The sequence below is a fragment of the Leptodactylus fuscus genome, chromosome 2 (assembly GCF_031893055.1).
Source record: "Leptodactylus fuscus isolate aLepFus1 chromosome 2, aLepFus1.hap2, whole genome shotgun sequence".
Lineage (NCBI taxonomy): Eukaryota > Metazoa > Chordata > Amphibia > Anura > Leptodactylidae > Leptodactylus > Leptodactylus fuscus.
Genome location: NC_134266.1, coordinates 49958856 through 50103034, shown reverse-complemented (window position 1 = coordinate 50103034; position 144179 = coordinate 49958856). Strand labels below are relative to the sequence as shown.

The 144179-nt window shown below is 43.1% G+C and overlaps 1 protein-coding gene and 1 long non-coding RNA gene across 2 annotated transcripts; one reads left to right on the top strand and one right to left on the bottom strand.

Annotated features, from left to right (window-relative positions):
- The first annotated feature begins 16366 nt into the window (after window positions 1-16366).
- On the top strand, window positions 16367-16879 carry LOC142193640 (uncharacterized). The gene is made up of 3 exons (XR_012714994.1): window positions 16367-16419; window positions 16651-16713; window positions 16807-16879. It is a non-coding gene; the product is annotated as an uncharacterized LOC142193640 (long non-coding RNA).
- Window positions 16880-33271: 16392 nt separating this feature from the next.
- On the bottom strand, window positions 33272-104387 carry CORO6 (coronin 6). Its single transcript, XM_075263771.1, has 11 exons — window positions 104098-104387; window positions 74670-74877; window positions 57765-57887; window positions 50965-51094; window positions 48315-48496; window positions 43638-43757; window positions 40298-40402; window positions 38579-38724; window positions 37031-37088; window positions 35809-36039; window positions 33272-35501 (listed from the first exon to the last, which is right to left on the bottom strand). Exons 2-11 carry the CDS (start codon window positions 74865-74867, stop codon window positions 35379-35381), a joined length of 1416 nt encoding a protein of 471 aa, XP_075119872.1. The 5' UTR covers window positions 74868-74877; window positions 104098-104387; the 3' UTR covers window positions 33272-35378.
- Window positions 104388-144179: the final 39792 nt, after the last annotated feature.

Genomic DNA, 144179 nt, shown 5'->3' with positions numbered 1-144179 from the left:
GACCCGACCTGGACAGGGGGGATGTCAAGCGGGGAAAGTAGTGTGGATGTTAAGGCAAGTGCAGCACCAAAAAGGGTAGCTAGAGGCAGAGGCAGAGGTCAGCAGCTTAGGCGAAGCCAGGCCACACCCGGAATCTCCCAAGATGTTCCAGTTCGTACCCAGCCCCGAAAAACTCCCACCTTGAGGGCACGTTTCTCGAAGGTGTGGAGTTTTTTCAAGGAATGCGCCGAGGACAGATATAGTGTTGTCTGCACAATTTGCCTCTCGAAATTGATTAGGGGCTCTGAGAAGAGCAACCTGTCCACCACTTCAATGCGCCGTCATTTGGAATCCAAGCACTGGAATCAGTGGCAGGCAGCAACGGCAGGACAAAGGCCGCCTGCCGTTCACGCCACTGCCTCTGCCACTGCCTCTGCCTCTGCCTCTGCCTCTGCCACTGCCACTGCTGACTGTGCTGGCGATGCACTCCAGAGGACGAGCCAGGACACCACTTCATCTGCCTCCGCCACTTTGTTGACTTCTCCCTCATCCTCCCCTGTTCCTGTCTTATCTCCTTCTCCTGCACCATCAAAGGCACCATCAGGCGCTTCTTTACAACAACCCACCATCTCTCAGACATTGGAGCGGCGGCAGAAATACACTGCTAACCACCCACACGCGCAAGCCTTGAACGCCAACATCGCTAAACTGCTGGCCCAGGAGATGTTGGCGTTCCGGCTTGTTGAAACTCCCGCCTTCCTGGACCTGATGGCAACTGCGGCACCTCGCTATGCCGTCCCTAGCCGTCACTACTTCTCCCGGTGTGCCGTCCCCGCCTTGCACCAGCACGTGTCACTCAACATCAGGCGGGCCCTTAGTTCCGCGCTTTGCACAAAGGTCCACTTGACCACCGACGCGTGGACAAGTGCATGCGGACAGGGACGCTACATTTCACTGACGGCACACTGGGTGAATGTAGTTGAGGCTGGGACTGCTTCCCAAACTGGCCCGGTGTACCTCGTCTCCCCGCCTAACATTCCTGGCAGGGACACGAGAAGAACACCCCCCTCCTCCTCCTCCTCTACCGCCTCCTCCTCCGCCACCGCCTCCTCCTCCGCCACCGCCTCCTCCTCCGCTGTTAGATTGACCCCAGCTACGAGTTGGAAACGTTGCAGCACTGGCGTTGGTAGACGTCAGCAGGCTGTGCTGAAGCTGATCAGCTTGGGGGACAGACAGCACACTGCCTCCGAGGTGAGGGATGCCCTCCTCGATGAGACGGCAATATGGTTTGAGCCGCTGCACCTGGGCCCAGGCATGGTCGTTTGTGATAACGGCCGGAACCTGGTAGCAGCTCTGGAGCTTGCCGGACTCCAACATGTTCCATGCCTGGCCCACGTCTTCAACCTAGTGGTGCAACGTTTCCTAAAGAGCTACCCCAATGTTCCAGAGCTACTGGTGAAAGTGCGGCGCATGTGCGCCCACTTTCGCAAGTCGACAGTAGCCGCTGCTAGCTTAAAATCTCTCCAGCAACGCCTGCATGTGCCACAACACCGGCTTTTGTGCGACGTCCCCACACGCTGGAACTCAACGTTTCAGATGTTGAATAGAGTGGTTGAGCAGCAGAGACCTTTGATGGAATACCAGCTACAAAACCCTAGGGTGCCACAAAGTCAGCTGCCTCAGTTTCTCATCCATGAGTGGCCATGGATGAGAGACCTTTGTGACATCCTACGGGTGTTTGAGGAGTCCACAAGGAGGGTGAGCTCTGAGGATGTGATGGTGAGCCTTACAATCCCGCTCTTGTGTGTTCTGAGAGAATCCCTGATTGACATCAGGGATAACTCAGATCACACAGAGGAGTCAGGGATAGCATCCGATCCGTCACAGCTGGAGAGTAGGTCCACACATCTGTCCGCTTCATCGCGTTTAATGGAGGAGGAGGAGGAGGAGGAAGAAGAGTTGTCCGATGATGTGATGGTGATACAGGAGGCTTCCGGGCAACTTCGAATCGTCCCATTGTTGCAGCGCGGATGGGTAGACATGGAGGATGAGGAGGAAATGGAGATTGAACTTTCCGGTGGGGCCAGAGGAGTCATGCCAACTAACACTGTGGCAGACATGGCTGAGTTCATGTTGGGGTGCTTTACAACCGACAAGCGTATTGTCAAAATCATGGAGGACAACCAGTACTGGATCTTTGCTATCCTTGACCCCCGGTATAAAAACAACATCTCGTCTTTTATTCCGGTAGAGGGGAGGGCCAATCGCATCAATGCTTGCCACAGGCAATTGGTGCAGAATATGATGGAGATGTTTCCAGCATGTGACGTTGGCGGCAGGGAGGACAGTTCCTCCAGTAGGCGACCAAGTTCTCACCGGTCCACACAAACGAGGGGCACACTGTCTAAGGTCTGGGACACCTTGATGGCACCCCCTCGCCAAAGTGCCGCCACAGAGGGTCCTAGTGTCACCAGGCGTGAGAAGTATAGGCGCATGTTGCGGGAATACCTTTCCGACCACAGCCCTGTCCTCTCCGACCCCTCTGCGCCCTACACGTATTGGGTGTCGAAGTTGGACCTGTGGCTTGAACTTGCCCTATATGCCTTGGAGGTGCTGTCCTGTCCTGCCGCCAGCGTCCTATCTGAGAGGGTGTTCAGTGCAGCCGGTGGCATCATCACTGACAAGCGCACCCGTCTGTCAGCTGAGAGTGCCGACCGGCTCACTTTGATAAAAATGAACCACCACTGGATAGAGCCTTCATTTTTGTGCCCACCTGTGTAAAGCACCCCAACATGAAACTCCATGTCTGTACTCAACCTCTCCAATTCCTCCGCATCCTCATACTCATCCACCATAAGCGTTGCACAATTCTGCTAATACTAGGCTCCCTCCAACATGATTTCCCCCAACTCTGCTGGTTAGAGGCTCCCTCCACCCTGATTTCCACCAACTCTGCTGGTTAGAGGCTCCCTCCACCCTGCTTTCCCACAACTCTGCTGGTTAGAGGCTCCCTCCACCATGAATTGGTCCAAACTGGGGTTTTTAGAGGCTCCCTCCACCATGAATTGGTCCAAACTGGGGTTTTTAGAGGCTCCCTCCACCATGAATTTGCCCAAACTGGGCTGGTTAGAGGCTCCCTCCACCATGAATTGGTCCAAACTGGGCTGGTTAGAGGCTCCCTCCACCATGAATTGGTCCAAATTGGGGTTTTTAGAGGCTCCCTCCACCATGAATTGGTCCAAACTGGGCTGTTTAGAGGCTCCCTCCACCATGAATTGGTCCAAACTGGGGTTTTTAGAGGCTCCCTCCACCATGAATTGGTCCAAACTGGGCTGGTTAGAGGCTCCCTCCACCATGAATTGGTCCAAACTGGGTTTTTTAGAGGCTCCCAGGCTCCCTCCACCATGAATTGGTCCAAACTGGGGTTTTTAGAGGATCCCTCCACCATGAATTGGTCCAAACTGGGGTTTTTAGAGGCTCCCTCCACCATGAATTGGTCCAAACTGGGGTTTTTAGAGGCTCCCTCCACCATGAATTTGCCCAAACTGGGCTGTTTAGAGGCTCCCTCCACCATGAATTGGTCCAAACTGGGTTTTTTAGAGGCTCCCTCCACCATGAATTGGTCCAAACTGGGGTTTTTAGAGGCTCCCTCCACCATGAATTGGTCCAAACTGGGGTTTTTAGAGGCTCCCTCCACCATGAATTTGCCCAAACTGGGCTGTTTAGAGGCTCCCTCCACCATGAATTGGTCCAAATTGGGGTTTTTAGAGGCTCCCTCCACCATGAATTGGTCCAAACTGGGGTTTTTAGAGGCTCCCTCCACCATGAATTTGCCCAAACTGGGCTGTTTAGAGGCTCCCTCCAGCATGAATTGGTCCAAACTGGGGTTTTTAGAGGCTCCCTCCACCATGAATTGGTCCAAACTGGGGTTTTTAGAGGCTCCCTCCACCATGAATTGGTCCAAACTGGGGTTTTTAGAGGCTCCCTCCACCATGAATTGGTCCAAACTGGGCTGGTTAGAGGCTCCCTCCACCATGAATTTGCCCAAACTGGGCTGTTTAGAGGCTCCCTCCACCATGAATTGGTCCAAACTGGGCTGGTTAGAGGCTCCCTCCACCATGAATTGGTCCAAACTGGGTTTTTTAGAGGCTCCCTCCACCATGAATTGGTCCAAACTGGTGTTTTTAGAGGCTCCCTCCACCATGAATTGGTCCAAACTGGGGTTTTTAGAGGCTCCCTCCACCATGAATTGGTCCAAACTGGGGTTTTTAGAGGCTCCCTCCACCATGAATTTGCCCAAACTGGGCTGTTTAGAGGCTCCCTCCACCATGAATTGGTCCAAACTGGGTTTTTTAGAGGCTCCCTCCACCATGAATTGGTCCAAATTGGGGTTTTTAGAGGCTCCCTCCACCATGAATTGGTCCAAACTGGGCTGGTTAGAGGCTCCCTCCACCATGAATTGGTCCAAACTGGGGTTTTTAGAGGCTCCCTCCACCATGAATTGGTCCAAACTGGGCTGGTTAGAGGCTCCCTCCACCATGAATTGGTCCAAACTGGGTTTTTTAGAGGCTCCCTCCACCATGAATTGGTCCAAACTGGGGTTTTTAGAGGCTCCCTCCACCATGAATTGGTCCAAACTGGGGTTTTTAGAGGCTCCCTCCACCATGAATTTGCCCAAACTGGGCTGTTTAGAGGCTCCCTCCACCATGAATTGGTCCAAATTGGGGTTTTTAGAGGCTCCCTCCACCATGAATTTGCCCAAACTGGGCTGGTTAGAGGCTCCCTCCACCATGAATTGGTCCAAACTGGGCTGGTTAGAGGCTCCCTCCACCATGAATTGGTCCAAATTGGGGTTTTTAGAGGCTCCCTCCACCATGAATTGGTCCAAACTGGGCTGTTTAGAGGCTCCCTCCACCATGAATTGGTCCAAACTGGGGTTTTTAGAGGCTCCCTCCACCATGAATTGGTCCAAACTGGGCTGGTTAGAGGCTCCCTCCACCATGAATTGGTCCAAACTGGGTTTTTTAGAGGCTCCCTCCACCATGAATTGGTCCAAACTGGGTTTTTTAGAGGCTCCCTCCACCATGAATTGGTCCAAACTGGGGTTTTTAGAGGCTCCCTCCACCATGAATTGGTCCAAACTGGGGTTTTTAGAGGCTCCCTCCACCATGAATTGGTCCAAACTGGGGTTTTTAGAGGCTCCCTCCACCATGAATTTGCCCAAACTGGGCTGTTTAGAGGCTCCCTCCACCATGAATTGGTCCAAATTGGGGTTTTTAGAGGCTCCCTCCACCATGAATTGGTCCAAACTGGGGTTTTTAGAGGCTCCCTCCACCATGAATTTGCCCAAACTGGGCTGTTTAGAGGCTCCCTCCAGCATGAATTGGTCCAAACTGGGGTTTTTAGAGGCTCCCTCCACCATGAATTGGTCCAAACTGGGGTTTTTAGAGGCTCCCTCCACCATGAATTGGTCCAAACTGGGGTTTTTAGAGGCTCCCTCCACCATGAATTGGTCCAAACTGGGCTGGTTAGAGGCTCCCTCCACCATGAATTTGCCCAAACTGGGCTGTTTAGAGGCTCCCTCCACCATGAATTGGTCCAAACGGGGGTTTTTAGAGGCTCCCTCCACCATGAATTTGCCCAAACTGGGCTGGTTAGAGGCTCCCTCCACCATGAATTTGCCCAAACTGGGCTGTTTAGAGGCTCCCTCCACCATGAATTGGTCCAAACTGGGCTGTTTAGAGGCTCCCTCCACCATGAATTGGTCCAAACTGGGTTTTTTAGAGGCTCCCTCCACCATGAATTGGTCCAAACTGGGGTTTTTAGAGGCTCCCTACACCATGAATTGGTCCAAACTGGGGTTTTTAGAGGCTCCCTCCACCATGAATTTGCCCAAACTCTGCTGGTTAGAGGCTCAATCCACCCTGATTTTCAAAACAAATGTTGGTGCCAACCTCAACTTACTACAAGGGCCAAATTCACTGCTGGTGACAAGCTCTCCTCACTGCAAGTGCCAAATACACATGTTTCAAGGTGTTTTCCTACTGTCAGAGAGGTGGTATTGAGTGTGTAAAGTGTGTAGTTGTTAGGCTGTGATGTTGGGGTAATAGGGGGTCTTTGGTGTGTTAGATGCCCCCAGACATGCTTCCCCTGCTGTCCCAGTGTCATTCCAGAGGTGTTGGCATCATTTCCTGTGGTGTCATAGTGGACTTGGTGACCCTCCAGACACGGATTTGGGTTTCCCCCTTAACGAGTATATGTTCCCCATAGACTATAATGGGGTTCGAAACCCGTTCGAACACACGAACAGTGAGCGGCTGTTCGATTCGAATTTCGAACCTCGAACATTTTAGTGTTCGCTCATCTCTACTGACTAACCCTGCAAATAAAGGAGTGTCTACAAAGAGCGGGGTCTGAGAGGCATCAACAACAGCTGTAAGTGTGTTTCGGACCAGACAGGATCTAGCAGACTTCGAAACCTTTACATGCAAGTTTTTACTGTAGTTTTTTGCTTCCCTAGTGTTTTCTTAAAATGCAGAATGCACCGAGATAAGTATGGAAATGCCAGGAAGAACCGCCAGTAAAACTATGGGACACACCAACATTAAGACTTAAAAAGCAACCCAATAATGGTGAACCCGTCCTGTGTGTGTGGCCCTAGCGGACATCCTGCAGAAAACCCAAATGTAGCCAAAATCAACATTTTTGTAGCAGACATTATTTGTCTTACATGTGCAGCAATAACTTATTCCATAGAACTTAACAGACGTTGTCAGTAAGGGTCCATTCACACGGAGTAAACGTGTGCTCATTTTGGCAAAATACATATGTAAAGAATACACGTGTAAAAATAAGACTCCCATTGACTTCAACGACATTTTTTTACACGTGTAAAAAAAACATGGCAAAATACACGTCACGTTTACTCCGTGTGAACGGGCCCTAACTTTCCCCTATGGGCTCACCATCCAAATTTCCTATCTGCATTTCTTTGGAGTATTGGAGGAAACCCATACAAACTTAAGGAGAACATACAAAGTCCTTGCAGATGTTGCCTGTGGTCAGAGTCAAACCTAGGACTCTAATGCTGAAAGGCCACTGAGCCGCCATGCTGCCCACTCTCAGGTGGCAAACCATTGCATTGCAAAGGCTGATAACCACAAGCCAACACACAGCAATAATTGGCATGCTACATGTTATAAACTGTCAATCAGAGCTGGTTATTTATCACAGAGCCCCCCCTTCTATAAATAATAATTCCCCAGCCTTATTGTTAACAGTTCCTTCTTATAAGTACCCCCCCCCCCCCCCGCCCATTTTATGCAGTAAGTCACTGTCCATTAAAAAAAATAAAATAAAAAATCTCTATACTCACGTTAGCCCGAACCCCTGGATTGGAGCAGTCGGGGTCTCTCTGCTAGTCTAGCACATATGGTACCACGCAATGGCTCCACATGTGCCGTGACGTGAGTGCGTCTCCATCAGTCTTCTATGGCAGAGAAGGGCCTGTGCCACTGTCTTGGGTTGTTTGCCACATGTCCCTCTGTCTAAGCCCCTTCTTCCCATACTCTGTACTGCGGGCAATGCTAAGTGCGCCAGTGAACAAGGATAAATGTCTATTTTTCATCGTTTCTAATGCACAGACTGCGGTGTTTTGACTCATTATAGCAACAAATGTCACTTTACATTAGAAGTTCATAGATGAGCAATAAGGCAAAGAACATATCCGCCGACGTGATGTACACAGGTTTCCACCTTGTCATGGCGTATTCGCTTTTACCGCAATCATTTTTACTCTTTGCTCTACACTGACATTACTTTGTAATGATTACTTGTGAGCAGATGGATTGCTGTGACGGGAAACAAATGAAATAGGAAAAAATTATTTTTTTGATTGTTACCATGGTTACCTTTATGCAATTTGTAATTTCATTCCTGGCAGCTGAATAGCGGAGTCTTTATTGTAAATGTGGTGTGACCAAGTGCAGCAATTGTGCAGTTATACTGACATGTGAGTGTCGGTATTGATCGTGGTCAGTATTGATCCTAACAATGAGAGGTTCTCTACAAAGACTATTCCGCTAACCTGGAGATTTCACACACTTAAAGGGGCCTAACCATAAAGGTAATCCACCACCATCGAAACCACTTAGACGCTATTGTAGGGCTTGTTAGTGACATACTGCACTTATCATTCTTGTGTTAAAGTCCAATCTTGCTGCTGAGAATTTCAGCTTTTATTCCATATGCAACTGGATCAAACAGTGTTGTCCCCTTGTGAATAGGTACCTCCATTGCTGCAGCAATCGGCGCATATATCCGCAGATTTCATTATGAACTCATGAATAAACATATCTCCCATCCGTCCTGGATTTTGCGGGACATTCCCGGATTTGGGGTCCTGTCCCGCAGTCCCAGTCGTCGGGAGGTATGTCCTCCGGACGTAGATGAGTTGAATGCATAGGCGAGTAAAGCAGGAGTTGTCACAGCTCAGCTGTTTTACCGCTGTGCTCTAGCTCCTGCATGTGTAGGCGCAATGTGATGACGTCACTCACATTGCGCCTACAACTCTGTGAGTGAGACTACGGAGAGAGCTGCAGTGGAGCGAGGGAAGGGTGAGTATCAGTGTTTTTTGTGTTAAAAATTGAATAAATATGATGAAGGGGGCCCATGAAACTAGGGGCAGATGAAAGGGGGGAGAACGACATGAAACTGGGGCAGAGATGGAGGGGGAGGGACATGAAACTGGGGGCAGAGATGGAGGGGGGACATGAAACAGGCAGAGATGGAGATGGGACATGAAACTGGGGGCAGAGATGGAAGGGAGACATGGAATTGGGGGAAGAGATGGGGGGACATGAAACTGAGCAGATGGAAGGGTGACATGAAACTGTGGGAAGGGATGGGTGGACATGAAACTGGGGGCAGTGATGAAGGGGGGAGATGAAACTGGGGACAGAGATGGAGGGGTAGATGAAACTGGGGGCAGATGAAGGGAGTATATGAAACTTGGGGAGAGATGAAGGGGGGATATATAATTTACGGGTGACTGTAGGAGGATTATACTATGTGGGGGCATATGAAAAATGAATGAGAATGGACAAAGCCAACATAAAAGTGGGCGGAGCTAAATTTTCTGTGGCGTGCTGCACGCGCCGCACATTTTGTCCCCCTTTCTGTTCTTCGAAAGTTGGGAGGTATGAATAAACGTTATAGTTATGGAGATTGATAGAACATACAATGTAATAGCAGAGAAAGGTTACTGTTGTGAATCCTTTATGATATTGATTTCTCTGAGAACAAATTAGATCAGATTTTAAGAGATGGAATCAGTAATGAAGTCTATGGATGTCAATAACATTATCATCATCAGAGCAGCTATATGTGCCCTGGCCTATACTGGTCACTACCTTATATACTAAAAACTAACTCTAAGTCCTGCACCACTTTCTCATTATGTATAATACACACAGTTTATGTGGTGAATACTTCTATGTTGTACATGTTGTATCAATTTTTCCTTTTTTTCTTCCGAGATTAACATTTTGCAGAAACATCCAACTTAAAGCAGCAGGATGTTGTTTTAGACATCACATGGTATATATATGGTTAATTCTTTTGTCTAGCTACTCAGACAGAAAGTTATCTCCTATGCCCCTGCCAAATGCAGTCCCATTTAGGTCTTCTGTTTTTTTTCCCCTTTCACAGGTCACATAAGGAGTCAAGAGGCCAAAACACTGCATCTGTCTAGGTTCCTCAAGGCTGGAATTATGGTAAGGTGGGACTTCCTGCCATGGTCACACATGATGCCATCTTTGCAGATGCTTCTGGGTCATGGGGTTTTGGTCCAATTTTTGGCAAAGAACTAAGTGCAGAGAAGTGGCCAGCATCGTTCTTGGTGAAGGGCTTGCGAAGGAACCTTACATTGGTGGAACTTTTCCCTACAGTGCTCGCAGTGGAGATTTGAGAGAGCTCTTTAGTAATTGTAGGGTCTGTTTCTGGATGGACACTATTTCAGTGGTCGACCGCAATAAAACAAACTGTCTTCTTCATCTCCTCAGGTTTTGACCTTGCTACAGCATTTAGTTTTACATTGTCTGTAATGGAACATCTGTTTCCAAACTCACCATGTCCCTGGGGTAGAGACTGTTATCACTGACATTTTATCCTGTTTCCATTGGCAGGAGTTCAGACAAGCCCACTTGAAAGCAAACCTGGAAGGCCATCCCTGCCTCCTTTATCTCTGTAGATTGGTGGCCAATGCCATAGGTCATTGGCGAGATCCTCAGTGATGCCAGTCACATGGTGATAGTATGGTATAGTGTGGGAAGAATGGCTAACCTTGGTTCATTGTAGAGATTTGGGGGTCACTGGAGCAATTGCGGCTGGAGGTTATCTTAGAGTTCCTCTTGCGTTTCCGAGAGACTGCCGCATCAGGCTTGGCTACACAGTGCATGCTTACTGGGATAACTTTTTATTTCTAGCTGCCTGGGTTGGGCATGCAAGTTAAAGACTTTCAAGATCTGACAAGCACTGAAAGGTTGGAGAAAGAAGCAAGTGAGCTTGTCCTCCCTTTGTGTAGCTGTCTGGGGGTACTAATTATTGGGTAAGACTGCCAATGAAAAAGACTTGGAGATGTTGGTGGACAGCAAGCATAGATTTAGTGACCAGTGCCAGGCAAATAAAATTATGGGGTGCATCAAAAAAGGTCTAGATTCTCATGGCAAGAACATAGTTATGCCTCTATACAAATCACTGGTACGGCCACACATAGAATATTGTGCGCAATTTTGGGCCCCAGTATGCAATAAAAACATAATTAAACTAGAGAGAATGCAAAGAAGGGCAACCAAAATGATTAGGGGAATGGGTGAACTGAAGTACAGTGATAGATTAACAAACATGGGGTATTCAGTTTAGAGAAAAGACATTTACGAGGAGATCTAATAACAATGTACAAATACATGAAGGGACAATACAAAGAACTTTCTAAGGATCTTTTTACTCCTAGGCTAGTGAAAGTGACAAGGAGACATCCTCTACGTCTGGAGGAGAGAAAGTCTCACCAGCAACATAGAAGGGGATTCTTCACAGTAAGAACAGCGAGGTTATGGAAATCTCTGCCCCAGGAAGTGGTGATGGCGGGTTCATTGAGCAAGTTCAAAGAGGGTCTGGATGCCTTTCTCGAACAGAACGATATTACGGGTTATGGACTCTAGATTATAAGGACATGTTGATACCGGGTTTTATACTGACTGTCAGATTGGAGTCGGGAAGGAATATTTTTCCCCTGACATTAGGCGATTGGCATAAGCCTCATGGGGTTTTTGGCCTTCCCCTGGATCAACACTGTAGGGATTGTAGGGTTTTAGGTTGGACTTGATGGACTGATGTCTTCATCCAACCTCATACCCCTGCTACTTATTGTTGTAACCTGCAGAAATCATAGTTGTGATCTTTCTCTGTGATGCAGTCATTGCTATTCTCTAGTTTTGATCATTGTGTTTTCTGCAAAAATGAAGTTTCTTCTTGAAGTGTCTCGGTTATTCTGTAAAACACTGTTCTAGTAGCATGGTACAGCCATAAGGAAAATTCTGCAAACTGTTGAGTAATGAAGATGACATTATTTCTGAAAAAAATCAATTGTTCATGAATTGTCCAATAAATCTAATAGATTCTTAATTATATCTGGCAGTACGCTCCTCATCTTCAAAAAATGGTATAAAAAGTGGTGAAGAAGTCACATGTACCCCAGAATGGTCCCAATAACCAACACAGCATGATGTTGGTGGAAAAATGATGAAGTTGCAAAAAAAAAAAAAAAAATTATATATATATTTGAAGTGGATAAAATATGTTTTTCTTGCAAAAATATCAATATAGTGAAAGAAAAAACCCTGAATAAATGAGAAATCTCAGTAATCCTACTGACATGCTAATTATACTATATGGTGAGTGCTGCAGAATGTGAGAATAAAGAAGCAATGCCAGAATCGGTGATATATTTATCCAACCCCAGAAATAGTTAATAATATGAAGTCAATGAGATATAGTCATCACAAAATGATACCATCAAAAAATATAAAATTCATAAGAATAACATTTCAGGAAGTTTCCCTGGTTAAAAATATTTAAGATCTATCATCAATACCAGATTGGAGTGTCCGACATTGTAATATCCTCACCAATAAGCTGTTCTTTGTGTAATGGCAGGACCAAGTACTGCAGATAAGATCCCATTCACTTGGCTCAGATCTGCCCACTACATAGAGAACAGAGCTGTCTGCTTCCTGCTCCATTCTCTGCATATCAGGTGCTGAGAACAGCTAATTGATGGGTGGTAGGTGTCAGACTCTCAAAAATTTGATATTAGTGACCTAGGGTAGCTCACGCAAAAACCTTTAAGCAGCTACATCGATGGAAAAATGAAAAAGTTATGGCGTTCAGAACGTAACTTTTTAAAAAAATGGAAAAAGTTGCATAAAAACAAGTCCTTCAGGGAGTAAAGGCAAGGAAGCGCTTGTCAAGCTCACATGGGAGCACTCGCTAAACCAGCTCCACAGTATTCTGGTATGGACCTGGAGACTACTCAGGTTTGGTTTTGTGGGTGCAAAATCTCACTAAGGGGCAGTAGCTAGAGTGGTAGGGTAAGGATACAACCCAGGGATGGTGCACCACCTGGCAGCAGGGAGAGGTGACACAGGAGTGGGGCACTTGGGGTGGTTAATCATTAAGATACAGAAGGAAGATAGAAACTTCACCTGAGATGCACCAACTCTGCAACTGCTGGAAACTGGCAGTGGGTAGGATTAGTGGGACCCTGTGACTATGGAGACTGAGGGATCACATGTTTGATCACTGTGACTGCAGTGGTAGAACTACTGCCATAGCAGCTGTCATGGAGCCCGAGACCCCCTTCAGTCCTCCAGTGGGCCCGTGCTTCCCATATCACATCACTGACTCTGAACATTATACTTGGTGAAGGGTCCACTGTGGGACATTATAGTGTGTGTAAATGTAGCGTTATATATCGGGTAGGGGTCAAGAAAGGGAACTCAATGATTTATTTGGGAGTAGAGGGATTTGCTATGTGGCCCAGTTTTTTCTAGTTATGCCCCTGTGTGATTGGTTAAGTGTGAGATATAATTTGCCTATGAACTATGTTGTACGAAGGGACAATACTCTGTATAATAGACTGTGTCCTGTGCTCAGGACTGTGTTTGGTTCTTCTAATGCCTTTGGAAAAACATGTAATCCCCGAGATGTGTCCTCACTGAGAGACCGTCTGTAACTGCCGTGCTAGTTGCCTCATGTAACTCTCTGGGACTTACATCTTGATGACATATCCTTAAGATAGGTGATTATTATGTTATCGGCAGGGTCTGACAACAGCGACACCCACAGATCACCTATTTCAAGAGGTTACATTGCTCATGAGTGCTATGAGTTTTACCCTATGCCAATGACATCACTGTTATCAGTCACATGGTACAGCAGCAGCTCAGTCCCAATCAAATGACTGGGGCTGAGCTGCAATTCAAAACCCTTTTAAACCTGTTGTCTCAGGTCCGCTTTAATAGAGTAAGGGGCACTATTCAAAGTTCTCCCCCCTCCTCATAAGGACCCTGCCCCCTCAACTACCTATGTTAGACAAACCCCCCCAAAAGACTACTCATCTAACCCCGTTCTCACAGACCTGCAGGCCTCGAGTCATTGAGCTTCCCTGCTGCAGAAATCATAAGCCAAAGGCTGAATAATGGAGCACGGAGCTGATGCCTTGTGTAAGACCACCAAGCTTGTAACCACCTCCATCTCAGTAATCCACTGTTCAGTTCATCTAATATGTCCGCTGTAAGGATGGGTGACCTCTCAGAATTTTGTTTCGTGTTCGGCAGCATGGGTCCCTGATTCGTTTCAGGTCGAACAAATTTGGTATTAACCGCACATTGAAATAGCTTTAAACCGATCTATAAAACATGGCGACGTCAGGCGATCTTCAGTGATGTCATCATCCCAAGCTCACCGTTGAGGTGTGTGACCGGACCTCAGAGGTCGACCCAAAATTGGTAATGGATGGTGAGTATGAATGATTTTATTATTTTCTTCACCTCCTCTGGGCCTCCACTCATTATACTCTGAAGTCTGAAGAGACCCCAGGGTACAATGCAGTGGCCATTTTAGTTTGCCCAAGACAAATATCCCTTTAATTGGTTTTGTAAAATTCAAAACAATTTGGAATATTTGGGAACAAACCCAGCTCAGTACAAACCAATTTGCTCATCTCTAGTCAGTTGTTACTACATCACCCTTAAGTGGGGCCCTAGTCATACCATTGTTAGGGCCAAAGATCTTGGTAAATACTGACCCCTTACAAGTAGAATTTCCAAACTACCTAGTTCCCCTGTAGAAGGCGGCTAGAACACTCTCCATTCACAGGTTATTAAAGCTAACACTACTAATAAGATTAGTAAATGTACCAATCCTAATATTTCGCACCTTAGACTAAAACATCAGGGTCGCTCCCTCTTTTATCCTTATAGAGGCCTCTACCCCCCCAGTACAGCCACAATGTCCCCTCACCAGGCTTTATTACTCCTGTCACTAGTACTAGGTATAGTTTGTGGATTATCGCTCCTCTTGGTTATTGAATAGTCATACAACTGCATTTATTGTACAATTCCAGCATAGATTCTGCTGCACTATGGGCACCGCTGCCCACACAGACATACAAATCCCATCCCCTGCCCAGTCTACAGGTGTCAGCAATAGTAGAAGCAGCCATGAAGTCCTCCATTCCTCTGGACACTAGGCTGTCAGTTATGATGCCCACATTACATATGGCAGAGCAGGTACATGGAGGACTGGCAGGCAGGTGACCCCTGAGGATTCCGTGACCTCGGCCATCATGTGACCTGCACACGACCAACTGCCGTTTATCATAAACTGTACGATAGCGATTGGATTATAGGAGTTTGCGGATTTACTGAAAATGGCGTCCACTGGACATAGAGGAGACGGCGATATGAAGAGAGAAGATGAGAAGAGAGAAGGCGAGAAGAGGAAGAGAGAAGAAGAGAGAGAGAACGGATCTATGAAGATGAAGAAGAGAAGAGGAGGAGATGCCGATATATTGGAGAATGAAGAGCCAAGACTGGGCAGCAGCCAGGACCCGGAGACATCTAGCCCCTACCCCAACTTTTACATCGGCCGCTTCACCATCCATCAGACGTTGGGTAGGGGCGGCTTCGGCAAAGTAAGTTGGAGAACTTTTTATTTTCTGTTAAAGGGACGGTGAACCAAATTGTTATGCAGATAAATACAAGCTATTGTTTTATATGATCAGCCATTTAAGGCTTATAAGAGGTTAACTGTAGTTACTGCCACATGGGTGAGTGGCATCCCAGCCGCTATGGTAACTTATATCTCATATCTCTAGCGCTGAAATCCCCCAATAACTTTATATCCAAATGTGTGACTAGTGTCAGTGGTATCTGCCATACAGGCAGACCACACAGCTGTTCTGGGCCTGTGGATGGGGGATTAGGGCCTAGAACTGAACTTCTCCTGCAGCTTCCCAGTATATAGCTACTGTATTTACTTGCAACTGCCACTAGGGGGAACTCAATGCAAAGAGATTTTTACATCTTTCATTGAGTTCAATGGCAGCTGCATTGCTTCCTATGTATAGAGCTCCCCCAGGTGGTGGCTGCAGGAAGTCAGTTTTATCAATGATTATGTACAATGTATTTATACCAGTTGTCATTGTGTTATTATTGTGTTCCCTCAACCTACAGCAAAAAAAAAAAAAAGAGAATATATTGATATAGGGTTCTATGATATCTGTAAACTTTCCTATCAGTATTAGGGGATGAAGAGTTTGAGAAGAAACATTGTTATTTACCTGTCCCGCTCCTTGTAGGTGCAATAAGATCACCATGTATATACTGACCTCTATGCCCATATTACAGTCTTACTATAGACAATGTGGATTTAGATATATAAAGAGCATTGGCCTTCATCTCCCTGTTCCTAGTTACAGTTTCCTCTGGTTATACCTATGTGGTGTCATAATAATTCAGTATAGTTATTCCTATAAAGTTCCCAAGCACAGACAGCACATTATACAATACATGTAGAGGCCTTTCTTATGTCCCCACTTCTAATGACTTCTCCATCTTTTCTTCAGGTGGTCTTGGCATCGTTCCCTGGCCGAAACACCTTCATGGCCGTGAAAGTTGTCACCAAAACAAGGGATAATGCAGCGACATTAAAGAGAGAGCGGAAGATACTTCTGAAGGCCCGAGACTGCCCATTTATATGCCACCTAAATGCCGCACACCAGACGCAGGACGGAGCATTTTTCATCACAGAGTATCTTTCCGGAGGCAGCCTGAGGACTTTGATCAGAATGTGCGGCAGTCTGAACATCAACAATGTAAGGTACGTAAGTGACATTACAGGAGACCGAGGGAAAACACAGAGGGGACTGAAGGGAGGACAATATAAGGTGACATGACAAGTCAGATATAGAACAATGAAGACAGTGGAGGGAATACAGGCAGCCATACACAGCGCCTGTCTGTGATCCGGGTGACTTTGATAATAACATGATATTAGGGGATTACTATAGGATTTTAGGTCATTGATACTACACTATGTCTTCTTTGTCAGATTCTACACAGCAGAGATAGTGAGCGGCCTCCAGTTCCTCCATGGACACAAGATCATCCACAGGTCAGCAGAAGCTTCCCTTGTAATGGTGGAAATAATTTACCCCGATTTGTCATTCTCTTTTCCTTACATGTCATCTCGCTTATTTTATTGCAGAGATATAAAACCAGATAACATCATGCTGGATAGGAATGGACACATCCGTATAATCGATCTAGGCCTTGCCCGATATGGCGTCACCTCCTCCAAGAAGATCTGTGGAGTGGCGGGCACACTCTATTATATGGCCCCTGAGGTGCTTCTGGAACAGGAATATGATGTAGCAGCTGACTGGTGGAGCCTGGGGATTGTAGTGTCCGAGATGTCAACAGGATGCTCTCCATTTTACGACGGATCCAACGACGACATGGCTGAAATATCCATCACCAGAGATAAGCCAGATATTCCATCTTGGCTGGACAAAGACCTGAAACATCTGATTAAAAGACTGCTGCGCAAAAATCCAGAGAAGCGGCTGGGTGTGACTCGTAACATCCGAGAACATCCATTCTTTAATAGTATCTGCTGGGAGGAACTGGACAGGAGGAGATCACAGCCACCGTTTGTTCCATTCAAGAAAGTTCCGGAGAACAAAGACCTGCCATGGCCCGAGGACCAAACCCTTCAACCCGCGGATGAATTCAACTACATGTCACCAAGTTGGACCCGGTAAGATCTTCCCCCTCTAGAGATAATGTTCATTGGTGCTTACATGTAATGATAATACTCTGGTGTAGTCGCTCCATAGTCTTCACCTGTGCTTCGTTCTCATTGCTCTGCCAATTACTACATCTATGCTTCTTTTTAGGATGTTGGAGAGATCTCGACTATGAAGAAGCCCAAGACCGTCTTGCAAGATCTCCGTGCCTAAGGACCAGAACTTTGCACCTCCTGACCCCCATCTCTGCTGTTAAGACCTCGACTGCCAACAACATCTTCTCTGCTGCAAGTTTTCCATCAGATTGCTGCCCCGGACCTTGAATTGACATCCTCCAATATCCCGGCTGGCATCAGAGACCACTACCTCCTGAAGAACCTCCACCCACCCCAGGAGAGGCCTTTTCCATCTGAGGAGGCCTGGTAAGTTACACACATATCACAGACACATATAGACACATAGATAGAAATGTAGACACATAGATACATGTAAGAATAGACACAGACACATAGCACAGTTAGATGTAGATATCGGCTTCGATCCAGGGACTTGTTCTGATCGCCATATTTGGGGTCAGGAAGGAATTTTTCCACCTTGAGGACAATTGGCTCATTCCTCAAGAGGTTTTTGCCTTCCTCTGGATCAACAAAGCCTTAAATAGGTTTAGTGTGATAGATATTTAAATTAGAAGTAAATATTCACATAAATAACATAAAACAAATTTTAAAAAAATTAGATTTTCAGAAACATAAATATATAAAAAATGCTAGGTGGACTGTAGGTTAGGTATTGGCCTTTGATCTGGGATTTTGTCTGACCGCCATATTTGGGGTCAGGAAGGAATTTTTCCCCCTTATATGAGGAGAATTGGCTCATTCCTCAAGGGGGTTTTCGCCTTCCTCTGGATCAACAAAGCCTTAAATAGGTTTAGTGTGATAGATATTTAAATTAGAAGTAAATATTCAAATAAATAACATAAAATAAGTATAGAAAAATTAGATTATCAGAAATATATATATAAAAAAATGTTAGGTGGATTGTAGGTTAGGTATTGGCTTTTGATCCTGGGATTTTGTCCGATCGCCATATTTGGGGTCAAGAAGGAATTTTTCCCCCTTATATGAGGAGAATTGGCTCATTCCTCAAGGGGGTTTTCGCCTTCCTCTGGATCAACGCAGTCCAAAAATAGGTTTAGTTTCTCTTATTTTATATTTAAACATAATATAGTAATATAATCTAGATTTATAAATGAAAAATTATAATAAAAATAAAAATCTGAATAAGTTAGGTTAGATACTCAGTTTAGGTAATTCTATATCTATTATCTAAGTAAGCAAATAATTAATTAATATATTATAAAACAAATAAAAAGAAAACACTAGGTTTAGCTTTAGAATATAATAGGCACCTTATAAATATCAGATTACATTTTTGTTCCCATAGTACACAGGTTAGGTATTGGCTTTTGATCCTGGGATTTTGTCTGACCGCCATATTTGGGGTCAGGAAGGAATTTTTCCCCCTTAAAAGAGGAGAATTTGCTCATTCCTCAATGGGGTTTTCGCCTTCCTCTGGATCAACACAGTCTATAGATAAGTTTACTCTGACACATTATACATGTAACACATAAATATACAGAGCATAGTAATATAACATGAGTAAAAAAAAAATCTATAAAAACAAAGATTTGATGAGTTAGATACTGATTTTAGTTAATCATATCTATTATCTAGTTAAGTATACAATTAATATATCATAGTTAAACAAAAGAAAAAAATAGGTTTAGATTTATAGGTTTACTTTAAAAATCTACACTTAATAGTATAACAGATTTATTAAAGAAAATATTGATATTAATATTGATATTAAATAAAAATTGTTAGATTACATACTGATTTCTAATACTAATATTATCTAATATATAAGTAGACATAATAAATAATATAAACAAAAAAAACCCAAAAAAGTTTAGATTAATAAATTATTAGTTTAATAAATAAATATATACATAAAAATAAGACAATTATTTAACTCCTTCCTATAACTAGAAATAAAATTTTCTTGTTCCCCATTATATTTTTGTGTCTGTGTCTTCATTTCTATTGGATGTCCTTATGTTCATTTTACCCTCCTGTCCTGTATGGATTATAAATAATGTCAGTGGTAAGAGGGTAAAGAGAGAACTGCCATGTATATTCTCTATGAGAGTGTAATCCTCTGCTCGGCCACTAAGGGGTCGGACATTGCTGAGCCCCACTGATTTTAGGCTTCAAGACGCACAAACATTTTAGCAAAATATGTCCTTGCAATACAAGGTAAATAGCGTAACCCTACCAAAGAAAATATAGGCTTTACCATACAGGATCGCTACAATTTTACAAAGGTTGATCAATCATTTTGCCATATATACAGTCCTATGAAAAAGTTTGGGCACCCCTATTAATCTTAATCATTTTTAGTTCTAAATATTTTGGTATTTGCAACAGCCATTTCAGTTTGATATATCTAATAACTGATGGACACAGTAATATTTCAGGATTGAAATGAGGTTTATTGTACTAACAGAAAATGCGCAATATGCATTAAACCAAAATTTGACCGGTGCAAAAGTATGGGCACTTCAACAGAAAAGTGACATTAATATTTAGTACATCCTCCTTTTGCAAAGATAACAGCCTCTAGTTGCTTCCTGTAGCTTTTAATCAGTTCCTGGATCCTGGATAAAGGTATTTTGGACAAACAATTCAAGTTCAGTTAAGTTTGATGGTCGCCGAGCATGGACAGCCCGCTTCAAATCATCCCACAGATATTCAATGATATTCAGGTCTGGGGACTGGGATGGCCATTCCAGAACATTGTAATTGTTCCTCTGCATGAATGCCTGAGGATTTGGAGCGGTGTTTTGGATCATTGTCTTGCTGAAATATCCATCCCCGGCGTAACTTCAACTTCGTCACTGATTCTTGAACATTATTCTCAAGAATCTGCTGATACTGAGTGGAATCCATACGACCCTCAACTTTAACAAGATTCCCGATGCCGGCATTGGCCACACAGCCCCAAAGCATGATGGAACCTCCACCAAATTTTACAGTGGGTAGCATGTGTTTTTCTTGGAATGCTGTTTCTTTTTGGACGCCATGCATAACGCCTTTTTTTATAACCAAACAACTCAATTTTTGTTTCCAAAATGAAGCTGCCTTGTCCAAATGTGCTTTTTCATACCTCAGGCAACTCTATTTGTGGCGTACGTGCAGAAACGGCTTCTTTCTCATCACTCTCCCATACAGCTTCTATTTGTGCAAAGTGCGCTGTATTGTTGACCGATGCACAGTGACACCATCTGCAGCAAGATGATGCTGCAGCTCTTTGGAGGTGGTCTGTGGATTGTCCTTGACTGTTCTCACCATTCTTCTTCTCTGCCTTTCTGATATTTTTCTTGGCCTGCCACTTCTGGGCTTAACAAGAACTGTCCCTGTGGTCTTCCATTTCCTTACTATGTTCCTCACAGTGGAAACTGACAGGTTAAATCTCTGAGACAACGTTTTGTATCCTTCCCCTGAACAACTATGTTGAACAATCTTTGTTTTCAGATCATTTGAGAGCGGGCTGTCCATGTTCGGCGACCATCAAACTTAACTGAATTTGAATTGTTTTGTAGAAAGAAATGGTCCAAAATACCTTCATCCAGGATCCAGGAACTGATTAAAAGCTACAGGAAGCAACTAGAGGCTGTTATCTTTGCAAAAGGAGGATGTACTAAATATTAATGTCATTTTTCTGTTGAGGTGCCCATATTTTTGCACCGGTCAAATTTTGGTTTAATGCATATTGCACATTTTCTGTTAGTACAATAAACCTCATTTCAATTCTGAAATATTACTGTGTCCATCAGTTATTAGATATATCAAACTGAAATGGCTGTTGCAAACACCAAAATATTTAGAACTAAAAATGATTAAGATTAATAGGGGTGCCCAAACTTTTTCATAGGACTGTATGTAAATATATAATATATAGATGGATAGTGGAAATAATGGAAAACAAAGATCTAGATGCATTGTGCATGTTTCTTATAAGCACTCTGTCTGCCACAAAATACAATAGTAATCACTGGTAAAAGTTGTCTTACCGTTCACATACAGACATGCAGACAGTGGAAGTATCTGCCAAGGCTCCAGGTCTCTGTTACGCTGGGTTCACACCTGCGTTTGGGGTCTCCGTTCTATGGTTTCCGTCTTCTGCATGCCAGAAGACGGAAACCATAGACCGGGTCCGGCCGTGCGCGGCGGTGACCGTTTTGCGCTCTCCGCCGCGAAACCGGATTTTTTTATCCGGACACAGAGTACTGCATGTCCGACTCTGTGTCCGGATTAGAAAACCCGGTTTCGCGGCGGAGAGCGCAAAACGCTCACCGCCGCGCACGGCCGGACAGCTTTCTCACCCATTCAAATGAATGGGTGAGAAAGTCTCCTGCAGGCTTCCGTATCCTGCCTGTGTTTTAGGCAGGAAACGGAAACCTAAGTACGGAGACCGGGCCGCAGATGTGAACGAGCCCTTAGGAAGCAGCATAGGTGCAGTGAGCAGCCCCTGGAAACAGCACAGACAAGGAGATGAAGGACATGAAAAATAAACTACATTCACTAACTGCAGGCTTATGAAAATGTCACTTCTATTACTTTTCCCACGACATATCTCTAACCTTTATTCTACCCTTAAAGAGGACCTTTCACCGATTTGGGCACAGGTAGTTCTATATACTGCTGGGAAGTCGACAGTGCGCTCAATTCAGCGCACTGTTGGCTTTCCCGATCTGTGCCCCAGGTAAAGAGCTATCTGTCCCGGTACCGTAGCGCTTTACAGTCTGAAGGGTGTTCCTGACAGTCAGTCAAGTACGTCCTTCTCCACAGCAGTGCCTGTAAGGTGTGAGTGTGTGTGTGTGGGGGGGGGGAACGCCCCCTCCCTCTGCTCACAGTGCTCGTCCATAGATGAGTATTATCAGGAGGGGAGGGGACGTTCCTTCTGACTGTAACGAGCTACGGTACCGGGACCGATAGCTCTTTACCTGGGGCACAGATCGGGAAAGCCGACAGTGCGCTGAATTCAGTGCACTCTCGGCTTCTCAGCAGTATATAGAACTGCCTGTGCCCAAATCGGTGACAGGTCTTCTTAAAGCGCTATTCTCATCTTCACTATCATAGCAATCCAATGCACAAAGTGGCCACGGTGCTGAGTCCCAGCCCTATTGTAGTCTATATTTGCACAGAGACATCCAATTACCTACCTACCAAATACCTACCTTTACAAATACCTCTAGTTGTCCTTGAATGGGTCTCAATCATTCCTAATAATTTTTTCCCGATCTTCATAGTCTACTATGTCTGCAGGTACGACAAAAGTATGAAAATTATCACAAATGTAAATTTTCAGTATATTTTAGGTCACATGGGTCTTACAGTTAATCTGCAGTGATCTGCCCCACAACCTACTGCAATATACACTTTGGGTATTACCAAGGTCGGTTTTAGACAAAGTGGGGCCCCAAATGTTGAAATATTGTACTATATAGTCATATTGTTTATTCGAAGTACTGCATTGCCTACTAGTATTTACTGGAGTGTTTCTAAGGTCTTTAAGACCAGGGTTCCACATTGCAAAAACGCGTTTTGGCCACAGCAGAAACACTGTAGCAAAAAACATAGCATTTTACAGTATCTGCAAAGTGGTGGGGATTCTGGCTAATCCTATACACACATTGCACAGCATGTTAATTATACTGGCGGAAACACTGGCGCTTATCACATACATATAATAGGTGCACAGAGTCTGCAGGCAAACTCTGAGATCAAAATTAGAACTGCAAAGTGCATTATATAGGATATGGCGGTGGGCCCCTTTTGTTAGTGGTCATATTCAGGCTACCAAGGCTTGGTGTTTCACAATGAGATTCAACAAGACAACTTATAGAGAGAATGCATTAGTAAACTGCCGACATCCCCGCACCTAGTCTTCTGTAGAGATTGCAGATACTTCCACATAGGATAAGTGTCCGCTGCTCATATCCCATTGCAGGATTTTCCTGATCTACTCCCCAACAAACAATGCTCAGAATGACCTGCAGCATAAGCAGACATGAGGCTGGTGTGAGATATTCTGCACCTCAGGTCACATTATGCTGTGGGATTTATTTAGATCTCATCCACTTACTGCTACAGTACAATGCTGCAAATAAGCCACCGACAAGTCTGCAGTGTCTAATCCTCTGCATGTACGTCCCGTGCAGACTTACTGTAAAAGGGGCTTTCCTATAACCATATCTTGTCATCTGTCCACCGAATTGGTGACGTGTCTGATCAGTGGTGTCCTATGACTGAAGTTGCCATCAATCACACACACACAAAGTCCCATGCTCTCCTGTATCAATGGTGTTCATGCACATTGCCGTTCCATTCAAAGTCTATGGGACAGATGACAACAAATGACCTCTGACCTCCGCTACCTCCATCAGTTCCATACACTTTGTACAATGCGGCAGCGCGCTCACTCACCCACCAAACTATTCATATGGGAGATCACAGGACACCTGACCTCGTGACACAGCAGTCAGGCACTTATCACCTATTTTAGGCTTGAAATCTTGATTATCCAAAAACCTGTTTAAAGCCCCACATTGTGGAAATGAAGTTTTTTACCACAGATTTTTAATAGGGGAAGAAACTGCAGCAAAAAATGCAGGAAAAGCTTAATGAAAAACACTGAGGGGAAAAAACCTGTGTTTTCACTTTTTTCTTCAGTGTTTTTTTTTTTTTTTTTTTGCTGCGTTTTGCTGTACTTGGCCTAATCCCTAAAGGGGTTGTCCAGGAATTACAGGTTTCTGCAAGGAGGCCGGGGAAGGTGAAAAATAAAACCCTGATCTTCAGACTTCTGTCCGGTCCAGCGGGGCCCCGAGGCGTGTTCCAGCAGCCATCCTTGCCACACGTGACCACTGAGGCCAATCAGCGACCTCAGCAGCCTAAGGAAAGGAACCTGTGAGGTCACTCACATACATCACCTGTGATGTCACTTACATACAGTACGTCACCTGTGATGTCACACACATACAGTACGCCACCTGTGATGTCACTCACATATAGTACGCCACCTGTGATGTCACACACATACAGTACGCCACCTGTGATGTCACTCACATACAGTACGTCACCTGTGATGTCACTCACATACAGTACATCACCTGTGATGTCACTCACATACGTCACCTGTGATGTCACACACATACAGTACGCCACCTGTGATGTCACTCACATACAGTACGTCACCTGTGATGTCACTCACATACAGTACATCACCTGTGATGTCACTCACATACAGTACGTCACCTGTGATGTCACTCACATACAGTACATCACCTGTGATGTCACTCACATACAGTACGTCACCTGTGATGTCACTCACATACGTCACCTGTGATGTCACACACATACAGTATGCCACCTGTGATGTCACTCACATACGTCACCTGTGATGTCACACACATACAGTACGCCACCTGTGATGTCACTCACATACAGTACGTCACCTGTGATGTCACACACATACAGTACGCCACCTGTGATGTCACTCACATACAGTACGTCACCTGTGATGTCACTCACATACAGTACGTCACCTGTGATGTCACTCACATACGTCACCTGTGATGTCACACACATACAGTATGCCACCTGTGATGTCACTCACATACAGTACGTCACCTGTGATGTCACTCACATACAGTACGTCACCTGTGATGTCACTCACATACAGTATGTCACCTGTGATGTCACTCACATACAGTACGTCACCTGTGATGTCACTCACATACAGTACGTCACCTGTGATGTCACTCACATACAGTACGTCACCTGTGATGTCACTCACATACAGTATGTCACCTGTGATGTCACTCACATACGTCACCTGTGATGTCACACACATACAGTACGCCACCTGTGATGTCACTCACATACAGTACGTCACCTGTGATGTCACTCACATACAGTACGCCACCTGTGATGTCACTCACATACAGTATGTCACCTGTGATGTCACTCACATACAGTACGTCACCTGTGATGTCACACACATACAGTACGCCACCTGTGATGTCTCGTGTCCTCTCCTTAGGCCACTGATTGGCCTCAGCAGTCACGAGCGGTGATGACTTCTACCACAACAAGGCCCTGGGAGCCGCTGGACAGGACAGTCGTGGGAGACACTGGGGACAGGTTCCTTTTTTAAAATTTTTCTCCTTCCGCGACCTCCTTGTAGAAAACTGTAATTCCTGGAAATCCCTGTAACATCTCAATATAATGAGGCCCGGTTTACATCTGCATTCAGGCCGATCCGTCCCTCTGTCCTCCAATCAGTACTTTTCGAGTGAAAAACTACATGGACCCCATTATAGGCTATGGGGTCCGCAGGTTTCCTTAGGTAACTGCTTTATATATGCGGATAGGTTTGCGTTCAGGGGGTCCCCAAAATACAATGCTAGTATGTATAATGGTAGACAAGTATAGAAGCAAACACAGACAGATAGACATTGATATGCTGTATATACTTACACATATATCCATCTATTCACACACACATTCATATACAATATACACACACCTATCTACACACATACAGGACTCACACAGTATATCAGACACACCATGTAATCACATATACACATATTTTACCCAATAATATACTTACATTTGGCTGAATGGCTGGTGCACAGGACATGGAGGAGGCCCATGTGCAGCTCTGTCTGGCAGTATAGGAAGCTGTGACATCGCACAGGACTTGTCCCCTTCACACTCCGATATTGTCTGGAGGAGGGGGAGGGGCGGCACAGGAAGATGCTACGGTATCTGCCGGAAGCTTTTACAAGCAGCGATGTGCAGCCCCTGCATCTGCCAGTGATTTATCTGCTGCCGATGGTTTGTCCTAACAGTAAGGAAAGTATGGTGCCCCTAAGGGTGTGGGGGCCCTAGGCAATTGCCCAGTTTGCCCCTGTCTCCCTCCCGCCAGCCCTGTGTATATAGCTAGTACAACTTCTACAACAAGCATAGAGATGGTCGCTGTGCTTCACTAACTCACTGCACCCTCAGGAGGTGCCACAGCACCACCTAGTGGTAATGTAAAGAGAGACAGCTGCAGATAGGTTGGAGGTCACTTTTTGCTTTGTCTTTGCACAGCTCTGTTCTGGAGAATTGCAGTAAGACCCATTTATGTGAATAGGACTGAGTTTCAGAACCTGCACAGTGCTAGATTCACAATATAAGGATAGGATTTTTATTATACCACAATTTCCGTTTTTACTATTTTTACCCTGCTAACACAGTACAAGAACGAACGTTTTCTTATACTCTTTTAATAATTTAAGTGTTTAGAAGATAATATTGTAGTGATGTTATGTGAGAATAACTCTCCTCCATCTTCCACATCTCTCTCTTGTGTTCAGTCTCATTTGGCTACTGCACTGAGCCACCCCTACCCCTCCGGCTTAGTTTACACGCAAATCTGCGCGTGCATATTCCGTCGCAGCAGCCGTGACAGGATGCCGATGCAGGGCACGGCATCCTGTCGCAGCTTTCCTCTCCAAATTAGGCCCAAATGAATGGACCTAGTCCGGAGGGTGCTAGCAGAGATCAGAGGTCATTTGTTGTCATCTGTCCCATAGACTTTGAATGGAACGGCAATGCGCATGAACACCAATCCATTGATACAGGAGAACATGGGACTTTGTGTGTGTGTGTATTTGATAGCGATTTCAGTCATAGGACACCACTGATCAGACACGTCACCAATTCGGTGGACAGATGACAAGATATGGTTATAGGAAAGCCCCTTTTAGAGTAAGTCTGCACGGGACGTACATGCAGAGGATTAGACACTGCAGACTTGTCGGCAGATTATTTGCAGCATTGTACTGTAGCAGCAAAGTGGATGACATCTAAATAAATCCTGCAGCATAATCTGACCTGAAGTGCAGAATATCTCACACCAGCCTCAAGTCCGCTTATGCTGCAGGTCATTCTGAGCATTGTTTGTTGGGGAGTAGATCAGGAAAATCCTGCAATGGGATATGAGCAGCGGACACTTATCCTATGTGGAAGTATCTGCAATCTCTACAGAAAACTAGGTGCGGGGATGTCAGCAGTTTACTAATATACTTTGCGCCGCTAGGAAAAACTGAGCACTGATTGGTTGTGTTGCTGAGTCTCAGCCAATCAGTGCCCTGATTGTTCTTACACAACCATATCATTGACTCTGTGATCCGGTGCTTGCCCTGTGGTTTATCACGGGGAAAGTGCAAGATCGCAAGTAAACCTAAGGGGGACTTTTGCCAAATATACGGTAGCTGTTCCATCTGCAGCCTGCCCTTGGTGGCCTGGTACCAAGTGGTCCAAGACCCGGTTCTGGGGTGCCACCCGGTCATTGGGGACCTTCATGTTAAACAGATCTGCTAAACGAATGCAAAAAATGTTATTTGAATGGAGTCTTAGAATGGGATCTGATCACTTCCTTGACATTAAATAGAGTATATGGTGCATGCACCAAACACAGTATTGCCATATGCATGGGATATTAGACTTATACCTGAGTTTTTATAATGTTCTCAGTGTCAGACTGGCCCACCAGAGTACCAGGATCATTTTATCTGCTGGGCCCAAAGATCCTTAACCCAACACTAGATGTGCTAGTTGGGTCTATTGTGAAACCTAAGGTTATATTCACACGCAGCAGATTTGTAGATGTTGCAGAATTTAATGCTGCTGTTTTTTTCATTTCAGCCTGTTCAGATTTTACACAAACCACTCCATTTAAATGGATATTCAAGTGCAGAAATTACTGCAACAATTCATCTGTGTGTGAATATGAAGCTAAGTTCACATCTGCACTGAAGTCTCCATTGGAGAAACCGCCTGAGATTGTTGTAGAGAGAGGTCCTGTATGGAGGACTTTTCTCTCTGCCGATTTCAGTATAAAAATGGTCGACTCCTTTATAGTCTATAGATTCAGCCAGTGTTTGCGAGTAACCTCTGTTTCGGCGATCGGGTTCTCTGTCAATTGGGTCAGGTGGATTTGAATGACAGAGAACCCAGCAGAGATGTGAACCTAGCCTAAAAGAGTACACAGGGTATCTGATCCAAGAGTTGGTACTTAAATCTTCTGGGCCCCACTGTCAAATCTGCAACATACCCCTCATTTGCCTGGGCAGATCATAAAAGGCATAGCTGCCTGTCCTATATAATATCATGCACCCAATCCAAGAACTTCAGCTTTTTTCCCAGGGTACATGTGTATATTGTGAGCGGCCAGCAATGAAGGATCAGACTAGACTGATGATGCGCACATAATAAAATAGATATATTTGAAGCTTTCAGGTAACCATAAACAATAATAAAATGCAAGAATATAGGCAGAATAAATAGGATATGACTATGGCTGGCTTATGTAGGAGACTAGAGGCAAAGCAACTGGAAAGTTACTCCTAGGAAAACCATTTTTATTAGAATATTTTGCAATTTAATAATAAAATTTGAGTAAATCTCCCAATATAGGTTTTACTAATCCTATATCGATTTTGACTAAGGTCACAGAACAAGTGAATTGATCTCTCTGCAACTTTATTGACAGACTCCCCCCTCTTCACTCCTATCGTGAAGGTTGACATTTGCTGCAAAATCTGCAGTAAACTCCACACAGAAATCTAATATTATTTACTAAACCAGGCAAAAGAAAAAATTGCCATTGGATGATGTGTTATAGAGATCTCAATCCTAAGAGGGGTGAATATCTCTGTAATATAGTGTTATGTAGCAGCTATATACAGTGTCACCATACAGGCTCATACACATGGTATGTAAGAACCCTTGAAGGAGTGGCTGCATTCAGGAACAACACGTCTTCATGTTTAGTAAGACTTGGGCTATCCTTGTATTACATGGAAAGATGGTCACCATTAGGCCGGGTTCACACTGGGTTTTTGGTCCGGAACCTGAGGCGGAGGCCACCTTAGGTTCTGGTCCAAAATACGGGTAGCTGCGACTGGAGGGCACCGGCATCCAGTCATGCATTCCGCTCTGGATTAGCCTCAAATGAATAGGCCTAGTTGGGAAGAGGCAGTGTCTTCAGGTGGAGTCGAGAGGCGACTCCGCCTGAAGAATGAGCATGTCAGTTCTTTTTTCCAAGAGTCAGAACAAACCGCTCCCAGAAAAAAACAACTGACCGCCTCCCATTAGGAGCCATCTTTTTAGTCACGATTTTGAGGCGGATACGGCCTCAAAATCCTGACCAAATTACCCTGTGTGCCTAAATGCTATATTTTGCCTCCGGTAGCCATTAGGGAAATATCTTGTTGTCTGTCTCTAAAATGCAATTTAGAAAAGGTCATGGGAGCCTCTCTCTGTTCCCCATCCAAGATGGCTTGCCTGTGATGAAGAGATCACTTTAAGGCCAGGGCCACATGTGGCATGGTTGCAGCAGCACTTTTGGCATGCTCACCCATTAGTTGTTTGTGGCTTGGTGCTCATGGTGTTTGGTTGCTCATGCGTAATGACGCATCTCATCATAGCATCATTACACCATCTGACCAGTGAGGCAACGTTCCCTGATGTCACTCAGAAGGCTGGAAGAGGCCAAAAGAGGATTTGCAGCCTGCACCAGAGCCCAGGAGAGGTAACACTGTTTGTTATGTTTACTCACCTTCCCTGGGCCTCTGCTCATTATACTCTTAGGATCATCTGAGTATAATAGTAGTTTGTGGGTGGAAAACCCTATGAACTAAATCATGCGAGGACACTATCATTGTGGCACATACCCGTGGAAAACCAGTGAGAACCACTGCAGTAGAAGCTGTCCATGAACATGGTCCAAGGTAAGTCAAGAAGAGACAGCAGTGCTTGAAGTTTGTGGCTCCTTCATATAGCTATTAAGCAGGGATGCTGAGAGTTGGTCTAAGGATACACCATCAATATCCTGAGGCTGGACAACCTGTCTAAGGTGTTAGGTTACATATTTAATGTAAATATAATTCTGTAAGCGGCTATAGGCCCAGATGGAGAAAGAGACAAAACTGGACAAAGTAGGTGATACAAAGTATACAATAGTGTTTTAAGAGGACCTTTCACCACCAACACCAGCTTCTACTCTTGACATTCTTCTTCACTGATTCTGGAGCATATTAAAGGATGCAAAGAGTTGGAGTTGGTGGAGGTGGTGAAAGGTCCTCTTAAATCACAATTTTTTTTCTGTAGCCCCTACTGTTCCTGAGTAGTCAGTGATGTTAGTTTCAGCACCCAAGATGAGTGGGGGCTACAGAAAAAATTGCAAATGTGCAGAAATCAGTAGAGCGGGGTCTATTGCACTGGGTGGAGATGGTGAAAGTACCTCTAGAAAGGGGTTTTTCATAATCCACATTACTACCAAGCCACAGGATAAGTGATAACTGTATGATCACTGGAGGATCAGTCACTGGGAAATCAGATTTCTGGACTGGTTCCAACTCGGAGTCACCGGATCAGAATAAATACCTGACACCCAAGTTGCTCTGCCTCTTTCTTCCTCTACCTTTTCAATTTGTATTACCTGTAGTTTGGTGGTTGACTTTACTATGTAGTACAGTTAATACACACTGGTGGAGGAGGAAGGAGGGAGAGTGACTTGGGTGCCAAGTTCTGATTCTGATCAGGACACTCCGAGTCAGAACCAGTCCAGAAAATCAAGTTTCAGCCCAACTAGAACCCGGCCAGGAAGAAAATATATGCAGAGTCAGAACCAGACTGGAAAGCCGAGAATCAGGAGAAATAGAATTGGGCCAGGAAGGAAGTGCATAGGAAGCCACTGGGTAACCTCTTATATAGGTTTAAATTTCTTGTATTACAGACCAGGACAGTGTGTCTTTGGTGTGGAAACCCATATAAGATAAATTATTGTTTAATTAAATTGATCTGCAGCCTTCTGATATCATTTCAGTTCACCATTTTCAAGATCCCAGTCCTGTTTTGCTTATATTAGGTTCACACTAGCGTTTGGGTTTCCATCCTTTGGGTCCGCTTGGGGACCTGAAAGACAGAATCCCTATCCACTTAAAAAGACTGTAAAAGGGTCCAGTTTCAGCAGAAACAGCAGAGAGAAAAGTCCTCCTTGCAGTACATTTCTCTCTGCAGATTTTATGCGGAATCTGGGACGGAGAAGCTCAAACGCTATTGTGAACGTAGAGTTACACTCAGGGTCTGAAAAAACACATAGATCTAATACTTCTCACAGCGGAGAGTTTGTAACAATCATATCCTACAGTTGTAGCAGGCGCGCCCTGTACTGATGGTTCTTGCTACATCTGTATCTAGGTAAACTAAGCAGCCTGGATTTCAGAATGAATCATTGAAGAAGAGCATTAGGGTAGGATAGAGATTTTTACTGCTTATGGATGACTCTCACACAACAGAAAGTATTTTACAAAGTCTTTTCATAAAAGACACAGCATACATGTTATTTAAAGGGAACCTGTCAGCAGAATTTATACCGAAAAAAGTGCTCCCAACCCTGTTTGTGGCCTGAAAAGATCGTCCTAATTTTTTAACAGTCAATTGCTCACATACTTGTAGGGGTTATGTCATGAAAATTATTTATCCCCTGTCCATAGGGTATAAATTGTTGATCAGTGGGGTCCAACTGCTGATGCTAGGTTCACACTAACATTGGCTGTCCATTGTTCTGGCCCATCAGAGGTCCAGAACAATAGATAGGTGGACCGTCCAATTGACTATAATAGGGTCAGTCGGGTGTCTGATGTTTTTAAATGATAGCGACGGGCAAATATGCCCAAATGTGAACATAATCTGAGTCCTGCACCAATCCTAATCAGAATGTAGTAGTGGATGCAAGATGTGCTTCTGCTCTATTCATTTCAATGGGAGTGATGCAAAAAGCCAAAATACAACTATGTCCAGTGCTCCCATTGAAATGAATGGAGCAGGAGCGAGCTTTCTAGGCCCATAGCTGCAATTCTGAATGGGAGTAACACCCCCCCCCCCTTCCCCCCGTTCTTGGGATGAGCAAGTTATTCCGCTTGAATATCCAGACCATATAAGTGCCCTGGTCGGTTAGGCCTGCCCCTGGTCTATTCAGTGATATGGATGATGCCTGCAACCTCAACCATGAAATTGACTACCCTGTCCACAAGAGAGCAAACACTCTGCTCATGTGCCAGTATTTAGCTCTTTGTAAATCAAAAGATAAGGGGTGGGCTTACCAAAGATTGATCGAAACACGTAGGTGGTCCAAATACAAACAATGCACTTTTTATACTTTTGCTACGACTAAGAACGGTTGTTTGTTCGAAACGCGTCAGCCAGGAGCGTTTCTTCATGGAAATCATTTCCTTGCTTAACCATCCTCGTGTTTTTAAGAAATTTTCAATAAATTAGTTTTTTAAGGAATTGGAACTTCTCGCTGGACTTAATTTTTTCTTCCTTTTCTCTGTGTGTACACTTTAATAAGGGTTATGGGAGCACAACTAACTAATGGATATAAATTCCTAAATATTTTTTTGCAGTCACGAACATCAGTAGGAGCAGTTTAGAGGGAAAATCCTGCTGACACGTTCCCTTTAAATTCCTCCCACCAAAAAAAAAAAAGATAAAAATGACATTCAATTTGGACATCATTGGAGTGCAATACATATAATTTGAGTTATCTGAGTCACGTTATTGGAGCTTTAAAGGGCACAAGGGTAATATTTGCAACTATCAGCCCAGATAGGCGGCATTGTATCATAGACACTACAGAGATACAGATGAGAGACCAATACAGTGCTGAGAACAGAGATGGATTTACCATTGAGACAAACTTGGCATATGCCTAAGGCAGCAAAATATTTGGAGACAGAGCAGATATTTTTATATGTATTATTTATTTCCCCTGCTTTACAGCATTTTTTGCTATTTGGTCTTACTACCTATATTCTACCCTCATAGAAGCAAAACTCTGGATGTTACCTAAGGGTGTATTCACACACAGAGAGTAGGGAAGCAACAACTGTAGATATAGCTGGCTGTACAGTTATAGGCATTGGCAGCAACTTCTGCCATAGTGAAGCCATAATAGTGAAAGGTAAGAGGAAACAGCAAATCCTATGGCCCAAGAGCAGTTTTGGCTCACACTGGTATTGAGCTATAGTTTATAGTCTCTGGCAGTGGCATAACAACAGGTGTAGCTGCCACAGGGCCCGGGACACTAGGCGGCCTGGCGACAGCGGATACCGCTGCGTTTTTGTTTTTTTCAATAGGCCGTTAGCGGGTGGAGATACTCCAGCCGGTAACGGGCCCTACTTACTTACCAATTCTGGCAGGGGCCGGGATCGATAAGTGACGCTGCGGGCCCCACAAGCACTATTATAATATAGTATAATGATCGGAGGCCCAGGAGATGTAACGGAACATAAAAAACAGTGTTACTTCTCTGGGCAGGCTTTAGGCCTATTTGTGTGACGTCCCTGTCGTCACATGACCGGGACCTGCGTCCAAATGCAACGCGACACCAGGACGTCAGTGAAGATGGCCGACAGCGGCGGAGAGCGCAGCGGAGATAGATAAGTAACAGTGTTTTTTTATGTTTTTATACCCTCCTGGGTCTCCAATTATTATACTCTGGGGTCTGAAAAGACCCCAGAGTATAATAAGTGTTCATGGGCGTCCACAATGGAGCATAATACTGCATGCAGGGGCCACTATCGGGTATAATACTGTGTGCAGGGGCCACTATGGGGCATAATAGTGTGTGCAGAAATGCAGGGGGGGGGAGTCGGTTGGTCGAGGTCTCTGGCGACGGTCGGGGGGGGGGCCCATGTCAAAGGTTCACCACAGGGCCCCGCCATTCCTAGTTACGCCACTGGTCACTGAGTTTGACTTCCATTCCCATAGTCAAAATTCTAAGGAATATGTAATTCTCCTTGTTCAGTAAAGGATTTATGGTATTATGGTATTGTATGGTAAAGCATTATGTAAAAAAAAATGTATGGGATCCAGATTATAATAATTTAATCTGAATATTAAATATTACTAATAAACACTATAAAGTGCAACACAACAGAGGCCGCCATTCTGCTCAGTAATAATAATGTATACCATATACTCATAGTAGCTCATCACTGGGGCACGGTCGTCACATTTCAGCCATTATTATATTGGCCTGGAGTTGTTTTGGGTGTATCATAGGAGGGCCCACTGTCTTGGTGTCCACTTTTATTTGCACCCTAAATGATACTAATATTATTGTGAACAAGGGGCATATTACTATTGAATTCTAGAAGGATATTAGTGAATATAACCATATGTATTGTCCTAATCTCAGAGTGATGGGGTTGTCTTCTGTGTAATAATTTGGACCTAAGAGAGGTTCTTCAGGTGGAGTAGTCCTACCACGGTCTGACCTACAACATGGTTGCTTCTGTTGTGCACATTTTTGATATTTTATATTAAAATAAAAAATTGTGTTCTAAAGACCAAAATTCAGTTTATATTTTTTTGACAAATTCATAATCATGTACCTGAACTATTTTTTAACTGAAGATGACTTGGAAAACAATAAGAACGATATTAGCTCCTAATTCTGTCCAAGTTAATCTATCCCATTTTACCAATATATGGAATCTGGTATACTACAGCCATAATCTTCTAATTCAGTCTGCTACATGTCCCACTTGTCAGTCAAAGCCACCTATAGCCTGGAAATAGAACTGTCCGTTAATGGTTTTCCCAAGAAAAAAAAAAAAAGAAAAAGTCTTTATCCCCTGTCCCTTAGACATAACCAACCCCAATGAAGAAGGCCTCTATAGACTTCCCTAACAATGAAAGGCATAAACAGGGGGCCTTCTGTTTGGAGTCCATGCATTGGCTCCATCATCTCTTGTAAAACATAATCAAGTTTGCTTGCAAGGAAAATAGGGCATGTTATTGTTGAAGTGCATTCTCGGCCGGATGGCAGAATTTCACAGTTCGGCTCAATCAGTCCCATTGGCAATTTCTTGGAGTAGGTTTTCTAAACTTGAGATGCGCTTCTCTTGAGACTCTACAGTTGCTCGCAAATACTTGATTTCTTCCAGAAGTTCTTCTAGAGACACTCTCTGGTGAAGAAAAATGGAAATAATTACAGGGTTAGAGGAAAGTATTGAAAAGTATTTAAGAACAATATTAAAAAATTCTAATTATATTAAAAATATTCTCCCATTTTTATGGTCCACAAATTTCTGACAATGTCAAAAGATACAATTTGAAGCTCCTGGTCTCCAATGCTAAATGGGTAATAGGACCACCACCTACTTGGTGCTGCTTAGAAAATGGCAGATGGTTCATAAAAAATCTCTGTACCCATATTGCTATGTCTAGGACAGCGATCTTTTTTATTTCAGCCATATTTAGTGAAGCACTTACTGAGAAGCCGGTTTCACAGGAAGAGTAACTTCTACGTGGCCCAGTTGGTGGTTTGTTGTCCAGAATGTTTTTCTTGGTGACTTTAAGTTCCCTGTTCTTCACTGGAACGTAGCCATCCCTGAGCGATACCAGTACAGGATCAGCAGTCTGTCCTGCAAACCATTCATCTGCTTCGATGGCTGGCTCAGGTCCAGGGGTGTCTGGATAGAGATCATCCTGGAAGAGGTCTGACTGTAAAAAAAAGAAAAGCACCAGTCTTATTGTAGGGACTCCAACCTTAAAGAGGTTAAAGCGGAGTGACATACATCATCTGATCGGTGCTGTCATCCTAAGCATTTTTGTGTTTCGTTTATCCTAAACTGTTCAGCCATTCCAAAGATATAAGCAAATTTTAGTGCTGATACAAATTAGGATATGTTAGTGGTAGAGATGTGTGAACCCCTCAAGATCTGTTTTGCTTCAGGTTAAGTCAATTCAGTTCCTTGGTTTGTTTTGGGTCGAACAAGTTTGGTACGAATCACACCTTAAATTGGTTAAAGGGTAAGTTCACACTGAGTTTTTTGGTTAGGGTTTTGAGGCCATATTCGCCTCAAAACCCTGACCAAAGAGACGGCTCCCATTGAAATCAATAGGAGCCGATCAGGTCTTTTTTTCCGGGAGCCGGAAGAAGCCAGATGCTCATTCTTCAGGCCGAGTCACCTCGCGATTTGGCCTGAAGACACTCCCTGCACCAGACTAGGCCCATTCATTGGGTCTAATCCAGAGCAGAGTGGAACGGCTGAATGCCGATACAGTGAGAACAGTCTCAGGGCTACCAGAAAAACCTGGCACACCTGAGGACCAATCACATGAGAGCCGCTGCCACTTTTGAATTCAACAGAGACAATGGCTCTCCTGTGATAGTGGAGCCACCACTGGTAATAGCGGCGGTGGTCACTCTATAATCTACCAGATTACAGTACAGGGATAGTATAAAAAAAAAGTGGTGGGTGAAACAATAAGAAAATCATATTTGAGCTGCAGCCACTATGATTTTTTTTCACCCACTGCCACCAATTTTTTTTACAGGGATAGTTCCTGGCAGGAACAATGCCGCTATTATCAGCGGTGGTCCCGCTGTCACAAGAGAGCCACTGCCGATATTGAATTCATTTGAATTTAGCACGACAAATAATAGCCGGGCTATAAAGAAATGTAAAGATTGTAGAAGTCTATCAGTCACCTTTCTTGGAACTGTCATAACAATGGGTTCACATTTCCTCTCATGAAGTTTGTAAAATCTGCAAAAATAAGATCATATAATAAAAATAATTAGCATAAAGAAGCAATTGTAACTTAATAAAGCTTCAGAAATATAATCTGTCCCTCTTTATCGCAGAGCCGATACTTCCCAAATAGTTTCTCTGAAATATATACCTATGGAAACCTGAAAAAGATGACTTTATAAATGGGATGCCTCATCTCATAGGCCCAGATTCACTATGCATTTTCTGCCATTTTCCTAGCTGCCTTGTATGGTAAAAAACTGCGGTACAAGGTGTAATACATTTGGGCCAATTTCTAGAGTTGCCTTTTTCAAGGTGCTTACCCTGTTTCAATAGGGATATATTTGTTTCTTTTAAATAGGGACAAATTTTATGCAAAAAATTGTAACGTTTTTTTTATTCTGCGCCGCCTTTGCCATTTTCCTGAAAAGGGGGCATGGTGAAGGAATGATGGCAGCATGGTGAAATCTGGCAAAGTGGTTTACATTCCCCCCAAGCACACAGCCGGGTAGTGCGTGTATCTCATTTATGTAACGCCAGTCTTCAAAAAATCTGCCCCATTCTCTCTGTTATTCCTTGCGCTTTCCTATTGCTTTCTAAGAGTTGCACATCATTCACATTCTCATTGTCCAACATCTGTTTTGGTAGTCATTTTCATGGGCAACTCAGGATTTTTAAAGCAAAGTTTTCAAATGCACTGGTGCTGAAGACAGAAATTACAAAGTTTCCCTTAAACCAATTTGACTTCTTTTCCCCAAAGCTCCAAATCCCTTGCTTCTCTTCAAACAGCCAAGGTTACATGATATGATTCTGTCCTCCACCCCTAGGGAGAGCTCACAGTGTATGGTTTTGTTAAAGGGGTTGTCCAGTTTTATACAGATAATGAGAGACAAATGTTATTTGTTATGTTTGTATAATAAAAAGTTGTTCAATTTTCCAATATACTTTCTGTATCAATTCATCACGGTTTTCTAGATCTCTGCTTGCTGTCATTCATTGTGTTTAATTCCAGTGGATAAAAATCAGCCCATGGTCATGTGATGTATAGTTCATGGTCATGTGATGTACAGTCCATGGTCATGTGTTGTACAGTCCATGGTCATGTGATGTACAGTCCATGGTCATGTGTTGCACAGTCCATGGTCATGTGATATACAGTCTATGGTCATGTGATGTACAGTCCATGGTCATGTGTTGCACAGTCCATGGTCATGTGATATACAGTCTATGGTCATGTGATGTACAGTCCATGGTCATGTGTTGTACAGTCCATGGTCATGTGATATACAGTCCATGGTCATGTGATGTACAGTCCACGGTCATGTGATGTACAGTCCATGGTCATGTGATATACAGTCCATGGTCATGTGATGTACACACAGGTGCACAGCTCGTCACAGCACAGTAATCAGACATCTGCCTGGTAACGAGCTGTGCACCTGTCTACTCACCATGTTTGCTATGATGTTTCCCAATGGTTTCCGAGTAGAAAGTCCTTGCCTTACCTTGCTATTTCACATTTACTGACATCCAAGCCTCTCTTGGGCATGAAACCCATTCCTCTTTGAGGTTCCTTACTGCTGTAGGTATTCAAGTAATGGACAAAGGGCGCCTCTCCTGTAATTTCAAAGTAGCGAATACTACTGTCACCCTGAAAGAAAAAGTGAAGTTTATTTTGGCATTGTCCTAACATGGTAACCACATTGGCATATAATAATCTAGAGATCATGTTTTAATGTATTTCAATAGTCTGCAGCTGTATTCACATTATTTCTTGATCTATACTAAGGTACTAAACCTTAAAGGGGTTGTTCAGGATCATAAAATTACCTGTGTTATTCCTGCGCTGGGCCAGTCATCACTGCCAATGTTCTGTTTGTATACAAAGTTGACTGCAGTGATGACATCACATTGATGGGACCGCTGCCAGACCCATCGACTTAACCTCACAACTGCAGCTGTTCTGTACACAAACAGGGAGGGGTACAGAACAAAAGAAGGAGGGGATACAGGTAAATATCAGTGCTTTTTATTTTATAAGCCTCCCCAGCAGCATGCATTTCTTTTTATGATCCTGGACAACCCCTTTAATTGTATCCTCAAAATGCTGAAGAATAAGTCATGAGTAAGTACATCCTCATACTGCTTTAAGGGGATATCCCAAGGTTGAAGATTAGCATCTATCCATAAGTGTCTAACCCAGGGGTCCTCAATCTGCGGCTTGCGTGCCACATACGGCCCACCAAGCACTTCTGTCTGGCCCCACCGACAACACCGGCAGGCGTGCATTTATAATGAAGCTCCTGGGGAGCTCGGGCCAGGCCATGGAGCGCACTTCATTTTACCTATTGGAGGGCACCGCTCCCGATGTCTGTGCGACCTGCTCTGCCTCCCGCCCACTGTTTAAAAAGTTTGAGGACCCCTGGTCTAACCAATGAATATTTGACTACTGGGTCCCCCATAATCATGAGAATGGGGGTCTCGTGCCTGGTGCAATGTCACCCATACTGGTGGAAAAATGGATCCTGTATCCAAAGACATGAGACTTAGGGGAAACTACATGAACGTGGGTCACCTGTCAGGCAGTGTGGTGGGTGGTGTTTGAGTACAGGAATTGGGATGGAGTATGCGTCTCCAATGCTACATAATAGACCCAATAAGCTATCTCAGATATCTACAGAAGTTAGATAAAGAAAGTGTCAAGGAGAAGTTCAGCACTATGGCAGCTCTCGGCAGAGCAGGAGAGTCAGAGCAGTTAGTGGGAAGATGTGGTGTCTGACACCTGACATACAGCCAAGTACCTGCAGCCGAAACCTGACCAAAGGACCAAAGTGTGTAACATTGAATAGCTGTGCATTTTTGTATCAGATACAACTCTAACAGTAAGAAGGGAATGTTCTTGTTTTACCGCAAGCTTGTGTTCATGTGGTGCCTGCACCTTATTTTCAAGAATCTTACAGTCTTATAAGTAGATATAAGGTATTTTGATTTAGCTGAACAAATTTATGTGTTTGACTTGTTACATTTGGGTTATTTTGTGTTCTCTTCTCATTTGCACAATGCCTTTCTGTCAGGAGTTGTGATGTTTTTGGTGGCAAAGATAGCACAACCTTGCAGATAAAATTACCATTACCTTGACGGATCCTTCATACAGTAACATAACTTTACAGACATTTGTGGCTACATACCATTCCATAAACTGAAATATAACATGTTATACGTACCTTGCCACAGAGGTAGACTATACTGGAATCAGGATCATAAAACGGAAGCAATACTCCATTACTGGTGTCCATTTCTTGTAAGGCAATGGGTTCATCGAAGTTACTCTAGACAGTAGAGCGGTTATGTTAACACAAATGTAGTAAACGTATTCAAGCAACGCATTTGACCCTTAACCTTCTTACATTATGTTCACATCTGTACCCATGGTCCATTGGGGGACCAGAATAATGGAATAATGGACACCTGGACCACTAAGATAGTGGACACCAATGGTTCCCCATGGGCGATGGAGTCTCTGGAGGCTCAGATGTGAACCCAGCCTTAGTGGTAAAGCAGAATGAGCAAATTCTATTAAGGAGGAAAGCTTTAGAATTTAGCATTTTTGTGTTTTGCTAAGGTTATGAATATTAAATTATGAATATAATTATATATGTTATAATATATAACATATTTTGGTATATTAATATTAACATTAGAAAAAACATGTTCTCAATAAAATATATAAAAGTGGTTGCGACATGATATAACCTATCTATTATAACTTGCTATGGTGACACAACCCCTTTAAGCAAAATTTCACAGCAGTGCACAAGTGATATCACTTATTTCAGTAGCGGCATGACCTCACTTAGGTCATTCTAGCTGACTTACATTGCAGCATATCTAAGAGTTACATCAATTATATATTTAGCGATGACCACAACTTGGTTAGGAGACAAGGGGTAAATAGATGCTGAGTGACAACTACTAATAGTGTCCCTTACAGTATACAGTGAGGTTGTCGCTCAGCGACTCTGTAGAGCGTATAAATGTATACTATTAGAGCCTTGTACTTGGCCAGAACATTGCCCCATGTAACTCCTCCGCTGACCACTGGAAGATTCTGGATTGTCTTTGATCTTTTAATGATATACAAGTCTTTGTCATCTCGATAATTTTGTTGATCATCAGTTATTAAGGGCAGAAAATCTGCAAATGTAACAAGACTCTTAGACTAGATGACGATTATGTCATTCTGAATGCTGGGTGTTCCTGGGGACAGTCTGTTTGGCCACTGTAAGGATATGTTATATCTGCTGCTATTAGACAGAAAATGATGACCCAGATAGAATATTCCATAAATGTCTGATATATAATGGGTCCTCCTATCTCTAGAACAGGGGTCCCCTGAACCTCCATTCCAACATCTGCAGCTCTCTCCATTCTCTTATATGGTAACTTCACCTTACCAGGCAGATCAGTGATTCTGGAGATAAGAATGGGTACAGGGGTGGGAGCCACATCTATTAAACATTTATGGCATATTTTGTCTTGGCATGAGAAATAGCAGAAGATCAATTCTGTCCTTTTCCTTCCACAACAAGGAACCATGTTACTGCATCAGAGCAGGTCCCTCTTTTTCTTTGCCCCATAACATGTCTTATGGCTTCATATCAGAAACATTATAAATATCAACATTCATTGATTAATTTTGTTATTTTTGACCAAAGATATAAAAAAAAACAGCTCACTTGTTAAGCTATCATTCAGAAATCTAACACTTAGTATTTAGTTAGTATCATATACATATATTATGTCTAATTTTTCTACTTTGGCATACCAATCACACCTTCGACGGACTACCATATCCACAGACACCATGCGAACACACTGCACTCCGAAGACAGAATTTTCACTGCTATTATCTTCTGTTTGCATAAGATCATTGTAGAATGTGTAATGTCTATCCCCCTAGACATAGATACTGTCTGTATATATTTATGTATGTAGAGTGCTATATGCTATAATGGCCAACAGCCTTGGTTGGCTTCCAAGTATTTACTTCTGAATTTGGTAAGAGAAAATGACTTGAAATTCTTTACATTTAGATTATGGATATACATAGAAGTCTTACAGCGGTTATTGCAATCTATGAATGTCGAATTCTGGGAGCCCTCAGGAAACATATGTCCATTGTAAGAGAAAATGGGACCCCAAAGATAATAATCCTCTTTCCATCTCTTGCAGAACTGAAAGTTTTTTGCCAACACTTTCACCTTCTCTTATTTGCCAATATTGAGGTCTCTGTGGAGTGGGGATATTATACAGCTTAAAACTACTCGTGGATAAGACCTGGTTGGGTTCCCCTTCTTTTATGGTCTCATAGTAACTGCCTTGGCTTTCCCCATGGTACATGCAAACAGACTTGACTATTGTATCTTAGGGGGAGTTCACACTACCGTTACTATTGTCCGTTGCTGTCTTCCATCATAGGATGACAGCAACGGACATTAAACTGTCACAGAGAATGGTCACAGACTGATTCTGTATCCATTCCGATTAACACTAATGTAAACAACGTGACAGAAGCTAGCTTTCTGCATGCAGAACTTCGTCTTCCGTTAAAAAAGTTGTAAAAGCAAAAAAGAATGGGGCCCCAAATAAGTAAGTAGAGACAGAGTTGGAAATGAAGATGAAGTCACCGACTAGTCTTCATACCGTACAATATCCTATGAATAACTTTTCTTTTTCTTTTAATCACATTACATTATACAGTATGATACTCCTTATATACCATATGCTACTACCTTGTGTGGGAAGATTTGTGTTGGGGCTGTCCATATTACCTTATACATACAATTCAGCAATGACCTGTCACCTCTCCTGACTTGTCTTAGGCCCAGTTCACATCTGTGTTTGGGCCATTCCATTCCTATATCCGCATGAAATATGCGGAGAGAAAAGTACTGCAAGCAGGACTCCTTGAACAGAAACCCAAGCACAGATCTGAACCGGGCCCGAGTCAATAATTGTATTCCCCATAATATAACAATTTTAGCGGGATGTCTAGAGACAATCTGTCATGGCCAATCTGTATTGACGGTGTAGGCACACACTCCCATAACAATGGGAATGGTAATTCCAAATTTTCAATTTATGCACAATACAAAGTTCTATGATTCAGAATTGTTAGTCCATGTGGTATACAAGTATTACTGAAACAGATATATCAAGAGAGGAATTTGCTTATGTACATTGTACATTATGTACTAGTGTTAAAATCAACTTCCGCAAATTTTTACAAGAGTGAACGTTCCGTAAAGCTTTACAAAAGAGTAAAAAGTCCCAATAATTTTAAGGTTTCGTCCACATTGAATTTTTAAAAATATAGGAATATATTTTTACCATGAATACAATTCACTAAAGCTACAAGAATGCCAATAAATGGTGGGAATTGTGTTCTGCTTATCTCAATGTCTCTATCTGTGTTTCATATAACCAGTGGGGCAGTTGTACATTTATGACCTTATGCTTTGGAAACAGTGACAATAGCAATGAAATTCCCATGTCTGCCATTACCGGGTCCCATAAGCCCAGCTCTCTCTGACTCATCCGTGTAAAGCCCGTTGTAAAGATATTTCCATCTCTGGTAAAGATGGCTCGCATAGGTCTCATCCCCTCATGGGGGGCAAGTTTCTCCTGTGAATGGGAGGAGGTAAGGTGGAAAACAAATTGGTCATAACATTTTTATAGACACAAAGGCTCACTGTCCTGGCACAAAGCATAAGACAGCGTGTTACTGGCTCCTAATTCTCTGCGGCTATAGTTACCAAGGTGACCCTGGATGAAAAGTCCTGTCGCTGTGTCATCTGGCCAGAATATGCCCCTGTCTCTGCCAACATGTCCCAGCCATTATGACCACATAGCATGGACATCAAACAAAATAGAAATCTGGCCAGCTATTATATTTCAGTAAGCTTGTTAACCTTTCAGAAAAGGGAAAGGGCAGTCATATAAAACAAGGATGTTCCAACATCTGGTGAAGACCAAACGTCATGGTGGCAGAGGATTCTCCAAACTAAGACCACATTAAGATGGCTGTAGATGCTCCGCAAAGACACATTGCACTGCTTTTTCCTGATTGGAATATTTGGTAGATTAATGTGTGAGTATTAAATATGAAATTCAGAATCATTTTAGGTTGGAAATTTTTCGGCATGTACGCCAAGATTACTGGCAAATGGAACATGCTTTTTCAGAGAATGGGACAATCATATTGTTAAAGGTGACCACCATGAAAATGCTACCCTGTTTCCCCGAAAATAAGACATGTTCTTATAATTAATTATCTAACGAAATATATGACCTTTCTTATTTTCGGGGGATGTTTTATGCAGCGGCTGGAGCAGGGAACAATCGGCAAACAAAGCGGGGAACAATTAGCAGAGTGCCGGCATGACTGCATGTATGTATGTGATCCAGAAGGTGAAGGGGGGGGGGGGGGTCTTATTTTCGGGGAAACAGGGTATCCAAACCTCATGTCTAGCTACAGAGCAGGAGGAGCTGAGCAGATTAACATAGTTTTTATGGGAAAAAATCTGTTATAATTGGTAACTTTCTACTCTTAGGAGTCCAGTAGGCGGTCCTAATTAGTGGCCTACCGCCCACTGGACTCCTAAGTATAGAATGAAATTACACTAAGTTCCCAAAGATATTTTAGCATTGGTTGTCCATTGTTCTGGTTCGTATACAGAACCAAAACAGTGGACACCTAGACTGCTAAGATATCAGAGATATATAGAGCCAGTGGCGTAACTACCACAGTAGCAGTGGTAGCAGCTGCCACAGGGCCCGACACCTTGGGGGCCCAAGCCCCCTCACTAGTTAATATGCCAAAAGAAAAAAAAAATTTACTTTTTGAGGCCCGAGTTCACCTAAGGTGTTGGGTTCCAGGCGGAGGAGAGCCTCAGCGTGCGTCCTGACAATGGGGGAGGGGTGGAGACATTGTGCAGGAAAAAGATGAAGCTGTGTGGGAGATTCATATATGCAGTGAACGGAGCAGCAGTGCTGAGGACTTCTGCAGAGTGAGCGGAGACTGGTGAAGTTAACCCATGCATGCAGGGCAGGCTGTACAGCACACAGTACTGTGCTGGCAGCTGCCTGCTGCTCTTTCTCCTTTCCAAATTATAATAAGTTTGCTTCCTTGGGAAGGGGTTTCAAGTGCCACATTCAGTGTCTGTGAAGAGTGTTTTAAGGGAGAACTATGAGAACACTCTTCACTGACACTGAATATGGCATTGTAACCCCTTCTTCCCCAGGAAGCAAACTTATTACATTATTATGTACTACAGTACATAATACTGTGTGCAGGGGCCACTATGGGGTATCATAGTGTATACAGGGGCCACTAAGGGACATAATAGTGCGTGTAGGAATGCGGGGGGAAGGCGGATGATCAGGGTCTTTGGGGGGGCCCCCATGTCAAAAGTTCGCTACGAGGCCCTGCCATTCCTAGTTACGCTACTGTGTAGAGCCTGATGGAAATCACTGACTATAATGTGGTCAGTTTTTAAAATGAAAGCATCAGACATAAAAGCCTTGTACAGGACTTTTTCATCCACTGGTTTCTGGCAGACACTGCAATGGAGTTTCTGACACAAGTGTGAAAGTAGCCTTACAAGTTATACTGACTCTTTTCCCATAGATCTATATATCATCTCCATGATGGGGTAGACTGGTTAGTAGTTTCATGGTGAAAGATTCCCCAAAACACGACAATACGATTGTCCCCCTACTCTGAATTCACCTGGCTTTTTTAAGTGGAATACAGAATGCAAATATTTGCTACAATTTTTTGTCACCTTAGTAAGTGTGCAGTCCTTAGGAGCTCAGTATAAGAGAAAATGGAGAGATAGGTATAATAAATAAACATGCAGAACACCTTCTCATACCGGATCCCACAGAGCCAGCTGCCGCTCACTCATCCTGCTGAAACCGGTGGTGAATATTTTGCCGTCAGACAGAAAAATGGACTTGATCGGCCGAGCCCCTTCATGTGCCCCGCTTTTCTCCTAGTTTGTTTGATTAGCAGGTTAAGGTCACCACAACAAGTTGAAAACACAAACATGCGGGTAGATTAGTGTCACACTAGGCATCACTTCTCAGTTAGCCACACTTAGGTAAGTACAAATTGCTAATATTTTTCATTATTGCTGCAAACTTTCGTCAAGAGTTTAGAACAGGGGTCAGCAACTTCCGGCATTCTGGCTGCAGTGAAAGTACAGAAACTACCCAGATTTTAGCACTATGTCTACTCTGTATCTGGTTATTTCAGAGAAAATTCTACTTTATTTTTATTATTGCTCACATCATACTAGGAGAAAGTAGTTGTCAGTCTTCCTGGGTCTCCCTTTACCTGGAGATTGACAGCTTTTTCCCTGTACAAATTATTAGGGAAAAAGCTGTCAATAAGCAACTGGATTGTGATCTCTACTTCGGACAATGAGCGATGATAATATCTGTAAAGCGCAGTGGAATATGTTGGTGCTATATAAGTAAGCAATATACTGTAAATAATAGGGATGGGCAGGCTAGCTACACAGCCCAGCTCGAATTAAGCACTGATAGTAATAAACTGTTAGTTGCATTTTTTATTTTAATTTTTCCATCACCTATTGAATTAATCCGAAATGGCAGATACTGCAGAAGTGGTGGTTCTCATGAGATAGTCAGTGTGTGCAAAAAAAAAAAAGCACTGGCTTTGCTGCTAAGTGTATTGCAGGATACTCAAGAAGAAGCCTGCAGTACCCTGCGGGACATGGAATTACAGACTGCCTGCAAAGACATCGTCTGGGTCAGGCTCACTAGAGAGTGTGAAGTTACCCAAGCCTCATTCACAAATCCCTGGACTTAAACAACAAATACTACACGGTATTGCTGGAACTAAGTGGACTTCCATGAGAGAAAGAAAGTGCTGATGACACCCAACAGAAGTAGGGAAGGCAGTTCCAAGGACTGATAAAGCCTTCCAAGTGAGTGGCGATGGGCATGATATGAGCTTGACACCTTGTATTGGGATCTCTAAAGGGTATTATGCTGTATGGGGGCCCTAAGGTGATATTATACTATGTGTAAACCTCTAAGGGGGCATTATATGGTTTGGGGATCTTTGACCTTGATGCTGTCTGAGTGTCTTTTAGGAGGCATTATACTATGTTGGGTTTACTATAGGGATCTTTATACTGTGCGGGGGCACTAAGGTGGTGTTATACTGTGTGGTGGACACTAAGGGTGCATTCAACTGTGTAGGGGCACTATGAGGGCATTATATTGCAGCATAGGCATTTTTCTAAACAAATCAGCACAGTATGTTGCACTATTTTGTACAGATTTTTTTTACCTGTAAATAGGAGTTTGTCATGTAAATAGTGGGCATGCCCTAAGCAATCGGAATTTCTCCCTGAAAATTGGAGTATTCAGTGAAGTCCTGCCCACTGCAAGCCACACCCCTTGAAACCACACCCTCCATCCCTAAAATAATTTAGAAATGTTGGCCACTATGGTTTTGTTGGCAGGTACATGGATTTCTTTCAGTTCCTTTGAGCTGAAGCAGACAGACACAAATGTGTACAACAAAATCTGCATCTTGTGCATCCGACCTTACTCAGCTCAAATGGGATGACCAGGAGATTCTTATTTGGAATACACTGTTCATTGCAGCACATGCAAACAAGCCTTGCATTTAGATATAACTGAAACCACAACCTTCATATCCCAAGGCCCTGATGTCACCATATTACAATATCAAGATGTGTAAAAAACAAACAAAATAATAATAACTTCTAGTGACTGTAAGGTTAACCAACCTAAATTTTAGACTTCATGCACATGACTGTGCAGGTCAGTGAGGACGGCACGGATGACATTGGGATCGGTATCTGTGTGTCATCCATGGGTTTCACTGACCCATACATTCATATGAATTAACAGAGCTGTAAATATGGACAGGTATAGGATCGGCTCCATAATTTGCGGCTCTTCAATTCAGCCCAGACACATTGCTCATCCACTGAGTCGTGTGCATGAGGCCTTACATGGAGGATGTAGGGGCAATGAGAAGGACTGATATTTTAGGCAGTTGCTTATAGTCCGATAACAGGCGTATTATTTGGGCTGAGGATAGACTACAACATAATGTAATGTGGTGATCTCAGGACTGGGACAGAGAGCAGAAGAAAAGGGATATGATTTACTTACAGCCACTATTTCTTGCTTTCGAGGGTCTATAACACGTAATTTCTTATCTTTGCAGGTAGTGGTGATGAGACTTCCATTATAGTTCCAGCAGACATTGTAGATGAGGTCGCTGTGCATCTCATCCAGAGTAATAAGAGCCTCGCCGGTCCCCACGTTCCAAACAATAATCATGTTATCACTGCCTAACAGCAAAGGAGAAGTAAAGCCAAAATAATGTATAATAACAATATAGAACATAAGAATATATTACAATCCTATACGGTATTTATAGTGTAGACTTATTCAGCTTCTCGATGCTCCGTGCTGGGTTCTTCCTTATCTAAAACACTGTTACATCCCCGTCTCCAGAAATAAAACTGAATGTTTATTATGTTTATTAGAGAATTAGCATCTTTATTCAGGATGTACACAAAAATCCTAGAGTCACATAGCAAAACTCAAAATAATCACCACCATAAAAAACGTAGCAAAATATGGCAAAATCAACTAGATATGCCTCAGCATGGTCGCCTCATTTGCATATGAATAAAAACATGAAACTAGGGCTCAAAAGCTGAATAACAGATATTTTCAGAAACTGTAGAATCATCTCTACAAGGTACTGTGAGTAGGTTTATAATGAATTTATTGCTGAAAAACTCCCTTTAAGGGAAACTGTCAGGTATTGTGTGCACCCTAATCCACCACCAGTATCTAACATGGGGTCTCCAACAATGCCCCGACATTGCCACGGTAAAGTCAAGTCAAGCTCTGCACACTCCTAATTCTACCTTTGTCACTTGATTTATGACCAAATCCTTGGGAACAACACTACAAGCCTTGATGAAAGCTTGTACATGCACCATAAGGCTTATTCTCTGGGACATGCAGAGTAAATCAGGTATACATGTCCAGATTAGTGAACCACTGAAGCTACTGTAGAACAAGTGCACCTTTGTTTGCTGCGCATGTGCTAGAACATAAGCATTATGGCGCAAGCACTAAATTTAATCAAGGCTGGAAATTTAAAGGGGTTGTCCCATCACAAGGATCCTATCTATACCTCTTGTTAATGTGGATGTAAGACTTTTCCTAAATACACTGCTTCAGCAAAACTGCTTTGTTTGTCCACTATCTTACTTTATTCAATTCATTGTTGACACAGCCCTTGACTTATCTGCTCAAAAGTCAAGTGATGTATCTGCTGCTCTCAGGGGGGAGGGAGGAGGAGCTAAGTGCACGGGAGCGAGCCTGTGTTTCTAGCTATTCCTGTGTCTGCTATTCCTGTGTCTACACCACATGTGACCTAGCTCCCTGCTCTCAGATAGGGGAGAGGAGCTGCTTGCATTTCTGAACTCGTCTTCTGTTCTCCCATTTATCAGGTTAGCTAATTCAATTGTGTTCATTATGGCAGAGACAGGCAGTATTGTGCATATAGTATTTGAGGACCTTTGATGACATCAGAGGCCCTTCAGCCGCTCCATAGGATCACACAATGCGGTGGGCGGAGCTACATGCTAATTTGGGGGTGGAGCTAAACGGCAGGTTGCATGAAACCCCGCTCACCAAATGACGCAAGAAACCAGAAAGAAAGAAGATTTTACAGCAGTGAAGACTGGTGAGTATGCGACATGGGAATACCCCTTTAAGCTAAGGGTGTGGAAAACCTGACTTTTGGTGCTAACTTCCCACCTCCTTGACCTGAAACAGGTAATTTGCAATATACAACATTTCATTTTTTTACAATATGAGGCAGCCCTAAGGCATAAGGAACACAGTGTTGAAGACCCCATTAGCAGAACAGTCGGGTATCAGTGGTGGTTTGAAGGGTGCATGGTATTTGACAGGATCCCTTTAAGTCAGGGTCAACACGGTGCCCCAGTGGTTAGCACTGCAGCCTTTTCAGCGTTGTAGTCCTGGGTTCAAATCTCACCAGGAACAACATCTGCAAGGAGTTTGTACGTTCTCCCTGTGTTTGCATGGATTTCCTCCCATACGCCAAAAACATACTGATAGGAAAAAATGTGCATTGAGATCCCTATATGGGGCTCACAATCTACATTTTAAAAAAAAGGATCACTTTAACTCATTAGGTTCTGATTTCACTGTGCTCCACTTAGATACAACTGCAGATAAACAATCTTTAAAGAGGCTCTTTCATCACCTCCAACAATTACAGGTCTTGGAACAGTTGGAATTTCTTTCTAGCCCCCACCATTCCTGAGCAATAACTGCTGTTACTTTCAGAATCCAGTATGTTTATTAGGCTGTCTACCGTCAGGTGGGTGGTCCCAGACGCTCTGCTACAATCCAGGACCGCCCACCTGACAGTAGAGAGCACAATAATCATATTGGGTACTTAAACAAACAGCACCAATTGATCAGGATTAGTGGGACATAGAGAAAAAAATCTTTAGCAGTATCAGTGGAGCAGCTGCTGTTGTATATAGTACAAAGAGTTGGTGGAGGTGGTGAAAGGTCCTCTTTAAAGTTCAGAAGCAGTAAGACCAGAAGCTCCATAAGTGACATGGTCTAATTCTCTGATTTGTATGCCAGTATAAATAGAGGTTTCTGCCACTGGCTTATCCTTGTAAATCCCAGTACATATGCATGCTGCTCCACCCAGTAGAGTCAGACAGTACTATATGTATTCAAGTTATAAGATGGTTACCTGCACTCAGTAACACGTTGCGAGCTGAGGGATGCCATGTGATAATTCCCACTCTCTTTGAGTGACCTTCTAGCGTTACAATAGGTTCAGTTATCGATCGTACTGGAGTGTAATCTGGGATTTGCCAAACCTGAGAAGAAAATCCAAGTTATGTTTTAGGTTAACGAACTATTAATTATAATACAAAATGTAGATAATATTACTGTGAAAACACAGCATGTGCTGATCTATGGAGGTCCAACTGGTGGGAAACCCACTGATCATGATAACCTGGGCACCTTACACCCCAGTCTGAATTGAGCAACCGTCGTGCACATATTCCCTGGCTGGGACTGCTAGAGATAGTCAGAGACCCACTATCTTTGGTGGACCTCCCCTGATGTGCAACTTAACCTTTATCTTGAGAATATGGGGTAAGTTGTATTTGTCGGAAAACCTTTTAAGGATTCATTAAGCACATTTAAATCATGCTAACAAAACCCTTAACAGGGTGCATTAACCATTAAACACACAGACACACAATGCATACACATCAAATGACAGAGTATTGTTAAAGGGATTCTATCATTAGAATCCCATTTTTAGCTAAACCCACGTCGGAGTAGTCTAAAGAAAGGCTATTCTTGCCCTACCTTTAGAAGTCTTCTCCGTGTCGCTGTTTGCTATATTCCCGGTTTCTTCATCATGGTAATGAGGTTTCTTGCAGCACTGGGGGGCATCCCTTGAGCTGCAAGAATACTCTCCATTGCCATCTTTTTATTGTTCACTGCTTCCACCTCCCATTCAGCCACACGAAAAATGCCCAACGCACATGCACAGTATTGTAAGCGGCCATTTTCTCGTGGCCTGTGGGCATGCGCAGTCTGCTCTGCCCAAGGCCCGAGGCCTAGAAGTTACAAGCCATTGCCGGAAGAAGAGGCTGAAGAGGACGTTCCTGATGAAGATGGAGGCAGAGCTGGAGAGAGTTCTCTCACAGCATTGGGGACGCCCCCAGTGCTGTTTGAGCGCTGGGGCCCACCCCCAGTGCTGGAGAGAGCTAATTTGTATACCGACAAAACTGGGATTGTAGGCGAACGGCGGCACGGAGAAGACAACGAAAGGTAGAAGATGAATAGCCCTTCTTAAGGCTATTCCGGCGTGGTACTTAAAAAAAAATAGTGTCTGAATGATAGGATCCCTTTAAGGCTATTCTGACGTGGGTTTAGCTAAAATCCGGATTCTAATGATAGCATCCCTTTAAATTATGTGGGGGGGTTTTCAAAGCTGGCCATCTTGTGTTACATATCATGGGATAAGTCCATCCATGAGCACAGGTAAGGAAGGGCACATCTGTATAAATTTATAGCTGCATAAGACCAAGGCAAAAAACCTCAGACATTTACATGCAGTTTTTGTGTAGTAATGCTATCAAAGTGGTCTGTAAATGTAGCCTAGGCCTGAAAGCTACAAGGTAACCAGGGTGAGATGTGTTTCATAGAATACAAGCATGTCTCAGAAGCCCCATGGACTATCACTGGCTGTATTTCTTGTCCTTGCAGAATGGTAGAGAGCTTTATGTCTGGAATAATTTACTGCAGTTACGTACCTTTTAGAAGACTTTATGGAATGATCCACTTTTGATTTGTATCAGTCCTTACTTCATTGTGACATTTTTATGGCTCCTCGTAGCCAATGTTTAGTTCTAGCACAATCCTAACTATATAAAACATTTAATAACTCTTTCTTGGGGGTTAAGTGACATAAGATCCTATCGTGATCATCCCAATTGTCCTTCTATGGTTAATGAATGAGGAAAGCACATACAAGACATGCCACAACAATGAGCACTAAGCTGTCTGACACTCATTACGGCTCGCTTGCATCTTTTGATAGTGAATAGTGTGTAGATGAGAACACTATAATACTATTTTTAACTAAATGTTATATTTAATCATTTTCTCATCCATCAACACAGTGGCGCTCTGTGCAAATATGACACCATGGCTTAATCCACAATTTAGCTTCATATGAAACATACAGTAGAGACAAAGGATGTTGCTTTAAAGTGATTCTAACTCGCCCGAAATATCTTACAAATCACTTATATGCAGTTGCAGGGGCAGTTACGTTCATAGTGAACATACCTTTCTTACCGTTGAAAAAAATCTACTTTTAGGCCAGGGCTCCAAGTGGACTACAGACATGATTCATGTCTATAGAAGTCTACGGAGAGGGGAAGGGGAGGAGTGATTGCAAATTCAGGGCATAACAGAAGAAACCCAGGCCTAGACTGATGCTAGAGATATAGAGGGCTATAGTATAAAGGGTTTCCAACACAATCAAAGTACTTTATTGACATCAGTACAGGTCAGTGCATGTCTATATATGTCCTGCACGGTCCTGTGAGAGAGACAATTATAGAGCAGATTACTCCTCTACTCAATGTGTCTTGCCTGGAAGCCATTCTCTACCCACCAGCTCAGAGAAATGCAAACTATAGATATAGCATGCAGAGTCATATATTGACGACACATAAAGTTATTTTCCACATGTACCCACAATATTCTGAGAAGTCAAATGAAATGATAGGTAAAGTTTGATATAGACTTGCAGTAGTTTGGTGACATAGTTTACAAGAAAATGAACTATATATTGCCACATATTAATATAAAGATTAAAAAAAACCTGGATAAATAATGGAATGTGTGAATATACTCTAATATAGACTCTAATACAGAGATATGGCTGATAGCCTAGATGAATTACATTGGGTGAGTAGTTTGTACATGTAGACAAATGTCATCTCACAGGATCAGATCAATATCTGCCACTTGTTAAAGGGTTTCTGTTTCCTGGACTTGTATAATTATTGAGGCTAGAAGATCATTGACACTCAGCAGGTACGACCATCATAGTACTGCAGGAGTGTGATGGGAATATTTAGTATATCAACCAGGGACAGAAATAGACTTGACAGGCTGATCAGGAGGGCCAGCTCTGTCCTGGGGAGCCCCTTGGACCCAGTACAGGTGGTGGGTGACAGAAGGATACTGTCTGTGGTGACCTCCATGCGGAAGAACAACTCCCACCCCATGTATGGGACCCTGATGGGACTTGGCAGCACTGTAAGTGACCGTCTGCTTCACCCCAAGTGTGAGAAGGAGCTATCGCAGGTCCTTCCTTCCAACCGCGACCAGGCTGTATAATCTACATCAGACCAAGCGAAGACACTCCACACAGAGAACTAATGATTATGACGATGACCATGAAGTCTTCCTCTTTCTCTTCCGTTTTTCCTTAGCTGCTATGGACTCCTAGTATATCTTCTCTTCTCAGCATATGTGTGTCTACGTCTGTATTATATTACTGTGTATTATCCTGTATCTGTATTACTATGCTGCTGTAACATGCTGAAATTTCCCCAATGTGGGACTATTAAAGGATTATTTTATCTTATATTTAGTTCTACAAATCCTAAATATTCATGTTTTATTGACTCAAAAGCTGCTGATATATTTTCTTTTTTTATGTACATTGTGAGCCCCACATAGAGCTCACAATGAACATTTTTTCCCAATCAGTATGTCTTTTTGGAATATGGGATGGAAATCCATGCAAACATGGGGAGAACATACAAACTCCTTGCAGATGGTTTTTTGGTGGGATTTGAACACCAGGACTCCAGTACTGCAAGGCTGCAGTGCTAACCACTGAGCCACCACATGGCCCCATAATGGATCTTCTTTTCTGTCCTTCCCATTCATCAGATCCATCAGAAAATTAGAAAAACCATAAAGAATATGTCCATTAAACTCATTGATTTCAGTTCGGTTTATTAGAAACATTTCACCACCTTCACTAGCTCCAGCTCTTTGCATCCTTTAACAGTCGCTGCTCCACTGATTCCTGCGCAGCTGGAATTTTTACTCTAGCCCCCACCATTCCCGAGCAATCATTTCTGGAACTTTCAGCTCCCAATATGCTAATTAGGCTTCTACGGTCAGGTGGGTGGTCCCATAATGTGTAATCCATATTATGACCGCCCACCTGACAGTAGAGAGCCTAATTTGCTGATTCAGTGCTGATACTAACAGAAATTATTGCTTAGGAACTATAGGGGTTAGAGTAAAAAAATTGGCGCCAGAATGGAGCAGTGCCTATGGAAGGTCCTCCTTAAAGTGGTTCTTTGAGAACTACATATTATCAACCTATCCTAAAGATAGACCATCAATATCAGATCTGTTAGGGGTCCACAGACACCCACAGATCAGCTAAGCGCCGCTTCCAAATTATAGGACAGTTGTGTCACATTCATTTGTCACATGGTTTGTTTACAGCTCAGACCCATTCAAGGAAGGCAGCATGGTGGCTTAGTGGTTAGCACTGCAGCATTACAGCACTGGAGTCCTGGGTTTGAATCCTGCCTAGGATCCAGCATCTGCAAGAAGTTTGTGTGTTCTCCCCATTTTTGTGTGGGTTTTCTGCCACATTCCAAAAAGACGTACTGATAGGGCAAAATAAAAAGTCCAAGACGGTGCATACGCTGAACGCTTGGCTCTTGTAAGCGGCAGAGCATACAGTGCCTGATCCATGCGCCATCTTGTCTTAAAAAAAAAAAAGACCCATTGGAGGGAATAGGGCAGAGCTACAATACCAAGGACGGCTGCTGCATCAAGAAACAGAAACCGGATCGTATTAATAATTCTGATATCATATGTATTATATAGAGTAGAATCCCCTTAATTCAATCACACAACTTTCCAAAGCCCTGCGTTCTCCACCCTGTAGTTTGTACTTGTTTAACAAACTGCAGTAAAAAGCTGGGTGGATTCGATGCTTAGGATTGTGTTCCATTGGCTCCCATCCCATAGTCATTTACATCATGAACTCTAAAGGAGACGCCGGTCTTCCTGAATCTTGAAAAATAAAAATCACCACGTGGTAATGAGTGAATAACAGCTTACTGGAATCCCCCGCCATCCGCCACAAGCTGGCCTCTGTTTTTGGCATGCGGTCAGCCGCTTCCCTGTCCCTATCTCCTTCTAGTGAGTGAGGTATTATTAGAACTGCTGTATCACAGTGTGGGATTCAGACTACAGAGCAGGGCACATGGCAGCCGGGGCTATATATAACCCAATACTTAAGGCCCAAGGTAATAACGTGCAAACATCATTCCAGAAAATGTTCCAGCGGCTCCGACATTACTTGTATCAAGTGTATCAATTCAGCATTAGAAGTACAGGAGAACAGTCCAAGGAATAGTCTGGTGTGATACTGACAAGGAGAGGAATATCCTTTATGAAGGGCAAAGTCCTCTAGGAAAGGGATTTAAGAAAATACGATTCTGAGAGATAGATAGATAGATAGATAGATAGATAGATAGATAGATAGACCGATAGAAAGATAGATAGATGATAGATAGATAGACAGATAGATAGACCGATAGAAAGATAGATAGATAGATAGATAGATAGATAGATAGATAGACCGATAGAATGATAGGATAGATACAATGGCAAGAAAGAAAGAAAGAAAGAAAGAAAGAAAGAAAGAAAGAAAGAAAGAAAGAAAGAAAGAAAGAAAGAAAGAAAGAAAGAAAGAAAGAAAGAAAGAAAGAAAGAAAGAAAGAAAGATTTTTTTTAAAGCAGCACAGTACTATAGATAGATAGATAGATAGATAGATAGATAGATAGATAGATAGATAGATACAAAGATAGGAGATAGATAGATAGATACAAAGATAGGAGATAGATAGATAGATAGATAGATAGATAGATAGATAGATAGATAGGATAGATACAATGGCTAGATAGATACATAGAAAAGAAAAAAAGCAGCACGGTACTATACCAAGGGTGGATGCACGTCCAGAAGAGATATGGCCATCTCCCAGTTGTATATAGAAAAAGAACAACTGACAGCACTCCTAGTAATTTAAAAAAAAAGTTCTGCATTTTTATCCACTGAACTTTTTTTTAATTACTAGGAGTGCTGCCAGTTGTTCTTTTTCTTGACAGATAGATAGAAAGATAGGATAGGATAGATACAACAGATAGATAGATAGATAGATAGATAGATAGATAGATAGACAGATAGACTTATTTATACTTTTCTTATCATTGTGAAATAGGCATGGCCTAAATAAATAGAAATTAGATATAGATAGATAGATAGATAGATAGATAGATAGATAGATAGATAGATAATAAATGTGATAATAGATAGATAATATTTAGTATATCCTTCTATATACTGATAGATAGATAGATAGATAGATAGATAGATAGATAGATAGATAAACTAAACATTATCTATCTATAGGTAGGTAGATAGAAGGATACACTATATCTATCGCGAAACAGGCATACATAAACAGAAATTAGATAAATCAATCTTTCTGTTTAGCATCTCATAAATTTAACAAAGGGCAGAATCTAAACTTTATCTTTAATCTATTCTCATCTAATCCCATATGTATCTACAATATGAGAGAAAGATACCTTAAGTCTATTCAGATAGAAAGATGTGTAGTTGGTATATAAATGATTGATATTTCCATGCCATGAGGTTTGTCTGCTATTGTCATGTGCTGTGCCCTGACTAAGACTATACACAGCACAGTCATGAAGAATGCACAGATGGGCTAGCAAAGGAATTGGCATTTCACCCGGGTGAATTTCAAAAATGTTATACACATGAAGGTTTTACCAGCTATCAAAACATATAAAATAGGGACTTACACTAACAAGAACAAATAAGTGACAATGTGGACACCTGATGTGACCGATGGACTTCTAGAAATATCCATGAGTAACACTTACCATGATTGTAGTGTCATCTGATGCGCTGGCAATGACATTATCGTTGTGGGGGCACCAATCTATATCCAGTACTGGTGCTGTATGGCCGCTGACTGTGGGGTGATTCTTATCCACACGTCCTGTCTAAACCAGAAATGAAATATTATTAAACAGAGTATATTTACCGGTATGTAGGATAGATATATTAAGGAGACAGTGCAATCTAACCTCAATGTGATTATTCAGTGTGGAATTGTGTGACATTCTAGGCAAAGGACCATTGGAATCAATTACAGTCTACTTAGAATGTTCTATTAGGGAGGGTTCACATGACGGAATTTGGAGAGGTGGTCTTCTGCCTCAGATTCCTCGCCAAATTCCAGTCCTGTGGAACATGCGGGTTTGCTTGATGACAATCCTCAGATCCCAGTAGTCCTGAATCACTCTTATATTCTCTGTGCAGTACCAAAGGGGTTTTAGCACTGGAAATTACTGGTGATCCAACATCACAGATTTCACCAATCCAATATTCTTGCTAATATCTATGTCTAATCATTTTGGTTGCATTTGCATTTAAATGGGATTATTTCAACACCTTAGCACAGGGGTGGGTTAATTTTCCCATGGGGCTGCATAAGAAATTGAAACTAATCTAGAGGGCCGCACCATGGCAAATTTAGCTCCACCCACTTCTACATTGACTCCGCCCATTCCCAATCATCTTTCCATGTGCCCCCACAAAGTATAATCCTCCTACAGTCACCCGCACATTATATGCCCCCACATTATAATGTTCCCTTCCAACTGCCCCACAGTATTAAGTCCCTCTCCTAGTGCCCCAGTTTAAACTGGTGGAAACTAGAGGGGACATGAAGCTGGGACAGCTGGAGGGGGACATTAAACAGTGGGGGTAGTTGGAGGGGGGCAATAAATTGACAGCTGGAGCGGGACATGTAACTGGGGGCAACTAGAGGGGGACATTAAAATCGGGAAGCTGGAAGCAGACATTAAACGGTAGGGGTAGCTGGAGGGTGACATTAAACTGGGGGCAACTAGAGGCAGACAGGTCCCCCTACAGCTTCCTCCATGGTTTAATGCCCCCTCCAGTTTTCCCCATTTTAATGTCCCCCAGTTTAAGTGCCCTCTTCATCTACCCCCAGTTTCATGTCCCCCCCCCTCCATTTCTCCCTCAGTTTCATATCCCCCTTCATTTTCCCCATTTCATGTCCTCCCTCCATCTCTCCCCCAGTTTCATGTCCCCCCCCCCTCCATCTGCCATCTCTGCCCTAGTATAACATTCCCCTTCCATCTCTGACCCTAGGTTACTGAGACACACACAGACAGACAGACACATATAGACACACACACACATACAGACACACATACAGACATACACATACAGACAGACACATATAGACACCCACACTCCCCCTGCATCTCACATTCCCCAGTAGCTTATGACACACACCACATGTCTCCATCTTCCTGCACTGTCCTGCCGGCACTAAGACACGCCCCCCTAGACACGCCTCCCTAGACAAGCTGTGCGGGCCGGACTGAATCAGTCAGAGGGCTGGATATGGCCCAGGGGCCGTGCTTTGCCCAGGTCTGCATTAGCATCATTTCTGGAGTCTCTGTGACACATAAGGGAATGCACTGGAACCCATTTAACTACTAGTCAAAACTTATAGGGTCACTTATGCAGTCACTCCTCACTGTAGAATCCATTTATCCAAGCACAGTGGAAGACTTTTAGGATTATAGATTAGGACTGTGGTGCTGTCACGTATGCAAGCACAGTTGCAGACACTGATAGGGAATCTGGGACATATGGGAGTATTTAGATATTTAGGAGCCTGCCTTGATAAAGTAGAATTCCTACAAACATTTTTAATCTCTAGCCCATTAGGAACCAATTTGGCCCATTAGGAGGGTAAATGATATAAGTCGCAGTGAAGGTAAACTTCGCAGTGAAGGGCCTTCATAGGCCCTATGCACATGACTGAATGTTCTGCCGATGTGAGGTGGACACTCAGTGTGACATCTGAGTGCATTCCATAATGCATTTACATCTATAGGGGCCTCTGATCCACTTGATACCAATTGCAAAGATAGAGAAGCTCATTTCAAGCTCATTTCAAGCATGAATGCAGGATGGAATGGACTTGGAAGCACACTTGGTCTAGTGCACGGGGCCTTACTGGTAGCTGTACCTCTGTCTAGTCCTCAGCTGTGTCATGTGACCATCAACTGTTTCTATGTGATCCTTAATGTCAGTCTCACAGTCTCTAACTGCCTATTCACACCTATCACTCTGTGTCAGCTGGAGAGCCTTATTGCTGGTCACATGACACAGTCAAGGACCAAAACAGACTGGATAATTCACAAATACAGCTACATGTACGAAGATTACCATCACAACTAACATCAGGCACCTTTCTTTGTTGGAGTTCTACTTTAAGATTCTTTACATTTCCCCTGTGTAGCCGTAACTGCTTTACAATGGTATAGTTCCCTCCAAAATTGGTAAATGCTGTATAAAATTGTGGGAGGGCATCAAAACAAGTAAATTAAAATAAAACAATGGACACACGATTTACTGAGCCCTATAAAATGGCTTATAATATTCTCCTATAAAGGTCCAGTTACATTTTCGGTATATGCGTTTGTGATATATATGGCGGGTACAAGCACCTGCAGTACTGGGTAAAAGAAAACAAGGGAGTCGCCCAATTATGGTAGAAGAGCCACAACAACACGGCCACCGGAGTTCAAAGGAGTAACAGGAATGAAGAGGAAAGAGGAAGGTAGAAGTGTCACCGGGCACAGAAATGTTCCAGGACATGCAGGGGTTGGAAGGGTGGTGCCCTAGTAAAGGCTCGAAACTGAGCAAAACAATCTCCAGATTCAGACTCTGGAAAAAGTGAGCTCTCCAATAGCCCCGCTAGGACTTCCTGACATATTTTATTGTTTGCTACATGAGGTCATTCATATTGGAAGTACAGGATCAGCAGTCGCACAGTCTGTACAGAGAAGCTCTCCAATCCTTCCCGAGAGGTGGTATGTAGGATAATGAGCAGGTCAAGGACATCGCCAGTGACCCGGGGACTTAATGATAATACATTCTTGTGCTAAATAAAGATCAGTGTTCATGGGAGGGCGGGCTGTGGTCTTACTTACTCACTTTATCATTCCATTTACATCTCAACACATTGATCCATGTTAAACCCTTCACCCTAAGATACAGAGTTACTGCACCGAGCCCATGAAAATATTCACAGACTGTTTATAGACCTTAGCACATTGAATGTCATATATATGATTTGTTCAGATAGAAGGATTGCATGTGGCTTACCTGAACCTTGCAGATCAATGTGATAACTCCTAGGTTCTAGCTATAGGTCATACATTACAATGCTGTGTCTTAAAGGGATCCTATCATTCAATCACATTTTTTTCTTATTAACACGTCGGAATAGCCTTAAGAAAGGCTATTCTTCTCCTACCTTTCGTTGTCCTTTCTGCGCCGCCATTCTGTAGGAATCCTGTTTTTTGTCGATATGTAAATGAGTTCTCTCGCAGCATTGGGGGCGGGCCTCAGCTCTCAAACAGCACTGGGAGCGTCCCCAATGCTGCCAGAGAACTCTACAGCGCCGCCTCCATCTTTTTCTGGAACAAGATCTTCACCGTGTCTTCTTCCGGTGGTGGCTTCTAACTTCTAGGCCTCGGGCCTTGGGAAAGCCGACTGCGCATGCCCGCCGGCCACGAGAAAATGGCCTCTTACACAGTATTGTTAGCAGCCATTTTCTTGTGGCCGGCGGGCATGCGTATTCGGCTTGCCCTAGGCCCGAGGCCTAGAAGTTAGAAGCCACCACTAGGAAGAAGACGCGGTAAAGTCCTTGTTCCAGAAGAAGATGGAGGCGGTGCTGGAGAGTTCTCTGGCAGCATTGGGGACGCCCCCAGTGCTGGATGAGAACTCATTTACATACCGACAAAAAACGGGATTCCTATGGAACGGCGGCGCGGAGAAGACAACGAAAGGTAGGAGACGAATAACCTTTCTTAAGGCTATTCCGACGTGTTAATGAGAAAAAAATGTGATTGAATGATAGGATCCCTTTAACCATCACAAGCTAACGTAATGTAAGAAAGGAGACAATTGTATTGCATCAATATTGGTTTAGATCAGTCGTTTCTAAACTTTCTCATGCCCGGACCAACATTTGGACGAGACTGTTGTTTGACAACCCCCATATTCGTGCTCGTTCATCATGCGATCACTTGCTTTGACCAGGGCAGCAAATTATTGTTCGCCTGCTGTACTGCCAGCAAACGATGAATGGATATCCCAGGGGAATGGCTGCATTAGCAATTGTTCCGCTTGCATGTGTTCTGTATTGGCTTATGTAATAGATTGATGCAGAATGAGCGCTGATCGGTACGTTATGTCGCTGATCACTGCTCAATAAAAAAAGTCCAGTTCCATCTTATAAAACCTTAAGATTAACAAATATTTACAGACACATTGGGAGCCAAGATCTTCAGGTTATGCTTTTACGTGTTTTTCATGGAGTAAGACATGAAACTGTTGCAGCAGCTGGAGGGGGACATTAAACTTAGGTCAACTGGAGGGGAACACCAAACTATGGGGGCAACTGGAGTGGGACATTAAACTGGGGGTGGGGTTGGACATTAAACAGTGGGGGCAGCTGGAGGGGGACATTAAATTTGGGTCAACTGGAAAGGGACATTAATCTATGTGGGGACTGAATGTTGTTGGAGCAGCTGGAAGAGGACATTAAACTGAGGTCAACTGGAGGGGGGCAAACTGTGGGCAGCTGGAAGGGGCATTATAATTTGTGGGTATACCACGTAAGGTTGACTGTAGCCGCATTATACTGTGTGGGGTCACAAAGAGAAATGGAAGGTTTTGAAATACATAATTCACAAGGCAGTATAAAAGTGCACAGAAGTTTGCATGGTGCCATGGGACACTATGGATGGCAGAGTTATTGGGTCCTAGTCTGCCACAATTGTAAAGTCTTATCTGATTTTTATGTGAACCTAACAAAATTGGATTTTTGAAGTAGTATTCACTAAAGTTGTTTTCAACAGTTCACCGAGGCTAGGTCATCAATATCACAACACAGGTGTATGACACCTAATGCTACCACCAAGGTTGCAGATCAGTCCCATTTAAGTACGGTAAATAGGATTGAGTTGCAATACCAGGCAAAACTGCTCTACAATATACTGTACAAAGCTGTGCCAGGTATTCAGTGAGGAGGCTGCAGCGCTTGTGCTAAGGATACTGCATCAATATCATCATCCTGGAAGACCCCCATAAATCTGAACCGGTCATGTTGAAAGCTCAGTCCAATCTTCAGGCAGCCTGTTATAGAGCAGGAGATGCTGAGCAAACTGATACATAGTCTTGTTGGAAAAGTTCAGTATCACTTGTAGTTTTGTATGTTATATCCCTGGCATTTTTTTATATTTTAGTTCTATGTAGTGCTTAACAACCTTCCCAGTATAAGGGATAGCTGCGATTCATGTAGTAGGACCACCCACTGGACTCCTAAGCCAAGGAATAAAATAGAAAAATGATTATACTGAACATTTTCTATTAACATCATATATCAATCTGCTCTGCTACTCCTGCTGCATAACATGCTGTCTACTAAATGAACTGTTCAATGTGACAACCTTTTTAAAGGGAATGGATCACCAATATGTCTTTTTACTGAATAAACCCCAATTGTAAAACATTTTTCTAATATGTTTTTACCTTCTGATTCTAGATATTATTTGTTCTGTTTTCTGTACATAATATCGGGAGCAACCATATTATCTGAGCCATTAACAGCATTTAAAGGTATGTTTTACAACATACACATGACCCATAGATAGAATAGTCTGGATATCATCATTGAGGTCTATGTCTACGTTTTTTAGACCTGTGTAGTGGTCACTGTGCAGGGAGGGGGAAATAGATAAGCTGTGTCCATCATTTCTTGTGAACGGTGTTATTTATATACAGATAATATCAGTCACTGTCATCCTGAGTGTACTGATAATAAAGGGGTGACTGCTGCAAAGAAATCAGCTACGGAATAGGAAGTGTCACACTATTAGTGGTCAGAGTGAAAACTGCAAGATCTTAGAAAGTTTTGAAAATCTAGATAAGATAATGATATAGAAATTTTACAAAAATCACAAAAAATGGGACCAAAATTTCAGTATGAAATCTCTCTGTCGATTTTAAGTGGAATCTGGGAGTGCACGAACGCTAGTGTGTGCTCTATGCAACCTGTAAAACAAGTGCCAATATTTTGGAATGTATCGTAATAGTGAAAAAAAATCAAAGAAGCCGAACGGCCAGGTTTTTTTGCTATTTTGTTTCCCATAAAAATTTTAATAAAAAGTGATCAAAGCAACAGACGTTCCTCAAATTCATATAAATAAAAAGTACAACATACCGGAAAACATACCGGAATTCATAAAATTTTTGAATAACAACCCATTTAATCTGAAATTCACACATCACATGGAACCTAAGAGCATAAATTTTCTGGACGTTACTCTTACAGGAGACGATGTAAATGGCACAGTCTTAGTCAGTGCATATCGTAAAGAACTGTCGGGAAATACTTTGCTACACGCCGACAGTTCTCATCCGAGACACACGGTAAAATCTTTGCCATTAGGTGAATTTACCAGAATTAAGAGATTGTGTTCAGACAATGGGACTTATGAGAAACAAGCTAGGGAGGTTCAAACCAGACTCAGGCAAAGAGGCTATCCCTTATGGATGATAAATAGGGGCAAAGATATTATTGCGCGTAAAGATAGGAACACTCTATTGTATGAAAAGAAACATGTGGATAAAAAAGGTATTTATTTTTCAACAAAATACAGTGACAATTACAATGAGATAGTTAAAATAATACGCAATAATTTGCCTCTGTTGAGTCAGGATGACAAATTACATACTATAATGTCGGAGGGTTGTAATTTTGTTGCTAGACGAGGACAGACTATAGGTAACCTTTTGTCACCTAGCATGTATGTTGCCATGGATAATAAGAAAAGTGAGACGTGGCTACATGTTAACGGATTTTTTAAATGTGGGCTCAGTAGATGTCAGGTCTGCAAATTTGCTAGGAAAAGTACCAACTTTGCAAATGCGGATGAAACACAAAAATTTAACATCAAAAGTTTCTGTAATTGCTTATCAGATCATGTAATATATATGATTACGTGTGGAGTTTGTAAACTTAATTATATTGGATGTACATCAAGACAAGTAAAAATTAGAATCTCGGAGCACTTGCAAAGTATTCGAAATGCCAGCGCATCCAAAACCACAGGGGTCTCCAAGCATTTTATTGGAGAACATGGGGGTGATTTATCTTCCTTTTACTTTAAAATCATAGAAAAGGTGGAAAAACCCTTGCGGGGAGGTAATTTGGACCGCAAAGTCAAATTACGGGAGGCTTTTTGGATTTTGAAGTTGGGAGCTAGACATCCCACTGGATTAAATCGCAGGAATGATCTAGCGTATATTTATTAGGTCCTTTTATTGGATATCTTTATCGTGATACCACCTTTAAATACTTGAAGATAAATTAAATATATTTGAAAGCCATATATATTCGGGGATATTGTTATGATTCCACGCACATCAATTATAACATTCTTTGGCTGGACATGAATTGATGTGGCCTTTGTCATTGGGCATTGCCAATAAGATAAGTTATGCATACAAAATATTTTCTTTACTTACCTTACATCCATAGGTTTTGAGAGCACTGTAAGGGTGAGAGGACGGGCTTCTTCCATGCACCAGTTCGCAAAGTATAGATATGGATAATGTCTTCCTTGCAGAATACGAATAGAAGAGGACAGGTGTATGGAAATGTCCCTTTTCGGCCTCCGTACTTTTTGAAAGATGATTCACTCATGCGTGTAGCGGCATTGACTGGGTTGTGGAGAGTCAAACAATCGTTGCATGTAAGTACTTTTTAGAGCCTTGTACTCATAGGGAATGGCGGTAAATAGGTTTTCAATTACTTCTTTCGGTAGATTAGGAGTTATCCATATTTTGGGCATATGTAGAAATACTTCGGGTGATAACCTTTATAATAGGTTAAGTGCATATACCAGGTTGATATTTCCATCCTTTGATGGGCTAGCACTAGTCCTAATCATCACTTTGGAATTTACATAGCTTGTTGAGATTCTCTGGCGGTTTTTTCATGCTACTGATGATAAGAGATCTGTTATGTATTTGTATTTCTTCAAAATGTATTTTCGAATTCAAGCATATTTTTTATTCATTAGAGTATTATTCCGAAATGAAATATAATGTATGCACCATGTTCAGTTTGGATTGGAGTTTGTGTTTTTTATTTTACTTTGTTGTTTTAAATCCTGTGTTTCCGGTATATGCAGGGGTTAACTTTTTCTCCTACGAGTTGCCATTTCCGGAATCTACAGGTGTCTATAATTATGGAAAAGGTATTTATAACCTTTTCGAGGTGGGTGAAGTCATGCTATGACTAAGGGGACCACGGTCCTCGAAACGCGTTAGATGGCTTTTCTTTTTTCCTGAACTATTGGAAATACAATATGATCCATCATGCCTGTAACATAATTTGGACTTTTATGCAAAGAAAAAAATAAAAGTTATGTTTTAAAGAAACAGAAGGGACACAAGGAGTGGAGCTGGATTCTTTGTTTCGTTTTGTATGGATTTTCCCCACAGCCGATGGGCAGTATCCGAGTGCAACCTCCGTCCCGGGATTTAAGGATTATCAACTACCAATACTTATTCGTCTGAACATAGTTCAAGTAAGTGGGCTGTAGTTTCCCTTCCCTACACCCTTGCTTTCTAAATAAAAAGTACACCTGGCCCCACAAAAAAAGACGCCTTATGCATCCCCATGCATGAAAATATAAAGAAGTTACAGGTGTTAGAATATGGAAGAGTCTAAGAAATTTTTTTTTTGTAAAGTTTTGGATTTTTTAAGGGGTTAAAACATTAAAAAAACTATATAAATTAGGTATCCCTGGAATCGTACCAACCCATTGAATATAGGAGACATCTCAATTTGGCTGCATTGTAAATGCCATAAAAGTTTCTCCAATTCCACCCTATTCTGATTTTTTTGTCTAGCTTTCCAGAACATCGTACGGAATATTAAATGGTACCACTACTAAAGAGGACCTTTCATCAGATTGGGCACAGGCAGTTCCATATACTGCTGGAAAGCCGACAGTGCGCTGAATTCAGCGCACTATCGGCTTTCCCGATCTATGCTCTAGGTAAATCGCTATCGGTCCCGGTACCGTAGCGCTTTACAGTCAGAAGGGCGTTTCTGACACTCTGTCAGGAACGTCCTTCTGCCCAGCAGCGCCTATCACGCTGCACAGTGTGAGCGGGGAGGAACGCCCCCTCCCTCTGCTCACTGTGCTCGTCCATAGACGAGTATTATCAGGAGGGCAGAGGGCGTTCTTCCCCGCTCACACTGTGCAGCGCGATAGGCGCTGCTGGGCAGAAGGGCGACCCTGGCTAGCTGTCAGAAACGCCCTTCTGACTGTAAAGCACTATGGTACCGGGACCGATAGCGCTTTACCCGGGGCACAGATTGGGAAAGCCGATAGTGTGCTGAATTCAGTGCACTGTCAGCTTTCCAGCAGTATATGGAACTGCCTGAGCCCAATCTGATGAAAGGTCCTCTTTAAGTATAGCTTGTCCTGCAAAAACTAAACCCTCATATGGTTCTGTGAATAGAAAAATTAAGAACTTATGGCTTTTGGAAGGTGGGAAGACAAAACAAAAATTGAAAACTGGCTGAACCAAGGAGGGGTTAATGCCTAAAACAAAGGCTGCAGAGGGGAATTGGCAGGATGGTAGATTGTTTTCATAGAGAATCAACAATTTTTTAAGGAAAGGCTGGTATGTAAATGTAACTATATATAATATATATAGTAAACATGAGTACAGTATATTCACATGTAATAGCACACACAATATGGCCCTTATCCTGAATACAGAATGTCATTAGTCAGCAAGGAAACATTATCTTGTATCTACATAAAATCTTCTGCACACAAATACTGCCAGAGCTTTTATCCCATAAAGCCCTATGTTATTATACAACAAGCTTAGATTTTCGGTTTATGCTTCTTGGAAGTATCTGAGAAAACAATGAAAAATAAATGGGCCCAACATGGAACGTAATGAGGTCCGGTATTATTACTTTCCAATTCCAGGCCACAAGGTGAAATCTAATGTAAAATGGAGAAAAAGATCATTATCTCTTATTCTGCAAGAGTGGCCTTATAAAGCCGAGCTCTGTCTATAGATATCAGTAAGATCTGCTCTGTAATGAAAGTTCTTCGATGTCTGGATATTTTCTGACACTGAATCCAGTGAAAGCAAAGTATATTTGATCATATGCTTCTTACTGCTACTAGGAAGACTCTGGGGAGGGGAGGGGGTTTTATTAAGCAGAATTCTGGCCTATTTTAAACCAAAAATTTGTGTAGCATGCTTAAGACACTTTTTAGACATGTTATAAACTTGAACAAAAAGTGACATGGCCTCCTGTCCGGATCTTCTGGGCACGAGACATCACTTTATTGCGCAAGTATGGGCGGCCAGCAGACATCAAGGACGTGCCAGCCACCCAGAACAAGTGAAGTCCCATGCCCAGAAGGTCCTGCCTCGAAGACAGGTAAGTATAATGGGGGTGGGGGCAGGGGTGAACCTGCCCTTTTTGCCGCCCAAGGCGTACGACAGAAAGCCACCCCCCTCCCCGGGAGCAGGGGGCGGAGCGGAGGGTGAGTGGTGCCACGAAGGGGGCGGGGCTTAGCGGTGTTCGCAGGCAGAGAGCAGGCACGGAGAGGACCTGCTCTCTGCCTTAGCGTGAGAGGAAGCCGCTGGAGCAGCGCTGCTCCAGTGGCCTCCCCAATCCACCGCTCGGTGCTAAGCCAGTCCAGGACAGCTTGTCCTGGACTGGCTTAGGAGGAAAAATGCCGCCCTCCCTGGGGCCCTGACATAGCGCCGCCTGAAGCGGTCGCTTCAGGTCGCCTCATAGGAGGTGCGGCACTGGGTGGGGGGGGGTGAGTTAGTTAGGAAGGGCTAGGAGGGGACGGGCTAGCTAGGGAAAGACAGAGGGGGTGAGAGAAGGAGAGTCAGATCTAAGTGAAGAGCAAGGCATCATGGAAGTTGTAGGAAAACAGAACAGGAAGCTTCCCATGTAAACAAATGCAGAAGATGCCACTTTGTGGCATTTTCAGGTTTTTTGTATGTGCAGTTTGAGGACTGTAACATTTTTATCATTTGGGTTATTCAACTAATTTCTGCACCTTTTTTTGGTGATACGTAGGGCTTTATTTTTATGTTGTTTTTATTTTTGCATGTGTTTTAATTTTTTTTTATATCCGGGGAAATATAAACAAAAAGAGGAGGGAAAACGGGCCTGTTTTTCACTTTTCATTTTTTTTATTTAATAGCTCAATATTCTGTTTTGCAAAAAATAAATAGTTTTTCCTCTCAGTTATGGTAATTATTATTTTATATGGTATCTTCAAAGCTGGGGCTAGAACCTGTAATAAGGGAGTTTTATTGACGTATTATTTTATTTATTTTCTTAATTATTTTATAAATATATTTATTTTCTTACATTGTGCCCCCATAAGGTCTTAATAGACCTTTGGTGACATCTGATCACTGTTTGTTTGTTTTTTTGATAGGGGAGGCTGATTTCCCCTGTAACTGGGGCTGGTAGATGTAGCCCCAGTTATAGGAGGAATACAACCTCCTGCCCATAACTCTTAACTATAGAGCTGATCTGAGTCCTCTAGGACCCAGCAACTCTTACAGACTCTGATCCCGGTGGATCATACGACCGCCAGATTACAAGGCAGCCACATCATGGCGGCTACCATAGCTGTGTATACAGAAATCATTGCGTGGTGATCGGGAAGACAGGGGCGGTAATAAACCTTCTCTGCCTTCTCTATGGCAGTTCCAGCTGTAGTTACAGCCAGTTTCCCATTACCGGTACATCCTTGCAGAACAAGGAAGACACTATCCGGATGGAAAAACCCAGTGGGCGGTCCAGAAGTGGTTAAAGATCAGCAGGGGTCTCACACCCTTCAGTACTCCACAAGCACAGCACCCTACATTTGTGCAGCTGTTATGCTTGGTATCACATCTCAACCAATTCACATGAATGGGACTGAGCTGTAATAAGGTGACAAGACATGGTCTGCCACTAAAAAAATCCTAATCTATGGGGGATCCTGGGTGTTGGACCCCCACAGATCTTCCATTGAAAGAAATAGGCCTTTTATACAGTATGTATTAATGTTTATCATGGTTTAAAAGCAAGAAAATAAATTGGGGTGAGTTCACATTATATTTCCATCATGCATTTCACATATACTAACAACGCTTGCAATGGATGGCAACATGTGTTTGGATGTCTGTCAAAAAAAAAAAATGTAAGGACATCTGTTTTATATGAAAGCATGGTAGACTGTGTTATTCTGTCCATCAAAAAAAAAAAAAAATAGACAGCAACAGATTGAACTCTCGCAGCTGTTGGCATCTGTTTTTAGCATATATGTTGGACAGGTCTGTCAACTAATGCCGTGAATATGTTGTGACATTTATTTAACAAACCGTATTAAATATGTGTGATATTAAAGATATGTTTGTTGTCTATTTTTTTTGATACTTTATAAAAAAAAAATACTCTTATTTTTCAGCTTTTTTTTCTACTGCTAACGTACATTACGCCTAGATGAATACTATTGAGTTTCCCATGGAGAGAGGAATCACTCCCCAAATCAGTGCCGGCATCGGAGGGAGGCAGGGACACAACGGAGGCAGCTGAATGTGGCTGCTTGTGCCGGCAAAGCTCTGGCTGCAGGTCCTGTGTCAGCGCCGGCGGAGTGCAGGAGTGTGCCAGCCGGCTCCGAACCGGCCTCACTTGTAGAAAACTGTCAGCTGTCTCCCAGGGGAGGAAGAAATTGGAGATAGACACATCAGGTGCCTGAACTATAAGTGAGACCCCCGGGCTTTCCTCGAGTTTTAGCTGTTATTCAACACAGGGGCATAACTACCAGGGTTGCAGCGGTAGTGGCTGCCACAGGGCCCAGGACATTAGGTGGCCCAGCGGCCGCCACTACCACTACGGATTTATTTATTTTTGCTTTAATAGGCTGTTATCTGCTGGAGTAACTCCAGCAGGTAACAGGCCCTATTTACTTACCGATCCTTGCTCCTGTTCACGGCGGAGGCTGCTATGAGTAGGAGCCGGGATTGGTAAGTGACGCCGCAGGCCCACGAACCCCACAAACACTATCATTATACTCGGGGGAGAGGGGGAAGTCTCTTCACGAAGAATTACACAGGCCTGTGAAATTGAAGTTTTTAAAAACTACAAGAGAAGTTTTTGCTGTTTTTTATTGCTGTTATATGGTGTGCTGGTTTCGAAAATGACCCCTGACTATAATGATCGGAGGGCTAGGAGAGGTGAGGGAACATAAAAAAATGCTGTTACTTACCGCTCCTGGCTCCGGAAGGCTGCAGGCCTACTTGGTGACATCATGTGGGCCGGGGCTTGCGTCCTTATACAACACGACGCAAGCCCTGGCTCAAGTGACGTCTTTTCCATCATTAAAGATGGCCGACATCAGCAGGGAGTACGTCAGAGCTCAGTAGAGGTAATTAACATTGTTTTTTATGTTTGCATTCTCTCGTAAGTCTCCGATTATTATACTCTTTTGTCATTTTCAAAACCAACACACCAAATAACATAAAAAAACAGCAAAAACTTCTCTTGTATTTTTCAAAAATTTCAATTTCACAGGCCTATGTAATTGTTCATGGATGTCAACAATGGGGCATAATACTGTGTGCAAGGGCCACTATGGGGCATCATACTGTGTGCAGGAATGCGGGGGAGGGCGCGGTCGGTTGGAGTCTTCAGGGGGGGCCACATGTAGCCACAAATGGGGCGCCACTTTCGAGACAGATTCAGGTCTCAGATCTGACCCTCATATATCAGGCATTTATGGCATATCCTATGGATATAGTCATAAATGTCCAGATGGGAATATAGTTTTAACCACCTACATAAAATAATCTGTCTCTAGTACCAAAAATACATAATTTTTAGAATCATTATTTGACTTTGACTTCTATTAAGATTTTTCAGTACAGAATATCCCATCATATACAACAAGCCTGTGGCTCACTGTTTATGTTAAGACCTACCATAGACACTAATAGAACAATTTACCAAAAGGCTCGGCGTCAGCAGACCAGTAAGGTCAGTGAGCAGGCTACCTGGATCCTGGGAATTGCCCTATTAGACTACGCCTGTAAGAAGCATTGCTGTTTTCTCTTTGTCCGCATTTCTGTTTTTGGGCTCTTTTCACACTCCACAATTTTACATAGGGTAATTGAATTCTTATATATCAGCACTAGTTTGTATGTGACATACAATTGTTCACCTGATGCCAGGAAGTGAATGTATACAGACACATATTGTACGTGTATTGTAAGGCCGGGTATTTTTATTATTTGGTTTAGCACTAAGTGCGCTGCCTCTCAAACACAGCAGGAGGTCCAGTAACTGGCAGGGTATCCAGTTTGCCATGCTGTATGGGGACCTACAGCAACACTAACCCAAACGTCAGCTTTACATTATGACATTATGATCTTCTCAAGTACACTCTCTATAAATAGTTCAAGTTCCAAGTTGAAATGACTTCCGTGCAATGTAGCCTTTGAAGGTGAACCTGATATATGGAAGGAGCAGCAATAGTGAGGCTAACACTTCTGATAGTGTGTCCTAGGAGAAGGTTAATACATATGTCACACAAAGCTCAGGGAGAACTGAAAGCCATCTACGTCCTTGATAATATTGGACATTATTGGCCCGGGGCCAGACCCTGCTGTGTTCTCTACTGATGACATTGTCTAAATGGCCAAATGGACATCCAATCCATTAAATACCAACAATCTTTACCTAGTACACCATAATTACATTTTTATGCATTTTAGTGAATAAAGTTCCCCTTATATGCAATATAGAAAAATATTGATTATTGACATCTTAGTTGTTTTGGGTTAAACAGAAGAATGGTGCAGGTTACATGGCCATATAGGTTGCTGTATGGATAGTGTGTGTATACAGGGTCGCATCTCTAACGAGGGGACATGAGGCGACAGCACTATCGGGGGGGGGGGGCGGCGGCATGGAGGGGCGCTGGTCTGCGTGCTTTCCGTCATGCTCCACACCATTATTATATGCCGCCCCTCCTGATAGTAATGCCCCAGGCTGTGCTGTTAACGAGATTGGCGTCTGCATTCCTGGAGTTTTCTCATCTCAGCCACCTGAGTAGTCTGAGTGAGATGTACACCCCCTCCAATACCTGACCAGCCATCAGCTTACAATATATACATACACATACATACACACAACACACACATCAAATTTATGTATGATATGCCATTTACTTTACTAACCCCACCCTTGTCTCTTTGTTCCTGTCCATTCTCACCCAGCCCCTTAAATGCCTACATACAGCACCATACCCCCCTGTCGCCCTCAGCACAATAAAATGCTCCTTTGTGGTGCTACACAATACAACATCCTCCCAGTGGCCCCACACAGTATACAGTAATGATCCCCTTGTGGCTCCCACACTGTAGATTGGCTCTTTTGTGGCCCCCACACAGCAGATTGCCCCCCTTATGGCCTTCATACAGTAGTATATCCACTTTGTGGCCCCCACAGAGTTCACACCTGTTCGTAGCCTGGAATAGCGGCCACAATGTAGTGATGTCACTACATCGCCCCTATTTGCTTCCAGGCCACTGGCAACAGGTACAGAGACTGAACGGTGATGCAGGGAACGGACAGTCTGGAAGATGCAGATGGAGTTGAGACTGGGACATGTCTCTCATTGCACAGAACAACAAGACAGCACCCAAAATCCATGACAGGTGGAAAGTAAGATACAGAACTGACTTCTAAGGGCTCGTTCACATCTGCGTTCTCCTCTCCGTACTGCAGGTTTCCATTTCCTGCATAAAACAGAGCAGGAGACGGAAACCTGCAGGAGTCTCTCTCACCCATTCATTTGAATGGGTGAGAAAGCTGTCCGGCCGTGAGACATGAGTACATGTCTCAAAGCGGCTCTCCGCCGCGAAACCGGGTTTTTTAATCCGGACACAGAGTCGGACATGCAGTACTCTGTGTCCGGATTAAAAAATACGGTTTCGCGGCAGAGAGCATAAAACGCTCATAGCCACTCACGGCCGAAGACCCTGATCACAGGTGTGAACCTAGCGTAAGCAACCTTATACACGTACTTTATACATTTGTATGAACTATTGCACATATATACAATTGCCAATCAATATTGATCCACATAGCTCATCTGTATAATTATATTGTAACATAAATATATATAGTACATGAATATGGTGCTAAGAAGCAACATTAGTCTGTTTTACTTGCTGTGAAGAAAATAAAGCTTTATCAGCCATTTCTAGCACCACATATAATAACATGATAACTATTATAGGGGTTGTACAGGATTAAAGAAACATGCCTTGATTTGTAAAACAGTGCCACACTGGATCAGAGGTTGTGTGTGGTACTGCAGCTCAGCCTCATTCTCTTTAACAGAGCTGTGTATTCATGGACTAGCGTGAAATAAACACATAATCTAATCCAGTACAACCCCTCTTATTATAGCATAAAATACAGTAATTGCATATATAATTTTTTAATAAAACCAGCCATAAATGCATCGCTAATAATTATAGGGTTTTTTGTTTTTTTTTGCTTGCATTGTTATAATAATGTATTGAGTTCTTATAATGTAACTTACCTTAGCTAGTGGTAACACTATAAAGGCCCCTCCACCACTGGACTCCACAATGATGGCCAAGAATTTTGCATTTACAGCACAGAAAGAGCTGTCCCATGTTAACTTAGATACCCGGATATCTTCATACATTTGATCTGCCTTTACAGGCTGGCCAAAAATGTGCCTGAATTTGCTCTGGCGCACCACTCTGCGGCTCATTGTGGAAATGCTGTAAAATCAAGGGAAAGAGAGGTAAGGAATTATCCCTTATACTTTTACATGGTAACATATTCTGCCTGTATTAGTCACAATATAAATATATATTACTATTGATATGTGTTATGTTACATCCAACCAAAGGGTAGAGCTGACTCATAAGCCAAAAAAAACCCCAACCCCTGCCATATGTCCTATTAGAGTATGCTGATAATGTATACTGAACATTAATCCATCATATATGGATATACTGTCATATACTGTGTGTAGACAATAAAAAGGGGTCATATACTGTATTGAGGGCAAAAATGGGGTCATATATTGTGGAGGAACAATATGAAAGGGGTCATATACTATGGGGGTGGCATAAGAAGGGGGTCATATACTGTGAGACAGGGTTATATGCCATGTGGGGGACAAAAAAAGGTAATATACTGTGTGGGGGGCAGAAAAAGGAAGTCAAATACTGTGTGGTGGGCCAGAAAAAGGGAGTTTTCAGTGTGGGGAACCATGGGGTCATATACCATGTGGGGCCAGAAAGAGGAGGTCGTATATTGTGTTTTAGGTTAAAAAAAAAGGGGGAGTCGTGTTGTGTTTTGGGTAAAAAAAAAAAGGGGGTCATGTATTGTGTGCTGAGACAAAAAAAGGGGTTGTATATTGTGTAGGGGCCAAAAAATGGGATGTTATAGTATATACTATGTGGAGGCCACATAAGAGGATTAGAGATGAGCGAACCTCAGTAAGTTATGCGGCCAAGTCAGCGTCACAGGTGCTTCCATTCATTTCTATGGGTGCGTGCTGTTCGGATCGGCTGATCCGAACAGTGTTCGCTCATCTCTCAAGAGGATTTTTTGATCTACCAATGGGGTGACGTATCCTAATATTGAGGGCCCTATCACACAACCAAACATAGCGGGGTGGGCATTTTTTTGGGGGGTGGGGGCATCTTTCGATAGTTCGCCTCAGGCAGCAAAGAGGCTAAATTCACCATTATATGTATGACAGCATTATGTATGGGCAAATTCCATAACTTACTAGGTTTGTATCCCCTGTCTGAAATCTTGCAGAAAAGATGAACGAGCAATGCAAAGCATCCTGCAGCCTTAATCACTGAGATCAGCATCTGGATACTGAGTATATAACATAAAATATTGTAGGGCTTCAGCAAGTCTTGTACTTTAATGTTCTCCTAGAGAACCTCCAAGACATGTGAAAGCACATGACTATCATTGTGAAAATAATTGTGCTATATAAAACTCATATATATTAGGAAAACTACTCAGCATAAGATTACATGAGTACATGTCTCAATGTGAATTGCTGCTATAACACATCAGCACTACTATGGCTACCACTAGCTACATTACCTCGGAAAAGTCGCTTCTGACTAATAAGAAACATGCAAAAGCTAAATGCAATGCTAAAATACTAAAGCTAGTGCAAAATTTGTAAAAGGGCCCCCTCACAAGCCACATGCCATTAATAATGTCTTATGTGGCTCCCACTGTCATTAGGGCACACCATAGAGCTAAAAGCGGCAGCCATTTTTCGTTTTTACATTTTCATTTTTTATTCACCATAACTTTTTTATTCTCCATTGACAGAGCCTTATGAGGGCTTATTGTTTGCGGGACAAATTGTGTTTACAATGGTTCCATTTAATATTCTGTACAATGTACCGGGAAGCTGAAAAAAATTCAGAATGGGCTGCAATTGAACAAAAACGTATTTGCACCTTTTTCTTATAGGTTTTGTTATTACGATGTACGCTGTACAGCAGAAATGACATGTTACCTATGTTCTCAGGGTCAGTACAATGCCAAAACTATATACCGGTAGTTTTTGTTAAGCATTAATACCTTTACAAAAATCCAAAAGTTTGAAAAAAAAAAAACAATTTTCCATATTCAGACAATTGTAAGTTTTAATATTTCTATCTACAGAGCTATATAAGGTGTCTTTTTTTTTGGGGGGGGGGGGCAATTTGTCCTTTTTATTTATAACATTTTAGGGGTTGTCTGATAATTTGATCACTTAAAAAAAAAAAAATAATGGAGAGACAAAAACTGAATGATTTACCCATTTTGATCTTTTCCTGTTACAGTGTTCAAGATATTTCTAGTTTGGGATGGGGGGGGGGGGGGTAGACTCATGTGTTTATGTTTGCTTACATGTGATCTAGAAAACTGGGGATAATATGCTATTTTTGTATTATTCTTTTATTTATTTTTTAAAATTTTATTTTATTTTTATTTTACTTTGATTTATTTTTTTTTAAAATGTTATTTTATCTTTATTTTACTTTGATTTATTTTACTAAGGGACTTGAAGACTAGGCAATCTGATCATCCATACAATATCCTGCAAGGCTAATGTATAAAAGTATGGCCAGAGCTGCTTTGCTGGATCTGAGCCTGGACAGCTCATGATCATAGAGTCAACCAAAGGTTGCTTGAGGATAATAAGATATGCTCTGTCAGAAGACAAAGCTCAGCCAGAAGAGAACCTAGCAACATGACAAGGCCAAGAAGACAGCAATGCAGATGACACACATTCACCAGAGTACCTCCTCTAGGCTAAGGCCCCACATTGCTGAATGCAGCTTATTTTATTGCAGTTTTTAGAGTCAAAGTCAGGAGTGGATTGAGCAGAAGGTAGAAGTATAAGTACGTTATATATCTCCCATTCCACTTGTAGCCATTCTTAGCTTTGGCTCAAAAAACACAACAAAAACAGCTGCATTTCCACAACATGGGGCCTCAGCCTTATTGTCCTGAGCTTTTTGAGCGTAGTTCAACCTAGTCTTGGCTTAGGCTCAAAAAACTGCACCAAAATCGGCACCCAAAAAAAAGCTGCGTATTACAGTACCTGCAAAGTGGGTGCGAATCTGTCTAATCCCAGCTGCACATTGCAGAAAAAAATCTGCAGCAATAAAGGTGCGTGTCTGTATATAGGGGTCTTGTATAGGGTCTGCATTTATTCTAATCCCTGTATTTAGCCTGAAGTCTGTATTTAGGATTATTTTAGGGTTTTTGAGTCTGTATATATTTTGATTTCAAAGGTCAGTATTAATTTTGATCTTAGGAGGTCTGTAGATTGCGAATGCATTTTGGGAACATTTGCAGGACTTATGATTTGAAACATCTATGTTTCACTTCTCAGACCACTTCTTGGAATTTTCCTTATGTTAGCAGTCAAAATATTGTGTGTGGGAGTTTGTGTGGGTGTATATGAAAGTATAAGCCTGACTGTCCATGTCAGTGTTAGTGACTGCACACCTGCCCTAGGTTATCTGAATGGAAGGACACAGCGTGTAACTTGAGGGGGTGCAGTCGGTGAAGTCGCACCAGGGCCCAGGAGCCTTAGGGGGCCCATAAGCACTGGTATCAGTATTGAGATTGAGGCTTCCATCTGGCCCATAAGCCAAGGAGACCCACAGATTATCCTAACCACACTAAGGGTAAGTTCACACAGGGTTTTTTGGATCAGAACCTGAGGCAGAGGCCAACTCAGGTTCCAATCCAAAAACCGGGTAGCCGTGACTGCACCAGCATCCAGTCACGCACTCTGCTCTGGATTAGGCCCAATGAATGGGCCTAGTCTGGAGGAGGGTGTGTCTTTAGGCGAAATCGCGAGGAGACTTGGACTGAAGAATGGGCATCTCGCTTCTTTTTTTCCGGGAGCTCCCAGAAAAAAAGACCTGAGCAGCTCCCAAAACCCTGACCAAAAAAACTCTGAGTGAACTTACCCTAAAGTGGATTAAACTTCTTAGCACCCCTAACCATCACTATCAAGAATTTATTATAGGGATGAGGTAGGGGGCCCTGGACAAAAGACTGCACCATGACCCATAAGACTTTAGTTACCCCACTGGGTAGGACCCCAGTATTTTACCATATGCTCCTGCCAGCCTAGTGGATCAGTTGTTGGGACCAATACAGCAGTGGAGCCTAAAGTACTCGACTCAGATCTGTTCTTATTAACCCCTTCACTACCAACGATCCAATAAATACAATTTTTAGTTCATGAGACAGCTCAAGTTTGAGCAAAATCAACAAAAAGACCCTTGTACTCATAGAAACCCCTTTACACATAACCTAAAGCCTGATTGTTTTAACATTTTGATAAATGGCGTTACGTGTTTATACAGCTCACCAAGGTTACACTGTAGGGTATACTAGATTCTTAGGTTAAGTAGTCCTTGTGCTTGCCAAAAACCATACAATGGTATACACTTATTCTCACATAAAGTTAAATGTCATAAAATATTTGTCTAATGTTTGCAATAAAATCAAAGAAAAAAATGTTAAAAGCTTGTAGTATTATTATAAAATCTTCATGAGAAAAAAGTTTATCCACACAAAAGCCTTGTCAAACACTTTTCTGTTTTACAAAAAAAGAAACATAAGCAAAGGAAGAGAGTAGAAAACTTTTATAGGCACAATAGGTGGCAAATGTCATATACTTAGGGGAATTCTGCAGTGGACCCAAATACAGCAAAAATCACCTGTGACTATAGCGGGATACACAGCAATAATTGAGATCCTGTAGGTTCCAAATCTGCAAGACAAAACACTTTCCATCTTTGGATAGATGGCGCTCCAGTGATTCTGGTGAAGGTGGAATTTTTTCTTTAGTCCAAACTGTTCCCAAGCAGTCAGTTGTGATAGTTTTAGTACAATTCCCCTCTCTATTGTCAAGTGGGAGGTCCTGGGTTGGAGCAGAAAGACTGTAACTAGAGATGAGCGAACCGCCGGCAAAGTCAGCGTCACAGGTGCTTCCATTCATTTCTATGGGTGCGTGCTGTTCGGATCGGCTGATTCGAACAGTGTTCGCTCATCTCTAATTGTAACGCGCACCTGACTGCAGAGAGAATAATTGTGCTGAAACTAATAAGAGTAATTGCTTAGAAGAAGAAGCAGTGGACAGAACCTAAAGAAGGACGCAAAGAGTTGGAGTTGATGGAGGTGGTGAAAGACCCCTTTCTAACAGGTATTTATATATGGTGGCCACTCAGGAGGTGAGTGACTGACACAGACACTGGGTCTCTACTGTATTATACAGCAGAGACCCAACGCTAATCCCCATGATCAGTGCCCACCTTGATTGTGGGTATTATGGCCCCCGACACCACCTTTGACAGAGGCACCACTTTTGTCGGGGATTGCCGGCACCTGGAGAGAGATTCGGGGCCAGTGTCTCATTGTCATGCCTATTGAAGGCTCCCAGGTTTCTCTACCATTCATTTAAATGCCAATATTTTGCAATGCATTAGTGTTCCGACCCCCTGAGGTTCAAGAGCCATAGCATACACCCCCCTTTCCCTATAATACGTACACAATTTGTAAGGATTGGAGTCAGGGTCAGGCAGTGCAAAGTGACACAGCTGGGAAAGCAACACTGTGCAGCTAATGACAAAAGGGGTCGCAGGCCCTGCAGCTATAACTATGCTGTAATATCTGAGATGAGGCAGACCAATGCACTTCCTAATTGAAGTGCGCCTACCACGGCTCCTAACCTTCTATCCGGCGGCTAGGATAAGGGGAGAGGAGGCCCTGAAAGTCCTAGGGACTGGAGTCACGGGGTCACACCTAAACAGAAAGCACAGTGTACTGCAATGCAAAACAAAAGACTAAAACAGCATGGAACCAGGGAGGACCACAAGTCCCAGCAAGACACAGAAGAGAAGGCGAGGTCAGACGAGCAAGAGGTCGAGCCAGGAGATATAATAAAGGTACCAAATCAAAAGACAAGGGATAGTCAAAAATTCAAGCGGGTAAATAAACCAAGAAAACAGACCAAATACAAACAGACAGGGAATCAGACTGAGCAGAGGAACCAGGAACCACAAAGTGAATGGCTGGCGAGGATCCATGCCTGGGTGGGGTTTAAATAGCAGCAGAGAACACACCTGATGGCTAACGGCATGGAGACTGAAGGCAAGGAAAAGATTAACCCTTAATGACCTAAGCACACCCAATAGAACTCCTAACACGTCTCCCAGGGAGATGCCGTGCAGCAAGGAGACCGCGGCGACTCTGTATCCTGACAGTACCCCCCCTTTGAGGAGGGGCCTCCGGACCCTCAAGAGGACCCCCTGGCTTAGTAGGGCAAGAACGGAAAAACTTCTCCACCAATCTAGGAGCGTGAAGGTCTCTGGCTGCCACCCAAACACGCTCCTCTGGTCCATACCCCTTCCAATGTATGAGGAACTGAAGGGAATTCCGCACTCTGCGTGAATCAATGACCCGTTCCACCTCATACTCTAGTTCCCCCTGAACGATCACGGGTTCGGGTGGGGAACGAGTGACCATTGCCGGAACATACTTTTTGAGTAGGGACTTATGAAAAACTGGGTGAATATGGAGGGACCTAGGAAGTGATAATTTGAATGACACAGGGTTGATTATTTCAGAAATGGGATATGGACCAATAAAACGCGGGGCAAACTTAGTAGATGGAACACGAAGTTGGAGATTTTTAGTGGATAACCAGACCTTGTCACCCACCACAAAGTCAGGTCCAGGGCGGCGCTTTCTGTTGGCGAAATTTACTTGATTAGCCTGGGCTTTTCTCAGCGATGCCAGGCTTTCAGCCCATACAGTACAGAGAGATTTAGCAACGCCCTCTACTGAGGAAAAGGCGAATTCATTGCCTGTTCCTGAGGAGAATCTGGGGTGAAAACCATAGTTAATGTGGAAAGGAGACGACCGAGTCGAGGAGTTGACATGATTATTTAGTGCAAATTCAGCCATGGGCAAATATTCACTCCATTTATCTTGGCAATCAGACACAAAGCACCTCAAATACTGTTCCAAAGATTGATTCAATCTCTCTGTTTGACCGTTAGTCTCTGGGTGGAAGGCTGAGGAGAAAGAAAGAGAGACTCCCAACCTGTTACAAAAAGCTTCCCAAAACCTGGACACAAACTGTACGCCCCTGTCCGACACCACATTTGAAGGAATACCATGCAGACGTAAAATGTGGCGGATAAACAACCAGGCCAACAATTTAGCTGAAGGCAATTTTTTCAAGGCAATAAAGTGGGACATCTTAGAAAAACGATCTACTACAACCCAAATTACCGATTTCCCTTTAGAGGAAGGGAGATCAGTAATAAAATCCATGGAGATGTGTGACTAGGGTCGATTGGGTAGCGGGAGTGGATGTAAAAGACCCGCTGGAAGTTCATGGGGCACCTTAGATCTGGCACAGGTCTCGCAAGAATGAAAAAACTTTTTTAACGAATTCCATTCAGGAGCTCCAGCAGGTAGAGCCAAGGCCCAGTCTTGTGGTGACCCTCTTAGAAGGGACACCACCAGCGCCACCTGCTCTGCTTCAGAAGAAAGGAAATTAAAACGAAAAAATAAACGGCAAGATTCCCGAAGTGTTTGGAATCTGTCTGGTTTACCGTCAAAACGGTCAGGCAAGAGCATTTTAGGATCCTGACGGGTATTCAATGTGGGAAAAACTGTTGATTGAATAGAAGAACCTGCAGCGGCTGATGCTGGATCAGGCAAAGCCTCCAGACGCTGCGAGACTTGGTTAATTAACCCAGCCATGCCCTGCACCTGTCTTGACAGTTCGTCCAGTCGGTCAGTTACGGAGTGTTCGACATCCATACTAAACCGCCGGGCGGCCTGCCTAGGGTAAGGGCCAGCCATTATGTAAGGATTGGAGTCAGGGTCAGGCAGTGCAAAGTGACACAGCCGGGAAAGCAACACTGTGCAGCTAAGGACAAAAGGGGTCGCAGGCCCTGCAGCTATAACTATGCTGTAATATCTGAGATGAGGCAGACCAATGCACTTCCTAATTGAAGTGCGCCTACCACGGCTCCTAACCTTCTATAAAGTGATCAAAGCAGTAGACATTCACCAAAATGGGATAACTAAAAAGTACATCTGGCACCGCAAAAAGAGATGTCTTATACAACTGCCCTAAATGGAAATATAAAAAAGTTACAGGTGTCAGAATATGGTGACTTTTAGAAAAATCTAAAACTTTGGGGAAAGATTGAATTTAGATTTTTATTAAGGGGTTAAAATGTAAATAAAACTATACAAATTTGGTATCCTCGGAATCGTACAGAAACTTGGAATAGAGGTGACATCACATTTTGGCTGCAGAGTGAATGCCGCAAAAAACGGAAGCTCATAAGAAAGTCGCACAAATGCATTTTTCTCCAATTCTACCCCATTCTGATTTTTTTTCTGAATTCCCATCACTTCTCATGGGAGGGGTCCAACTATTTAAATCTACCCTAGTGTTACATGCATGCAGTATTTAAGCCATTGCAAACATGTGATCACAACAATGAACCCTGTGTGAATGGGGCGGCAGTGTGCACTGCCATAGGAAAATTAAAACATTTTTGGAGGAATTGTTTTTGTACTGCATTTCTCCATTAATAAAAACTGTATAAATCTAAATGACAAGGAAGTAAACATGATCTCATACAATGGTTTTTTTTCAGTAAGACTACACCTAAATATAACATCATATACTGCAAGATATGAGAATAGCGCCATTATTCAACTACCATAGCATTTCAGATCTCATAGAAGTCATGTGACCAATTTACCACTGATCAGGAGCATAGCTATAGGGGGCCATAGACCCTAGTGGGCCCCAAAAGTTCCTCTGCCACAGAAAATATAATACTTTCCTAAATGGCAAAGTAGAAAGGGGGCCCCATTACAGATTGCAGTGGAGCTGACGATCTTCAATTTACTCCTCTGCTACCATTTTGCTACTGCTTCTACTGAATATGCAAATACATGTATTTTGCAACTGGAAATTAAAAAATTACAAAAAATCCCATTTTTATTTAGAAATGTAAAGACTTAGAGTCATTTCTCTCTGCAAAGGTTCGAAATTAGAGGATTTGTCCAAGACTTCCTATTGATGGCCTAACCTTAGGATAGATCATCAGTATAAGGGCTAGTTCACACGTGAACTGCCCGCGCGGGTTTTGACACCGAAAGAGACGCGGCGAGCCGCGTCTCTCTCTGGTCAAAACCCGCATGCCGCGACCATCGCGGTCGCGGCTTTCCCCTCCGCTGTCGGCTCAAATGAATGAGCCGACATAGGAAGGAGCTGCCGGGGGCGGAAGCCGCGCGGCTGAGCCCGCGCGACTTCCGCCTGAAGATAGGGCAGGCCGCTTGTTTTCTCCGCTAGCGGCAGCCCGCCGCTAGCGGAAAAAAGAAGCCTGGCGGTCTGCATAGACCACCATTGTAAAGAGGCGGATTTTGAAGCGAAATCCGCTGTCAAAATCCGCCCCTTTGCCCACGTGTGAACTAGCCCTTAGATTGGTGGGTTTTCAGGCATCGGACCTTCATGGATCTCATATTGATGAGCAGTTCTCAGAACATAAATCTGAAGTCTTGGACATTTACTTCAATGGGAGCTGAGCTGTAATAGTGTGGCATGGGCACTACTCAACTCTGTCTGCTTCTGGCTCTATACATTGTGCAGAGTTCAGCTGATTGGTGGGGGTGCAGGGAGTCAGAGCCCCCCCCCCCCAAAATTCATACTAATGACCTATATAATAGATCTGTCGCCAATTTGAAGTCTTGAAGAACCCCTTTAATAAATTGTCTGCTGTCTACTCTTAGTCTACTGTCGTTTCCAATATTATCCTTGTAAATTGACATCTTTTGAATACAGGCATTACATTAGAAAAAATGGTGCTACTTTTATTCCAGAAACAGTGCCACCCTTGTTCATGGGCTGTGTCAGGTACTGCAGCTGAACTTCATTTAGATGAGTAAGGAACAGACACAGCCCACAGACCTGGTTGGTACTGATTCTAAAGCAGACCCTTTTTCTAAAGTCATGCATGTATTATGTTTAGGTTCCGCTGTATCCCCTTGTGTAGATCACCTTATATATCCAGTTTTACTGTTTTGTTATGAGTATTAATGTGACTGTCATGCTACTTACTTGCAGGGAAAACCATCACATTAGATCAGCCTGTAGTCACAGATCACATTGTGCCAAATGATCAACATTTAATGTCAGCGCAATGACGTAATGTTATATAGTGGCAGTGGCGAAACTAAAGGTTGTGGGCCCTGGTACAATCTTTTGTCCGGGGCCCCCTACCTCATCCCTACAGCGAATTCTTGATAGTAATGGTAATGGTGCTAAGGAGTTTAACCAACCTTAGTGTGGTTAGGGTAATCTGTGGGTCTCCATGGCTTATAGGCAAGATGGACACTGCAATCTGAATACTGATGCCAGTGCTTATGGGCCCCCTAAGGCTCCTGGGCCCTGGTGCGACTGCACTCTCTGTACCTTCTCAAGTTACGCCACTGCATAGTGGTCCAGAACAAGTGAGTGAATGATCCATAGTGAAAAAATATATGATGTCATGCTGTATATCAATGAGAGAGCAGTGTGATGGATCGCTGACACAGCCCTACAACGCTGATACTGACAGACACTTCCTTATCCATTTGTTCACCTTAAATAAACCCGTATTTGGTGCCAATGAAATGACTGTCTAGGCACACTTCAGAAGACATAAATCGTACAATGCATCCTCTGCGCAATGGAAAATTTGATGGTACCTTGAGAATCATTGATATATATATATATATATATATATATATATATATATATATATATATACACTATCCATAATATCCACTACTGCACCCATCATCAAAATTGTGTGAATGCAGCTTATCATTTATAGTGACAGCTCAAATAAGTGTTGTCATCTCATTTCTGCATACATGTGGATAATTCTTACAAATCAATTTCCAAAATTCATAAAGCAGAGAAATAAAGAGAAGAGGACCCCCATGCAAGAACAGTATACCGTATATACGCGAGTATAAGGCGAGTTTTTCAGCACAGTTTTTGTGCTGAAAAAGCCCCCCTCGGCTTATACTCGAGTCAGTAAGTTTTCCCAGTTTTTTGTGGTAAAATGATGGGCCTCGGCTTATATTTGGGTTGGCTTATACTCGAGTATATATGGTACATGCCCCTTCCTAACCGCATATATCTATAGAGCTTGGACCTGGGCTTTAAAGGGGCTCTATCATTGGGAAAAGTAATTTTTAGATAAGCACATCCTTGCATAACCTTTAGAAAGGCTGTATCACACCTACCTTTAGTATGTAAATTGCCTCACGTGGTTTTGAGTAACTCTATTTTTACTCATATGCTAATTAGCTTCTACCGTACACCGGAAGTGTCTCTGTGCACAGTCTGCCCTATTTGTATGTATAGCAGAGGCTGCTGTGCTGATGACTCATCTCTGCTGTACATACACATAGAGTAGTCAGTGCACTTCCAGTGTACGGTGGAAGCTACTGTAATTACCAAATGCATAAAAACAGAGTTATTCAAAACCTACTGAGGCAATTTACATACAAAATGTAAGTGTGGAATAGCCTTTCTAAAGGCTGTGCAACAGGGCCGGCTCCAGGTTTTTATGGACCCTTGGGCGACAGAGCCTCAGTGGGCCCCCTTGTGGAGCAAAATTCCATACACCCCCCCCCCTCTCCCCCTCCCCCCTGAAGAATACTCATCAGAGGGGAGCCCGGTCCTGTCTTTCTCGTTTTTTGGAGGCGGGAGTTGGGACACTGCCGGCCGGACGAAGCGAGTTATGTCATGTCGTCACGCAGGCGCGCAGCGTCACCTATGCAGCCGGCCGGCGAACACGCTCCAAAGCGATGAGTAAGTCTGCGCTGGGGAGGGGCTGGTGTGCTGACGGCAGCCAGGCATCAGCACAGTGCTGTGTGCTGGGGCAGGCAAGTGCTGGGGGGCCCCCAGAGGCTCTGGGGCCCCGACACTTGCCCAACTATGCCGTGTGCTGACGCCGGCCCTGCTGTGCAAGGATGTGCTTATCTATAAATGACTTTTCCCAATAATAGAGCCCCTTTAAAGCTGCCCTATCAAAGCAGAGAAAAAAGGACTACAAAAAGCAAACTATTGCTATATACTGACCCTGTTCATACACTATACATAATGGGTAGCAAGATGACAGGCAGAGAAGCATCAGCAGGGGAGCTGCAAGGGATAGAGTACTACTTATATTGCTTTATAGCCAGAGGCATAACTGGGAGGGGGGAGGGGTAGGGACCCTGGGCCCACTGACTTTGTAGGGCCCACTGTTAGAGCATACCAAAATTTCAACTGCATCGGCATCTACAGGACACTGCTTCAGGCCCCTGTTCTGCCATCTTATAACCTGTACATACAGAGCAGTGATGAGGTGAGCAGCGCCCCCTCCTGCACAGACTCTGCACAGCTTCTATTTTCTTGCCATTCTTACCATAGAATAGGGGGACGAGGTTCCAGGAGGAAAATAGAAAATTCGCACGGGCTGTGCAGGAGGAGGAGACACCGCAGGAACCTTCATAGCTATTCTATGTAACCAGTGGGAAGAAAATAGGAGCTGCGCACAGGCTGTACAGGAGGAGGCCCCGCCCACCCATCACTGCTCTGTAAGTACAGTATACCTATACAGGGCAGGAGAATATGGCATGTGGGGGAGGGGAGAATTATTACCTGGGGGGGGGGTGCAGTTAGCTTACTATTACAGTAATAGCGCCCCCCACAGGTGACAGCATTGTGTGGAGGGACTATAACCTGTGTGTGGGGGGGGGGGGGGAGCTGGAGTGTGTTGCTGGAGGGGGAGCTATTACCTTTGGGGGGGGGAGCTATTAATACACTATCACAGTAATAGTGCTCCCCCCAGGTAACATTATGTTGAAGGTGATTGCTATACCTAATGGAGGGGGCACTATTACATGTGGAGTGGGCCTGAAACCCAAATTCCTCCCCCAACCAGTAGATCAGTGGCCTCAGTGGTCACAGACCTGAGACGTCACCAGCACATATGCAAGTGATGTTTCGGGTCTTTTCCTGTGACTGCTGAGGCATTATTGATTTAAAGGGGTTGCCCAGGCAAAATTGGACATCCCCTTTAACTTTTAAATAAGCAGGGAGCAGTGTAAAAGTAAAGCCTACTCACCTGTCCCTGATGTTCCAGTGTCCTCCCACGCTTCTTGGCTCTTCTGCGCCGGCGGCTTCTCCTGGTTCTTGTCAGGGGTTGCGTTGAAGCCGCTGATTGTCCGTAGCGGTCACATGACCACTGAGGCCAATCAGCAGTCTTCTGAAGTATACCTCTGATGTGACATTGCATGCTTTCAGCTGATTGGCCTCAGCGGTCACATGACCGCTGAGGTTAATCAGCAGCTTAAGCAGAACTCCAGAATAGACCCGCTCAGCAGAAGGACTGGAATGTACCGGGTAAAAAACAAAAGAGACACCGAGCACACTATATAGTGTAGAATGTCTGATAAATTTTGGTGGAAATAACCAGAAGATTTAAAAGGACCAAATGGCCTCTCACCTGATGAGGTTGTGACAATCGCTCACAACTACGTTTGGGGTTTACCGTCAGGTGGAGGAGGCAGCACGTCTGATGGACACCGGCCAAGGCCGGGGAAGATAGCGTTTTCAATGAAATGGAAAGACGGCGCTCTCAGGTCACAACAGGATTTTATTGAATAAGACAATGATGCACAACGCTAAAAAATCGCAGCGTTTCGGGCACACCTGCCCTTTCTCAAGTGCGTAACTAATTAGAAAATAGATAAAACAAGTATTCACTTCAACATTTTTTTGGCCAGAGAAGCACTTAGGCCTAAGTTAAAATATACAATGAATTCAAAAAATAATAATACATAATTTATAAAACAATACCTTTGTTATTTATTTACTGGAATGCCCTTGTGGCCTCCAGTATATTGGTAGAACTACTCGACAATTGAGTGAACGTCTCAATAAACATCGCTCGAATGTTCTAAACGGATATACTAAACATAGCGTTTCACGACACGCAGCTGAACATCATAACAAAAGCTTTAGTGGTTTCACTGTAACACCCATCGATTGGATCCCTCCTGGAATTACAGATGGGCATGGTACATTAAATAAGAGAGAAATGTTTTGGTTATTTAAGTTTAATACATTACATCCTTTTGGTCTTAATATAGCTTCAGAAGACATTAATAAATAAATGGATGTAATCCAATCTTTAATCTAACTCTATATCTTACTTTTTGTCCCCTAGGTGTTTGATTTTAGGTATTTAATGTATTTTTCCATCCAAATACCCAAAGAGTTTATCTACTCCTATCCCAAATATGTATTCAAAAATATAGTTGGAGGTTTAGCTCTTTTTTACTTTTGCACTTCTAAAGACCATCAATACTTCTTACCCAAATATAATCACGTAGTAATAAGGTCTACATTGTTTAATCATTATATATGTGCTGAAAATGTATAAGTCCCAGTCTGTAGCATGTGTATGTATGTATGTATGTATGTATGTGTATGTATGTATATATATATGTATATGTATGTATGTATATATATATATATGTATATATGTGTGTATGTGTATATATGTGTTTATATGTATGTATGTATATATATATATATATATATATTTTTTTTTTTACTATATCTGTTGCTTTTTGGAACAATTGTTTTCATTATGAGTTGCTCCAATTCATTTGTAATATTAGGGAGAAATTTGAAAAAACATCAATACCTTTTATTTACCATATGAGCACTTAGTCATGTGTCCCGCGATGTTAAATACACCACTCATGCGCGAATTATGTATGAGCACTCAGTCACGTGCTCCGTAATGGTAATCATACCACGCATATCACATATGAGCACTTAGCTATGCGCTTCGTAATGCTAAATATATCACGCACGCGTGAGTCACGTATGCGCTTCAACTTGGAGCACATTGCTGTGTAGTTTCAATACTTTGCGCGGACATATATGCGCTCCAACCTGGATCGCACCATCCGGAAACACTCCAAGGAATGTAGGGAACCAAACGAGTTCCACTATATTTAAACCTAGGAGCACACGGCATACAATTTGTATACATCTTCCGGACTGACCGAGCTTTGTGTCAAGGTAAGACTCTCTATGCTCCCCCTTTTTTGCTGTAGTTGTAAACTGGGGATTATTGGAAGCCACATTGATATAAATAACAACACAATGATACATGCTAACGATCAGCGTCTGATATGCAAGGGCTTTCTATCATGAGATTGAGATGATTTGGCACATTTACTTGTTATTATGTTTATATAGATTTGTGACTATTTATATTTGAATGACTGATGAGATTTATTACAGTAATGTTTAAAGGAAATTTGAGGTTTTATTTATTGATTGCACTGTAGAATGTATCAAAATAATATAATATGTATTTTAAATGATAAGGTTGGTATATGAGATTTGTTTTACTATTGTTTTATAAAATAATGTATTATTATTTTTTGAATTCATTGTATATTTTAACTTAGGCCTAAGTGCTTCTCTGGCCAAAAAAACGTTGAAGTGAATACTAGTTTTATCTATTTTCTAATTAGTTACGCACTTGAGAAAGGGCAGGTGTGCCGGAAACGCAGCCATTTTTTAGCGTTGTGCATCATTGTCTTATTCAATAAAATCCTGTTGTAACCTGAGAGCGCCGTCTTTCCATTTCATTGAAAAAGCTGGAATGTACCAGGGGGACACCAGAGCATTGGGGACTTTGGAGAGTATGAATTTTAACCAATTTTTTTTTTCAATGCCTATGGCTGACTTAAACGTTAAAAGGATTGTCCATTTTTTGTCTGGACAACCCCTTTAAGCAGAAATACAGGGGTATTATTCAGTGGGACATAGGGTATTAGTGATTTAAGGGGGCATATAGGAGTATAATTAGGGAGGACACAGGGGGCATTATTAATTTAAAGGGTTGTACATCATAAATTTTAAAGCAGGCGAGCATTATAATGTGCAATCTCCCCTGTACCTGCACTGAGCTGTCTGTCATCTTTGCTTGTATGCAGAGCGGCTGCAGAAAGATGTCACAACAGCAGAGCCACGGCAGTCCAGCACTATATACTGCTGTACTGTAGAGAGCATTGATCGGCAGCAGCGCTCCTGTCAACTTGACATCAGTGCTGCATCCGCACCGTATACCATTAGTACAGTGAAGGTGATGGAAGGCCCAGGGCAGGGACAGAGGGGGGGATGCAGGTAAGGCTCATTGTGTATTTTTATTTATAACTCTGTCCGGCTGCCTGCATTAATATTTCTAATCCTGAACAATCCCACAAGGGCACAAAGGGGCATTGTTAATTTAAGACACATTTGGGGGGGTATCATTTGTTGTTATATAATGTATTTTATAATTGGGGATAGCAGCAGGATGGGGACTCTGTATAGGCAAGTAAAATGTGGGTCAGGTGTCTGGAAAGTGAGGAGCCAAAGATGTCTGTGCTGCAAACTTTACAGAGACAAGCTGCGGCTGGAAGAAGTAGTCATGGCGGTCCAGATGGAGGAGACGAGAAATATGAACGCTCAGTCAGAGACGTCACCTGTAAGTCACCACATTTCCATGTACTGTATTTACTTAAACTGTATGCAGAGCCTTGTGTACAGCCAGTATATCACTATACAGTCACTGGGGTCAGGGGCTAATCGTACACATCAGGGAGAGTGTGTGCCTACATAGGCAGCGTACAGTGATAATATCAGTATACCCGGTAGAGGGCCCACTTGGATATGTTTGCCCCCCTGTGCCAAACCCCTAGCTATGTCTCTGTTTATAGCAATATAAACTATAATATAAAATTGCACGGGCGGGACAACCTCTAAGGGCCCCTTCACATGGCGTAAGCGCTCGGCTCATTCCGAGCCATACACGCGAGCGCTTCTAAACACTTCCCATTCACTTCAATGGGAGCGCTCGTAAAGCCGGCTTACGCCGTGTGAAGGGACCCTAAGGAATAATCCCATCTCAGAATTTTATGGCATATCCATTTCAGATACATATGGGTCCAACCTCTGGGACCTACACCCATCCCCACCCTCATCCCAATAGATAAAGCAGCCATAGTGCTGCTGAGCAGACATGTATGAGACATCTATAGCACATCTATAGGGCAGTGTCCCATACAGGAATATCCTTTTAATGTATTATATTAAGCCATGTCCAGAACATTCCCTTTATTACATGAATTTCTCCATTTACAGGGATTTTTTAAACTAAAATATTCATGGCCTATGCTTAGCATAAGTCATACTTATCAGACGGGTGGTCCGACACCTAGGACCCCTCCCATCAGCTGCAGCACTCATGACCCTTTCAAAGTGTTCCTAGTGCTTTTAGCCAGAGCCAAAAATGGATTCAGAAGAAGGAGGAAGTATAAGTGCTTCCCCTCCATTTTCCATTCCTTTTCAAGTCACTCTTGGCCTTGTCACTCAGTCCTAAGGAGGTTTAGTGGCAATATTAATGTAATTTCCTCTGCAACAAGATGCCCACAGTAATAAGAGTATCCAACTTGTCAACACTTCGGTAGTAGGGGTACTATGAACATATCTTTCATCTTTAGGTAATGTATGAGGGCAAACAAAGGAATCCTTACTTAGGCCCCATGACTTAATTTGCTTCTGATGTGGGGCTGAGTTTGCAGGGGAATGCACTGAGAGTGACATCCAAGTGCAATGTGTAATATACTCACCTCAATGCTGGCTTCTGATCCATTTGTTTCCAGAGCTGAGTGGATTGAAAGCCCCTATAGAGGTGAGGGCATCATGGAGTGTACTCAGATGTCACTCTGAGTGCAAACTCAGCCCCACATTGGAGGCACACTAGATCATGTGCATGGGGTCTTAGGTAAGCAGGTCTTTAAAGAGGACCTGTCACTATAATGACCTGCTTGTTCTAGTAAATACCGTACTTGTGTTCCCTAAAAATAACAATTGTACAGAATATCTTTTTAGATCTCTATATTGTGTCATTCCTCTGCCATTCCTACTAAATTGACAACTGGGCGTGTCCAGTTGTGGGTGTGTACCAATGCTGATTCTGTCCAATCAGAGCTGACCGTATCAGACAATGCAAGGACATAGCTACACTGACAAGGCAGATGGGAACACCCAATTGTCAATTTAGTCATAGTTTTCTAGGAGAAATAACAGAGAACGGCGCAAGACAGTTCTAAAGAAAGAAGATCTAGAATTGTTAATTTATGGAAAATACAATTAGATACTAAATAGCCACTTCGGTTGCAGTGTCAGGTCCTATTGATGAACAAAAATTGCTTCATTTACATACATGCTGTTCCATGGATAGTGTTGCTGACCAATAGCCTAATAATTTCAGATTTCCATTGGTGGAAAACTTTCATATTTTGTTAACCAATACAATTTTGTGCAAGCACTTGACTAAACCTTAATATTGTCTGGCAGTCTTATCAATGTAACTTATTAATATCATGGAAGGATTAAGCTGTCAAGTACGATGATACCTGATGCTCATGCTGACAACTTGTCATTTCCTAAGATACCTGTCTTATGCACTTAGAAGCTTAGAGCCTGGAAGAAAAGGAAAGGTTATGTCGACAAGGGCAATACATTTTGGAGCTTGGTATAATATTATAAGTTACAACAATTGTATTTTCCTGGGCAATGCTCCTAAACTACTGCAATAAATCAAGGTTCAGAAGTTTTACATACTGTATATAGGAAGGTTATGTATCAAATGGTGCCCATGCTGCAATAAGTCTGTTCTTATGTAATTTTTTTGCAACAGCTTTTACCTCAAAACACTAGTAGTCTAGTAAATACTAGCGAAACAAGCAAGGCACAAAAACAGCAATGCATTTTTTGTTCACTTCTCTTAGGCTGCGGACACATCTGCGTTGGGTGACCATCAGGGATTCCGTCCTCCATTACGCTTGAAAAATGCAAGCAGGACTTTTCTCTCTGCATTTTTGGGCGGAAGCCCATCAGAGCCCATTATAGTCTATGGGGTCCCTGGTTTCCACGGTTAAATGCCCCGAAGAACAGTAACTCCAACACTACTGTGAACCTCGCATCAGTCAGTTGGCCAGTTGGACGAAAGATCCAATTAAATAACCAAAGATTATGTATTATATTCTGAAGGATGGATATCATTCTTGTGCATCCGCATGGTTGTCGCTTTACATTATACCTTAAAGGGGTTATTCAGGTTCTAATATTGATGGCCTATCCTTAAGATGGGTCATCAATATTATATCCGTGGAGGTCCAACACCCGGGACCCCAACGATCAGCCTTACCAGGGTAGTACAGCTCCTAGTAATGCTTACATGCTATGACTCAGACTGGTCACTGGCTCTACAAACTATAGCAGTGATTTTAAAGAGCAGATTTATTAAGACTGGCATTTTGTACGCCACCTTAATAAAAGCCTGGACAGGTGCAAGGCACACTTGTTTTTTTAAGAAGCTCTAGCATGGTTTATACTTAATATGCTGGGCAGAGGCTTATCTATGCACTGTTCCACCCACATCCATGGAAAGTGGCGAGCGAGATGCAGAATTGGAGATACATTGCATCATAAGAACAAGAAAAGGTCTTTTGTCAAAAATGCACCACATTGTCACTCATCTACTCCAGAAAACTAATGTAGAAAGGATAATTAATCCTCCCAGGGTAAATTTCCTGATCAAATCTGTGCTTAGATACCGGTAGCTTATTTTACAGAAATACACGACAGAAATAGACAATGAGAGGGAGCAGCTTCTGGTGAGGGTGTTATCTCATGATAAAGCTGGATAATCAAGTGTAATATTATCCAACTCTGTGTTGAGATAAAACCTTCACTAGATGCTGCAGCAGTGTTTTGTGCCTCTCTGCCCTCTGTGTACCGCAGTATTTCTTTCTCCTTCTCCCACGTTCCCTTTCCAGTCTTCAGCAGATTAGAGCTGTAAACTGAGCTCTTTGTGTATGGACTTCCATGTACTGTTCTGATCAGTGAATACGGAGACAGCAGTCTCTACAAGGGCAGGGTGTTGGGAAATAAGTGGAGGAAAAATATACAAAGTTTCCTATTTTCACCTATATTAATGATTTGCGGCATTCCGCTACGGATTAGGCCCAAAGAATGAGTCAGACACGGAATCCATGGCAAGGTACGGCCGGCAACGTCAAAATCCGCTCCAAAAAACTCTGTGTGAACAGACCCTTATTCAGATGAATGAAACAGATTCTGAAAATTCTGCAACAAATATGTTACATGTGAACATACCTATGTGTGTATTCATACAGGCCAGTTATATTGTATATTGTGTTGTTTGCTTCTATGTTAACAGACCCTAAGAAGGATATTCTGGTCTAATGCAACCGTGCCTGGAAGGTGTGCTACTGTACATGGTGTGAACATAGGGTGAAATGGCTTTACTCTGACATCTGCTGGACCAGCACTATGTGTGATTAATAGCTTTCTAGAGTGCTGAGCTGCCGTCAGACTTTAGGGAAATAGAACTTCCTGGAAGTTGTAAGTTCCAAAATAGTCATGCAAAGGTTACAGAATGCGAGGGTGAATATAAAACCTTATAATATATACTATTGGGGACAATGGGCATTTTTATAACCTTAGTAACAGCTCATATGAACCGTTTCTCAAAAATAGTCATTAAAGGAGGTGTCCATGAATTTTAATATTGCAGCAGGAGACTTGGGATGATGAAAAATAAAAAAATCTCACCTGTCCCGGTATTCCTGTGTCCCAGGCTGATGTCCGGTGCCCATGGCGCCGTGGGTATTTTTTAGCAGAATTTCCCACCGCACGTGACCGCTGAGGCCTAAGGAAAGGACACAGGATGTCACTCACGGATGTCAAAGGTGACATGCCACTTCCTTTCCTTAGGCTACTGAGGTCGCGGATTGGCCAGGGCACTACAGTTAGGGTCCATTCACATGGAGTAAACGTGCGTGTACACGTGTAAAAATAAGACTCCCATTGACTTCAATAACATTTTAGGGTTTACGGGTGCGCGTTCTGGCACGTATACATGTGTCAGAATGTGCGCGCTCAAAACAGATCCCATTCATTTCAATGGGTCGTTACGGGCGTATAACATAAGAAAAACATAAAAAAACCTCTGTTACTCACCCATCTCCCGGCTCCTACGCTGACGGCCTCTGAAGCAGTCCATCTTCAATGACGTCAGACGTCATATGACCCGGGACGCAATCCGGGGTCATGAGACATCAGACGACTAGGCCGAAGCCTGCCTGGATCGTGGAGAGGTAAGTAACAGTGTTTTTTATGTTTCTTACCTCTCCCGGGCTGCTGATCATTATACTCAGGGGTCCGAAAAGACCCCCGAGTATAATGATAGCAGCGGTAGAGTCTGTCACTGGGCCCCTGTGGCAGCTGCCTCTGCTGCTATGGCGGTAGTTACGCCACTGGTATTACAGTACATACAGATACGCAATGTTCAGTGTCTCAAGCAACCTATACAGCCATATAATAAACTGGGTAGATTATATAACAAAGTACCCAATATCAGTGTGTGACTTGACATCTATAAGTGCATAGTCAGGCCAACCAGTATCCTTCCTCTATAGACTCTGCCTTCTCCATCACACTGCAGGGACCCCAATTACCAATCACTTTTCAGCATCTTACTGCTTCCTGAGCTGAGCCAGGCCCCATGATAGAACCAATCAGAGTGTCAGATAATATGTGCATGTATCTGTATAGTAAGCCCAAAGAATGAATTTTACTGGTGGGCCCACCCTAGGCACCCCAGTCCAACCCTGCATGTGCATGGCCACCATACTGTACAGTGAGTCTATGAATGTATCAGCTTTGCTGTGTTATCTGGGGTAATGGGGGATAAGTAAGGGAACCTCCTATAGAAGAAGTTCGTGTGTACATGTAGTATATGTCTGAGATTTTAAAACCCTTTTGGTTCTTGAAGGAAATGTCCTGCAGTAGAAGAACAAGTCTCTGAAGATGCTCAGCCCAGAAGGAAACGACAACCAGGATGGGTAAGGAATAAAAACTATAAAAGTTCTATGACCAAAGAGCAATTCTTGTATAAGTTACAATATTCATTCAGTCATTGCCTTTTCTATTATTAAGGATTATAAGTAACTAAAGATTTGGCTCTGTATAGTCTGCGGCCAACCTCTAGTAATTTGGAGCCATTACAGACTCTCTGAAGCTGCTTTCATCCTGTAGGACAGGGTATTGAAATATTAATCAGACAGATATGGTAATTCTGTGAGATATTACACCATTATTATTAAATCCTGTGCAGTGACTAATCTCTATTCCCTTCTATATGTGCGCCTAGAGGACCTGGAAATGTGTGTATAGATGCATACAGAAATAGCTCCGCTCTAGTTGCCTTTATCTACACTTCTAAGTTGGTTGCATGTTTGTGGTTCAGGGATTTGGAGTTGAATGACGGATATAAATTGTACAATTGTCATGTCCTCCATCCTCAAGGGGCGTTGTTGTGGACTGTCATTATGGAATGATTCTTACAACTCGCTGGATATTACGTAACTTACTTAAGAGTTATAGAGACGTAGTAATAGCATTTGATTTCCAAAGGGCAGATAAAACTGGTCCCTGGCCAAAGCTTCACACCAAATTCAGCCACACAAGCTTCAGGAATGAGCACATGTTCTAAATCTGGGAGGGAAGAATTCTCCACTGACATTGACTAACACATAGGAGGCTGCAATACGAGCATGTACATGTGCCTGTAGGATCTGTAGACTTTCCGTTTATGTATTTCGGGTTTTTCTTTACGTTTTGGAAATCTCAGCATGTCAATTATATCTACGGAAATGCTGATGGTTTCCCTATAGGTATAATGGAAGCAGAAAGTCAGACTTTCTGTGAAAAGCGTTGTGGGGGAAAAAAAACAATGCGGGAAAAGCTGCCTTAGGGTTGGTCCACACTAGCACTTATATTCTGTCTGGAAGGAGTCCGCATGGACACCCCCAGACGGAATACAATCGCAATTGCAAGCGACTATAATGGGCTCTGCATGCTTGCCGCGCACTGCCCGCACGAATCATTTGTGTGAATCATTTGTCTATGGGGTCTGTGTGCTTTGACAGCACATTGCTTCCAATTGTGCTTGTATTCCATCCAGGGGGTCTCCATGCGGACTCCTTCCGGACACAGTACAAGCGCTAGTGTGAACCAACCCTAAGTCTTAAGAAAAGGTGGTATAAATTTAGATACGCCAGATTTAACAACCAGCATCAGCCGTTATGATAAATCAGGTTCTTTCAGACGGCCTGGTTAAGTTTGCACTTTTGCAACTGTTAGTAAATTTCTCCATGGTGAGACTATTAAAGGATTATCTTATTTTATCTCATATTAAAACCTGGTCAGTGTCACAATTTAGGGCACACTCACTTTCCACAAGGCTGCGCCCTTTTCGACAAAGCTACACCTCTTTTCATGCAATCCGTAAAACTGTCTATAAAATGTCACCAATACTCCATTTTTTTGGCAAATATTACAGCAGAATTCTGTTGCATTTTACGTAGTAAATCTCTCCACTGGGTTCCTAACAATGAAAAACTATGTAACAAATTAAATTAGAATATTAGACTCTGTTCCCATTTCTGTTGCCCCTTCCTGTATTTTTGGAAGTGTGACCATAGTTGTCTGCAGCACTGGTTTTGCTGTCAAAAATACCAGATCCCTGACAGAACGCAGACAGATCCATCAACGTCAGTGGCCTCTGTTGGGATTCATAGTTGTCATGGCTTCATTGTAAACACGGCCTAACATTACCTTCAAAGCTATTAAGATACAGACATTCTAATGCCGGGATCATTTTGTCAGTAATGCTTTGTCATAATGTTCTATTGCGACGTGTAAGCTCTGTTCACATCTTCATGGGCTTTGTCGGATCCTCTGCTGCAGATTCTGTCACATTTGATGAAACCTGATGGACACCATGATGGAACCCACTGGATCTTATTACAAATCAATGGTGTCATTCGGATATTGTGAGAGTCTATCATGTGACTCATGAATTCCATTTTTCTGTAGGGCAGAACAGTAAATAGAGTGTGAGCTCAGCCCTATAGGATTGACTGAAGAGTTTCATGCCAAATGCAGCACATTGGAATCTTAAAGGGGTTATCCTTAGGATAGGTCATCAATATCAGATCTGTGGAGGTCTGAAACCTAGCACCCACGCCGATCAGCTGTACAGTACATGGAATTGGAAGCAAATGGCTCTTTACACTGTATAGTGGCTATACTGATCTGAAGATGCCAGCTGAGCTGCAGTAATGTGACGTTGCCACTGCACAGTTTATGGAGTGATCTGCTTCTGGTGCTGAGAAGTCAAGGAATCTGAGATTGCTCTGCATATTTATGTATCATGCAAGATGCTGTGAGGTGGAGCATCTCCATAAAATCAATGCAACCGGACTGTATTAAAATAGCTGGAGATGACAGCTAACATTCATTTATTAGATAAATAGAATATGCATACAGGGTGGATTTGGCATTTCTAAGCAAATGTCTGGGGGACTCCCTTATACTGCCCCCTTAGTGCTTCCATATACAACACATAATACCCCCATAGTGATCCCCAGCACCAGTATGAAATGGCTTCAAACGCTGCTGCACACTATTCCCTGACAATGACCGTGCCAAAATGTCATGTACAGGGGCACATTGGGCTAAGGGGAGGCGCAAGGAGATGTGATTTGTAATTAATATCGGGCATTACCAATAGGATAATTAAAAATAAATATAACAATTGCTGATCACTATATTATCAGCAGGGGGCCCCTCTGATCTCTGGGACCCCATCCAATTGCTTGTGTTGCATGATGGGTAACACTGCCCCTAGAGGCACATCAGTTCTTTACATGTCAGGGTATTTAATAGCCACAGTACAGGATACAGTCACAGCCTTGGGGGTACTTTGATGCAATTTCTCTGCGTACCAGGGTGCTTGGGTAAAAACACTGATAAATGCCATGCTTCTATTACACTTAGAAGATATTTTAAAAAAATGGGCGCCAATTTTCCCTAAATGAAATGTTATAGCTCAAAAAGAGCCGTTTTCAAAAAGATTAATTTTCTAATTTTTTATCAAGATTCTTTTCACTTACACAACTGGAAAAACAGAGAAAATTGTTATTACAGATCCTACATGTTATCACAAGTGAATATCTGGTATAGAGGACCGTTTATATGAATGATATGTGATAGATGTGCCCTTAGATAGGCTATAATATATGTATAGTATCCATACTCGGAACGCAACAATAACACTACTTGGTTGGGAATACTCACAAAGCTTCTAGAAGTAACTATTATTCCTGCCCACCATGCCCCAGTATATTGATCAGATTTGGCCATGGCAGCTTCACAGTTAATAATCGTTCTCTAGTCATTTGCCCGTGAACAGCTAGAAACAACTTCATTATCCACATTCAATATAAATACGTAAAAAACTAATAGCAATGTAAAGATTATCTCAGTATCTGCCTGTGTTTGTCAGATAGATCAGCACACCACATTTAGCAACATGGAGTGACATATGTTCCCATGGCCCATTAACTAGGTCTAAAATTACATGTAAAGTGCTTTATACTGGGCTCCTCTGTGTCCATGGATCACTTAGTAAGTCCAGACCATAATATTATGACATCTGATGACACCTGGAAGTAAGTAGTGAACGCCACACAATCCATCCAGCACAGGTTGGACGTGTTCTAGCAGACTAGGGCTAAAATCTATAGGAAAGCATCGCCATTCGGAATCAGAGTTTATAGATCACATTCCATACAAAGCTTTCAGTACAATGGTGATTCAATTGGAATGTTATTGAAGGGTTTTTCCAGGACCCATCCATGACCTATCCTTAGGATATTAGATTGGTGGGGGTTGGAGATGAGCGAGTAGTATTCCATCGAATTTCTCCCCTGCATGATTATTGGTGTAAAAAAGCGCCAGGGAAGGTGGGAGGGGCATCAAATTTTTACTACGTTTACCGTGTGGTATTCGACCGAGTACACCAATAACTATACAGTGGGGGTCTGACCCCAGCTCCCCTACTGATCTGCTGTTTGTAGAGACCGTAGCATTGGGTATTGACTGCTGTACATTGTATAATGGCTGTGTTGGGTATGGCACCTGGGCTCTATTCACTTGAATGGGACTAGACTGCAAACTGGCCATGTAACCAATGAAGGTGATGTTGTATGGACTGTAAAGTGGAAGCGACACTCCACATTGATCAGCTGATCTGTGGGACTTTTGAGTGTGATCTATAGATGGGTCATCCTTATTGTAATCCCAGAAGGCTTATGTCAAATAGAAATATGTTAATTCATATATATTAATTCCATACAATATGCTAGCAACATCTGACCAACAGGGGTCCAACTGCTGGGACCCCCATCAATCCCAGGAATGAAAAGGGTGTCATAGCTTCCATCCAATACAATGCAAATCCAGACCAGTGAAATGCTAGGGGCCGTACTGCAAATCCTATATAAAGCAGAAATTCCTAAACAGCAGAGGGTCAGGAGTAACACTGTTTTAAAGGGAGTCTGTGACAACTCAGCACATCAAGCCAGCCCCACAGGCAAATAGGTTAGGGACACCTGAATTATACAGCATTTTCACCTTGTGAGTTGGTGCCTCTGTTGCTGAAATATCACTGTTTTGTCAATATGCAAATGAGCTGTTTGGAGCACCAAGGGTGTTGCTGGTTACCTCTTTGGAGCAATGAGAACACTCTGTGTTGATATGCTGGGTTCTGGTGACATATGCCCTTTATGATAAGGACTTAGGGACTTACTGCATCAACCTGCTTCAGTCATTTTTCTCTTTTGCTTCTATTTTCTTATATCGTTGGGAATTTTCATTGACTGATGGAACGAACAATACCAATAAACTATCGAACAATACCAATAAACTATCTATTTCTGCAGCAGAAAAAAGTCCCATAAAAGTTGTTTGTAACAAGATGTGCAATAAGCAAGCAGGCTGCATCCCCCGACCTGCGTATACATCATATTTGGAACATCCCAAAAATATATGCAGGATACATTTTTATTGAATTTTCAGAATGAAAAATAAATGACAAATGAAAGTGAAAGTGAAAACATCACCATACAAGGCGCCAATAAAATAGTGCACAAGACATAAGTTGGTTTCACAGGCAAATGTATGATCAGATCACATATGTGCCAGTAAATGGTTGCATATAGTGCCTAAAACAGCATAAGGGGGTGTTCACACTTGTGCCTGTGTCCACCCGCCGGGTCTCCGTTTTAAAACTGGAGACAGAGCGGGCGGACACAGGCGCAAGTGTGAATGCCCTCTACTAAGGGGGGAACAAAGAGTGTTCCAGACAGTTGCGGAGGAGCATTGTAGTGCGAGAGGCAAAGAGGGGGGGAAAGTCAAGTATAGCTAGGGAGGAAGAAGAGGGGAGTGGTGGGAAAGAAGGGAACTCAGGTGGGCACATACCACAAAGCAATATGTTAAATCATCTGTGGTCTGAACTATAACAGCCTCCCACCAGTCTTGAGCAAACTTTGTACCCCTTGTGGTTCCCTTATTTATTGTCTGTTAAAAAGGCAAACTCCATGCAGTGACATTACCGGGGTACTGACAATTAAGTGAGCCTATTTCTACTCATAAGGTGCAGTTAGCAATGACTATGGAAGGGGGGAAGGAAAATGTAAGATAAGGACCCTTATCTGCAGCATTAGAATTTGCATTATTCCCCTGCTTTTACATTGCTTCACTGTCCGTGTACTATGACATCGTATGTACCTTTTTTGTGGGTCACAGGTACTTGGCAACTGTTTTTGTGCAGGTTATCTATATGCTATGACATCACTGTGTACATTGTTGCTGTTATGTGACATCACTGTATACACTGTTCTTGTACTATACCATAACTGTGTGCCTTATGACTGTGATGTCACTGACTACATTATTCCTGATCTATAGATGTGCTGTGACATCACTATGTGCATTATCCTTGTTATATGACATCCCTGTTTGCTTATGTCTATACTATGGCATCACATGATATGCTATCCTTCTACTATGACATCACTGTGTCCCTTATGCCTGTACTGTGACATCATTGAGGACATTATTTCTATTATATGACATCACTGTGTGTATTAACCCTGTACTGCAACATTACTATGTGCATTCTCCCTATATATGGATGAGACACTTTTAATATTTACTACCTGCAGATGGTGGTCATGGCGGATCGGGCCCACACCACATGTTTTGCTATGGGGTCTCATGGCCATGTTTATACCCCTGGATTAGTACATTTACAATGGTCACTGTGGTCTTTCGGCTGAAACAAAATGTGATAAAAAACAATGGGAGAACCTGTGTGACAGCAGTGCGGCCATGTACCAGCCTTCAGACCGGACTGACGTGCCAACATAGTAAACCTACAACTTGAGCAGAATGAGCAGATTATTGTGGGCACTTTAATCCTACAATATAAGCTACAAAAGGGTCATCGTTGGCCCCTAGAAAGATCCTTGAGCATTTGTGGCCCTTGAAAACTTCACTCTTGTCATTTTTCTGTAATTTATACAGATCCTTCACGCTAACAGTTTTACTACCTTCACTTTATTGCAGTCTATAATTTCTTGAAACTGTGCACTCAGCCGGATTACAGTGCAGATCCCCACGCCAAGGATGAATTTCCTATAGACGGCGGACCTGCACAAATCAGATCAAATCCCTGTCAGCATTGTGCACGTCAGGAAATGGAATTACTTATATTTCCAACCAGCCCCCACCACACTACATGTGTCATTGATAGGACAAGATGGCTGCTTCCAAAGTGTGACAGTCACCCTATAGAGGCAGACCGTATAGTCATTTTTTATAGGTCTTTTTACCCGAAGGAAAGGAGTAATATTGTATTTGTTAGAGTAATAGTTATATCAAAGTAACGGGTCGGGGCGCAAACTTTACAGAGTGAAACAAATATCTATTCCTACAGTTAAATAAAACCTAAATATAAAGATTCAGGTCCATATGCCTTTAATGCAAGGAAATAAGATTTTGTAGTGAAGAACGTTGCAGCAGCTAAAGAAGGCGACTGACTGCTTGCTGCAGAGAAGAGGTCACTTTCCAAATATAGCAATAAGCATTCCCTTTCAGGTCCTATGACCAATGAGGCAGAAAAAACTCAGCAAAAACTGATCATTGTACATGGAAAAAGAGTTTAGGACGAAAAGATGAATTGATGATAGCGGTGAGACTCCTACGACACAGCCTGACGCCACACATTATGACATTTCTGCACTGCCCTGACGGCAGGATGGCACAGCGTAGCCTGGCACTAAGTAAATGACATGTATCTTACCTTGATCTCAGAGGCTGATGATAAGGCACCTAGTATATAAGTGGTGGTATGTCCTTTATGAGCTGGTGTCGCCTGTGTGTGGCTCTGGGCACTGCTAGGCATGCACTCCTTGTGTCCAGTGCTGAGCTGCCTACTCCCAGTCCTCCTCACTGGTGTGTGTGCGTTGCAGGAGGCTTCTGCTGCAGTAACAGCTGCTGCGATCAACATTCAGGCAAAATAACTCAACACCCAACAGCTGAAAGGCAGAATGATGGGGTGAGGAGGGGAAATGTACAACAAAGGGAGGAGTAGTGCCTCTTCCTCTATGACTGGCTGTATTGTCCCTTCAAATATTTCTTTACAAGCCTAACACATGCTACAGATAAGATAGCACTGGCATAGCTGCTGTGACTTCATGCTGTACCAGCCCATGCTCTGCCACACTGCAGACTCATAAAACTTTGTGGCGTCCTATACATCAGCATGAAATGCCATAGATTCTCTGGAAGATGGGTCCTCACACCCCGTACTATGAAGGAGGGAGGGGGAACATTTAACATGCTTGTTTATCAATGCGTTATGGGTTTTCAATTTATTTCAGGACTAATTAGCTACAAATCACAGCTAAAATTTGATAGACAATTTGGAAAATCAAAAGTGAATTCTAAGTAATATAATAATTAAAACTGACAGGCAAAAGGGTAACAATATTTAGGACTTGTGACTTTCAGGCTCTATATCTCACCATCTATCATCATTCATAGACTCATCTTGACTATCTTATACATAAATTTGACTTTCTACTATTTAGCATATGATTAGTTATACAAATTATTGTCATGTAACTGCAATGTTACTGTTTTGCTCCTAAAACCCTAAATTTAATTTTTTATTATTTTGTGAATCCACGTTTGTCTGAATCCTTCTGGGAATGCCCTGGACCGGATTCTAGCATGTCTCAACCAAAATCTGATCCCAGGTCTCTTCTACACGTCCTCAATGTTGTCACATACTGATCAACTCGCTTGGGTACAAATACAGCTTTTTCTTTAACTCTACCCACAAGTGTTTGATTGGGATGAGGTCTAGGGGGCCAATCCAGCACCTCTACTTCATTGTCATTGAACCATTTCTTTGCATGCTTCAGATCATTGTCCTATCGAAACGTTCCATAGTGCTCAAGTGTGCAAAGTAACTAGTCTTGTAGAATGCTCACATTTAACTCAGCATTGAGACCATCATTGATTCTGGTCGACTATCCAATGCCCTTGACTGTGAAACAACTCCGTATCATCAGGTTTCTTCCACCAAACTTGACAATTCCTTCAATTTCTCCATCCGTTAGCCCCCTTTTCCCTGCATCCATCAGAACCCAGTCTATGACTTTCATCTCATTGATCTAAATCACCCTTTTCCAATCTTCCACTGTCCACTCTTTGGATTTTTTTGCAAACTTGGGTTGACGCTTCTTATGGTGATATTGCAGTGATATTACAGTTGAGTCCACCATTCCAGACATGTGTAACACACTTTGCACGGTGCTTGCATGGACATCTCTGATCTCAATATTATGAAGCATACCAGCCATCTACATTGCCTTGTTTGATTTGGCATTCTTACAACTATCATGGCGCTCACGTGATACCGTTTGGCAATTTTCTTGGCCGAGAGACATCTATTGATGAGTTGGATGAGGCTGTTACTTTTTTCTTTGGAAATCTTCATTTGAACCAGTGACTTTTTGAATCCACCTAATAACACTGAACTATTGGAGAATGTGAGAACAGGATGTCATTTGTAGTATACAAGAAGATCAAGATTTTTCCACCACCAGAAGCAAAACAGTAACAATGCAGTTACATGACATGAATTTGCATAACTAGTTATGTGCTAAGCACTTGTAAGTCACATTTATGTATGAGGTGATATATGCAGGATAATCCATGATGCATTGCCACTGCGGTTTTCACACAGAGCTTTTTTGCAGCGCCTTAGCCTCAAATGGGTTTTCCCATCTTAGACATCTATTATTTAGCTTATATAGCGCCATCATATTCCGTAGCACTTTACAGATATTGTCAACACTGTTCCATATAGGGCTCACAATCTACATTCCCTATCAGTATGTCTTTAACGTCTAGGGGAAAACCAGAAACCTGGAGGAGACCCACCAAACACATGGAGAACATACCAACTCATTGCAGATGTCTTCCTTAGCTGGATGCAATCTAGGACCCCAGTGCTGCAAGGCTACAGCGCTAACCAGGCATTTATGGCATATTCACAGAACAGATAGAGATTGCACACAGTTTCACCTGGTGATATGGTCACTGTGTCCAGTGAATGACTAGACAGGTGGCCATTCATGCTCTTATAAGAGTACATAGAGTTGAGCTTGCATGTTTGGCTCATTCTATGACTCCCATAGATATGCAGTGACCTGTGGCCAGGGGTGTAAATTGAGAGGGTGCAGTCGCACCAGGGCCCAGAAGCCTTAGGGGTCCATAAGCACTGGCATCAGTATTGAGATTGCAGGTTCCATCTGGCCCATAAACTAAGGAGACTCACGGATTACCATAACCACACTAAGGTGGATTAAACTCCTTAGCACCCATAACCATCACGATCAAGAATTCGCTGTAGGAATGAGGTAGGGGGCCCCGGACAAAAGATTGCACCAGGGCCCACAAGACTTTAGTTACACCACTGGCAATGGCCACCTAAACAGGTAATAGGTAGGTCAGGGGATTCCTGTTATGCAGATGTGTGCAGGTTCCAGAGACAATACCTTCATATATAAGATGATTATGGCAAAATGCCACACAAGTCTATGAGGAATATACCTCTTTAACGAGTTTTTGCTGCCTTTTTCTTTTGCGTTTTTACCTACCATATTAAATCTATAGGAAACATGCTAGCTTTTCCACAGCTTTTTTCTGCAATGTGCAGATGAGATTGAACAAAATCCCATTCACTTTATTTTTACAGTAAAATGCAACGTATTGCAATGTGGGGCCATCATAATGAGAGATTTGGATTCTCTATAAACTTGTAGTTGCAGATCTTATGGGATAACATTTCACACTACATATAGCATCATATAGGACAACTAGATGTGGATGTTTATAGCATGTCTAATACCTTATAGCAGATAGAAAGACTTGGTGTAATATATAGAGATGTCAAACAGTTTTAACTACTAGACTTTTTTGCTGCTTTCATTCTCGGTCTTGATATTTATGGTACCACATAATACCCAATGAAGTTCCCTAGACCATCACAGATATTATGTACACATACCTCACAACTTTAGAAGAACCAAAAGAAGGACAAAACGTGCGGCACGCGCAACGCGCCGCGGCAAATTTAGCACCACCCACCTTTATGTTGACTCTGCCCATTCTCATTCATTTCTCATGTGCCTCCTCCTCCTACAGTCACCTGTAAGTTATATGTCCCCCCCTCCATTTCTCCCCTAGTTTCATATACCCCCTTCATCTGCCCCCAGTTTCAGGTCCCCCCCATCTCTGCCCCAGTTTCATGTCCCCCAGTCTCTGCCCCCAGATTCATGTCCCCCATCTCTGCCCCCAGATTCATGTCCCCATCTCTTCCCCCAGATTCATGTCCCCCTCCTCCATCGCTGCCACCAGTTTCATGTCCCCCCCATCTCTGCCCCAGTTTCATGTCCCCCAGTCTCTGCCCCCAGATTCATGTCCCCCATCTCTGCACCCAGATTCATGTCCCCCATCTCTGTCCCCAGATTCATGTCCCCCCATCTCTGCTCCCAGATTCATGTCCCCCCATCTCTGCCCCCAGATTCATGTCCCCCCATCTCTGTCCCCAGATTCATGTCCCCCCATCTCTGCCCCCAGATTCATGTCCCCCCATCTCTACCACCAGTTTAATGCCCCCTCATCTCTGCCCCCAGATTCATGTCCCCCCATCTCTGCCACCAGATTCATGTCCCCTCCATCTCTGCCCGAAGTTTAATGCCACCTCATCTCTGCCCCCAGATTCATGTCCCCCCATCTCTGCCCCCAGATTCATGTCCCCCCATCTCTGCCCCCAGATTCATGTCCCCCCATCTCTGCCCAGTTTCATGCCATTCCCCCCCCCCTCCCTTATCTGCCCCCAGTTTCATGGGCCCCCTTCATTATGTTCCACCTCAATGTTTAACACAAAAAAACCACTAATGCTCACCCTTCCAACGCTTCCCCGCAGCTCTCTCCGCATTTTCACTAACAGAGTTGTAGGTGCGATGTGACGTCATAACATTGCGCCTACTCATCCACTAGCCGGAGCGCAGCGGCTGGTGGATGTATTCAACTCAGATCTGCGTCCAATGGGACATACCTCCCGCAGATAGGGAATCCGGGACGGTTGGGAGGTATGTGTACAGAGACAGAGATTGTGGCTTTACTGCATAAGTATAGATAACCTTATATAGATATATAGATAACCTTATTGTCAGTCTCATATAAGGTTTACAATCTAAATTCCTTATCAGTAATGTCTTTGGAGGGTGGGAGGAAACTTACACAAACACAAGGAGAACATACAAACTCCATCATATGTTATCTTAGCTGGAAATATACCCAGGACTCCAGTGCTACAAGGCAACAGTGCTAACCAGCGATTCACCATACTGCCCAATATGGTGCCCATAATATGGACATTACAACCACATTCTGACCATGTGAGACTGAATTTAGTATTTATCATGTATATTAAAAAGATATTCTAATTACATAAAGTGATGGCAGCGATGATACTGTTTTACCTGCACAATACACTCTCTGCCTCATGGCTATGCAAGGAACTACGGCTGACCCAATTCACTTGAATGGGAACTAAGTTGCAGTACCTCTGTATAGTGACTACACAATGTACAGAGCCATCTGCTTCCAGATCTGTCCACTATATAGTATCGGCATAGGAGGCTCCTATGAACAGCTTATTGATTCTGAGCATCAGTCCCCCACCAATTGGATATTGATGATCAATTTTGAGGATCAGTTATCAGTATTAAATATTAAGATAGCCCCTTAAGGACTCTGCTCCATATGTTAGATCTGGGGTGACCTAAGGAAGAACGTCTCCTTCAGACACCAGGTGAGGATGGCTCTGTTTTATTTTCTAGTACACTTAACAGCCACTAAACCATCTCTTGTCTCTATCATAGAAAGTGATTTGCACCTTCCTGTAGATATTTCTGATTATTAGATGTATGTTATTTTCTATGTATAAGATATCTGCTTATTGTTTTATAATATTACTTGGTGGACCACAACATAGGAAAAATCCATTCTCTTTAAGCTTACAGTATATTGCCCCCTGGTGGACATTACTGGACACAGCATGCTTACGTTAGCATTATAATCCTGACTGGCAGTGGCCTTCTTGCTCCCTCTCTGGTGCTGGAGTGAACGGCGTATATAATGTGCTGCCATTATTGTATTACATTGTAGCTGCAGGAACATCTAGAGATGCACAAGAATGAGGCCCTTTAAAGGCATTAGACCACTTTCACACTGTCAGTATTTAGTCAGTATTTGTAACTCAAACCCAGGAGTGGCAGCCACGCAGAGAAACAGTATCATTGAAAGATTTGACCATCTCCTGTGTCTTGAACCCATACCTGATTTTGGCTATGAAATATTTCTGTCAAATACTGACCAGAATACTGACTTGTGAATGAGCCACCAGCATTGTAAAGGCCCAGACTTAGGCTTAGTTCACACGTGAATACCGTGTGGCGTAATTTGGTCCGAAAAAAAACTGCTTCATAATTTGGACCTTGAGGCATTTTTTGGAAAGGTTTTTGGTAAAAACCACTTCAGAAAACGCCAGGCGGTTTTCCCCTCCCGGACAGTGAATTGACCTTAAAAAAACGCGACGCGGTTTTTGGGAAAAAAAATGTGATGCGGTTTCTGCCTCCCATTCACTTCTATTGACTTCCTGAGGCGGAATCAGCCTCAAGAAAGGTCATGTCGCTTTTTTTTCCCGCTAGCGGCAAAAAAACGCTAGCGGAAAAACGAATGCCATTGACCACCATTGTGAGGGGGCGGATTATGACGTGGATTCCACACCATAATCCGCCCCCTCTGTGTCCGTGTGAACTGGCCCTTATACTTGCCGGCTCTCCTAAAAGTGCCAGGAGACTTCCAAAAATCGGGACTTCCAAAAGAGCAGGACTCTCTCCCAGGCCGCTGTGGTATCTGTCACTTTATAAATGACTCGGACACTCTATATGCCAGTCATGTCCGATCAGGGTGCGCCATTCTACCTAAGTGCCCAAGCAAATGTTAGCAAGTATGCCCAAACCTACTGCAAAATTCAGTATCGAATTACCATACCCCCTGCAACTTGCAACCAATAAAAATGGCAGTTTCCCTCTAGTGGTGGCAGCAGGTAGCCAAAATTTCGTTGTTTAGAGGTAACGTAGAGGATTCGTACTGTAGGCCTGTATGACAAAAACTGTGATTGAACACTTAGGGCTAATTCACACAGGCTCAGACGGGGCGGATTATGGTGCGGAATCCACGTCATAATCCGCTCCCTCACAATGGTGGTCTATGGAGACAGCTAGCGTTCTTTTTCGGGTAGCAGCATGTTGCCGCTAGCGGAAAAAAGAAGAGAGCTGCCCTTCTTCTGGCGGATTCCACGGGTGAATCAGGCGCAGTGTCCGCCTCGCGGCAGCCCCCTCCGGACTAGGCTTATTCATTTGGGCCTTATCCAGAATGGAAAGCCGCGACGGGGTGCCGTGAACTGCATTGGCATCCCGTCACGGCTGCCGTGACAGAATATGCACACGTGGATTTGCGTGTGAACTAACCCTAAGAAAAAGATATTATGAAATTAGGTATCACTGAATTTTGGACCTTTTGAGATAAAACATAAAAATGGTGTGGAAGAGTGGACATTCACTGAATGTCATATGCTGATGGTATTGCAGAAGCTTGAATGGGACTGAGCTTGCAGTACTGCTGCTGACCACTACACAGTGTATGGCGCTGTATAAAGTCCCAGAATACCCCTTTACTACAGATAATCATGTGCTCGAGAAATTAAAGCAATGGACACCAAGTAGTGCGAACTTATTTTATAATATGAACTAAATAATAGTTATAAATATACTTATACTAAATAATATTTGTATGTATATGGCTGCTCATCTCAGCCATGGTGCCTTAGAGATGACTTTCCTTCTTGATGGTCCAGGCACCTCCTTCTTGTCCTCCGGACAGTATAGACACCTTCTACTCCTCATGATGTTATTGGCGCTTCCTCACGCTGTTGTGGTGTTTCCTCCTCTCTTAGATGTTATAAGCGCCTCCTCCTCAGCAGCAACAACCTACAGAAATACAAAAAAAGTTATAAAAAGTATGTCCACAGGATCTCCTATAAATGTCCCATAGATGTACATCTCATGTCAGGGAGCTGCACCTATGGTGTCTGGAGAACCTTGTCTCATGGCTCTAGTGAATGAAGGACATTCTGCACATTCACAACCCTTTCCCTTCACTTCTATGAGACTTCCTAGAATAGCTGAGCAGACACTCACTTTTTATAGGCCCCAGCAGCAGAACAGCAGTGACATGAGTCTGAAAGAAAAGAGACAAATCCACATGACTTACATGAGAGCAGACATGGCTTCTAGTGACACAGTGGAGTAGGGTGAATGGCCATTAGACTGGAGAGGGAGGCGAGACATTTAGTGAGAAGTGGAGGTACAAGTAAGGCTTCGTTCACATCTGCATCGGAGTCTCCGTAAGACACTCCGCCACAGGTTCCGGCCAAAATCGGCGGAGAAAAAAACTGTGCGCAGGGTTTATATTCATGGGGTTCGCCGGTGTCCGCTGTTTTTTTGCGGGCAGGCTCTCTGTCGTTCAGGTCTCATGGCGGATGCGAAGGATGGAAAGCACAGTGCAAGTGTGACCTTACCCTTATATTGTGAGCAGTTGTGCAGGTTACAATAAATGCTTCCCTTCCAACATTTCCATTATTTTTTAGTTATTTGCTCTGCTGGCTTAGAAGTGCTGCATATATTGTGTTTCTTTCAGTAGATTTTGGGCTTTGACAAGAGACTCATTTGGGCACAGGAGCCCAATATCCAAATGGTCACTACATTTAGCATCAATGAATAGTACAAGTGAATATATGGAATATTCTACATTTTATCAGAGCAATCGCTTCTTTCTTATTAGCTTTCACCCCTCTTATGAATGGCGGGTATATGCGGAGTAGTCAGCTGGTGAACCAGTATCTGATGTCATGGAGCAGTTTGGATTGTTTGTTCCCCTAAATTCACAGCAATAGAAGTGATATGTTATAGAGACTGAATGTGATGTTTGCAGATGGCAGTGTAAATGCATTACACACAGGTATTCACCTTGAACGACGCTTGGTCTTCTTAGCGCTGCTTCTGCTATAGAGGAAAGGAAACCAAAAAGACTTATGTAGTCAGGTTATTGACCCTCTAAGAAAGAAGGTTGTAACCACATCACCAATATCATGTACATTTATGTATCTTATGTCCTAGGGTGATACTGACAGTACATTCTGCTAACATATATAGTACTTTATTATTACATAGCAGAATATTTCTATACAATGAAAAAATAGAAATAGAAAATTCACATCTTTCAGCCATAGCTCTCTAATGCTAGTATTGTGGGGCGAGGAAACTGTAAGTGTATTAGAAATACGTCATTATTAGACATGGAACCAAAATGTATTCACCTCTTAAAGGGGTTGCCTGGCCCCAAATCAGATTTTGATACCGATGACCTATCCACAGGATCGTATGGCCAGCAAGGTAAACCTTACCAGGAGCCATGCTGTCCCTAAACAGCAGAACTGTGGGGGTCATATCAGTGGTGTAACTAAAGTCTTGTGGGTCCCGCTGTAATGTTTTGTCCGGGGCCCCCTACCTCATCCCTACAGTGAATTCTTGATAGTGAACAAATGTGCATTGGGGTCATTTTTGGGATTTGCAAATGGAGATACTATTTGCATCTAGATGTACAGTGAGCTCTAGAATAAATCTTAGTGGTGGGAACTATACTCGGTCACGTCTATATCTGCAGACTAGTACAGGGATGTAACCCTATAGAATATTTCCACTTTAGTCACTCACCGGGGTATTTCCATCTCCACCTCCATTTTCTTGTCTTCCTCATCCTCACTATAATGTAACAGAAAATGTCCAAAATAAATAGATATACTATTCAGATTTCTTAAAACATACAGGTATCAACCAGCAATACACATTCAGCTCTGCTACTTGTACTTACAGGATGGTCTCCAGTCTGGGGCGATGTATAATGCTCCCATAATGACATGGCCTATAGTGAACAATACAATACAGGTTAGGACCAGTGACCCACCGGCCAAATTATAGCCAAGTAATATCATGTACTGTGATCCTCTCTCAGATACAAACAAAACCCCAGGATGTGATTATTCCTCTATAGACTATGGACATTGGGCTTTATTACTCCATATTGACTATTTCTAGACCCGCCTGGAAGGACAACATCTACATGTATGATAAGTACCTGAACACGCGAGGTGTGGAAGTCACTTCCTTCAGCCATCTATTAAGTAAATAGAGCAGAATATGACATATTACAAGGGGTTAACAGTCCATGTTCAGGGGTCACATAACACTTTCATTGGTAATGTATTACTACACAGTGATATACATACTTCCGATTTGGGACGTCTTCGTCCTCAATGTTTTCAATCCTGTAAATTACAGAATAAACAGATCCATGAGCTATAAAGTCACATATGACATAAAGTGATGGATTACTAAATATCATCACATAATATCCTAATATAATGTGTCCTAGAAGACTGTGAGATCTGCTGGGGACCTAATATACAGCTATAGACGGGATACCGCGCTGGACTGTCCCTAGTTATCCCCACCTTCCTATTAGAATAAATACATATACTTGGATTATTTCAGCCCTTATCTCTATGGGATAGCTAGAGAAGGATCAGTTAGGATTAGATACATTTAGGAAAGCAATTTATTTACCTGAATTTCAGGTCTTTGGCTGAAAAACAAAAAACAACAATATCTTAGAATGAGATTTTCACAGTATAAAACACATTACTCAGGCACATTGGTGACGATAATCTGAGCAGTGGTCTCCAGCGGAGAGCTCCCAGTGCAGGACCATTGCTCCAATGTAAGGGATTAGTGACTTCCTTACATTATAGCGCCATCTATTGGCGGTCACAGGTGCTACCATGTGGTCAGTGCAATTGTCAGGTTGATAGTTAATGGCCGCAAGATTAAACAACAGTTTTAGGTGCAATACTGAACAGGCGCGGTCCTCTTACAAATGCAATAAAGCACTGCGGGAAAAACTGTGGCGTCAACGCTTTAGAAAGAAAGTGGCGTTTCCTCCACTGACTTTTTGTTACAATTACATCTATGGGGAAAGCGCTGGCGTTTCCGTAGATATAATTGACATTCTGCAATTTCCAAAGCTGCACTGGTTTTGGAATTCGCAGTGTGTCTGCACCGCGTTTTTTACCGTAAAGTGGGCATAGGATTTGCTAGAATCCCTTTCACTTTGCAGTTACTTTAAAATGTTGCGATTTTTTGCAAATCGGGGGGTTTCTGACCCGTGGGGCCCCAGTCTTAAGGTGGTCATACTGGGATAGGGTCCTATCACAAATTTTTGCTATGGAGCAGCCTGGTTACTTGTTATGTCCCTGCATCTTACCCATAGGAGCAATTCCTTTTGTGAGCAGACAGACCCTCTAGTAGTCATCTAGGACATGGTGTGATGCTACGAAAAGTTTTTCTAAGGTTCTATTCAGATGACTGGTGAGAGAGACTAGACATTGACTGCCCGTGTAACCACTGATTTTGATGGGGCCTGTCAATGTATCTACTCGGTCCTTGTGATGAAAAAAAAAGCATTCCCTATTCTGACTGCATACTGAGGACACATGGACTGACTCTCATAGTAAATATTGGTCATGTGAATAGGACCTTAGGCCATGACTGTCAGACATCTGAAGTCACTTTCAAGCAGGACTGTACAAATCCAGAAAAGGGTTTTCCTACCATCAAATATATTAGAAAACATAGAATCATTATAACTAGTATAAAAGCTTTGTGGACTTCAGTTTAGAATATTTGCAATGAAGCGATTGTGCCAGGAGATGACAAGTACTGAGAGATGTGGGTATAGAGCGCTAGAACTCACCAGGTACAGCCGTCTCTGCCGTCTGTAATAATAAAATACAGAGTGTAAGCAGGAGAAATACAAAGTGGCACAAGCCATATTGTCACATTGTCCTGTAGCTTACACCTACCTTTACATAGCAAGGTGTTTGTAGCTCCTTGAAGTGCAAGGATGCTGGAATCTGTAAATGTAAAATACAATATATTATCTGTGTATCTATTATCAGAACTGCCCACTTCCATATCCAAGGCTTCTCCTGAGTTGCGCCACTTCTCTGGAATGTGCTACCTTACACAATCAGATTACAGGGAGTCTGTAGGAAAATCAGTATTACACTAATGACAATACCTTGTAGAGCGACTTCTAAAGTTTCCTAAGAAGTCTTTTTTATTTTGCATTGTGGCTCCACTTTCATGAAAATCATTATTATAGTCTGAAAAGGGCTTTAGGGGCGTTTCTTCTCATATGGCTTCACTCTCTGCTCTAGATAATAGCCCCTAACCACTGCCCAGCTTGGCTCCCCATCATCTGAGTGACATCTCCCACTTCATCACACTTATCTAGAGTGGAGAGAGAAGCCGTGGCAGCAGAAGACGGCCCTAAAGTCCTTCTCAGCTAATTTGTATGGGAATAAAATGCTGACTTTCATGAACACAGAGATGCAATGCAGAATAAGAAAGACATCTTTGGAAAGTGTAGAAGCCGCCCTACAAGGTACTGTCATTAGTTTGTGCCAACATTACACCCAGTGCATGAAAAAAGTGGGAGTGCCACTAAAAAAAATGTGTACAGGATGCATCTATCACAAAAGGCCATCTCCTAAGAGAAGGGGCTTCCGACTCCCACAGACCTCCAGGCCAAAAGGCAACAAGAGCCCTGGGGCAACAACTGCCTCCTGCCACAGCAGGGAGGATTACTTTCTCTGGTTTCCTCATGGGCTTTCACCCCAGCGAGTATTCTCAGAGCCCGAATCTATATTCACCTCTACAGAAGCACAGGCGGACCGGGGTCAAGGAAGGACGGAACCTAATGGGCGACACTGCTTCCCCTAGACAATGGGAGGGACCCCAAAAGGGCTGCTGCACTCTTTCATCCAAACATACAAAGTGACACACAACAGTGAAAAACATGTAAAAAAAGACTACATAAGCGTGTAGCGTGCCAGTGACGGATCTATACAAATTAACCATGTAGGGACCAGGCATATGGCTCTGAAAGTATAAAAAGTGCTGTGCAATGTGCCATCATTTAGTGATAGCACAAAAACCTGATGCTTTTTTTTTTTTTTTTTTTTTTTAAATAGGCCATTACCTGCTGGAGTAACCCTAGCAGGTAACAGGTCCTATTTACTTACCAATCCCTGCTCCTGCTCTTCCCGCCTGCACTTCCCCTTTTGCAGATTTGGCTGTGATCACGAGTGGGGATCAGTAAGTAAGGCCGCGGGCCTGCGAACCCCGACACACACTGCTATCATTATACTCGGGGGTCTTTTCAGACCCCGGAGTTTAATGATTGGATTACTAGGAGAGATGAGGGAGCATAAAAAACACTGTTACTTACCTCTTCTGTGCTCCGGCAGGCTTCAGGTCTGTTTGGTGACGTCACGCAGGCCAGGCTGCGTACATATGCGTCGCAATGTAGGCCTGGCTCACGTGACGTCTGTTCCAACATTGAAAATGGCTGAAAGCAGCGGGGAGTGCTCCAAAGTCAGGCAGAGGTAACTAACAGTGTTTTTTATGTTTGTATCCTCCCCTGGGTCTCTGATAATTATCAAGCGTGTATTGTTTATGGGTGATCCACTATGGGGCATAATATTGGGTAAAGGGGCCACTTTAGGGCATAATACTGTATGCAGGGGCCACTATAGGGCATAATACTGTGTGCAGGGGCCACTTTGGGGCATAATAGTGTGTGCAGGGGCCACTATAGGGCATAATACTGTGTGCAGGGGCCACTTTGGGGCATAATAGTGTGTGCAGGAATGCAGGGGGTCAAACATTCACCTTGGAGCCCAGCCATTCTTAGTCTCCCTAAAACTAATCCTTCTCTGTTCACACCCCCCTATTATCTCACAGGACATGATGCCTTATCGGACTGTAACCTTGTATGCCTAAGTGCTTTGGATCTGCACATAATAGGACACGGCTGGGGATGTGCAATTTAAATAACCTTTATCATAAAACCGGCTGCACTATCTCCTCTGCGGCCCTTGCTATCTCTTGTGTCACCCCCTCTATCTCATAGATTGTAAGCTCTTGTGAGCAGGGCCCTCAATCCTATTGTGTGAATTGATTTATTGCTCTGCAATGTCTCGTTTTGTCTGTACTTTTGTACACGATTTGTAAAGTGCTGCAGAATATGGCGGCGCTATATAGATAAAATGTATTTTTATAATAATTATTATTATGTGTTAAATGTCCTTTTTTATTACGGTATATGATATATTGTCCTGTATGTGTTGTTGGGGATGTAACAATGTGTCATTAACAGATCAATTTCTGTGGTATCTGTATTAGATTTGAGGTGAAATCTGTCTCTGTGCTCTTCTACATATTGGCTCAGTGTTGTAGATCAGCCAGACTAAGCACACAATGCAGGAAAATAATTAAATCTACTCAATGGCCCCATCTACAGATGAATGAGGTCCTTGATGACCCCCTGTGGGGACTTGTATTCTGGACTGCAGGTCAGTGACTCATCTGAAGGCAATATGCTGGAGTCGCCCCCTGCAGAGCTTACTTACTTCTCTGCCTGAAACTGTCCAAACCATCTCTGTACTTCAGGATATACTGACATTGACCTCGGGATGTAGGCATACCTACCTACTGTTTTATTCACACCCATTTCACCTTTGTGCCCCGACACTGTATAACGCCCTACAGTTACACTCACATTACATGTTACCCTCTAGTTGCCCTCATAGCATAATATCCCCTCATGCTGCCCCTACATCTTTAATGTCCCCCTCCAGCTCTATAAATTCCCCCTGCAGTTGCCCCCACAGTGTTATGTCCCTCTACTTATTAGTGCACCCACTGTATTATGCCCCTCTACTAGTGCACCCACTGTATTATGTACCTCTACTAGTGCACCCACTGTATTATGTACCTCTACTAGTGCACCCACTGTATTATGCCCCTCTACTAGTGCACCCACTGTATTATGTACCTCTACTAGTGCACCCACTGTATTATGTACCTCTACTAGTGCACCCACTGTATCATGCCCCTCTACTAGTGCACCCACTGTATTATGTACCTCTACTAGTGCACCCACTGTATTATGTCCCTCTACTTACTAGTGCACCCACTGTATTATGTACCTCTACTAGTGCACCCACTGTATTATGCCCCTCTACTAGTGCACCCACTGTATTATGCCCCTCTACTAGTGCACCCACTGTATTATGTACCTCTACTAGTGCACCCACTGTATTATGCCCCTCTACTAGTGCACCCACTGTATTATGCCCCTCTACTAGTGCACCCACTGTATTATGCCCCTCTACTAGTGCACCCACTGTATTATGTACCTCTACTAGTGCACCCACTGTATTATGTACCTCTACTAGTGCACCCACTGTATTATGCCCCTCTACTAGTGCACCCACTGTATTATGCCCCTCTACTAGTGCACCCACTGTATTATGTACCTCTACTAGTGCACCCACTGTATTATGCCCCTCTACTTACTAGTGCACCCACTGTATTATGCCCCTCTACTAGTGCACCCATTGTATTATGCCCCTCTACTAGTGCACCCACTGTATTATGCCCCTCTACTAGTGCACCCACTGTATTATGCCCCTCTACTAGTGCACCCACTGTATTATGTACCTCTACTAGTGCACCCACTGTATTATGTCCCTCTACTAGTGCACCCACTGTATTATGTACCTCTACTAGTGCACCCACTGTATTATGTACCTCTACTAGTGCACCCACTGTATTATGTACCTCTACTAGTGCACCCACTGTATTATGTACCTCTACTAGTGCACCCACTGTATTATGCCCCTGTACTAGTTCACCCACTGTATTATGTACCTCTACTAGTGCACCCACTGTATTATGTACCTCTACTAGTGCACCCACTGTATTATGTACCTCTACTAGTGCACCCACTGTATTATGCCCCTCTACTTACTAGTGCACCCACTGTATTATGTACCTCTACTAGTGCACCCACTGTATTATGTACCTCTACTTACTAGTGCACCCACTGTATTATGCCCCTCTACTAGTGCACCCATTGTATTATGCCCCTCTACTAGTGCACCCACTGTATTATGCCCCTCTACTAGTGCACCCACTGTATTATGCCCCTCTACTAGTGCACCCACTGTATTATGTACCTCTACTAGTGCACCCACTGTATTATGTCCCTCTACTAGTGCACCCACTGTATTATGTACCTCTACTAGTGCACCCACTGTATTATGCCCCTCTACTTACTAGTGTACCCACTGTATTATGTACCTCTACTAGTGCACCCACTGTATTATGTACCTCTACTAGTGCACCCACTGTATTATGTACCTCTACTAGTGCACCCACTGTATTATGTACCTCTACTAGTGCACCCACTGTATTATGTACCTCTACTAGTGCACCCACTGTATTATGCCCCTGTACTAGTTCACCCACTGTATTATGTACCTCTACTAGTGCACCCACTGTATTATGTACCTCTACTAGTGCACCCACTGTATTATGTACCTCTACTAGTGCACCCACTGTATTATGCCCCTCTACTTACTAGTGCACCCACTGTATTATGTACCTCTACTAGTGCACCCACTGTATTATGCCCCTCTACTTACTAGTGCACCCACGGTATTATGTCCCTTTACTAGTGCACCCACTGTATTATGCCCCTCTACTAGTGCACCCACTGTATTATGCCCCTCTACTAGTGCACCCACTGTATTATGCCCCTCTACTTACTAGTGCACCCACGGTATTATGTCCCTTTACTAGTGCACCCACTGTATTATGCTCCTCTACTAGTGCACCCACTGTATTATGCCCCTCTATTAGTGCACCCATTGTATTATGTACCCCTCTTAGTGCCCCCATGGTATTAAACAAACATAAAACATGAATTCCTTGCCCTGTTCCTTGGACACTTCATGGAGCAGCAGGCACAGTCTAAGTGATGTCACTACATTGCGCCTCCTGCTTCCGGAGCAGAGACAGGGCTACACCATTGTATTCATTTCATCTGCATCCTTTGGACACAGATAAATTGAGCCTGTGACAATTGGATAGCACCCATATACCGGCAGGCTGAATCTGGGACAGTATATGAAGGGGGGTCCCCGGGTGTTTGACTATTGGAGAAGAGAAAGGATCTGGTGCTGATCCCAGGTCCTGCTCACATGGAGAAAGGAAATCCAGAGACAAAAAATGTTTGTTGCCCCAATAAGGATTTAGGATTCTAAATTCACCTGGCATCACAATACGGGCGGCGCCTCCGGACTTGTTTTACTCGCAGAGGTGTTAAGAAGTTTCCTTTCTATCTCTGCAGTCTCCCATCCCTGTGTGCTATATACTATCTACCCCATCACAGGGTATATATCTTGTCTGCTCACAGCTGGATAGTATCTTATGCAGTCTCTGAGCTTTTCACATGTACAGAAGAATTTCTACTTCATCTTGGTATATATTGGTACATATAATGCTAGTTCCTTATAGAAAACTACAATACATACTGTATGAAGATGGAAGGAAGTCTACCCGCACCAAACCTCTTCTAAACCACTAACATGCTGTGGTTAGTTTCATAGGAAACCAAACTTTATGTGCCAAAGTGCTATCATACTGCCAAAAATAACTTTTAGGCTAGGCCCCCACATTGCAGAAACACAGATTTTTGTTGCAGATTTTTTTGTATTTTTTGAGCCAAAGTCAGGAGTGGATTAAGCAGAAGGAAGACGTATAACAACTTCTTATATATTTCCCATTCCTGTTGTAGCCATTCTTGGCATTGGGCAATCTTCAACAACAAAAAGCTGTGTTTTCACTATGGGGGGGGGGGGGGTGTCTCAACCTTAATCCGTATGCTGGGATGTGAGCTTATTGGCTGGATACCCGTTTTCACCTGTATTTGAGGAACTGTCAATCTTTATGTTAGGGAACGGCACTGGGTGGCAACCACAGGTGAAAACGAGTGCCCGGCAGACACAGCCACACCCTGGGTGCACCAAACACTTCATTCACATACAAGATATAATAAAAGTTGATCACTCAGCAACAAGATTACACGTTGACACAATAAGGGTACGTTCACACGGCCATGTGGCTTGTTTGCGTGGCTAGCCGCGACGGGATGCTGATTCAATGCAATGCATCGGCATCCCATTGCGACATCCCGCTTCTGATTAGGCCCGGGTGAATGAGCCTAAGCAGGAGGGTGTCTCCAGCAGCGGAAGCAGAAAGTCCACAAAGGAAACCTCTGCAGAATTTCTGGGAAAAGTGTTCGGGGAAAAACCGCGATGTGGTGGACATGGTGTGATTTACGAGAATCATGAAATTGCAGCATGTCTGTTGTGGATGTTTTTCTGCAATGTGTGGATGGGATTAGCCTGAATCTCATCGACTTTGCAGGGACTGTAAAATGCCGTGTTTTTTGCCACAGCATCTACGCTATGTGCGGCCCCACTGCAGATCCTATATGTATGATGAAACTGGGACTGTCAGCTATATGACACTAGTCATAACTGATATCAGAAAGTAATACCTTGCCCGTAACTAAGCAGGCAATGGATAATATGTGCTGTATGATGCAGGAAAAGTGTTTTCTGGCATCTATAGCAGTGTATACCAGGGTCAGATATACTCGGCCTCATATAATACTGTATGCCTGCTCCTCACTATTACAGTATATAGCAGCGTACGCCTCTATGACACATCTGTTCCCGCTGTATTTTAGGATTTATTCACTCTACATTACTTCTATATCACCGTCACCTTCCTATCTTACATTGATCTCTGTAGGTGAGAATTTGTAGAAGTGATGCAAAGACAAATCATAATGTAACTATATCTGTTCCATACACGGTATCTGATTTTTTATTTTATTTTTTAGATAAAGTGGATATATATTAAGAAATATCATTGAAGATACCATAGAAAGCACAGTGCATGAGGCCGGCCATAGATCTTACACTGTACCGGTGTCAGTTGTCAGGTGCTGGGCGGATATGAAAAAAATGTCAGTTGTAAGAGATGTATCAAGGAGATAACGGATATAAGGTATTTCTATGTCCCCAAGTGACAAATTCCATCCCCTATCCATATTAGTCTCCTATAAAGTAACATGAGCAATATAACAAGTATTTATGACCCCAGCACAGAGAATATGTTGTAGATACTGCTCACATAGATCTCCACACAAGCATTACTATACAGTATGGACATGGTTAGGAATTACTGTTTATTAAAGACAAAAATCAAGATTCTCCCCGTCCGCCCCTGTACATATATGAGATGTGAAGTTCTGACTTACGTAACCCGGTAAGAAGAGTGGATGGTCCATGACCAACTCTTCTAATTCTCCTCCTCCGCCTCCGAAAATGCTTCTCTGTCGCAAGCAACACACAATGAACACCTAAAAATGAGACAAAAAAATATTTTTTAGTATTCCCATTTACATTGGAAATTATTACTGGTGCACAAATGTTTTTGAGATATGGAAGTTCAGAAAATCTATCAATACATGGGGCAAGACTAAGAAAAAAAGTCAATAATAGGGAAAAGACCAAACTTACAACCAAAACACCTTCCAACAAAAACCCTCAACTGCCATCCAGATCGGGGGCTGCTTACATAGGGTCCCTCCATGGTGTCGTGGCCGTGATGTCATCAGGTTCCATTTAAAGCGGTACACACCATCTTATCCAATACAGTTGAAACCATCTATAACCTTGTATAAGGGGAGACGTCATACATAGGCTCTTCTGCTCTAATAATTCACATTTATTACAATTTATATTCAAGGCCATACAAGTATATAGCTCAAATAAATCACGTATATACAGATGCTGTAATAAATAGATACTGGTATATACAGATGCTGTAATAGATACTGGTATATACAGATGCTGCAATAAATAGATACTGGTATATACAGATGCTGTAATAAATAGATACTGGTATATACAGAGGCTTTGATAAATAGATACCAGTATATAGATAGGATACTATTGTAAATGTCGGTCTTGATAAATCCCGCCAATGTATCTACAGGTGTATGTTACATATCGGCTTCATAGACTGCTGTAGAGCACCGCTATATACACAATGCTATGTGTACAGACCTTTCATTGGATCCAGATTCTATATATAGAAATATATTAGAATTATTATTTTACATTGTATATTTTCAAGTTTTTTTGTTCTCTATACATGCTAATAATGTGTATACAGCTTCTGTTATCTTACTGGAGGGAGTCATCCTTCTCTGACATTTTTGTGATATTAAAAGTTCACCAATTTTTGTGCAAACCTGTTTTTTTCCCCAAACTTTTGGACTTTTTACCATTTCACATCACTTTTCTGAAAAGTAGACAGGGTGCAAGTAGGAGAGGCATGGCCCAATAAATTTAACAGAATTTACAACAGAAACTAGAAGAAGTGATCCGGACTGGTTTGAAACACCAATCTTGATAAATTTTTCCAGAACATTTGCCATTTTAGTGCACAGCAGAGGCTTCGGCTCATGTATCTTATATCTCCAGCATAGATTTCGGTTCTAACTCATGGCAGCGGTGTGATAGTAAGTCAGACAGGCATCCCCGCTCCATGTACTATTCACAAAATTGGTACAAGATTTTGTCACAAAACTGCCCCCAAATTTGCCTCTTTAATGCCAAAAAAATTACTTGTCCTAATAAATTTGCCCTTATGCACAAATTTACTCCTCTGTAAATTTGGAATCTTTTGGAGAATGCCAGACTTTTTTATGTTGAATTTACAGATTTTGGCAGAAATAGACTCTGCATACTGTCCCTCTATATGCAGAAGTATAGGCTCCATGTACAAAAGATATGTCATATTATGGCTTTATAGAAAATGGAGCTGTAATATAGACCTGTGCAATGACGGTTTAGGCTTTGTGTACACAGCCGAATGTGTAATCTGAGAGTCTCCCCGTGTTCTGATATTCTGAAAGGATGTCCTATTCAGATGCGGACAGACGGACATGATCATCTTTTTTTCCCCCTGACGAAGCCACGGTAGTGGCGAAACGCGCGCCGGGGCGCGTTCACTACATGAAGGTCCACCCATAGGTAATTTACCACTTGGTATCATGTTATTTCACAGAATATTTGCACTTTAAAAAACTATATGTTATATATGCACTTTAGAAACCATGGATGTTTCACATATCCTTATATATATGTAATGTAAGTGTCATTTATTCATCATCAACCATTAGTATTCCATCTTGGGCCTTCATTGTTCTGTTTGGTTGTATCACCCCATTCATTATTTCTGTCTTATATATGTTTTAAAATGTATTTAAATAAAGCTTTATATATTTTTTGCTAAACATTTTCTGTGGCAGTGCGCTTTTTTAGCATAGTGTCCCACCAAACACCTCAGTCTGCGCGGCCTCCAGGTCCGGTGTTTTTGAAGACTAATAATATTTCTTACCCCCTCTCCTCCGCCCCTTTTCCCCTGGACGTTCCTACCCTTGTCTGATGTCTTTTTTCTCTTCTCTTTCTTTATTGTTACTGTTTCTTCCTATTTTTCCCATATTCCATTGTTTGGTAAACTGTGAAAAATGACAATTTAAAAAAAAGAAAACTAAAAATATATCAAATAGTTTAAGTAAGGTTACGTTCAATATCTGCCTGAAATGAGAGGACGAAAATGTTCAGCACGCACAGCTTTTTCATCCACCGGTGTCAATTTTAAAACAACGGAGATCTGACTGACCTTATTACAGTCAATGGGGCCCTCCTGGGCTTCTATATTCAGCACGCTGTCAGGATGCGGTTAGTTTTGGTATCTATATCCCTGTACTGACAGAGGGGCTGGCGTCACAGATTAGTGTCATCGCTGGGTGGTAAAGACAGCTTCCCTGACACTACAAGACAGTCACTGAATCTAAACTACTGTTAGTATTGCAGTTACAGTAGCTTAAATAGGAGTGAGCTTGCAGTACCTTTCCTGACCCCTATGTGGTATACAGAGCTTTGCTAGTTCTAATGTACTACAGCTCCTCTTAACAGCTGATCAGCAGGGGTGCCAGTTATCAGACTTCCACTAATCCAACAAACTCCAAGAAAATCCCTTTAGTTTCCATTAACTTCCCTGATGTACTAAAGTGGTAAAGTAGACTACTCCACTGATACATATCCCTGCCCCATAAGGAATGTATTATCATCTCTTAATTATCATGGACCCTCTATAATATGGGGGCATTTTACCTGCATCAGGTAGGAAGATATTCTCACTATTTCTTTGACATCTAATGATGTGTTTAAGAAATTTACGCAGTTGATACCAGGAATTGGCAACATATTCTTTAATAGGAATGCAAAAATGGCTATAAACATAGAGTCCAGCGGTAGTCCAACCAGCAAGGCCCAATCACAGGTCTCAGTAGTAATCCCAGATGAATGACATCACAGAAGAGCGCCCAGAGGAGGAAGACACAGATCAGCAGATACCACAAGGAGGCCCAAAAGACATAACAGAAGGCGAGTATAAATATTTTTCCCCCTCCCTTAGTGTAACCCGGAGTTGCAAACAAATTCACCCAAAACTAGTGATAACCCAATTCTTAATCTTTTTCTTTTGTGCTTTTACATTAGGCAATTAACATTTAGCTTTTAAAAGGTTATTCCTATTCAGGGCGTTTATGGCTTAGACACAAGAGATTCCATCAATGATTCACATCTCAGGTCTTGGACCTGTTGGATCAATGTTGAGAATTAGGGACATAGAGGATGGAAAGGATTCTGAGGATTCATGGTTCCCTCAAGTCACTTCTATGCAGCGCTGCACCTCCCGTGAGGTAACCTGAAGCGACCCCGGGGCCCCGGGGGAGGGCGGCATTTTTGCTGACCTAAGCCAGTCCAGGACAAGCTGTCCTGGACTGTCTTAGCGTCACCGTCACCGAGCGGTGGATTGAGGCGGCCCTGTGGACGCAGCGCTGCTCCAGCGGCCGCCCCCCACGCTCAGGCAGAGCAGGTCCTCTCCCTGCCTGCTAATGACGCTCACTCCGCCCCGCCCACTCTGCTCAGCCCCGCCTCCGGGGGGGGTGCTTTCTGACATCCACCTCAGGCAGCAGAAACCCTAGGTTCACCCCTGCTTCTATGGGATATGCAATAGCTGAGCAGATACTCACTTTATATATGAGATAAAATAATCCTTTAATAGTCCCACCATGGGGAAATTCAGTGCATAGATAATACAATAATAATACAAAATACAAAAGATCCTCGGTAGAGGCACTACAGGGACAGTAGGGGTAGAGGCAATACAGGGACAGTAGGGGTAGAGGCATTACAGGGACTATAGGGGTAGAGGCATTACAGGGACAGTAGGGGTAGAGGCATTACAGGGACAGTAGGGGTAGAGGCATTACAGGGACAGTAGGGGTAGAGGCATTACAGGGACAGTAGGGGTAGAGGCAATACAGGGACAGTAGGGGTAGAGGCATTACAGGGACAGTAGGGGAAGAGGCATTACAGGGACTATAGGGGTAGAGGCAATACAGGGACAGTAGGGGTAGAGGCATTACAGGGGCAGTAGGGATAGAGGCAATACAGGGACAGTAGGGGTAGAGACATTACAGGGACTATAGGGGTAGAGGCAATACAGGGACAGTAGGGGTAGAGGCATTACAGGGACAGTAGGGGTAGAGGCAATACAGGGACAGTAGGGGTAGAGGCATTACAGGGACAGTAGGGGTAGAGGCATTACAGGGGCAGTAGGGGTAGAGGCATTACAGGGGCAGTAGGGGTAGAGGCATTACAGGGACAGTAGGGGTAGAGGCAATACAGGGACAGTAGGGGTAGAGGCATTACAGGGACAGTAGGGGTAGAGGCATTACAGGGACAGTAGGGGTAGAGGCATTACAGGGACAGTAGGGGTAGAGGCAATACAGGGACAGTAGGGGTAGAGGCATTACAGGGGCAGTAGGGGTAGAGGCATTACAGGGGCAGTAGGGGTAGAGGCAATACAGGGACAGTAGGGGTAGAGGCATTACAGGGACAGTAGGTGCAGATAAAGGTAAAGAAGATAGTAAGAGGGATATCAAAAAGGATCTGTAATCTGACATTTGTAATCTGGTATGATTATTCTATCATTCACTTTTCCGTCATCTCTAATTACGTTCCAATTTCTTTGAAACACCGGCAAATATCTAAAAGAAAAGAAAGAAACATACATGACTTACATGAGAACAGACATGTCTTCTAGTGACACAGTGGAGTTGGGTGAGGGGTACAGAGAGACTGACTTTTAGAAGACTTTAGGTACAAGTACTATAGTAAGCCATTGTGGAGGTTCCTATAAATGATTCCCTTCCATTATTTTCAGTTTTGGAGATATTTGCTGTTTGCTTCGAGGTGTCTGCATATATTATGTTTCTTTCAGCAGAAAAAGAGACACAATTTATGTCCAGTGTGTAACTGGGTAGTTTGTTGTATGTGTTCTGATATGGACAATGTTCAAAGGGTCTCTAATTTTTCAACAAACCTTGCATAAATCAATAGCAAAAGTGAATATAAAAAATGTGTAATATATTTTATAGAAGAAAAATGTGTCTTTCTTCTTAATCAGTCTGTCTTGCTGGACAGGATTTCAGCTAGCAGAGGTATCAGACTACAGTTTACATAGTGGTCTGAGGAGAGGGGAGGGAGAGGAGGGAGGAGAAGCTGAGTGATTAGAGAAACCAAAGATGGGCGCTCACACTCAGTTTAGGAGGAAGTTGGTCTGTGGAGGGATTTAAAGGTCACCATTTCCGAACGTATATGTTGGTGAGTATATGTACTTATTTGGTGAACTAGTATCTGATGTAGTGGAGCAGTTTGGATTGTCTGTTCCCCTATAACCTCACAGCAATATTGGTAATATTTTATAGAGACTGAATTTTGTGTTTACAGATGGAAGTGTAAATGCATTAAATATACAAGTATTCACCTTGTTGGACGCCACAAGCGAGTAGTTATTCTGTTATAGAGAAAAAGAAAAGAAATATGTAGTCAGTTTATTGACCCCACAAAGTTGTAACCACGTCATCAATAACATGTAGCTTTACGTGTATTATCTCCTAGGGTTATAGTTACATAGTGGAGCACATACAGTATAATACTCTATTATTACATGACAAACTTTTCTAAACATTAACAAAACGTATTATCTAGCTGCATGGTGAACATGTTTAGGCTATAGCTATAACCAATGAACAGTATTGAAGGGGGTACATACATTTAAGCCGGCTCAGACTGGCCAACAGAGGAGCTAGTAAATCTCCTGGGGGGCCCCTGATTCCCTCTATCACCTACAAGAGGGGTGCATGGCATAGTGTACCCACTATATTCCATACAGATAAGCCATATTCAGTATCTGAACCAGCCTATGTGCCATATAATAACAGCCTACTCAGATTATTACTAAATAAACACAATGGAGAGACTGACCGTTTGAATTCATCAGTTTCCGGCTCCCACCCTCTGTTTTCTACTGTGGGGATCGTCACCTTGCAGCCAATTGCTGCTTCAAGATCCTGGCTGCTCTTCTCGCCATACAAAGCTACGATGGGCCTAGTTCAAGTCAAGAGATAGTCAACAGGTTACAGAGAAGATCCCCAGAACTGGAACAGTCTGAATAACAGTAGCAAACTACCAGCGAAAAATAATCTGTGTTGGTAAATTTAGGAATTTGCACATGGGATTAATATTACGATGTAGCTGAATGCATTTTACTGGTATGCTCTAGAGCCCGGTCTGGGACTGTACTCTATATCTGCAGACTGTATTTTATTTTAAATTTGATTTTTATTGAGGAGAAAAGTTTTCATTACAAAATAATAACACCAAAAAAAAAACAAAACAGTGGGTGCAAGAGGAATGTAACAATGCTCACAATCAGCAAAGCAGAGATAAATGACACGAGACAACACCTGTCACAAATCGGAAGGAGAAAGCCGATAGGAGCAAGGGGTAGAGAAGAGGAGGGGGAAGGGATAGAGGAAAGGGATGGGGCACAGGGGGAATCTTTCATATGGAAAGATAACTGAAAGAGAAAATAAAAACAAAAAAACAAACAAAAACAAAAAAATCTTAGAGCAAACCTTAGAGCAAAACCCTAGAGCAAACCGGTGCATTTCCTGCAATGATCATAGGTCCGGCAGGGGTGAGGAAGCATGGTGGCTTCCGGTCCCAGCGAAAAATCAGCAACCGAGGCCGGTCAAGGGGTCAGGACAGATGAGGGCAAGGTCTGTACGGAAGAGTCTTTCCTTTTTTCCATAAAAGTGAACCATAGGGCCCATCGAGAGCGAAAGCTTGGGAAAATGTGATTTTTGGAGGCCAGCATCCGCTCCAAGGTGAATGCCAGGTCAACATGGTGAATCAGCTCCCCTATTGTCAAACAGGGTGCAGATTTCCACTGTCTTACAATCATTAACCTGGCCTCTAGTATTATTTGTCCCAATACTACTTGCATATCTGAGGGAAAGAAGCCAGTGTCCAAGAAACAAAGGGCGAGACTTGGGGAAGGTGGAATAGGGAGACCCGCCAGCATAGAGATAAATTGAAACACAGCTATCCAGAATGTCTGGATTGAAGGGCATTCCCACCACATGTGTAAAAGGGTTCCTATGAGCCCGCATCCCCACCAACAGAGTCTCGAATGGGAAGGATCTACATGCGCCATCTGATTAGGAGTTCTATACCAGCGTAACATAATCTTCTGTGCCGTTTCCCAATGAGATGCACCCTTAGACACCCGTCTAACAAATCCGCAGGCTTCATACCAATCTGGCAGTGATATAGTTCTCGCAAGGTCAGCTTCCCACCGGGAAAGACAGAGGGGCTTAACCTGGCCAGAAGGGGTAGAGAGGAAAGAGTAGAAGGCTGAAGTGCCTCCTTTGGCAGACTCGACCCGATTCCACAGCCTCAAAGCAAGTCTGGGGAAAACAAGACTCGCGGCTCCCTGAGTCTGCAGAAGATGTCTAATTTGTAGGTATTTAAAAAAATCCTTATGAGGGAGATCAAACTCTTCCTGTAGCATGGCAAAAGATTTAAAACAATCATCAACAAATAGTTGTTAAATCTTACGGATACCCCTAGCTATCCACCCCCGAACTCTCAACTGTGGAAGGAATGCCGTCACATAAAGAAGAGGTAGTTTCAGTAGAGGGGCCAGATCCTCCAGAGAAGTACGTGACAGATAAAGCTTCCATGCCCAGACCGAAGACCGAATGCTCAACAAGGGGGCTTGCAGGCGATGGGAGCCAAGGGACCTGGGACGTACAAGGCTCATAAGCGGGGAACCCAGCATAGTCTCTTCAATCTCTGCCCACCTCCAAGTAGTAGAGTCGCTCAACCCAACCCGGAGTTGATCTAAGACCGTTGCCACGTAGTATTTCTTAACATCTGGGACCCCAGCCCCCCCGCAGGTCCAAGGCCTAGAAACAACCTGGAAGCAAATTCTGGATTTCTTACCCTCCCAGATAAAACAAGACAATATACGTGTAACTTGGCTAAGTAGGAGTCGGGGAAGGGAATGACCACCGTACGAAACAGATACAAAACAAGAGGTAGTATCATCATTTTAACAATGGCAATTCTGGCCGCCCAGGAGAGCATTGGTTTAGAGTAGGAGGCCAGAAGAGACGACACCTTAGATAACAGTGGGGACTAGTTAGCGGAAAACAGACCGGAGCTTGACGCTGTCAAGGAGATACCAAGGTACGTAATGCAGTCACTTTTCCACTGGTAGGGAAAACTACGGCAGAGGTCAGCCCGCAGAAGAGGGGGGATTATAATAGGAAAGATTTGGGATTTAGAAGGGTTCACTTTATAATAGGAGATTTTTCCAAAGCACTCAAGGACATTGGTGGCAGCCAATAAGGAAGGGCCAGGGGAGGACAGGGCCAAGATAACGTCATCCGCATATATCTGCAGACTGTAACCCCATAGAACGTTACTTACGGGGGTTTCGGTTTAAGAAAACTGTCGTCCATAGCTTCCCTATAAGACAAAATGGTGAAAGTAAATCGATAAATAAGACAGATATACTACACACATTTCATAAAACATACAGGTATCAACCAGCAATACACATTGAGCTCTGCTATTTGTACTTACAGGATGGGCCTCAGTGTGGCACGATATCGAGGAAATACATAATAGTAATTACTGTAGGGAACAATACAATACAGGTTAGTATCAATGAGCCTCTGGCCAAAATAACGTCAACTAATTCCAAAAGTACCAGGTTTCAAACTACTAATGCAACAAATAAATGGCAAATTTAAAATTCATCTTTTATTGGTATACGTTAAAATATTCCCGGGTAACAAAAAAGTGATAACAAATATTCCCTATTCCCTCATAAATAGCCCCTATATACACAATGGCCACAATCAGGGTAATTAATGAAGCTTAGATCTAACCAACTCCGTAATGAGATTGGACCAGTGGCCAGAGAGTGCGGTCACTCAACTCTAAATAGTATATCTAGCTGCAAGAAGATATAAATTCTATCTCGCACAATAAGGCCACACCTCTAATAAAGGATAAGAAAGGGACAAATATTAAAAACCTTAGTGGAGTGTCCAAATACAATTGTGCATACTTGGAGAAACACCCCAACTCTGATGTCAAAGTGTCTAAATAATACAATGATGCTATGACTTGGACCTATATCCACAGTACTAGGTATGGAGGGTGGGGGGTATTAGCCGTGGGCGTACGTCCGATTGTAATAAGTACTGACCCCAGATTAGTGTATGCCGATATTCCCCAACCACTAAGTCCTACCAGAACCTTGAAGTAACTGAGCCACAACATTATAGTCATCGCTAATGATAAAGAATGATACTAGTAGCTGAGTGTGCCGCATGGTTCACATCTCCGGTGTAGCAGTGCTGGTCGTGCGCTCAGCTCGGCTGCATCTCCAGTGTATCCGAGCTGAGCGCACGGCCAGCACTGCTACATCTCAGCATAGGAATGCATTGACCAGCGTTGATTGGCCGAATGCCATACAGTGTGGAGCATTCGGCCAATCAACGCTGGTTCGGCCAGAGGAGGTGGAGTCTAAGATCGGTCCACAACAGTCTCCATTCTGGTCCGATATTAGACTCTGCCTCCTCACAGACGAGCCTCCGGCAGAACCAGCGTTGATTGGCCGAATGCTGTACTCTATATGGCATTCGGCCAATCAATGCTGGTCAATGCATTCCTATGGGAAAAAGTCAGCTTCCGCATATCGTAAGCTGACAGGGATCCCGACGTAATTCAGGGACTTGGGCATGTTAGATGCCCCCAGACATGCTTCCCCTGCTGTCCCAGTTGCATCCCAGGGTGTTGGCATCATTTCCTGGGGTGTCATAGTGGACTTGGTGACCCTCCTGAGTCGAATAGTGGATTCCCCCTTAATGAGTATTTTTCCCCATAGACTATATATGGGGTATAGACTATAATGGGGTTCGATATTCGTTCGAACAGTCGAGTATTGAGTGGCTACTCAAATCGAATTTCGAACTTCGAACATTTCACTGTTCGCTCATCTCTAGTTATCACTTTTTTGTTACCCACAAATTAAAGTCAAGTAATATCATGTATTGTGATCCTCTCTCAAATGCAAACAAAAACCACAAGAAGTGCCTATTCCTCTTTAGACCTTGGCTGTTGTTCTTTATTACTCCATATTGACTATTACAACCCAATACCTACATCCCCCTGGAAGGAAGACATCTATAATGCAAGAAAAGTACCTGATTATGTGAGGGGTGCAAATCACATCCTGCAGCCATCTGTTAAGTAAATAGAACCGAATATTACATATTACAAGGGGTTAATAGTCCATGTTCTAGGTGTCACACAACAATTTCATTGGTAATGTATTCAGGGCCGTTTTAACACATTGATGGACCCAGTGCAAAAGTTTGATAAGTGGGCCCCCCTATCACCACCACTTACACATACCTGACCCACCCAAATTAAAATTGCCCCCACATAGTATAATTCCTTCTTACTGACCCCATACAATATACGTGGCCATGCCCCTGCACTTATAAATAGTAGTCCCTCCTTATAAATAATAGTCCCCCTTATTACTAATAGTTCTCCCTTTTAAATAGTTCCCTCTTATAATTAATAGCTCCCATTATCAGTAATAGTACTACCTTATAGTTCCCTCTTATAATTAATAGCCCCCATTATCAGTAATAGTACTACCTTATAGTTCCCCCTTTTAAATACCGTAAGAGTCCCCATTTGTAATTTTTAGCCCCAACCATTATAAATAATAATTCCCCTTTATTTATAAAGAAGGGAACTATTATTCATAAGGACTATTATTTATAAGGGAGAACTATTATGAGGGGGAAACTTATTTTTAATGGCTTTAATAAGGGGAAAACTTATATATTTTAAGCGGGCTATTGTCTATAATATTTCCCCATTCTAATAATATTCTCCCCTTCTAAATAAATAATAGTTCCTCCCTTATAATAACACTCCTTAAAAATAATACTTCCCCCCACTACAGATAATACCCTGCACAGGTGACGCGATGCAGTGATGTCATCTGTTCTGCCGTGTGAATTCTTCGCACAGCCAGCCGCAGCGGGGTGCCAATGCAGTGCAGTGGCATCCCACTCCTAATTAGGCCCGAATGAATGACCCTAATCGGGAGTGAGTCTCATGCCGCGGCTGACTCAGCGGTGGAATCCGTGGCAAGATAGGACTTAAGGCTTCTTTTTCCTGCTAGCTGAAAAAAATTACTAGCGGGGAAAAAAAAGCAAGCGGCTCTTATTGAAGTGAATGGAAGCCTTTATTTGCAGGTGGATTTTGAGGTGGATTCCGCGTCAAATTCCGACTGTAAAAAACTCTGTGTGAACAGACCTTAAAGGGGTATTCCCATCTACATAATTATTTTTAAATTTGTAGATAATTAAAAGTTAAACATTTTTGCAAATATACACTCACCGGCCACTTTATTAGGTACACCTGTCCAACTGCTCGTTAACACTTAATTTCTAATCAGCCAATCACATGGCGGCAACTCAGTGCATTTAGGCATGTAGACATGGTCAAGACAATCTCCTGCAGTTCAAACCGAGCATCAGTATGGGGAAGAAAGGTGATTTGAGTGCCTTTGAACGTGGCATGGTTGTTGGTGCCAGAAGGGCTGGTCTGAGTATTTCAGAAACTGCTGATCTACTGGGATTTTCACGCACAACCATCTCTAGGGTTTACAGAGAATGGTCCGAAAAAGAAAAAACATCCAGTGAGCGGCAGTTCTGTGGGCGGAAATGCGTTGTTGATGCCAGAGGTCAGAGGAGAATGGCCAGACTGATTCGAGCTGATAGAAAGGCAACAGTGACTCAAATAGCCACCCGTTACAACCAAGGTAGCCAGAAGAGCATCTCTGAACGCACAGTACGTCGAACTTTGAGGCAGATGGGCTACAGCAGCAGAAGACCACACCGGGTGCCACTCCTTTCAGCTAAGAACAGGAAACTGAGGCTACAATTTGCACAAGCTCATCAAAATTGGACAATTGAAGATTGGAAAAACGTTGCCTGGTCTGATGAGTCTCGATTTCTGCTGCGACATTCGGATGGTAGGGTCAGAATTTGGCGTAAACAACATGAAAGCATGGATCCATCCTGCCTTGTATCAACGGTTCAGGCTGGTGGTGGTGGTGTCATGGTGTGGGGAATATCTTCTTGGCACTCTTTGGGCCCCTTGGTACCAATTGAGCATCGTTGCAACGCCAAAGCCTACCTGAGTATTGTTGCTGACCATGTCCATCCCTTTATGACCACAATGTACCCAACATCTGATGGCTACTTTCAGCAGGATAATGCAATGCCATGTCATAAAGCTGGAATCATCTCAGACTGGTTTCTTGAACATGACAATGAGTTCACTGTACTCCAATGGCCTCCACAGTCACCAGATCTCAATCCAATAGAGCATCTTTGGGATGTGGTGGAACGGGAGATTCGCATCATGGATGTGCAGCCGACAAATCTGCGGCAACTGTGTGATGCCATCATGTCAATATGGACCAAAATCTCTGAGGAATGCTTCCAGCACCTTGTTGAATCTATGCCATGAAGAATTGAGGCAGTTCTGAAGGCAAAAGGGGGTCCAACCTGTTACTAGCATGGTGTACCTAATAAAGTGGCCGGTGAGTGTAAGTAACTAGCTTTTACCCGCGACTTCGTCTGCGGTGATTTGAGAATTGGGCGGACACAGACGTGTGAAACTGTAAAAGTGTGTATGTAGTAATACAGACAATTTGTTGTTATTTTTGGAGGCTTTTTATTTTGTTACTCTCAGCTGGTCTATGGTAAAGTAGACATGTACATACTGGACCTTTTTTATGCTCTCTGCTGCAAAACCTTTTATTTTTTTTTTTAAACCAGACACGGAGTCGGACATGCAGTACTCTATGTCTGATTTTCAAAAAAAGGGTTTGGCGGCGGAGAGCATAAAACGCTCACCGCCGTTCATGGCTGGACCCGGTCTGACAGGTTTCCGGCTTCTGCATGCAGAAGATGGAAACCTAATACGGAGTGCCGAACGGTAGTGTGAACCCAGCATCAGCCGCGCTTAGGGGCGAACTGTGTGACAACAGAAGATGGAACCGCAAGAACGGACAGCAGACGGTGGTGTGAACTGAGTGTACGGGAGCCTTGACACAGAGCGAACGCGTGTGTATTTGTGTAAAGTACACGTGTAAAATTAAGACTCCTATTGACTTCAATTACATTTTACAGGCATGTCAAAAATATCATTGAAGTGAATGGGAGTCTTATTTTGACACGTGTATTTGTACATGTGTATTTTGGCAAAATACACACGTGTTTACGTCGTGTGAAGGCTCCCTAAGGGGTTTTTTTGCAACCACAATATGGTGGGTCCAGATTAATGGTACATATAGCATTCTGGGGAATGTGTATTGGTTAGATGAGTTTTTATTGAAATGATGGTCCAAAGTGTGAACCAAAATGGTGATTTGTTACGTGTGAGTTTGACGTTGAGGGAGTAGGGCAGATAGTTTATTAGTAGACGGGGCATTTTTGGGCAGAATGGTAACTAATATGTATATGCATCACAGTAGTTTGGCGTTTTATATGTGTTGTTGGATGATTTTTTGATATTTTTTATTGTTTTCTCTTTTTTTTAACGTTTTTCTTCGTTCCACTGAGGGGTGTGAACCTGCAGTCATTAGATTGCAAGCCTCCATAGATGGCAATCCGAGTGTATTGCTGTCTATGAGAGATTGTGCGCCTTACTATCGCGGCTGGGCTATGGACAGGATAGTAGTATTGTAAACACAGGCCTGGGAGCATTCAGTATGAAACAGGTCGGCTCCTGTGAGGTCAGCAGGCAGGAGCCGGTCTGCAACATTGAAGGTAAGGGGAAGGGATGTCTGAGGGGGAGGGGGGTCAAGTGTTAATGCCTGCAATCCCAGTCCATTTTAATTGCAGGCAGGAGCAACAGGGCTCTGTGTGTAGTGGAAAGCTATATGTAAATGTGAGTGAGTAGAGTGAGGGCTACTCCTGAGGTGACAGTAAGGAGTGTGCAGGCAGGTTGAGGCAGGAAATGCCAGGCAGTGTGTGTGAGTCTATAGCTGGGGCTAGGAGTCCTGCTTTTGTGAGTCTCCTGCTAGGAAGCCATGTTGTTTAGTGGCACCAAAAGTAGCCTGTGACTCAATCCTAAGGGAAAACTATGTTTGTGGAAAATTTCACGCAAATCCATCAAGGCGTTTTAGCGTGATTGAGGAACAAACATCCAAACTCACAAACATGCAAACATCCAAACACACAAACTAGTAGGATTAAAAATTCTGCAGAGTTTTAAAGATTTTCTCTAACTTTCTTAGTGGTGTCAGTCTGTTATCTTGATTGGTGGCCATGGATATGACCACCAATGCAGAAACTTTCTAAGGTCAGAAAATCAGCCATGATTTCTTTATTGTGGTCGGGATATCTTCTCATACATGTAGTGTCTCTGCCTGATAACCTGACCACAATAAGGAAATCATAGCTGGGTTCCTGACAAGACCCAGACCATAGAAAGTTTCTGCATTCGTGGTCGTATCCATGGCAACTGATCAAGATAAAAGACTGTCACCACTAAGAAAGTTAGAGAAAATCTTTAAAACTCTGCAGAATTTTTAATTACTTATATTTGCAAAAATGATTAACTTTTAATTATCTACAAATATAGATATGATTATGTACATGGGAATAACCCTTTAAGACTTCTATGACAGAGTAAGGACTTTACAGCTCCCTGCTCTGTCATAGGCTTCAGCTGTATGCAGGGGTGAACCTTCCCCTTTCGCCGCCCCTGGTGAACTACAGAAAGCTACCCCCCTTCCCCCCGGGAGGAGGGGGTGTGGCCGAGCGGAGGGGGCATGGCCGAGTGGAGGGGGCGGGTCTTAGCACCGTTCGCAGGCAGAGAGCAGGCACGGAGATGACCTGCTCTCTGCCTGAGCGTGAGGGGAGGCTGCTGGAGCTGCGCTGCTTCAGTGGCCTCCCCAATCCACCGCTCGGTGCTAAGCCAGTTCAGGACAGCTTGTCCTGGACTGGCTTAGGGAAGCAAAAATGCCGCCCTCCCTGAGGCCCTGGCATAGCGCCGCCTGAAGCGCTTGCTTCAGGTCGCTTCATGGGAAGTGCGGCGCTGACTGTATGGGCATGCATAGTTGTGAGTAGAGCTCTCCAGGGCATAAAGTCACCATCTGCCCTATCGTTAAAGCGGCCCTGAATCTATTACTACACAGTGATATACATACCTACAATTTGGGACACCTTCCTCCTCAATTTCCTCAATCCTGTAAATTACAGAGTGAACAAGTCCATGAGATATAAAGTCATATATGGCATAAAGTGACGTATTACTAAATACAGCAAGATACTAATAGAATGTGTTCTAGGAAGACTGAGATCTGCTGGAGCTGGAAACTTGTTCCTGGTTTCCACATAGGATCTCACTCTAGTATACTTCCACAAGCCATCAACTAGGTGCACCCACCTTACCAGAAGCAGAGGAGGGCTGGGGAGCAGGGGAGGAGCGAACCTAATGGTCACAGAACCCCTCCCTTTTGACCTTGGAATATAATTGTATCCTACATGTAGGCAGGAAAATATATCACTAGTCTATAGATCATATATACCGACAATCTCAAAAGCCAGAAGCACCTACCACACCTAATGGGAGGCCGCTCTAGTCATGCATGTAGTAATTCCTCTACCATGGCAGGGATCATCAAGACCAGCTTATAATACACCAGTCTTGATGAATCTGCCCCATTGTATTTTATCATGTCCGGTCCTTTGCTCCCTCCTTGAGATAAGCAGTGCCTGAGGTATATGGCATCCACTTATCCTCAGCTTCCTATTAGAATAATTGTGTATACTTGTATTAAGTCAGCACTTATCTCTACGGGTTAGCTAGAGAAGGATCATTTATGATTAGATACATTTAGGTAAGAAATATACTCAAAACAACCCTTACTAAAATTTAATTTTCATTACATCTCATACAAAATCCCAAATTCCCCTTAAATTATTCATTCAATACCCTTGATACACTGGATATTGACTGAAAAGAGTACAAAGCTGGTGCCGCGTCAATTGTGGAGTGTTTTTCTAACTTAAGCTTGGATATGGGCTCAGCTGTCTGTAAATCAGACCCCCAAATATCAATCAAATTCTCCTCCTATTCTTTCTGGCAATACCAGCATGATAGTTCAATCAATATGAAACGCATACTGTTGCTGCCAAAAGTATGGGATAGTTTGATTTTTGGGTGTCCTTCAACATGGGTTCAATTCAGTGAGCTCCGTCAGTTCCTCAAGCTGCCCACATACCCCAGGGATCACTATTAGGGTGAATTCACACTGAGTAAACGCTAGCTTATTCTGAACGTAAAACACGTTCAGAATAAGCGGCGTCTAAAGCAGCTCCATTCATTTCTATGGGAGCGGGGATACGAGCGCTCCCCATAGAAATGAATGGGCTGCTTCTTTCACTCCGTGCAGTCCCATTGAAGTGAATGGGGAGTCCCGGCGTGTACGCTCCGGCATGAGCAGAGCTTGCCGTATACGCCGGCACTCCCCATTCACTTCAATGGGACTGCACGGAGTGAAAGAAGCAGCCCATTCATTTCTATGGGGAGCGCTCGTATCCCCGCTCCCATAGAAATGAATGGAGCTGCTTTAGACGCCGCTTATTCTGAACGTGTTTTACGTTCAGAATAAGCTAGCGTTTACTCAGTGTGAATGTACCCTTAGAGATGAGCGAACACTAAAATGTCCGAGGTTCGAAATCCGATTCGAACAGCCGCACACTGTTCGACTGTTCGAACGGATTTCGAACCCCATTATAGTCTATGGGGGGAAATGCTCATTTCAGGGGTAGGCAAAATTCGATAAACTTATACTTACCAAGTCCACGAGTGATGGTCGGGCTGGATTCTCCTTGAAGTCTTCTCCCGGCGCAGCGTCCCCGAGTCTTCCTCCGGCTGGAATTCACTCTGCCTAGGCCCGACGCCTGAGCAGAGCCGACTGCGCATGCGAGGGCATGCCCGCGCATGCGCAGTCGGCTCTGCCTAGGCCGGATGCCTAGGCAGAGTGAATTCCAGCCGGAAGACGCCGCGGGGACACTGCACGGAGAAGACTTCTAAAGGTAAGAGAAGAACCAGCGTTGATTGGCAGAATGTATAGCATTCTGCCAATCAACGCTGGTTCTGCATCGAACCTTAAACTTCGAACAGCTAGTAGTGTTCCATCGAGTACGAGTATTTCGATCGAACACCTACTCGATCGAACACTACTCGCTCATCTCTAATCACTATCAATACTTATTTCCCAGGGTCATACAGACATAGTGTCAATGTGTGTCAGTGTATCATTTGCGTGCTCTGTTTCTTCCCCTCTTTCCCTTGCTGTTGGGGTTCCTCAGGGCTCGGTCCTAGGCCCCCTGCTCTTTTCTCTCTACACAGCCCCCGTTGGACAAACCATCGCCAGATTTGGCTTCAGGTACCATCTTTATGCTGATGACACCCAATTATACACATCTTCCCATGACATCACCCCTGTACTCATACAGAACACCAGTGACTGTCTCTCTGCTGTCTCTAATATCATGTCCTCGCTCTGTCTGAAACTAAATCTCTCTAAGACTGAACTACTACTGTTTCCACCATCTAATAGATCTGTCCCTGATATATCTATTGCAGTCTCAGGCCTTACTATAACTCCTAGGCAGCAGGCCCGCTGCCTCAGGGTCATGTTTGACGCAGACCTTTCCTTCACCCCTCATATTGAATCACTTGCACGTTCATGTCACCTCCACCTCAAAAACATCTCCAGAATACGCCCTTTCCTTACCAGAGATACACTAAAGACACTTATTGTCTCTCTGGTTCATTCTCGCCTTGACTACTGTAATTCCTTACTAATCGGTCTTCCCCTCACTAAACTCTCTCCTCTACAATCTATTCTGAATGCAGCGGCCAGGATCATCTATCAGGCTAGACGCTACAGCGATGCCTCTGGTCTATGCCAGTTGCTACATTGGCTGCCTATTCATTATAGAATAAAATATAAAGTTATCACCCTCATCCACATAATGCTGCACCTCCATACATTTCCTCCCTCATCTCTGTATACCGCCCAACCCGTGTTCTCCGCTCACTCAATGACCTAACACTTACATCCTCTATTATCAGAACCTCCCACGCTCGTATACAAGACTTCTCCCGAGTTGCACAACTTCTCTGGAATGCTCTACCCCGGACAATCAGATTAACTCCCAATTTCTTCAGTTTCAAATGCAAACTAAAGACACATGTTTTCAGACAGGCCTATCACAATTTCTAACGTAAACCCTTCCATACTATAATTAGAATCCCCAAAATTTAACCTTCCTCTGTCCCCGCTCCCACATTACCCCACATGATATGATGTCTTTTCAGGCTAACTTTATTTGTCCAAGCTCCATCCACATGTTACAAGACACCACTAGTGATGGCTCATAAGGTTTTGTTTGTGTAATGACAGTCACCTCTATTACAAAATTGTCTGAATACTGTATAAGCAATGCCACCCCTACTACCTCTTGTGTCACCCCCTCTACCTCATAGATTGTAAGCTCTTGCGAGCAGGGCCCTCAGTCCCATTGTGTGAAATGATGTTCTTTGTTATGTATCTGTCTGTATTTGAACCCTAAAAACCGCAGTTCACGGAGCCATGAAGATTGGCCCCACTACTTAGGGATTGACGCTGGTCTCTGACACTCCTCGGCACTAAATAGTCAGTTCACCTCTCAGTTCCACGCTCACCCCCCACGCGAGCCAATCGGGACATGCGGGTTAGTTCATCCCATCAGTGGGAGTGGTTAATATCGAGCCGGGCTGACGTCATTGCTCGCGCATGCGCGAGCTGTTAGTAAAAGCCACCGTTACTTTCTTCTGGACCAGGTAAGTATGTGTATATTCCGAGCGCTACAGACCTAAAACTCAGTGAGAGTCGTAGATCCGAGATTCGCTTGGTACGATAATTTTCAGGCAAGTATTGAACAGATATTTTATACAATCAGACCCATCAGTTCGGCGGATCCTCCATGTATTAATAAACCCCGTGCTTCCATCATTTAATGACTAGGGATGCTACTGTGGCTCATAGTATCTCCCGTTGACGACATCTATATATGCAGATTGATCCCTGCTATTCATTGAGGGGCGGAGTTGCATCAAAGCCCTCTGTTTATTTCGAACCACAGAAACCTATCTCATTGGGTCATCGTTCCTAGGTGTACACCCCCTTCATCCTCATCCATCCCATAATTGGGTGCAGAGGAGGGGTCAACACTTACTAGGAGGACTCTGTTTTATTGCTCCAAGAATCTCCCTCTTACCCCCACAGATACCGCTCTGAATCGGCACTGTCATATTGGTCAGGGATTTGATGATGATGATGATGTGGTCAATGACCTTTCTGAGAACGTCGTTTTTAACGCCCAACTGACTTTACCGGGGTTTGTCACGGAGTCACCTGTCACATCAATTTTACCTGTCTATTTACTTGATGAATCACATTTAGTTCCTCAGTTGTTACCAATATACATCATGGATCAAAAAAAATCAACAAAGGTTAGGGGGCATTCACACGGAGTAACAGCGGCATTTATGAGCGCTCCCATTGAAGTGAATGGAAAGTGTTCGGCAGTCTGCTGTAACGCCGGCGTGTACGGCTGTGATACACGCCTGCGTTACTCCGTGTGAATGCCCCCTAAGAATACAAAATAATTACATAGTATCCCATGCTGGAGGTCATTAACACAATTCTCATTATTGTCCACTTCCTAACATCTGGAGTGTTGAGAATTCAGGTTCATGTCGCTACCTCACTTGAGGGCCAGTCTCACAGGGTGACAGATTATATTTACACCTTGTACATCTATCAGTTTGCAAAAAGTGACAAGGCCACCCATACTTTTCAATAATGAAAATACATGTCATAATCGATTACCGATTTCTTAACTGAATAAACAGTGCGGGGACCTACTAGATGTACAAGGGGTTAACGTGTTGTTGTTAGATCTATTTAGGGAAAAATGCCATTCATGCAGGTACTGTGGAGTAAAATGTGTCCACACGCGTACCCTTTGATAGACGCAATTCACTTTCAGGGGCCTCCCTTTCAATTGGTCTTGGGGTAAGTCTCCCATGTTCCACGTTAATCCCCTAGCATCTCTATGTCTATGATCTTTATTACAAAAATGGCAAGAAGGATACAGAATCATTCAGTCCAGTTGGTTTGACTGATTTGAAGCGAAAAACCCATTGTGCTTCTTTTCTTAAAATCAGGCCATCCCAATCACCTCGTATGATGGATTTCGGACTGTATTTAATGGAAAAGGGATCACCAAAGTGACACGCCCATATATGGTTCGCAACTGGTGTGTCGCGATGGTGCACTGTGTCACCTATGTGGTCCAAAATGCGCCTTCTGAACGCGCGTTTAGTTTTACCGATATAGTTCAGGTTACAGGAGCAGGTGGTTACAGAAATGACTCCCTCAGTACAGCCATTAATAAATTGTCTGATCTTATATATTTTGCCATGTTGAGGGACACCCAAAAATCAAACTATCCCATACTTTTGGCAGCAATAGTATGCATTTCATATTGATTGAACTATCATGCTGGTATTGCCAGAAAGAATAGGAGGAGAATTTGAGGGATATTTGGGGGTCTGATTTACAGACAGCTGAGCCCATATCCAAGCTTAAGTTAGAAAAACACTCCACAATTGACGCGGCACCAGCTTTGTACTCTTTTCAGTCAATATCTAGTGTATCAAGGGTATTGAATGAATAATTTAAGGAGAATTTGGGATTTTTTATGAGACGTAATAAAAGTAAAATTTTTCGTAAGGGTTGTTTTTAGTATATACCAAGTTAATTTCCTTACACCCTGTGTGATTTAAGAAATATACTCACATGAATTTTTCTACTGTATCTGAAAAATGAAAAGAATAAAACAATAATTAGCGTTTAATGTCACTAGTATAGGCCCTTATTTCTCAGGCACATTGGTGTACATAATTTGATGCAGTGGTCTCTGCGACTCTCCCACTGTTGTGTATGGCCTCTGGCATGCTGGGAGTTGTAGTTT

Coding starts and splice junctions, on each gene's coding strand:
- CORO6 (XM_075263771.1), bottom strand. CDS start 74,867: ATGAGCCGCAGAGTGGTGCGCCAGAGCAAATTCAGGCACATTTTTGGC. Junction 40,403..43,637: donor AGCTGGGCTTATGGGACCCG/GTAATGGCAGAC, acceptor TCTACTGTCTAG/AGTAACTTCGATGAACCCAT. Junction 36,040..37,030: donor TTATGACAGTTCCAAGAAAG/GTGACTGATAGA, acceptor TTTTTTTTACAG/TCAGACCTCTTCCAGGATGA.